Source organism: Buteo buteo, chromosome 11, assembly GCF_964188355.1.
Source record: "Buteo buteo chromosome 11, bButBut1.hap1.1, whole genome shotgun sequence".
Taxonomy (NCBI): Eukaryota; Metazoa; Chordata; class Aves; order Accipitriformes; family Accipitridae; genus Buteo; species Buteo buteo.
The window spans coordinates 37,336,707-37,464,596 of record NC_134181.1 but is presented as its reverse complement, the minus strand read 5'-3'; the positions used below and the strand labels follow the sequence as shown (position 1 = coordinate 37,464,596).

At 45.0% G+C, this 127,890-nt stretch overlaps 4 protein-coding genes across 8 annotated transcripts; 3 read left to right on the top strand and 1 right to left on the bottom strand.

Annotated features, from left to right (window-relative positions):
• Positions 1-8,815: 8,815 nt before the first annotated feature.
• Positions 8,816-12,680, bottom strand: CLDN5 (claudin 5). Its single transcript, XM_075041571.1, has one exon. The coding sequence runs from the start codon at positions 12,585-12,587 to the stop codon at positions 11,937-11,939; it is 651 nt and encodes a 216-aa protein (XP_074897672.1). The 5' UTR covers positions 12,588-12,680; the 3' UTR covers positions 8,816-11,936.
• Positions 12,681-22,547: 9,867 nt separating this feature from the next.
• Positions 22,548-63,100, top strand: LOC142037288 (septin-2). Of its 3 annotated transcripts, none has more exons than XM_075041566.1 (13): positions 22,548-22,617; positions 28,295-28,347; positions 29,466-29,565; positions 31,099-31,185; positions 31,824-31,947; positions 36,760-36,894; positions 37,368-37,485; positions 43,621-43,722; positions 44,555-44,700; positions 45,740-45,823; positions 46,817-46,874; positions 54,051-54,144; positions 62,306-63,100. In XM_075041566.1, the coding sequence occupies exons 2-12, from the start codon at positions 28,321-28,323 to the stop codon at positions 54,117-54,119; spliced, it is 1,050 nt and encodes a 349-aa protein (XP_074897667.1). In that variant the 5' UTR covers positions 22,548-22,617; positions 28,295-28,320; the 3' UTR covers positions 54,120-54,144; positions 62,306-63,100. The 3 variants fall into 3 exon arrangements, with proteins under 3 accessions (XP_074897667.1, XP_074897666.1, XP_074897665.1); XM_075041565.1 differs by lacking the exon at positions 22,548-22,617 and adding an exon at positions 22,630-22,729 and having other exon boundaries at positions 62,309-63,100; XM_075041564.1 differs by lacking the exon at positions 22,548-22,617 and adding an exon at positions 22,630-22,729.
• Positions 63,101-65,439: 2,339 nt separating this feature from the next.
• Positions 65,440-111,099, top strand: SEPTIN5 (septin 5). 2 transcript variants are annotated; one of them, XM_075041568.1, is made up of 11 exons: positions 65,440-66,115; positions 102,375-102,471; positions 102,999-103,085; positions 103,656-103,779; positions 103,952-104,086; positions 104,766-104,883; positions 105,208-105,309; positions 106,227-106,323; positions 107,691-107,826; positions 110,323-110,425; positions 110,764-111,099. In XM_075041568.1, exons 2-11 carry the CDS (start codon positions 102,462-102,464, stop codon positions 110,818-110,820), a joined length of 969 nt encoding a protein of 322 aa, XP_074897669.1. In that variant the 5' UTR covers positions 65,440-66,115; positions 102,375-102,461; the 3' UTR covers positions 110,821-111,099. The 2 variants fall into 2 exon arrangements, with proteins under 2 accessions (XP_074897669.1, XP_074897668.1); XM_075041567.1 differs by lacking the exon at positions 65,440-66,115 and adding an exon at positions 97,072-97,230.
• Positions 111,100-114,510: 3,411 nt separating this feature from the next.
• GP1BB (glycoprotein Ib platelet subunit beta) lies at positions 114,511-118,618 on the top strand. Of its 2 annotated transcripts, none has more exons than XM_075041569.1 (2): positions 114,511-116,208; positions 116,936-118,618. In XM_075041569.1, the coding sequence occupies exon 2, from the start codon at positions 117,106-117,108 to the stop codon at positions 117,718-117,720; it is 615 nt and encodes a 204-aa protein (XP_074897670.1). In that variant the 5' UTR covers positions 114,511-116,208; positions 116,936-117,105; the 3' UTR covers positions 117,721-118,618. The 2 variants fall into 2 exon arrangements, with proteins under 2 accessions (XP_074897670.1, XP_074897671.1); XM_075041570.1 differs by lacking the exon at positions 114,511-116,208 and adding an exon at positions 116,221-116,657.
• Positions 118,619-127,890: the final 9,272 nt, after the last annotated feature.

The following is a 127,890-nucleotide window of genomic DNA, read 5'->3' as shown; positions in this document are numbered from 1 at the left end:
ATACTTTAGGTGAGAACTGTGGTGTTTTACGGTGTGCAATTTGGTATGTGCCATACTCCACTGTCTCGAATAATTGCCTCCTAAACAGAACTGGAGGTTGTTTAGTGCATTTACACTGTCCATGTTTGACTGCCTCAATTAGATGTTCATTGCTTACTAGATTAAATCAATATCCAGGTTTAATTTTATCTATAATTGAGGATTCAGGTAACTACTTAATACTAGACCAGTTCAGCACAATACTGAGAGTGGTATCTTGCTTAGGAAGTTTAAGGCTTTAAAGGCTCTATCTGTCATTTCTAGCTTTACTTTCTCACTTGTCAAAATCTTCATGGCTGAAAAGATTTTCTACTTTTAAAAATACAATCCACTAGGTTCTTCTTTACTTAAACTTGTTGTCAGTAAAATTCATTACCCTTTAGGGTTAATGGCACTCTGCGAGTGTATGCTATTAGAACAGCACCATTTCTGGACTGTGTAAAAGTTACATTTTGAAAAATTAAGCACAATTATTTAAAGACCTATGCACACGTAAAGCGCTGGTGGAATTTCCCAGACACGTCTGTTCTAGGGAGGGAAATATTGTCCCCCTAAAACAGTCCAAGGAAGAGAAAAGTCAAACCATCCTGCAGTTTTCCTCTCTGCCTGCCTGTTTTCTCTCCTTGTGAGATTTTTCTACCTACGTGTTATCTCTAATGTTAAGCTAAACTGCCTCCCATTTTTCCTACTAGAGGTCTGGATCTATCTCCAGTGTTTAGGTTTCTTTATCCTGTTATTTGGCTGTAGTTTGTTCACACCCACAAAACCAGCATTTGCTTATGCATGGGTGTTGGTATATGGTTACCTGCTTTGCAAATCCAGTGTGTGCTGCTTCATGAACATGAAGAAGGGGAAGAGTATTGTTGTTTCAGCTGCTTCCGCTTGCAATGTAGCTGTGTAAGTAGATTAGCTGATATCAGTGTTAAGGACAGAGTAGTTAGAACAATAACTTAATGAACATATCCTTTATATGAGACTTTTTTCTCGCTAAAGCTGCGGAATTCTGACTCAGTCTTGCTGGCTCCTATTGTAGAATATCCCCTGAGCAAACTCTCTGAGCATAGCATGCTCTGCTGAAGACAAACTTTTTAACTGTTGCGTGCAAAACTGAGAAGGGAACCTGAAAAGGACTGAAAATGACAGGGTAAAGTACAAAAACAGAAAATAAAGAACTAACAGGAAAAGAGAGACTAGTAACAATAGAGGGTAGGCAGTAAATCCCGTGTGCCTTTCTAGCTCAGGAAGGTGTCTTGGAATCTGTATTTCAGGGCACCCACTGGGTGGTCACCAGAGCTCTTTTGAGTGTGTGAAATGAAATGGAAAACAATAGCTCAGCAGTGATTGCTTTTCTTCCTCTGATGAGGTGTTCCTTGAATTGCCAGCACGACTCCTGCTTGATTTAGCAGTGAATACAGCCAGGCATTTCCTGAAACGACAGCACTACATGGTGCTATTAGAAATGCTAAGTGAAAGGTTCTGCTGTGAATAACGAAGGAAAGGGAATAGGATATGGGAGTGTGTCCCACTAAACTGTCTCTGCAACAAAAGGGGGAATGAAATATAGCACAGCTGCGCAGGGGCCATCTACCCAGTCTGAAAATCCTCATCTCTTTGCACAAATGGGTGATAGGAGCCAACAAGATCTTTTTGGAAGAGATGTTTCTTTTTGGAATGGTTAGGAGCTGATGCCAGCATTGTTTGTCTTCATAACCTGTCTTTTTTTTTTTTTTTTTCCTCGTATTATCTAATGAACTCTCAACTCTATGCTTCTTCATGGAGACTTTTTGCCAGTGAACATAGATACTGTTTGTGTTCTTGGCCAATGTCCCATTTTGACTAGTCTCCATGTACGTATGTATCTGCTTACTCATCTGTTCCACTATCTCCAAAAAACCAATAAATGTTTCCTTTTTAGAAAAGGGTATCTTGTCTCAGCCTTTCAAAGATAGCAATACTATACATGGCTCCAAGAGTACTGCATTGACTTGGCAGAAACTACTTAAGAATCACTCCTCCTCCTCCTCCTCCTCCCTGATTAGAGCCCTTAGGAAAAAAATGTGATGACCCCTCATTTTTTTGTTATTCAGCACATTTTTGTGGTCTTTTATTTCATTAAACCTCAAACTGTTTTTATTTCTCCTTGCCTCACCTTCTCCCTTCAGCAGGGTGGATGTTAGAGTGCCTCTGATTCAAATGGACAGGGGGACCCAAAAGGAAATTACTGTGACAGGTCAATTAGTTATTACGTAAGCAGTATCAAGTCTCATCAGATGCAATCTATATTTAGTAACTTGTGCTAGTTTTTATCCAGTGTCCAATCACTCATATTAGTTCTATCCTTTTGTTTTTAGAACAAAAATCTTGTATATTGCTGAGATCAGTCTTAGAGCCTTCCAGCTGTCCAGGACACTCACCAGCTTAGATAAACAGGTGTTATGTATGCTATTTTCTAGTCTATTTGTTAAAAACTCACACCTTCTATTTTACATTCAACTTGGGGAATTCTAGCCTTTCTGAAACAGATTAATTTTAGTCCTACCTTTACATTTTAAGTTAATTGAGCTCTCTAGGTTTTCCTTCTGTCCTGGATGTGTTCATTTCAGTTTCCAGACTCTCATTTCTGTTAACCATTTGTTAGTGTACAATGTCTGTATTTTCACTGACACCTCAGGGGAAGGTTTCACTCAGTTTGGTGCCTATAGCAAGGTGGTATCTTACCCTACCTTTGCTCATTATAAAGCACTTTCATGATGTCTTTCCTTTTACTTTCTATTCATCAGAGTTAAGACCCTTCTGTTTGATTCAAACTCACTTGCAAGGTCAAATAGTGAAGTTTCACCGCAGTTTAAATGCCCCTGCGTCCTGCCTGCCCATGTTACTGTGTGGAGTAGTGAGATGGTGGCTAGACAAAGAAAACCATTGCTTATTTTTCTGCTGGGTTTGCTCTCATCTAGCTCAGTCTCCTTAACCAGTCCACTCCTCACACCATGTCTGCCAGTGCAAGGGAGGGGACTGAACCACATGGCTGATCCATGACTGATCTCTAAAATACCCCTTCCATTGGCTTTCATCCTTTTGTGTGCTTTGCTTGCTGTTACGTCTTTTCTGAGATGATTGTGCTTCAGTTCTGTCTGGAGCCTTCTCTGTAGCTTTCTTCATTGTTGTGCTCCTAGATTTTTTCAGGGTTGTTGAGGTCTCTGGTCTGCACGTGTGTCTGATATGCCCATCCCCATCCTTTCCTTATAGGAGGGATAAAATGCAGTATCATGTCAGGACAGGTGTAAGACATTTTGGTTCAGGAGAAGAATTGCAGTTTGCCTTTTTTCTTCATAATGCAAATTCCTGTGTAGCAATGGATGCTAAAACTAAAATTCTCAATTGCATATTGTGACATGGCTCAGAGTTCAGTAACTCTATTAAGGGGAAGAAACTTTGTCTTACAATTTACCGCCTCCTCCCACCCTGCCTTTGATGTGGACTTGTTTTCTACACACCAGCGGAGCTCAGTACTAGTATTGCAATCTCTCAAAGGGCCATTTCTGCAAGGCTTTGAATACATTTTGCAGACAGACAGCAAGCAAGTAAAATCTACAATCCTGCAAGAGAGGCAGGAGACAAAGGGATTGTTCTTCCTACCACTGATGATCAGCCTTTAGGATAGATGGCAGTAAATGCTTCAGAGCATGAAATGAGCCCACACAGCCATCCAGGTATGAAGTCAAGATTGCTTTACTGAACTGAAAGTGCAGGTTATAAAGAATGTAATCAGCTCTGGAGGAATCTGGGCAGGATGCCATGGATAATAGCTTTCCTTTTAGGAGGGACGCTATAATGATGATATGGATGTCTTGAATAGTTGTGGTCATTAATAACCCCAAGTAGACAAGAGGTCTCTTTTCCATATTGTCCAAACAAACAGCATTTTACCCCTACACTCTTAGGATGATATTGGCTTCTGGGAAAATCCAACATCTATTGTTGCAGGACAACTGTTTTAACAATGTCTTTGCTTAGTTTCTTGCTATACCACTCAATGGAACGAACTCTTTCTCTAAAATGGTGCTCAATCCACATTGTTACAGTAGATGAAGATTATATTTATGGGGAAACATTTCCATGTACCTGAAAAGGTACTCTTATTAATGTGTCTTATACCTTTTTGAACACTAGAAATTCCTCTTCCATGGCATAAGCTGTGGGAGTTGAGACTTTTCTAAAATTGGCAGGTAGTGGGGAACGTAGACATTCTCAACTGGGTAAGACAATACAATCAGGAGAAAATGAGAGAGTTGAAAAATAATTTGAGGCTCCAAGAACATAATGGAATTCAAAGTAGATGTTAAATTTTTAAAACTTCAGTCTTGCATATCAACATTTTAAAATGTCAACAGTACAACAAAAATAAAGTAGATGTAAACAGTGAAGTGTATTATGTTGCTTGGATCTTGGCAGTCACCTCCAATGAAATAATAGCAGGAAATTGTAGAGAAAAAAAATGGTGAAATCATTCTGCGGTCATTGGGTATTCATGTGAGTCTTCTGTGTTGAGATAACACTTGGGTTTATTTGTATTATAGAATGAAGGATTGCTGTTATAATTGGAAACTGTTAAAGGTTTTGTAGCTCAGACTAAAGGTCATCCAGGCTGCTATAGCAGATATCCTAATTGTAACAAAAGATATACAGTAAGGACAGAACATTATAACTGGAAGAGTAATCTAAAAATATACATAGTGCAAGAATTCTGCCGTGCTAGGCACTTGTTAGAGCTGATAAGAATTGTGACTGTTGTTTTTTTCCCCAATCCTTCAAATATGTGAAGCTATATTGAAACAGAATCGTGCCATTTTAAGATTTCACATTTGCTCTTGTCAATGAGTACCTATTTTTCTTTCCTGAGTGATCTCTTTTGTGCCTGAGCCTAAATTCTCTTAAGGTTTAACCTTCTGTGGAAGTGTTCTGGTTACAAATACCATTAATGCTAATGAGTTATGTATGAGTGCAACAGAGGGGAATTGATTCAGGTCACGATGTGTTTGAGAGTGGGAATAGAGCCCACAGGTACCCACATATAGTTAGACTAATTGACATAGTACCTGGTATGAGATCAAGATGAATGTCACTCAGACCTCTGTCAGCTCACCTGGTTGGTTGAAATTTTAGGAACATACGCAGCTGAAATTCAAAATGCATTTAACATTGCAAACTATTTTTGCTACCAGATTAAAAATGTTGTTGTAGGATCTGGTTTTGTCCATCTCCTAGCTTTTGGTGCATTTGTTTAAACCATTAAAATCTTCTCATTAAAAAAAAAAATCTACCACCAGCACAGCTGGTGCTATAAGGTGCTATGACCTAAAATTTGCATACATGTAACTTACCTCTTTGCAGGACTTAGCCAGCAATGAGTGATGCATAGTGATGTTACAACTGGAACAGAGTTCACAGCTTGCTCATTGGATCAGAGTCACTTTTGAGAGGGTTATCTGGTGTTTGCCTGTAAAAATCAGCTATTTTAAACATTTACTTTTGTTCTCCAGTGTAAATAAACATGAACTGGCTTCATCTCATCTGTTATGTTTATGTACACCAGAGCACCTCCCTGTGTCATGCAAACTCTCAGCCTGGCTGGTGCAGCCTGGAGGATCCATCAGATGGGAACCTCCCTGGACTTGGAGCTGAGGCATAGTAAGGAATGGAGCCACTGCTATTGCTGGACATAATAGCACTGAGGCACATCAGCCTGTCTAAACTAAGCATATTTTTTCCAAAAGAAATAGTAACTTGTGTGAACAACACCTCAGCTGGGCTTCAGAAATATCTTGTACCTGCTATGATTACTCTGCCGGCTGCTGCCAGAGCTTTAGTCAATGTGAATGGCTTTTGGCATTCAAGATGCTCTGAGGAGGATCAGAGTACAAGATGCAGCTTATTTTATTTTCTGCCTGGTCTTCTAGTTGGTCAAAGTCCTTTTGTACTGTTCTGTACTGGGTGTTGGAGGTCTTCTCTTAATTTACTCTCCTATATTAACATCATGAGATTGATGTTCCTTGTTGACAACTCTGCTGGTAATGGAGTGAGGTGTGTTTTTCTTCCTTTTGTAGATTGAAACCAAAACATCTAGATAGTAGTTTCAAGGCTCACTCTTCTTTTGCTTTAAGAATATCAGTGCTGTATGTACAGTTCCCCATGCTGTATGATCCCATTGCTCTCAAAACAAAAAGCTAAAGCCAGTAGTTCAGTAAATGCATCAGTTAATTATATTCAGGCTACTTAACATCTAAGTTCACTGATGTATTCATTTTCCTAGATAACTTTTAAAACAGACTCTCACTGATGAGTATTTTCACATTTTAAGTTGTAAAGTTTTTGCAATATGGTCCCCCATTATACTGAATTTATTTAAGTGGTACTGGTGAGAGTGACTATAGGGTCTATCCAGTTCAAGTGTCTGTGCAATACTGCATTTATTTTACAAACTTGTAAAGGACTATGTGAATATCCCTGTGTGTGCATGTATGAATAAGAGGCAGAGAGGATGTTTGTGACTGTGCATTGAAGTAATCAAGACCATAGCACGTACAATCAGTTGCGACCATTCTTTTGCAATTACTGTAGGATAGGCTTGGCACGCTCTCTGGGTTCTGAATATCTTGGGGTGATCAGCAGCCCAAACAGTAGGTGCCAGTTTCAGTGAGGCAGAGCTATATACCTCAGTGCAACATAAGGGTAGCCAGGGTGCAGCTGGAATCAAGCATGATGAGAAGATTGGCACGAGCCCTGGGCAGATGCCTTCGACATAACACATGTGCTTCCACATTAAGCCCTACTACTCACTACCTTTCCTTGCTAGATTTTGGGTTGAAGCTACATGGTGAGCTTTGGAAGGAGGGGGAAGCTCAGCGTTGTAAATAGAATCCCAAAATGCCACAGACAAAGGATACTGTTAAATTGATTCATGGCAGAATGTCTCAATCTGCGTTTAAGAAAAAGAAAAGGTGAAGCAAGGCTTGTGTATCCAAGCAACTGTAAAGCCTTCACGGTTGCTATGGGAGGTTTTATCAGTGACGCAGTGGTTGAAATTGTCCTTTGCTTATAACTGAAGGTTGTGGTAGGAAGAAGGGGTTTTCTAGTTCTTGCGGAGAATCAGCAAGGAACAGTCTGGAACAGATATATGCACACGCACAAAGGTCTGATCAAAATGAGAATGATAGAACTCAGTTACTTCCAAAATATAAATATGAGGCCCTGTTGAGGCTCTGCTTTTGGAATGATTTATCCTATCACAATCAGTCTACAGGTAAAACAAATGCAATATTGGACCTGATATGAGAATTTACCTGCTATCTCCCGATTAATCTAATACAGCAGAAATAATTTGCTGTGTCTTACCAAGTAGACTTACAAAAGCAAATCCTCAAACACGTGTACTTAATTGTTTTCTTATTCGGTATACAAAACAAAAAAATCATGCATTGTGGGTATCATCTGATGCTGAATACTGCATTAACATGTTGCTGAATATATGCATGAATATGGTACTTGTATGTGGCATATGGCTTCTGAGAGGCAGGATTCTCATTTAGCATTACAGATGTATATAGAGCAGTCTCAGTTTGAGGAAAGTAGGTTTAAGAGACTATTTACCTGCATTTGTGGTTTGAAAGATGGCCAAGGAAAAAGAGCAAATTCCCTGCATAATATTTGATCAGGGAATAGATTTATCAATAAAAAGCCGGAGTTATAGTGGTTTCTCACTCCAAGAGTAAAATGTTTCAGTATGTTCCAAAGAGCAGATGACCAACAAACATCATTGTACAGGAAAAGGAAATATTTCCTTAAACATCCTGCAGCAAACGTGACTGATTGAGCTTCCTTTTCCCTCTGCCTGGTGCATTTCCCTTCTTTGCACAGACAGGATTTAACCAGATTTGCAGGGTATGAACTGCAGGTTACTTTCAAATTCATAACTATGAAATGGTTCGTTTAGCAGGACAAAGGCCAAGCCGGCAAACACCCTTTTTCCAGCTCAGCATGTGCATAGCAATGGGAGGGTGGCAAGGAGCTTTTGTTAATCTCAACCGAGCTGGCAAGAATGCTGCAAAATGAAGTCTTTGAAGATGTTTTTTCTTCATTTTTAAAGCAACACTTTGTTAGAAAATCTTGAAAGTCTTAAAAAAAAAATAAATAAAAAAAAAAAATCTGCAAAATATTGAAAGACTTCCCTGGCAGTCATACAACTTAGGCAAATTTCCCCATTAGCAATTAGCCTCTATAGTTTCCTGTAACAGCCACTTTTTTCACAGGTTCTGTTCTGACACATCTGTGAAAATGTTTTTGCCCAGTTTGAACGCACTTTTTAAAAAAAAATAGGTGGCAGAAAGGATTAGGGTATCAGGTCAGATTGGGACTGATCCAAGGTGCAGCGGGGTTTTTTTTGCTTTTAGTTTAAATGTGTAGGAATTGAAAGCTTAAAAAGCTTTATGCTTAGAGCTGTTCCCAAAATAGTTGGGACTCACACTCCACTTCCTAGTGTGCTCACATCACAAGACCAACTGCCAGTACTTGCTCTTTTGTCTGAGGCTTCAGTGGAGAGCTGAGATGCTGACTGCTCTGCAAAGGAGCAGTCCTTCCTTCTTCCCCAGAGGTAACCCAGCTCTCCCTCCCCAAAGGTAGCCCAGGTAAAGGTTGCCCTTTGGGCACCAATGACACACCTTGTCTTCCTGAGCCCAAACAATCCCATGCCTTTCACAAAAAACAGTAACCCTGTTCAGGGATTGGTTTAGATGTTTTTATTTTTATGTGAAATCATAAATACAAAATAAAAATAGTAAACAAGTGCTATAGATTTCTTTTTTCATTGGGATGAGGTTCAGGCCTGATCCTGAGCAATTCCAAGTCTTAAAGTTCAGGACTAGGTCTTTGCTCTTGGAAAACAAAACATAGCAAAAACCAAGTAAGACTTTTACCCTGAAGCCAGTGACGTCAATAACAGCATTCTCTCGGGTTATTTTTTAAAGCACAGCAACAAGTAAGTATACCGAAGGATGAGATAAAATATAAAAATATTTTTAAAAATGGGCCCCACTTCCTGCTAGTATTGTTGGGCGCTGCCCCACTGACCTCAGCAAAACCTCGTTACATCAGCAGTGAGTTATCTTTTCAGTAGGATGATGCTGTGTTTACTAGTACATACACAGTTAGCACTGGCTTCTTCCAAGAGGTCTTGTTGTGTAATTGTTTCAGATTTTGGTTATAAGAGGATCCAGCCCTGCCATGACACAAAGCTACATATCAAGAAATTTGGCTTGTTAAAAAATTTCCCTTCTCAGATGTGCATTTCCCTCCCTTTCCCAAAGACACCAGTTTTGGTTTGATTTTAAATGCTAGTGATGCACTGCCCAGAAAGATTTCATCTTTTGGTCAGAGCCCAAATCCTGCAGCACTTCTGAAGGCTCTACAGTATAGATATACATGCAGGTATGTCTGTCAGTGGGCGTTGTTTTTTAGTTCTTGAATTTGAGACAAGAGAGAGTGAGGTCCAGGATTTGGGCTAATATTTGTTGACTTGTTTGCTAGACACAAGAGAGCTGAGTGAGGGTGTAGTGTGTCTATGGGCTGGGTGACAAACAGTTGGACATTATCATTTAAAATAAAGTAACCATGAAACAAATAAAGGCACCAAACCACATAACAAGCCAACTTTGGTAGGTTTCTTGCAAAATATATGCATTTAAATACATTTACAGTTTACAAGGTTACATTGTTTAAAAAAAAAGTTGCAATGATGAAATATGGAATATTTCATTCTTGTACCAAAACTACATATCACATCATAACAACAATATTATAGCTTTTATTTAAATGCAGACAGTATAAGAACTGCACCTCTTTATAGAACACCACTAGTTCTAGACATATTGCTCTGCTTTTGTATTCTCTGATGGGCTCAGACCCTGCAATTTATATGTTTCAAAATAAAAGCAGTTATCTTTAAAAGGGTGAATCGTGCTCAATATTCAACATCAAAATTTGCAGGGGCAAGGCTTTAGCCTCTTATTCAGGTCTGTGTACATATTGATACTACCGGGGTTTTAAGTTTGCTAAGCAAGGCAAGAACACAGTCGATGTAAATCTGTCACAAACCCACAGTTATGGTTAGTCCATAAGTCTCGGTGTTATCAGAAAGTTGTAAGAGTTAATGCTCAGGTTAGGTGTGCACTGTATTGCTACATGGTTGTGAGGCACCCACGAGGTTGTAGCGTTGTGCTTTGAGGAATATAAACAGCACATTTCCTTGCTAACTCTTGGCAGAAATCTTATGGCGATACAGATGCTGCCACGGTCTGTAGCAGAATTCTGTGTTGATTTAAAAGTACAAGCAATTCTCATGGAAAAGTATCGCACCACCCCTTAACCCCTCCTTTTAAAAAAAGTTTGTCTCTGCAGTGTAGAATGGAAAGGTGTATGCTAATATTCCAGGCTGTGGCAAAGTTTTTTAGCAGGTGTCAAGCTCAGAAAATGAGAGTTATGTTACCCAGAGCATCTTCCTTCCAGTCCGCACAGTGTTACCAGCGCAATACGGAGGAGCGGAGAGCTGTGAGAGCCATGACTTCAGATCTCCCGATTAGCCTGCATAAAGTCTCAGTCAAGATATTTGGTAAAACTCTTCTAGCACTTTCTTTGCCCAATTCGGTAAATGAAGGAAAGCACATGTTATAAAATTACGGTGAGGAGCCAACCCAGCGCACACAATTCAAAATTGGCAGCAAGCAGGGCTTGGCAAGAAGGCCATGAAAGCCATCTATACTGCCAACCATCAACATCTGAGGCAATTTTTATGTTTCCAGTCTCCTGTAGTGCAGATGAGAGGATGCAGAGGGATGCCCCGCTGGAGCCAGACATACAAAGATGGCAATCTCTGAATCTAGTCCTCTAGTAATTCTGGCAATGAGTTCATATTCAAGTAAAAACAGAATAGAAGCTGATGAAGGAGAAGGGATGAAGAACCTCAAGGGGCCACCTAGTGTAATTTGGTTTGTACTCCACTGAACGACTGCAACTACCTGAAATGCCTTTCAGGGGTCTCAGACACACAGACGAATGCACTTATCAAGACAATCAGATACCCTTCTCCAAACAGTTACTTGCCTGCGGGATTAAGGACCAAGGTTAGTATCATGCTTTAGACAGAATCCCTAGTTTAGTTGGCCGAATAGAAGAATAAAAAACCCCTATCCAGTGAAAGTCCCAGCGGGAACAGCCAGATGCACGTTCTCAGGAGAGAAAAGGAAGAAGGGAAGCTTCTCCTCGGCGACAGTGCACACCCGACGGCCCGGTCCCACCAGCCAGGCGGCGCCCCGAGAGGCACCAGCAGCAAGAGCGGGAGCGAAAGTACTCACAAGTCTCTCAGGGTAACACCGGGGAAGGGCCGGGAGCCGGGCGGGCAGGCGGCGGCGGCGGCGGAGCCCGGACGGGGCGTCCCGGCAGACGCCGCCGCCGCTCGCCCGGGCTCCTCGGTTCTCTACCCCCCGGCTGCGCCGGGCCGGGGAGACGCCGGTTCGGCTGCGCTGCGCGGCCGCAGAGGGTTTTGCTCGCCCCGGCACCGCGGGCGGTGAGTACCGGGTGTCCGGCGGCGCCGAGCGCGGCTCTGCCCGCAGCGGAGCGGCCAGACCCGCCGGTGGAGCCGGGCTGGCGGGCGGCGGGGCGCTGCCCTGCCTAGGGCTGCCGCTTTACGGGGGTCCCCGTTAAGAAGAGACTCTAGGCAGGGGAGCGCCGGAGCTCACCGCAGACGCTCCCGGCGCGGTGCCGAGTGACCGGCCGGCGGAGCGCGGCAGCGCCGGCTCGCAGCCGTCTGTCCGTGTCCCCGCAGGGCCGGGGGAGCTGGGCGGCCCCGCTCAGACGTAGTTCTTCTTGTCGTACTCGCCGTTGGAGGTGGGCCGCCGCGGCGCCGAGTACTTGACGGGGAAGGAGGTCTCGTCGCGCTGGGAGCAGGAGCAGCAGCAGATGAGGCAGCCCCCGAAGAGCAGCAGGGCCGTGGCCGCCCAGCCGATGTAGAGCGCGGCCCCCATCTCCCGCTTCTGGGACGGCGGCACGGTGGGGTCGTAGAAGTCGCTGATGACGATGTTGGCGAACCAGCAGAGCGGGACGAGGACCAGGACCCCGCAGAGGATGTAGATGGCCCCGCCGGCGATCACGATGCGGGACTTCATCTTGCCGGGCCGGATGCAGTTGGTGCACTGCGCGCCCACCACGGTCACCATCAGGGCCACCAGCCCCAGCAGCGCCACGATGACGGTGAGCGCCCGGCCCGCCTGCACCTCGGGCGGCAGCGCCAGGATGGAGTCGTACACCTTGCACTGCATCTGCCCCGTGCTCTGCACCACGCAGTTCATCCACAGCCCTTCCCAGATGGTCTGCGCCACCACGATGTTCACGTCGATGAAGGCCGACACCTGCCACATGGGCAGCCCGCAGGCCAGGATCACTCCCACCCAGCCCAGGATGCCCAGCCCCAGTCCCAAAATCTCCAGCGCCGCCGAAGTCATGCTGCCGCCGCTACCCCACCAAAGCCTCCGCAGAAAGAAAGGACGGCGCGCCGGCTCTGCACCGCTCGCCCCCGGGCAGCTGCCGATCCGGCTCTGAGCGCCGGCGGCCCCGGGCAGGGCTATATGAGGAGCCGCAGGGCGCCCTCCCACCGCCCTCCCTCCCTCCCTCCCTCCCGGCCCGGCCCGGCCCGGCCCTGCCCTGCCCTGCCCTTCCCCGCGGAGGGGGGGGCTCGCACGGCCAGCGGTGGGCGGGCGGCAGCAAGGGCCGGGGCTGCGCCCCGGAGGCGGGGGCGCGGAGCCCCCCCCCGCTGGTCGCGGCTACCGGGGGGCTCCCGCTGGAGCCGGGGAAACGTCGCTCTGCTCGCCCCGGCCCCCGGCCGCGGGAGGAGCCCGCAGGGACGCTGCCCGCTCCCAGTTAAGCGTGGGGCTGGAGGAACCTCGTCCCGGATTTCGGCCGCTCAGACTTCTTCCTCCTAGCGCCGTTATCTGTGTGTTTCCGACTTAACTGCTATCGTCCACAGCCAGACCTTCGGAGAGGTCCTGCCAATGCAGGCACCCGGCAGTATGGACGTGCTGATTATCAAGCCTAATTGATCATCTCCCAGAAGACTGAGCATACTGACTGACCTGTGTCTCTCTCTCTTGCACACTGTGACAGGCAAAAGTGTAAGCAAGCACCACCAAATGCCTCAGGAATCACCCTGAAAATGAAAGAGCTTTGAATACAGTATCTGCACATCATCTGTCAGTACCAGTAGCCAGATTCTTAATTCGGTCAAGGAAGAATACTCGCTCTTAGATTACACCAGGCATGTAACTCCATTCCTTTTGATACGGGAGCCAAGAGCAAGGCATACTATTTAAATATGTTGCCACAAAGATTTCAAACTTCTCGTTACTGTTTTAACTGCTCAAGTACATTTCAAATCTTTATGGTGTGTCCATGGGTTAAGTTCCTGTATCAAAAAGAGTGTATTTGCAAGAGGTTTCGTCATCAGGCCACGCAGACATTGTAATTACTACAGTCTCTTCATGGACCACTGGCGTTTTGGATTGTTCTTGCAAAGAAACCTTGGTTCAACCCTTGCAGGCCAACAGCAGCTTACAGCCCCCCCAGGCTAGCAGATGGCAGCGAGAGTTTGTGGTATGAAAGCTGCTGTTACAGCTGCAGTAGAAAGAGAACAGACCTCACTGCCTCAGCACTCACAAGGAGCTGTGGTCCAGTGGCTTTCAACTGGGTGTCCTGAGAAAGCCTTCTTTTGATTTAAACTGGGATTGTTTTGGTTTATCTTAAATAAGTTTAAATGTTTTAGACAAAATTGGAAGTTATGTTCACACTGACTTTTGAACTGGTTTGGCTAGATTTGGTTTCAGTTAGCCCAAAGTATCCTTCTAGTGTCAAGGAGATCAGAGTTTAAAATAACACATTTCCTGTCCCTATGTAAGCAGTTTTCTCTATTGTACTGTAATTTACAGCATGTATTACGGCATGCAGAGATTTGTGATGGAAATATTAAGACTGATAAGAATGCAGCATGAATGGAAAAGTCCATGTGTGAAGCAGAAGCAGCAGAAGAAATGATAAGCAAAGGTTAAAGGAATCACATGCATCAACAGCTGAGGAAATGACTGATGGGTTAACACTGAACAATGCCCTGCTTACATCCTGACGGTGGCACTGATGACTCTTCTGCAGAGGACCCAGCGCTGGTAACAGGAGGATGGCCTCAAGGTCGCAGTGCACTGGATGTGGCCTTTCACTTCTGTTTTTCCAACCAGAAGACAAACTATAGCCACAAGACACCCAAAAAAAGAAACAGAAGAACATCAGCAGCTTGTGAATCGTCATGGTGTGGACATGCTGACACATGACGACTGTAGCCTTCCATTGATTATCTCTGCCTGAGGAGCTGTAAACATTTCTAGCATGGAAAATGTCTTCCTAACAGAGGCTGCCTAGTAAATGGAGTTAAGAGGAGTTATCTCCTCTTCCAGCTGTATATGAAATACATACAGTTTACTTCAATTATTTAAAACTGTAAATTCCAGTGTGCAAGTCCAGAAGGAATGTGTGACTGGGGCTGTGCAGTCTGTCAAACTGAGGCTGCTTGCAATCACTCAGAAAAGTCCTTGGTGTCAGGGAGAGGAGAATGTGCAAAAGCACCAGCCACAGAGACAGAGATATCTCAGAGGTGAACAGGAAGAAACCCAGAACACAGGCTGAAACTGCCTAACATCTGTATTTATGATGATAATAATGATTATATAGAAAACAGCACAGAAGAACAATTAAAAAAGGGGGGAGAAATGCCAGTTATCTTAGCCCATAAGCACAGGAAAGCCCCACCCTTGCCACTTGCCCGGGAGCACGGAACTCTGAATTTCCTCCGATAAATGGCCTGTGTGTGCTCCTGTGCCGACTGGGAGGCACTCATGGGGCCTGTGCAGCTGCCTGTGTCTTTGGGCTGAGGAGGGAAACCCGCACATGGCTTGTTTTAGCTCTGCAGCCCTCATGCCACCTTCCCTTGCTACCTGTTACCGAGCAACTGATTCCTACAAATCACTTAATCCAAAGCAATTATTTCTCTGGGGAAATACATGCTTAATAATAACAGGGTGGATGAAACTTTCTGCTTAGAGGCATTTCCATTCCTGGTATTTCACCTTCGTCTGTTTGTTTCTTTTCTTTACCCCAGATACTAGCTTTTATCCTGGCTACTGGCAACAACCTCCATCTTTAGTTACTCTATTCCCTGATCCTGAAAGTGAGTCTGTTGCAGAAACTACCTTTAATGAGCCCATCGGTGCAAGATGCTCACTGGTCTGCTTACTCGACTTACTGGTAACTTGACTGATACAGCTTCTGGGGGGCCTGAGGACCCCATCAGCTTTAGTACATTGTGGCTTCTGATGGTGTTACTGTCACAACACCGGGAAGTAATTTAAACTCCCAGAAATGAAAAGGTTCTATTTTCTTAAAAGGAAACAAAAATCAGCATGATGTTTTACTTGGGATGTTAAGTAAAGAAATTGCTACTTACCAATTAAATACTTGCTGGTAAAGTCTGGATTCCTTTAAATTCAAAGGTGTGGTGTTCTTGCAGCAAAGTAACTCATTAGCAAATGACTGATAATGTCGTTACATCTATTACTGCTCCAGCTATGTATTTATTAAATTATTCTAGGGGGGATACATAGGGGGGCTTTGCAGCCTGTGAAAATGGGCGGAAGTGGTATTCAAGCTGAGAACAATTGCACAGAAGCCATACTATAGCGAGAGGGGCTTTGGGATTAGAGGTGATTGTGTTTTCACTCTTTTCCTGACATAATCAGGACAAATACCAGGCGCAGAGTTGCTGGGAGGGCTGCTAAGGGAGGTCCAGGCTCTTACCAGCATTGCTTGTTGTGGTGTATGAGCCCTGTACCATGGCACAGAAGAATTGCTGTGCCCAGCCCTCCGGTCTTGCTAGGGCTTTGCTCAGCCCTGAAGCATCCCACCAGCAATGTTTAGATAGATTTGCCTTTTGGGACCTGAAATGTAGTCTGCAGACCATGCTTGGTTTATAACTTGTGGAGTGTCCCTTACTTATGTGCTTCTGCTCCTTCTCATCCCTAAAATGTTAACCATCTGGAAGACAGAGAAGAAAATTACGTTTGGCATCAAGCTTATGCACAAACCTAGTATTGTTTGTGTGAATAAGACAGAGTACGAGTCAAAAGATGAATTAAAAGCCCAGTGATCTCAAGACAGCTCACCATAACTTTTGGATCAGACAGAAGCAAAGGTGAAGAATCAGGAATCCTATTAGAGACAGATTTTGTGCCATATTTTGTGTTCTAATTAGTGCTGAAATAAAGGCAAGGAGATTTCCAAATACAGAGGTGTTAGGCAGGGGCTGTTCTTTCTTTAGAAAGCTTGAGCTTTCTCAGTGAAAATTAATCCTTTCTGAATCATCCTTTAAAATACAACTGGTTTTCCCAAGAGAAGAGATTTAGTTGGAGCTTGAGTGCACATACCATCTTCCACAGTATGATAGGCCTCCATGAAGTTCCTGCATGTCAGCAGAGCCAACATGTCTTCAGATCAGTGTGACACATCAGAAGACTGGCACGTAGGAATGATTCCTTGTCAAATGAGCAGGTTATTACAAAATGAAAGTGCACAATTTCACCACAGGTTTTATCTCAAGATCATTTCTTTTGAAAACAAGCTGAAGTGCTTAACATGAAATTGTCACTTCCTCTCTTAGTTCATCTTTTGAAGAGAAGCAGTGAGTTAAAAGCCACACCAGAATTTTGCAAGAGGGACCAGTAATGCTCTATGACTGGTGCTAATGACGTAGGATCCAACACCCTTTTTAGTACAAGTGTTGCTGCTGCCCTTCAGGATTGAGAAATGGATGCCCACACTACTCTTCCCTCTCAGTGGTGATGCGACAAGACTCGTGTAAAAGAAAGGAAGTAAACAGATACACATAGTTGGAAAAACAGTGAAAAAGGTTACAAATCTGCTTCCAGCCTTCATATATTTTCTGCTATATATCCCTTTCCGAACAAAGTTGCATAGCCCTGTATCAGTCTTTGCACTTGACACACACAATCTGCCTAGGCTTTTTTTTGTGAACTGCCCACTGGCACTGCCAGGGAGCCAGGAGCAGGGAGTTCTGGCTGGGCTATACATGGTGGGAATACTGAGACAGTGTTACAAGTGCTTTCCTCACACAATGAAGAAATTAATTGTGCTAAACCATCATTAGAACTGAGTTCCTCCCTGCTTGAATTCCACTACACACAAATCTCTGGATCAGCATTTGAAACTTCCCCTTGGTTGGAATTGATCTTTGTGTCTCAATGTCTTACTAAAGCACCCCCCTGACAGGAACTTTTCCAGTCACCACTGTCAGGACCAGCTGGGCTGCACTGGTGAGCTGCTGTGCACCTAACTCTTCAGCACCTTGTTTTCTGAATTTGGCTTTCGAGTGGATACTGAGGTCTCACTGGACAGCCATAAATAACCCTGTGTTCATGGCATTTCAGGGCAGCAGCTATGGTGAACTGTGGCCCTTTCTCAAAGCTTAGAATGTCCCAGCTGTAGATGAGCATCTAAACAACCTGATCATCCCACTCGCCAAGAGATCACACTGAACATATGCTTAGGCTGTGTCACTTCAAATACTTCTCTTTAATGCTATGGGCAGCTCTTGAGTATGTATTGAAGTTTGGACAGGCAGGGGGGAAAAGCTATAGGAAATATACATTGTTTCATGCCTAAGGGTCCATTCTATGTCATGTTTCCTATCAGGAGAGCTGTAGTTTAATTTTGTCCTCTTTCAAAGTTAGCCTCCTTCCACAGATTGTGGTGTACCAGGATCCTGGTAGATCTCTTTCCCATGTAATTGTTGGGAAATCACATCAGATGTCATTTTCTAAAGAACAGCGTCAGCAAGGACAAATGCCATTGTTTTAAATATACCTCGCAGATGTTGAAAGTAATTAGTGAAGACATGACCATGAAGTTACTGAAAATTGTTCAGGGCTAGCAATAGGAAACATACTACATTTGTCTAGTTCCACAGAAAATTTACGTTCCTGAGAACATGTGAGAGGTTTGGGACACCCGATTATGAGAGTGATTAATGCTCAGCAGAGCTATTCCTATTCTTAACGAGATATATCTGAGAGAAGCCCCGTCTTTGGGGGAATAGTATGCATCTGTTTTGTCAATCCTGGTTCCCTTCGTAAAAGTGAAGTTGATTTCCTCCAGTAAGAGGAAAGGATGGCTTATTCCAGAGAAAATTTTGCTTTGTTGCCATAATTAGCATCTTGAAAAGGAGGACTTGTGTGTGCTTGTAAATGCAAAAGAAACACTTCTATTCCTCTGAGACTGCTATAATTCAAATATAATCTTCAGTTCCTGTAGTGCATCACAAAAAATGCCTTTTTTTTTTTTTTTCAGCAAGGGAAAATACTTATCTGTTGCAGATTTTCTTATCGATTACTAAATAGCTTGCAAGGTAGCTTGTGTCAATAAATCCTGGTGCATCCACAGATACTGGTTTCCTGTTTGTACACTACCAGAGCTCTGGCTCTGAGCTGCACACTTCAAAAAGGCTCAGCAGTGAGACCAGCTTTCAGTGGACCTGACATTTCTGATTCCCAATGCAGCATGTCTGCAAAAACACAGAAAATTTGAGATGTTAGAATGGTTCACCCCATTAGTGATTCCATAGATAAAGCACTACACAGAAGAGTATTTTGATCAAATCACCAGTTTACCAAATACGAACAAAGAATGGGAAATTTGCTCTTAAATTTCTGTCTATCACCACACCCAAATACTAAAATTAGCCCAGGGAATATCTAAATGACGGTATCCGACATTCACACTAGTTATGTTCAAAGTACTTTTTCTCTGGCAATCCTTTAGAAGACTATGTCACCCACAGTGTGTAGCTCATATATATTTATTTCTAAAAGGTTTGGTCCTGGAGCCATGTACTGTAAATTAGCACAGCATACACAAATATTCTGAATCAAACACAAATTTTATGGAAATGAAAAGGATTTATGCATACGCTTAAGAATAAGTTGTTTAATCAGGACTTGAGCAATTTTATCTCCAGGGAAGATTGGGAGATCTTCAAGATGCTCAGTGTCTTACAGTAGTGGGCCAGTATCTCCACGAATTGCTCTTACAGCACAGCCATTACATTCGGAATTTTAAAATTCCGAATATTTAGCTATGTGAGAAACAGACTTGATTGAAAGAAAATCAGATTAAAAGGGATCTCATAACTGAAAAGAGACAGTTTTATTTTGTCTAAGCAGCATATCTTTTTTTTTTTTATTTAATAGGAATAATGCCAAGGAACATGGGGTTGGTTTATGTATCAAAACTCAATTTAGTTTTCAGTTAAATGGTGATATTTATTTTATTATAATCAGTTATCATACCATTTTCTCTGTTAAGGAGCAGAACAAAAGATACATAATGCCTTTTGCTGAATGGATGAGGTATTTCTAACTTGCTAAGACGTGACTCCACACAAAGTTAAGATTTGAATTCAAGGAAGGACTCTAATTATACTTTTAATAATGTAAACGTAGAGTATCAGGAACTTTTGTAAAAGGCATTTGAGCTTCCAAGGGAAGAATAAAACAAAATTCTTTCAAAAATAATAATTATGGGAATGAGTGATTCACAGTCAGACTGCTGTTCACTGCATTAACATTTCTAGACTACTTAACCATTTAGGAGGAACAGTGTTCTTCAATACAATTTCTCCTGTTTGCACCTCTGCTAATACCAGTGTGAAAAACAACAAATATGCAGTACATCTTTTGTGGGCATGCATTCTCTGTAGGTTTCTGCAATGCAGCATTTCTCAGTTGCATGCACCAAATAGTTCCAGTTCTGCTGCTCAGTGATTCTGCGTACTGCGGTTTCATAACAAGTCTCATAACAGGTTTCAAAAGTAACAAAAGTACATTTTTACCAAGTGCGTAATGCACTGTAAAGCTCATTGTCACAGGATGCTCTTTAATGCCAAAAGTTGAGATGGGTTCAAAAACCAACAGGAAAAATTCATGGAAGAGAAAACTATCAAGATAAAACTTCTGGCTCAGGAAGCTGCTGAGCTCCAGATTGCCGGAAGCTGGGAGGATACACAGGCACGGTGCTACTTTTATCTTTTTCTAAGCATCTGCTACTGGGCACTGCAGAGGTAGGGCACTGGCTAGAATTGTCCTTTGCTCTTACCCGAAGTGCCCTTCCTTATATTACTTTCTGGCATAATGGGACTGCTTTGGGAGGATTGTGTCTTCCCTGAACGTTTTGTGTGACAGTTGGTCAGCCATGACTTGGGAAAATTATTGGTGTGTCTCAATAATGAGGCATTTGAAATTTCTGGAGAATGTTTCACCCACGGCACTAAAACCTGCCAAAGGAAAGGAGTGACAATCGTGGGAAAGCACTGACTTCCACTAGCCTCTGCATTGATGCCAGTCTGTAGTTTGGCATCGTCCATGCTAATGTCTTACAATTTCTTCAAGTGCTAAATAGTTATTTGTAATAGCAGTTTATGTGTGTAAAATATTGTGTGCATCACACTGTTCTAATTTAGTGAAAGAAAGAAAAACTGCCACTGTTGTTCCTTTGGTGATAGTACAAAACACCTATATGGATATCCATGGTATAATTTAAAATAAGACCTTAATTTCTAAAGAAGACTGAAATGCCACCTTTTAACTCCTCCAAAAAGGTGGTGTATAACAGTACTTTGTGTTATAACATTACACTTTGTCCTAGGAAACGGAACTTGGTTGTGCTTTCATTGGCTTTTATCTTGTTCTTACTCAGATCACATCAATGCTCAGTTGATAATACAAGCACAATGTGAATTAGCAAATAATGCCAGTCTGCCTTCAGCAGCATTTGTTTCACTTCCACATTTTCCTATTGTGAGCTGCAACCGTTTGCTTAATGGATGGAAATACAGACAAAACAGAAATGTGCTTCTTGGTATTCAAAATTGTAATTCAAAAGATTTGCTGCTGGGTCACACATACAAACTGCCCTCTGCAAAATGTTCAGATGGATTACTAGGAACTTTCCTGAACCTAATTCTTGCAGCTGGAAGGTTGGAAAAAGCCTTCCCTGAACTTCTGCTGATACTAGGTTTTAATCTTGTCAGTGTTGTATTGAGTGTTTGAGCTATGTAACACTGTTTCACCATGACAAAGTGGTCTGGTTCTGTGATCTGGCTGCAGGTATGAGTTACACTCTAGGTTTATGTCTGCTGGAGTCCCTGATACCTCAGAGAACTTGCTGACGAAAATCCCACTCCCCGCTTCAGTGATGAATCCTTCCAAGGCAGAAAGGCTCTCACTTAACCAGAGGGAATGTTGTCATGAAAAAGAAGATAGCAATAGTGTAGGTAAAACAAGTACATTGGGTTTTTTGCACTTTGGGAGGGAAATTTGCTTCATGTGTGGACAAGCAGCTGAAAACCAAACGGGCTTGTACTACATACTGCATCACACTCAAACAGCACAAAGTTTAAACTAGATTTCCTCCTGGCTATCACACCTACTGTACCAAAAGATTTTCCACTGTGAGGAGTATCACTAAAACCTGCTGCAGGTGGAGGCAATCTCAAAGGTCAATGGTACTTGGGTAGGAAATAGGAATCAAACAATTTGAGAAGGGGATATTTTAAGCAGAATGGGCTCTGACTGTGTTAATTCTTGAAGGTTAACTCGTGTGCGTAGCTCCAGATGGAGACTGTGTACAAGAAGGATGCCCAAGTGTACTGCTGGCAGGATGTGAAGTCGGAGTACAGATACAGACTTGTATCGTTTCAAAGTCCTTACCACTGTAGCACTGGCTACCATGTTGCGTGGTCGGGGTGCAGGGACCTCCGTGAGGGGTGGCTCTGTCAGACGAGCCCTTCTCCCACGTCTTCTGTTTTGGGAAGTCAGCAGGATCAGGAGATGCTCCGTATTTTGGAGCAGGGCCCTCAGGGCCAAAGCCGGCAGAGACCAGCTCCGGCTGCTGGCTGCAGAACCCCCGGGGACATCCGCAGGCCGCAGCAGGCTGGCATCGCTCCCCCCCCCCCCCCCGGGGGAACGAGGGGCCAGCCGGTGGGAAGCGTTTTAGGAAACGGCGGAGCGGCTGCTTGGGACCCGGCATCCCCGGGGAGGGGAGGCCGTTAGTAACCGGCGACGGGAAGGCCCGGGAGAAAAGCACCCGCCGCTGAGCCGCTCCCCCTCCCGACGGCCCAGGGCCGGACCCACGCCTGCCGTCACGGCTCCCACGCCGAGTCCCGCCATCCGCACCGGGACGGCGGCCCCTCCGGGGGTTGGGGGGAGGTCGCCATGGCGACGCCCCGCCCGCGCCACCTCCCTCCCCGCCGCCACTCAGGCAAGCGGGTGGGGCGGGGGAGACGCTCTATCCCTCCTCTCGCTCGTCCAAGAGCCGCGCCTCGTTGCTCTCCTGGGAAGCGGCCTAGACCATAGAGTCGTGCGGAAGGTAGGGAGGCGCTCGGCCGCGGTGGCGTGTGGGATGCGGGAGGGCTCCGCGGGGGGAGGTGGCGGATCGCGGCCTGGCAGCCGGGCACCGGCGGAAGCGGCCGCAGGCTCAGGTAAGCGCCGGGGGGGCCGGGCCGCGACCTCCGCCCGGCGCCTCCGCCCGGCCAGTGTCCGCGCCCCGCGGCCGGGCTCGGCCTGGCCCTGCCCGGCTTGGCCCTGCCGGGCCGTAGCTGCCAGCGGGGCAGCGGTACGGGCTCGGCCCCGTCCCGGTCCCGGCCCCGTCCCGGTCCCCGGAACTCGCCCGCGGCGGGGTGTGCTCCGTGCGTGGGCCCAGCGGCCTGGCTGCGGCCTCCCTCCGCTGCCCAGGGCGAGGTTTTTGAAGCTGAAGTATGAGGAGGGGAGAAGAGTATGGAGGCAGACCCCACGGCACCCCGCAGTCGGGTCGCGGGCCGTTCTACCCGCACGTTTATTTGCGTGTAACGCAAGGCACGCGTGACTTTTGAGATGTGGACAAAGCCTCCGTGCTGCTGGGGTCTGCCCGGCGTAATGTAGCCGGAGATGGGGGGCGCGGGTGGAAGAGGAAGTTCTGTCTCCATGGGGCATTCCTCAGATGTTTTTAAAATTGTAACACCAAGCCTGGCCAACTGCTGGGAACCAGGGGTGCTGCAGGAGAAACGCAGGGCCCACTGCTACACAGAACGACATATACCTGATTTGGCAACAGGCCGAGCAAGTGCTCTATTTTATTTTATTTTTTTTTAGGTCTTAAATTAGTGTTCACACGCAGGTTAGAGACTCTGTGGTGTCATGAGACTTAAGCCTGATTTGGAAGTGATTTAAAGTACTAGCTTATCACTGTTTGCTGTGCATTGCCAGTATGTACACAATTATAGTTAAGCTTTGTGGGTGTGAGGCAGAGCTGCCTATCTCCTGATGAGTTATCATGGCTAATATGTTTAGCTTTTTAATTAAAAAAAAAAGCCCCTGCTTTTCACGTTTACAGGTCTGTTTTACGGTATTTTTCTCTGACACAGTAACTCTAGGGAAATACTGTCAAAAGCTGCTTGCGTAGGAAACACATAATCACTAAAACTGATCATTAATGTGAATGGTATCATTGCCTCCTTTGTGCATTTATGTGACTGTAGTCATTGAAATAACAGTAAGAAAGGAAGTTGTTTAGAGTAATATGTTAACATTGAAATGGAACTTTAAATAAAATATTTAGGATTAGAGCTCTAGATTCATGTATTGTTTTTTCTAGACCTTTTCTTTTTAAGAACAGTTTTCATACATGGTTCTTTGCTCTTACTTGCTTAGTGCTTGCCTTTTTGTCCCTTTAGTCCCTTTGCTGTGCATATGTGTGCTGTTAAGTCACAGAAACATTACGAGTTTTCATGAACAGCAGTTCATTCCCAGTAATAATCTATATGGTGTGTCACTGGTTCAGATGCATTATCAAAATGAAGTCATGGCATACACTTAGCTTGATCTACCTGTAAGTGCCATAGCTGGGTTGTTGTATTTGCTGTTAAATTCTGTATTTGGTGGAAGTGATATAGTCATTTTCCTGAATAAGAGTAATGCAGAAATGTATTCAATTGTTAATGTGTAAAAGATGATTCCTTCAATTGGTAACATCTGTTTCTAATGAGGAAAATGGAATCATCTGGGATTGTTGATGTAGAGGGAGTGACACTTCTCCCTGGGACCCTCTGGGAGGGGGTTTCCAACTGGAGAGGTGAGGACGTGCTACGAACAAAGCATGACACAGAGAACAGGCTCTGCTGGACCAGCTGTTGTTTGACAGAATTGGGTGATTCATACAACTATGATAGTGTAAGCTTCCAAAAATAAAAGTTAACTGCTTTGTATTTGAATATGCCTATATCCAGTTTGGAATACAATGAGGAAATCTTTAATTTTCACATAACTTCCTTGTTTCTCTGTATGCAAGACACTTGGAGAAGTTACATTTTTTAAAAAAATTATGTGCCTCAGTACTTGTCTCTGACATTTCTTTGTAGGTTTTTGTAGCTCTTTTTGTGAGAAACCACAAATTTTACTGGTGTTTTACTGACATGTTCTTGCTGTTTCTCTGTCTGCTTTAAGTCTGAAAATGTGGCTTCAGAGTGCTAATGTTGTTGAGACCAGTTCCAGCACTTGGAAACCTACTTAAGTTTTTACTGCTTTCTGTGGTTCCTTATTAGGTTATTAAATACTTTTTTAAAAGTGTCAGAGTTATATAATCTCCAATGGAAAGAAAGAGACCTCATTTGATAAAGCAAGAGGGCTATTCTGCTTGTAGAGGTGGTTGTTAAGGTCACTTTAAAGCAATTATTTTAAAATGTTGTTTAATATCCTTATATGGAAACACTCCTTGTACGTTTTTCATAGCGTTTTCTTTGTGCTAGTTCCTATTAAGAAGCTCCCAGTCTGCCTGTTCCTAACAGTTTACTTCTTGCATCCTGACAGGAACAAAGGAAATGACCCATTTTCCTTCCCCTCTCTTTCTCTCTCACTGGAATACTGTTCTTACCAGAAGGCGGTAGGATGGCACGTTCCAGGCCTCTGTATTTGTAGTGGAGGCAACTGTAACTGAATTTAGTGGTAATCTGCTCCCTTTGATTGCTGGACAGCACATTGTTTAAGATAGGAATTTGTTGGGATCCAAAATGAAACTTTGTTACATTATCCACTGTTCAAAAACAGACTTGGACACCCCTATACTGTAGCATAGTGTCCCTTTTTTCTGCTAGACTTGCTAAATTGGGCCAACAATTGTTTACAAATAAAGTTTTGCTGCTTTTTGCAAGTTAATGCAATTGTATCCTGTCTATTCCTTTCTCTTTGAAATATTTTGCATGTGCTGCTTTGCTTATCTCATAATGATTCAGATAGTCCTTTGAAAATCTAAAGAAAACAGAACAGCTATGGCTTGCTCCGTTTTGCCATAGTTGTTATTTTTTTAAATTTTATTATGGAAAATTGATGAAAAATGAAACGCTACAATTTCCAGATGTGGGACTATGCAGAGTGTTGTCAGACACTGAACTTCACATTGGTTTAATGTTTGAATCAGTTGTATGCAGTCGGACATCAGGATTTCAGCAGCTCTTGATACATAGTGTAGTCTGGTCCATTGACAAGTGATAACTTGTCAGCAATATTGTAAGTGCTGCAGTTATTTGATGCTGTAAGAAGGTGTAACATACACTGTTTTGCTAATTCTAAGGTTTTGATTTGTAATGATATGGTAAAGCTTCAGGAAGACAGCTCATCGTCATTGGGGGAAAGTTGGTTGGTTGAATAATTTTCTCAGAAGCCTCATGAGGGCAGTATTATGAATTGCAAAATGTGTTGAGGCTGAATAACTGGGGCTTCATTTGAACCTCAGTGCCTTATTTAGGTGTTGTGGAACAGCAGGGGTTTTTTTGTTTGTTTGGGTTTTTTTTTTGTTCAGCGAACTTTTCGTTAGAATATTTCTATTCTAAGAAAATACAGTGGGGAATAACTAACTGGGTGCTTGTACACAGACATTTAAGCATGCGCTGCAGTCATGATGTGATCAGAGCAGCTGTCCTGCAGCTTTGGCTACAGCAGCTTTTTGGTCAGAGTAAGACACAAGGTGAATGTAGTTTGCCCGGTTGGAAACAGGCTTTGTCAATTATATTCATGGAATGATTTATTATAAATTTAGCTTTTTATGAGATGACAGACTAATTTTGAAGCCAGATGTGTCATAATCAGTTGACAACATTTTTGACTCTTCTGCTTTTTAATCAGTAGTTTGGGTAATGCTACAATGGATGTTACTATACTGTCAGTTTAAAGCAGAAGTAATTGGAGAATTTGCCATACATATTTAAATCTGAATTGTTCCCCCTTCTCACCTTAACTGCAGGCAGCTGCTCTGGGGGGCTTCTCATCTGGCATTACTGTGAGAAATGGGCCAGAAGGTCTATCTACATTAGCACTCAGTGACTATTTATGAACTTTTCTAAACTCTTGAATTATGTTACTGATTTTATAGACAAGGTGATGACAGAGGTTTCCAAATGTAGAAACAAGGTGTGGACAGAGCAATGATTTACATCTGTCAGTGAGGCTGTGGCTGTCTTTAAGGATCTGTAACACTGGTCGGCTGGAAGCTGGAATGAACCCTTGCATATTGGTCAAAGACAAATAAGTCCTGTTTTTTTCAAAACCATTCTTAAGGGATGTTTCCCAGGCTGTTTTAAGGAATACCCAATTAGAGGCTTTCAGAAGATGATTAGGATCAGGACCTCCCTATTTTCCAGGCAATGGCTGTATTAGGCTTTCATTAGCAAGCAAATGAACTGGGTATGGGGGAAAAGTAGTTGGAGGAGAAAAAAACCAAAACCTTTCCTTGCTCACAGGGTGGCTGGTGTCTGCACAGCTGCCAGGATTTGGAATGCCTGCTTCAGGGCAAATGAAATGCCATGTGAGCTGAAGACATGTTTTCTTTAAAACTCCAAGTTGCAATTATGCCAACTTCGACTTTTCCTTTAGTCCAAAGGTTCGTGTATTTTTGCTAGGATTTGACTGTCAAACTGCTGGTGTCAGAAACTGGACTGTATCCTGCTAGAACAACTCCTACTACCCAACAGGAAAGCATTTCTATCTGAACACACAGGTGCCTGCATAGGTCACTTCCCTGCTTTCCCAGGCCAAGAGCTGCGTTGTCAACAAACTAAGCTGTGAAGTGCTCCTGCCACTTCTGTGTTTCCTGGCAGCTCTGCGGCTGTTCTAAATAAAAGGGCCTCGCTGTTGCTGTGATATCTAATCTATAGCACAACTAACATCCTTGAGTAAAAAGATAAGGGCTTGCCAAAACCAGCTGTTCTTGGTGTCTGAAACTAAAGAACAAATCTTTTTGATAGGCCTTCAGATCAGGGTGAATTTTCATGTCCAGCGTGGGTTAGCCAAGTGCCAAGGTTCCGTGATGTTTGGTGTAGTGTTCACATTCAGCGATTGTGCTTTGAAGTGGCTGAAAATAATGTTATAACCTTTACCTGGAAATCCTATAGCTGTCCTGTTCTCAGGAGAATTTTTGTATGTGTTCATAATTGTCAAATATAATTTTTTTGGACAACAGTTAGATTACATTCACCTATTTGTAAACCATCTTTAAGAAACATCTAATTCATAAGTGGAAAGGGTAAAAATGGAAGGAAAAAGGACCTCCTTGTCTATTCTGTGTAGGGGATTTGGAACCAAGAATATGAATTTCAGGTTTTGTTAGCTAATTACAGAATCAGAGAACTTAAAAGAAAAATTACGTCAGGAGTACCATGCATACCTAGCATTAGCTTTCAGTTGATACTTTTCCTTCTTTAAAGACAGGATAGATGAAAGATGTTTAAAGATACTGAATTTCAGTATTTTGAGTTTTAAAGGAATCTTTCTGTTTTAAAACTTCTAAGTATTTAAATGAGGTATGCTGGTTTGATAATTCTGTGTAATTTCTTTCCTGTGAATAGCTTCACAGAAGCAGCCATTTTGATTGTGGCTTGTTTATTCTGGTAATCTTTGAGTATGTGACATTTCATTCTACTAGAATAAAATGTGATTATCATATGCAATTGACCAGTCTGAAATTAAAATGAATGTAATCTTCAAGTCAGCTAACATGCACTATGGATTTTGTTTTCCAGTGTCTGAAACTTGGAGTGACAAAAACATGTCTCAGTCGGGTGAAAAAGTAAAGGTAAAGAGATGGCTGCATAGCCAAAATTTTGTTTAGAACCTATTCGTCTTCTTAAAATACTTGTGGTTTTACTGAAGTGGTAAAATAGTGAATAAATGATACCTTATTGCTTCAGATGTGTTTTTTAAAAGGCACTGTTCAGTAGAAACAGAGCTTGCATGTGATTTTAGTAATAGGCTTTCGGATGTTTGCCAGCCGTTTGGTGTTTGCTTACACATTTAGAATGGTACCTTCACCTAAGGAAATTTCATTTGACAAACCTTAATTTCTAATGTTTTTGCCCATCTGGGTGAGTTTTAAAGGGATTGTTAGCAAATAACTAATTGCCTTTTAAGTGATTTCCCCTGTATCCCCCCCTGCCCCACTGGAAGTATGCTATTGTATAAAAACTGTTCTCATCACAAACTCATCTGTGCAGCAAACATTTGGTTCCAGCTAGCTCATAGGTCCCTAAATCAAGTGGCTGCAGCTCTTGTTTAGACTCCTATTAGGTTTTCAGTCAATTGGTAGCAGATGTTGAAGCAGACTGCCCTTTTTATAGCCCAAATCTCTTTGATAAGTTTGTCAGGCACATTTCTTTTTCCTGCTTTTGTGTTACAACTTAGGCATTGTGAAGACAGGTGAACAGTTTAACGAGTAGATGATAGATCTCTACGTGATTGTATCTTGGTAATCTCTGCATTACTATAGAATGTTCTTGTTTTTCTGCATGTGAGTGTATGCATTATTGATTTTTATAGAAGCAGATACCAAATTTGAACAGGTATTTTTGACCCCTAGCTTAAAATCTTAGGTATTTTTAGCTATGCTTACAGTTTAAGGTTAATAATAGTGTGTTCTTGCAAGCTTGCAAATTTTTTTTTTTTAATCCAAGAGGAGATTTTTGTTTATGTGTAGCTCAAGGTACTTAGCAGATTTCTATTGATATCAGACTGCTTGGTAAATGGACCTGTTTCAAGGTCTGCCTTGCTATAGCAGCAAAAAGTTGATTCATTCTCTATTTTTTCCATGTGCTTTATATACCTCTGCACTTTATTGTATAGAATCAACTGAACTCTGTTTCAACTTTTTAGAGGGAAGGGAATCTCATTTATACTCAACTTTTGTTTTCTTGTCAGTTTTCTGACTCGGCAGGCTATGTGGGATTTGCTAATCTGCCCAACCAGGTTCACAGGAAATCTGTGAAGAAGGGCTTTGAATTCACACTGATGGTGGTTGGTAAGTGACTTGTTTAAGTATTTTTGACTGTTAAACAACAACAACAAAAATTTCTTTCACATAGACATATATGTCTTCCTACTTAGCAATTGCCTGTTACACAGAAGAAAAAGTTTTGAACCTCTATACGCTCTCTAATTAAATATCTTACTATTTTGTCATGTTTGGTAGGAGGGAGTATTTGTAGTGATTAAAGATGATGATTTTGAGCCAACAGGACATTCTTGTATTCCTGACTCATTGTCAGATGGTAGGGATAGTTGCTTAATCTTTCTTTGACTCCCATTTCCACAACTGAAGGCATGAATGCACATGGTGAATATCTTGCTGTTGAAATGGTGATGCTATTCTTCTGTTTTCTGCTGTTCTATACTGACTCACTCTGGTATTATAACTAAACTTTTAATTTGCCTGTTCTGTGAATGAGCACCTGTAGGAGTTTTTGATGGGAAGGCCTTTAGGCACAAAGCTGTTGTAAGTGACATGTTGAATTACACTTGCATTGAATCGGTTTAATGTTATACAAGTGCAAGCCGAGTCCACAGTACTATCACCTTTTTGTAGTAGTTAACCTTGGAATTGCGTGTTATTGAAAAATGGAAATAAGAAGAGATGCATAACACTTCCTTCTTATTCTCTGTGCTCTGTAGTACCGTTTGGGATTATTTGGTGACAGAGCATTCAGCAATGTCTGTAAAATAAATAGGTAATTTGTGATAAGTGTAGAGTGTTTTATTTGATGTAGTTTGTGATGATAAATACAGATACCTTTACCATCTCTAAGACTGGGTTAGTAGCATCTAAAATAACATGGCCAGTTGTTCTAAATGCTGACTCCTTTGATTCGTTGGGTTAGGAAAAAAGTGACTTTTTGAAATTCAGATTTAGTAATTGCATTTATAGGTTTAACTTTATTATTTTGATGTAGGACAAAATTAATGTGATCTGAAGTTCTAGAACTATGCAACTTCTTAGGTGAATTTTGAATAATTTTCTCATGATTTTCTGTTTCATGTTTCATAGGACGTATGTATCGTAACTATAAGGGTGCAAAGCTCAACTGTTTGGGATTGCTTTATTCATTCTTCCTCCTAACAGTGTTCCATGTTCAATTTCTAGCTTAGGCAAACCTTAAAGCTGTCAGAAATTTTCAACAGGAGAGTTACAGCTCCTGATTTTGTAAGTTTAAATGGAAAAAAAAAAAAAAAGCAAGCTTTTATTTCCCTGAAGTAATCTAAGTATCTCTAGATCTATAGTCAGTGCTGTATGACCTTTCAGCTTTTATTTTGAAATCTGTTACAGTAAACTTAGCATTTTCATGTAACATTTATAAAAACACTGGAGGCTTGTTTTTCCTGTGTTTTTAAAGTGCTTAGGTGAACCTTTGATGTTTTTATCTCAAAAAGTAAGGTGTGATCCTGATGAACAAATTATTTTTCCTCCATAATGTGGGCTTGGGGAAAGAGGAGGTGTTTTAAAAAGCCTGGAGTAAAAGTTGTACATACTTAATAACCTGAATTATTTTGTTTGTAGGTGAGTCTGGCTTGGGAAAATCCACTTTAATTAACAGTCTGTTCCTGACTGATCTTTATCCAGAACGTTATATTCCTGGAGCTGCAGGTAAATGTGGTTTTGCAGTTCCTCCAGCACATACCCTATGAAATTTCATGTTCTTTCAGTTAACGTTGCTTCATTCTGATGATAACTTCACATGAGACCCTTTTTTCATGCTGTCTAGATGTATTTTAACCCTCCAAATTATATTTTTTGAGCTGTCATTTTCTCATTTATATTTCCTTTCAGAAACTCAGCTTTTGTTGTTTCTTCATCAATTGTTATATTAAAAAAACCAAACAAAACAACAACCCCCCCAAACCTTTTAGGTGTCAATACACCTAAATGTGGGTTTGCTCTAATCCCCATTTCCTCTTAAGTTTTTTTTGCCTGTCATGCCTTAAATAGTGGTTAGAGGTGTAAACACCTTTTGACAAAGAATCTAACATGCTTCTGAGTATTATCATTTTATTTTTGCATATTGTCATGAGTAAATCCCCCTTTAGTTCATTGTTTCTTGTTTATTTACAAAAATGTGGTGGTAAATTTTGACTAGCTAGCTTGGCTTTTTCTTTAAAATATTTTATGTCATGTAGGTTACAATATACTTCAGCTTGCATTTTCTCTTCTGTTGCTCTCCCCTGCAGGGGTTTCTGCAACAACTGATAGGCATAATAACAATCAAAATGTGTTTTTTATTTTAGAGAAAATAGAGAGAACTGTTCAAATCGAAGCTTCTACAGTAGAGATAGAGGAGCGAGGGGTGAAACTGCGTTTAACGGTAGTTGACACACCAGGATACGGAGATGCCATTAACAGCCAGGACTGGTACGTGTGTAGATACTGCTTTGCTTGATAGAGTTTGTATCTTGCGCAAACACTACTCTAGTGAGTCTGTCTCTCTGCACTTAAGTGATTCAGCTGATGATCTTTAGATAACTTTGTACTAAAAGGAAGCAACAGGTTTTTTTATTCTTAACATTAATTGAAGATTATCTTGAATTCATGGTAGAGGGTCTTTTCTGAGTCCTTGCAGTTGAACACAATTTTTAAGTACTTCAGCATTCTGGGTGCTCATCTTCATATCATCAGTGGCATGATCATTTAGTTTGTGTGAGTTTTCAAATCAAGTTTCTCTTATTTTTGTTGCCTAAAATACAGATCTCTAGTAAAACTGTATTACTTTGTACAACTTCCTGTTTCAATTTTCTAACCACCTTTTTATGTTTCCAAAAGGTTTGGCTAGTGTTCTCTAGGCTGTCTGTGATTCTCCTTCAAAATTAATGGCCTTTCCTCCAGTAAGGTTCTCTGTGACAACTGTAGTCAACTTTTTGTCTCCATAGCTGCTCTCATAGGGCAGAATTCTGGTGGAGGGAATTTTTTTGTTTGTCTTTTACTTTCTGTGTCTCTGCCCCATCCAGTTTCCGTATTTTAAGACTACTTTTCATTCCCTGTCCTTTATATGTACTACTAGCAATTTGGATATAACTGCATATTTTTTTTTATGATCAGTTACTACTTCACTCTCTCTGACCTAAATATCACTGATAATCTTTAATGGCTGAAACAATTGTCTGCAAATATACTGGACAACAAATGTAATTGCTTTAGCATAAAGATCATGAGAAAAGAAAATGGTAAAATAGCTATGAAGGAACTGGGGGGTTTGTAACAAAATTAGAATTAATAAGTTTGTTCATAAATGTAATTTCCAAATCATTGTCCTTGTGCACTTTAACTGTGGAAAACTGATCTTGTGATAACCTTTTTCAAATAAAGATAAGATATATTAATGTGCTTACTAGGATGCCTGAATTATTCCAGTGCAACTAGAAGCTAAACTTTGACTTTCGATTTGGTTGTCTTTTAAGAAGTGCTAATAATATTTATTTTGCTTAGCCATTGATTTTTATTGACACCTTTTTGTGGTGGTGGTAGCAGTCCTAAGGCAAACAAAGAGTCCCTGTGCAGAGAAAGGGAGCATAAAGCTAATACTGGTTGATTTGAGTTCTTCACTGTAAGTTGAAGATCAGGAAGGAGGCAAATAGCTGATAAAATAAATGTCTGTAATGCTAATAGAATGTTTTGTAATTTTTTCTTGACAGAATGCTGTGTTATCTGGCACATTCTGAAGAACATTCAGATGTGTTTTTTCTTTTCTTTCTATGGTGTACTGTAGAAACAGCAAAAGTAAAGGCAGTGAAGTTACATAATATACTAAATGAGAGTTTGAAAGTGAAGCTGTAGTGGGATTTTTATTTTCCTCCCACTTTTCTTACTTTATTAAGTTAAAAATAATTGAACTTTTGGAATAACACTAAGGCATCTTTCTGGACTGCAGCATGGTCTTGCTTATTTTGTTCACTGTTGACTAGAGCTTCCTTCCGCTGGAGCTAAGAGCTCTGCAGCCCATGTATTGTGTTACGTAGAGCTCTTCCTGTTGATTGTGTTCTAATGCCCTTTGTTTATTCTGTTAAGATGTTTCTTAGAGACCTACGTGTTCAGATTTTTCCCCTTTCTTTTCAGAGGCTTGCTAAATAGAGTCATTCCATGATGATTCAGACCAGTAGAACAATTTACTGGTTTATACTTCATTTGCTGTGACAAATATTAATCATCAAAATACAGTACGGGAACAAATAGTACTTACATACTACAAAATAAAAAAATGCAGTTAATTTTAATTGTCTGTCTCTAGTCTCATTTTCTTATGCCACATAAAAGACTTTGAGCCATGAGGAGTGTCATTTTGACAAAGTCTGTTAGCCTTTACAGGATGTCATAGGGACTTCGATGGATAGACTCTTTGTTTAAAACTGTAGTCAAGACTAACCCACTTCAAGTACCTTCCTTCCTTGCTAATTCAGAGGAAGCAGCAAGTTCGTGTTCTTGAATTTATGTTTGTGTTCAGGAGCATTTACTGCAATTATGGTTAACAAGTGGATGGTGCTGCTCTCGATCCAAGTTTTATAAAGTGCTTTTTTGGGGGAAAGCTGCAATTTGTGCAGACTAACTGTTTTCCAGAGTGATGAATTTTACTAAGGTTAGTTTTGAACAGAGGTAAATCGAACTGACACGATGTCTCTAGGAAGCAGCAATCACTGGTCCTGTTTCAAGTATCTTCATCCTGAGCAGGCTTCCTAATGGCTTTTGATGTCTGTCTTTGCGTTGACGAAGGGGCTTAATTTTAGAGTTTGACTTTCAAGGATGGGAGCTGAGGGTCAATTTTATGTATTTTCTATCACAGAAGAAGTGCTAGTAAGGATTATGTGTTGTCAGGAGTTTGGCCAGTGGGTCTCCCGGCTTGGAAGAATAACAATGTTGGACTGGTAAATGAGTTATTAGAGAATGTGTTGTACTAAATCTATAAAGTTGATTATTTTTTGTTTTCCAAATGCTGTTGTACTTAAAATGGCCTGTAAGAAGAGGTAGATGATAACTGCAGTTAACCATAGTGATAATTGTTTAGATTCTGTGTGAAGGTTTAGTGCTAGCTGGAGTTCTGTATTCTAGAATCAAACTACACCTAGGATTGCTCTTGGCATCAGCTTAGGCATGTGTTTGGAGAACAGCAAAATTCTTTGTGGTGGGAAGTTTGAAGCATAGAATGGCTCTTCTGTGCATAAGGACATTGGGATCATGAGAAAAGCTTGTCCTTAAAGTAACATCTTTCATCAGACAGAAGAGAAAGGATCTAAGGGGGGGGATGAAAAAAAAAATTGCTTCATGCACAGATTTGGGATCAAATCTGGCATCAAAAGGATGGTTGACAAAGAACAGTCTACAGATTAACTCGTTAGGTGTTGCTGATCATATACCTCATTTCATCTTGGTTGCAGTGTCACAGATCATTCTTTGGTAACTACTTTCTGGCTGCTGCTAACTTTCTTTTTTTTACTGGTTTATGTTAAGTTGTATTTTGTGGTTTCTGGCAGCTTGGTAATATCGTTCATTTTCCCCCAATGGGCTTAAAGGCAACCGTTGTGTTGTTTGCTGTTACAATACAGGATGTGCTATCTCCAACGTAATGATAGCACAGTGGTGTGAGCCAGGTGTTTCCCGGAAGTCAGGAGGTACAGGACACTAACGCCATATTTATAGGGAAAATTATAGCTATTAGAGCTAGAAAACTGCACGTAAACTAATTACATTGCCAGGGAAGTGTGTGATAGTTGTTTTCCCATTGTTTGTGCTTGGTTTCTGTCCTAATATTTGTAGGTCTTCAGTCTTGTTACCTTTCACCAGCTAAGAGGAGAGTATCTAAGATCAACAGGAACATAAACTATGTTGTCCTTTTTCAACATATTTAGGTATTAAGATGCTTAAGGTCCTTAAAGACTTGAGCAGCACTAAGGTCAAAACTGAATAAATTCCATGTTTTGCTGTGTTGTCTTCTGTAGTATGGCTTATAACGGTGCAAATCTTGCAAAGATATAGATGTGTGTGTATATATATTCTACTATGGATTTATTCCTCCTAGACTGAAAAGCTCACTCAACTTTGGAAAATCAAATTCCCTCCAGGATCTCTTCCATCATTCTGGTTACTTTCTTTCATGATCTTCATTACAGCCACGCAGCCCAGGGTTGAATTTCACTGCCTGTCACAGTATTTGCCATCAGTCTATGTGTTCGTTTTCCAGATGACTAATTCTTTTTTTATGTTCTTTTGTCTGTTTCCTCAAATTTCTCTAGTCAAGTTTGCACTTTCGCATCAACAGAAATTCTATTTTTCAAGTTAAGCTTTCTGTTCAGTTTTTCCCCAAGTAATTCAAGATATGTTCATGACACAGTCATCTGCCTAATCTTATCTTCATCAGTGTGTTCATTTCCCTTCCCCTGCAGTACTTAATATAGTGTCCTTTTACATTAATGTTGTTTGCAGGTGTCTACATGCTCTGGAATATCATAAAACAATCTTCTTAGTAACGCACTGTGTTTTCTCTAGTCACTGCTCTTTGTATCTGATTAATCTATGTGTATAAATTTTGTGTTCCTTCACTTCTTTGTAGTGCATATTTTAAATTGCCTTGAACTAAGTAGGAATTATGTTTCTTTGCCAACAGAAAAGGATTCTGTAATGTAACCAAAATAGCTTAAAAAATCATGATGCTATAGTGCATGACTTGCAAATGTATTTGTAGTTAATTCAAACAGACTAGACTACCAGAATTTTCATAGGTAGCTATAGAAACCTAGCTCTAGGGTCAGGGTTGTAAATCAAGAGGATATCCGGGATATGTCATTTGTCAGCTGGTTTAAAAACAAATCCTCACCCTTTACCCCCAGAAAAAAAGCAGAAAAATCCTCAATCTTCTGTTCCTGTCTGTGTTGTCTCAGCACTGAGTGCTTTTTTTTTTCTGAGCTTGCACTTGACCTTATTATCCAGTGGACAGAGTAACACTTGAAAGTAGCTCTAGGCATAAATAGATACTTGGTGGTTACTATGAAAATATCTTTTTGCATTATCAAAATACTTTTCCTCAGTAGTAGATACAGTGCTAGGAAGTTGAATTTTTGTAACAGAAACGTTCTTAGAAGTGTGATTCTCCTCCTGTTCTTATATTTTCATAATTCTTTTTTTTATTATTTTAAAGCCGATCTAAGATGCCTCTCTTTCTTCCCCCACCTCATACCACAGCTTCAAAACAATTATCCAGTACATTGACAACCAGTTTGAAAGATACCTTCATGATGAGAGCGGTCTAAACAGGCGCCACATTATAGACAACAGAGTCCATTGCTGTTTTTACTTCATCTCTCCCTTTGGGCATGGGTAAGAAAAAGCTCTTGAGCTCTTGTATTTTAGGGTGTTATATCTTGTTCATAAGTCTGTTCATTACTTGAACTGGAAACTTAACTTTAATGTTAACTGAGTTACTTCCCCCACTGTCAGTTAGCCAATGCAATTAAAATGGTCTTTGGGGATTAATGCTCTCCTCTGCTTTGTCCCCTTTTTGGCATTTAATATTGTTTTGAAGCAGTCGTTATTATGTTGTTTATCACCCAGAAACATAAGAGCTAATAATACCCAATTTATCTTATAGTGACAATTTTAATTACACTTCAACCTTTACACAGCCATGCTGATAAGCAAGTGCTCTGACTTAATTTATTCTGGAAACACTATTTATGTAGATACTTGAAATAAATAATTTTTAATACATTTGGTCTCTTAAAAAAATAAACAAACAAAAAACACACACACCCTTTTTTTTTTTTTCCCCATTTTTTTCTACTTGTTGGCAGGCTGAAACCATTAGATGTAGAATTCATGAAGGCTCTTCATGGAAAAGTCAACATTGTCCCTGTGATTGCCAAGGCTGACACACTGACGCTGAAGGAGAGAGAAAGGCTGAAGAGAAGAGTAGGTCTAACACTTGATCATGAGTTCAATGCAACCCATACAGTGTTAAAGCCAAATATAAAGTAAAATCAAACTGAAGAGGGCTGAATGATATTGGTCAAGGACCTAATCTTCAGGAAGTGTGAGGTGGGAAATCTTCACTGAAGTCTGATGTGCTTTACCAGTTACGCTTGCTAAGAATCTGGCCATTCTTGGTTCATCTATCTTAGCAAGCAGTGCACCCCAATAGAACACGTTTTGAGCAAAATGATTGTAATGAGGGCTCAAATCATCCTGAAATGCATGTAGTGTGTAGAAGTTTCAGACTAGCTCTCATTTAGTCCGGTGGACTGAATGCCCATTAGTGGTGGCAGTGCATTAGATATGGTCTGAGAGTGTATTTTTAGTTTGATCGAAAAGAAACTTGGTTTGCCTACTCTAACTGTGCTGCATGGTTTGTAGCAAAATGCTGTTAAGTTGGGGGTGATTGGAAACTTGCTTAATAAGTGCCCCCATGATACAAACTAAAACACTAATATAGAGGCAGGACAGTTAGGCTAATATATTAGCATGATGCTTTTTGTAGCTCTGTTGTTACAGAAACATGTATGTCATCTTGTATATGTCTTTTTCCTACTAGGTTATCTGTTCATGAGAACTGCCAGGACATAGTCAGCATTGCATTGGAAAAGGGCTTTCCAGACAGTGGTACTAAAGTAAATCTTTTTGCATTGGAAGGTTTACTTGCAGTCTCGAATTTTTTTTTTTTTGCCAAACCTTTCCAAGACAGGCCAGCCACTGCCAAATATGGCATAGTGAATTCTACAGGAATAAAGTACATATTTGTGGTTGTACAAGCCTTTCACCTTAAATTTAATTTCATTTAATATCATAGAATAATCTGGCCAATGAATGCAAATATTCAGTCTTTCCTGGTTTATTCTCTTGATTCAGAATGACTTCATGCACCTTCCTTGTTAAAGAAAGGAATAGGTAGGTTGTGAGATTATATTATGCGAGAGGTGGTTCAGTAAAATTTATTGAGATCAGAAGCTTTTTTTCAGGTTCTATTGACTCAAAACCAGTACATTCAGTTGTAAAGTCTAACAGATTTGAACTCTACAAAGCCTGTGAATTTTTACAAGTTTAATAACTTATGCCTTGAGGAGTATAGAGATAATTAGTACTTCTAAAATGCAGTCTATACTTTGCACCAAAGTATGCAAACTTTTTTCATGGTAAGATTATATCTTAATCTTTTATATCTTAATATCATTTTATACTAACACTTCTTGATTTTCATGGAGGGCATGACAGATTTTTTTGATTGTGATCCTCTGGCTTCCAGTAGTCCTTTAGCATGGCTATTGGATCTTTATTCCAATGGCTTTTCTGTGTGGGTATTTTTCTGTTTTCTTGAAGAGGAGGGAGTACAGCTTTATTTAACTGGGGAAATAGTATAGTTAAAATCATGCTTACAAAATAGTACATTAGCTGAACTCAACCTAAATTCAGAAGATTTGTTTGGGTTTTTTTTTGAGGTGGACCAGTGTCACAATTAAAGGTGTGACTGTGGTTTGTGTAGGCATGTAAGCAACTACAATTTGGCAAGGTAAGGTACTGCTGGTGTTGCTGTTTTGTTTGTATAAAGCTCAGTGATGTAAGAAAACTTGCCCAAGAAATGGAATAAATCCTCTGTATCTGAAGGAGTATAAAGTGAAGACAGTTGTGATTGTAGGAACCTTGTACACAATGTAGGCAAACGTTCACTGAAAGTGGGAGAGGTGTTTATACAAAAGTGACCAGCTTTGTGGTGAACTAGGTGAAAAAAGGAAGGTAAAAAAAAAAGTCATTCATATTCATTGAGTTAAAAAGGACCTCTAGATCTTGCTGGGAGAAATTCTGTCTTGGCTCTTGAGCTTTTATTTTGTTCCTCCACAAATGCTATGAGGAGATAACAGGTACTGTGGGCAAAGTGAAAGAACTCATAGGGAAAGAACAAAGCAGAGATGTGGCTGCTTATGCTGGTTTTATCACTTCTCTTTTTCTGTGTCTGTACTAATTGGGTGAAAGATTTTTATCTGATAATAATATTGTTTGTGGAACTGCTACTTTTTATAAAGAAACTGTATTTGATCTTTCAGCAGTGTCCTTCAGGCTCAGTTTTCATAGGTACTTATTTTTTAGTTCAGCATTTGATAGCAGAATGATGTTGAAAGATTTGAAGTAGGCATTTAAATGGAGCGTTAATTATTTGACAATATAATTCAGTGGGAATCTGAATGTTCTGCTTTGTCAGTTCAAAAACATAAAATAAACTGATATAAAATAGGTTCTAGCTACACTCATCTTTCACAAAAGCAGTTCTTAAGTGAAATGAAGAGGAATGTACTCTTACCAGATTTCAATATTTGCTGTAGTTGTTTTGGGACTCTTTCTTCTGTGCTGTTTTTATCTGCTGCTTGGTGGTGTCTCTTAGGGTCAAGTACGGTATAGTGCAAATGCTGTTTGACATTTGCTTCTGTGTATTGTTAAAACTGGATTTTAGGTGAAACATGACAGTAGCACAAGCAAACATGTTTCCCAGTGTGAATTTGGAATTGCTTGTTTTTCAGTACAATTCTGTAAGTGATATTAGATTGAGGGTTTATGATGCACAGTTATTGTGGAAGATGGAGATGAATCCCAGTTTACACATCCTGTGATAAACAGATTAATTTAAAGGCAAACTCTCTTCACCATATTCAGTGCCAATCCATGTCTAGTTCTTCCTAGTTTGAGCAAAGTTACTTTTAACTAACTAGTCTTTAAAACAGTCTTGACTTACATACATGGACACCACATTTATGCATTGGCTAAATATAACGAGATGAATGACACTTATGCCGTAGTCTCAGGGAGTGGTTAGGAAACAGGTAAACAAGTCTTCATTATTTTTGTACTGCTGGCAAAGGTCACTCTACAAACTGAGTTTATACTAAGTCAAATGTATAATGTGGTTCCAAAGCTTTGAAAGCCTAGCTACTGTATATTGTTCTAACTCAAAGCATCTTGGCTAACAGAATCTCTAATCAAGAATAGAAATCAAAATCCTGCTTTGCTGACGCAGCTTGAAGTCTTTTTCTTTTTTTCTTTTTTTTTTTAGATGTTTCTGCCATTTGGCCATCAATCTAAAGTAAAATGTTTTTGTTTTGCCGCTTTGGACTAAGCAGCAAGATCAGTTTGGGGTACTTGCAAAGGAAACCCAGCTTGGAGTAATTCCTGTTTGGTCTTTCTGGAATTCAAAGTTATTTTTTAAAACTCTTAAGTGGGAAGAAATGCAAGGCAGTTTCACAAGCTGTGCCATGCAAGGCTGCTAAGGAAACCTGCTCAAAAGAATGACTTCATGAGAGGGGAACTAATATTTTGACTTTTTTTTTATTTCCCATGGGAAGGCTAATCTTTAGGAACACAGAATCCTCTGAGGCCAATAAAATTCAGATTTGAAGAAGCAAAATGCTGTTTCATTGTTAGGACCATAAAATACAGTTTGTTTTTATTGCAATTCTTTTTCCTTTCAGGAAAGCACTAGGTTTAACAGCTGTAATATATTATTCTAGCACCCCTTGTTGTTGGCTTTCCCGTTATTGTTTCACTTGCATTTTATCTTTAAGATCTCAGCCAGGTTAAATGTGCTTTCTTGTTTTATGCAGCTACTTAAAGGCATTGCACTGCAGCACTGCCCCACCTATACCAGCTGTGCATCTTTTATTATCATTTGGTGACAATTTAGTTAACTTCCATTTTGCAAAACACTAACAACATGCATTGATTTAAATGTGATTGTGTGTATGCAACTGTTAATTGCTTATTGGCAACACTTATTCCCAAATTTCTTTTTTCTTTTAAAAGTATTGCTCTCTGTGTAGGTGGAGGCTCATAATATTTTATTCAGTGTGTGCATGTGTATGAGTGTGGGGGATGTTTATATACCTGGTAGGAAAACATTGTCATGGGAATAGCTGTGGTTCATACATGGTCATTCCTCTTCTACTTGTCGGAAGAATTGTTTTATTTTAAACAGCAGTTTAATAATAAAGCTGTGGTTGGACAAGTTTTATTTATACCGTAGCTATTGGTTGCCATCATGACAGAGGATCGAGGAACCCAACAATACTATGAGAAGGCTTATTAAGACCTCTCATCTATTTGAAGTCTGGTTGTAATTGTGTTATCAAGTTAATGTCCAGTTATATATGTAGTAATGACAGCACAGGTCCATACATAGGATTTTCTGAATGTTTTTATGATTACCTCAACATCCCCTCAGCCTTGATTTTGCCCAGACTTTGTCTACTGTAAGAGTTCATTACTGCAGTAATAATGCTGCTGCTTGGTTCAGATGCCAGTTGTGGGGTTACAGTTGTAATTCATTAGGGAATGCTAATCTAGGAAGTTTGCAGAGTTAACCTTTTTCTGCTGAGACATCTAAGATCCCTTTGAAGAGAGTTATTGTGGAATCTCAGCATTCTTCATGCTCTCCTCATACCACTGTACTTCAGTGAAAGAAAATAGTGCATTTGATGGGTTTTCTGACTTAAATATTTTTAATAGTATGGCAGTAGAAGAATTCTCTTCAGTTTTGAAGAAAGGATTGACTTGTACCACCTTTTGAAACTGCCAAAGGCCTGGAATTATGCTAGCTGCTTATCCCTGCAGTGGTTTCATGAGGAAAAGGATGTATACAGGAATACAGATAGTCTATTTTTTATGTTAATCTTGGACATTAGTGACAATAAAGAAAATTGTTTATGGATGGTTTTTTTCTTAGTGGATTTTGAATAACTTTCTCCAGTTTAAGTGGATAATAAGCTTTTGTCTTTCTGATTCAAGAGACAATAGGCACTGTCTTTTAAATTTTTGTACGCATCAAATACATGAAAATACACTTTGGCTGCATGGTTTTGATGCTGTAACTAATGAATCTCTTCTCCAAATTCATTGCTTTTACTTATTTTTTCATATTAACTTCACTTTAGTTTTGGCTGCGTCTGTATTATCCTCCATGTAAATCTTCTGTTGTTTTTTTTTTTAATGATTTACTTGATATGTTCCCTAAAAATGCATTTATCTTTTGTGCCTTTTTAAAAATCTTTAAGCCTGTGTTATTTGGCACTTTGGACACTGAGTCAGGTGTGTATTTGTTAGTCTTCAAAAAATGCTGTGCAAGAGTACATTGTATTACAAATATTTTATTAGTTATGCAGCTAACATTCATAGCAAATAGTGTTCTAATTCTGATGTTTATTCCCCAAGTACAGCTACAGATTGTTGTCTGAAGGCCTTAGTTGCATCTTGATATGCTTATTTTAAATCTCTATTTCTGTATCACTGCACAAAAATATGCTAGTTAAGGTCATATGCAAAGAAGCATACATTAGGAATGTCACAAAATGCATTTAGTCAGTGAGTCTGTTTCTCTTTGAGTGGACAGACAGGTGAGTTGCTGTTCATGTTTAGCCATTTCTGATTTTTCAGATTGTATCATAGATTACAAACATTTACCTTTAATTCAGAGGTAATCTCAGCAAATGTTTTGGCTTTTTAAAATGCCTGTTAGTGAGCTCTTCAAAAGAGAATCTCTGTAGTTAGCAAATCTCAGCGATGTTTTTAAGATACTTTTTTTGCAATAGTAAAATAAAATATTAAAAATCCAACCAGGTCTAGCATACGCTTTCTTTCTTCATTTTAAGGATCTGATTGATTTCCTACTTAGTATTCCTTTCTTATATCTCAAAACATGTAGGTTGCTTGCTGTGTGCTTGTATACCTTGTACTGTTCTTTCCAGGATATTTAGAGACTTGAGGTTCAAGTCTCTGTTGAATGAAGAACAAATGAAAAATGCTGGGTTTTTTTCTTCATAGGTAGAATGGAATTAATGCCATGTAAGATAGTCTTCTAGGACATAAACTAATTTGGTAGTACATAAACTCAAAGCATAAGTAATAGCAATTTCTGCTAATGATTTTTTTTCCAAGCGCTATTAAACTACTTAAAGCAGAAAAACGTTCTGAGTTTTCTAGATGTGACAGTGTAGTAATTCAATTGTATATATTTTCAACTTAATACCTCTTCAATGAAATAATTTATTATTCTTCCTTTTTTGTAAACTTAAGGTTCTGGATGAGATTTCTGAACATGGCATTAGGATTTATCAGCTCCCTGATGCAGATTCTGACGAAGATGAGGAGTTTAAAGAACAAACCAGAGTTTTAAAGGCAAGTTTCGCTCCTAATTTATTATTTTGCTGCAGTATTTCTTCAAGCCTACAGTATGTTTAAAGGTACTTTATTCCTTTATAAAGTGTTGAAAATTCAAGTTTTCTTTGGATGTTGACTCTGAATTATAATACTTTTTATTCCAGTCTCTGCTTCATCAGAATTCCAAATGTAGTGTCATGACTATCTTTTCTTTTCTCTTTTAAATGTAAGCAACTCTTCACCAAGAACTGTGATTTGCAGTCTGTTTTCTGACTCAGACCTTTTAACATGCAAGCAAAGAGAGAGAATGTGTGTGTGTTATGGTTACTGTACTAATTAACAACTTTCCTCTTGTTAGAGCAGATAATAAAGGTTTTACCAAAGTCATTTCCTCTTTGTGCTGTGTAACTTGCAAAGGTGCTTGAAGAACGTATCTGAAATTCTCTCAGTAGCTACTTTAATCTGTATCTAAAGTATGTTTCTGTTGGCTGTTCTCCATGCATGGTGTTATGTCAGATGACACATTATGCCCAAACTGTACTTAAACAACAGTCAAGTGTTCCTAAAGCAAAGTGTAATTTCCTTTTGTGCCTCTGTTAAGACAAACTGATCCTAACAGAACTACAGGTGTTGTTAATGAGAGGTTGCATTGCCTAGAATAGGATTTGTTGGTTTTCTGATGTGGAAGGATTTTAGCAGGGTGCATTTGTCAGCATTTCTTTTCCCTCTCTTCCGTCTGTTACTTAAAAGTCTTTGTGCTTTCTTTTAAAAAGAAAAAAAAAAAAGAAACAGAAAAAGTGTGACTAGTCCAAAATCAAAACAGTAACTTGTTTTGCTCTATCTCAACTAGGCTAGCATTCCCTTTGCTGTTATTGGATCCAATCAACTTATTGAGGTGAAAGGGAAAAAAATCAGAGGCCGTCTGTATCCCTGGGGAGTTGTTGAAGTTGAAAATCCAGAGCACAATGATTTCCTTAAACTGCGCACAATGCTGGTGTAAGTAATGGTAAAATTATCCCATCTCCTGTGGTGACATAACTGTTACAATGACTAGAGTTATAAGAACATGAGCTCCTTAATTCAAAACTAGCTCTGATGGCAGTGTAGAGTGACTATTTAGCCCCCCTGCAGCTTGTTTTGCTGCTGTAATCCTCTGATCTCTGACTTCAGAAAGTATTTTCTATATTTTACATTACCAGATATATGTGACAGTTTTTATGCCTTATGTGAACTGATTTGATAGCTTTACATGTAAATTGAAGTTTTGTTATAGTGCAGTGGGTGGGGCAGAGAGGCTTTTAAAATACTACTCAAAGTGATTGATTGAACTGTGAAGACAATTCTAAAGGCAAAGCTTAGTTTTCTTGGCAGTATAGGAAAACCTATGTTAAATATGATACCCCGCCCCTTATGATTTTGGCTGATACGGGTATTTTGCCTGTGTGGATGAAGTGGTTTTTTTAATGATGTCTCACTATTGTTGTAAATGGAATTCTGTTGTGCATTTCTGATTTCAGTCTCTACTGGGCAGGGATTGCCCTCTGCTGGTCATTGGTAGCAAGCATTTTTTTTCCTTTTTTTTTTTTTTTGACAATTGGAAATTGTTAAGCAACATCAGCTGTTATGTGAGCCAAGGAGCTCCACCTAATTCTCAGTTACAAACTATACTTAATAGCACTTAAGAGTCATAAAATGCTTTAGGAATTAAAATATCTTTCTGAATAACTGTCTTTGCAAGGTTCTTAATACTGCAAAGACTGGTATAAACAACCCCTATAAAGTAATTAGTGAACAAGAGGAGGACAGCATACTTTGGGTCTTTGAAGAATATTGGTGGGAGGGCACTTAAGTATGAATTAAAGACCAATAAAAATGAAAGCAGTGTTCTGGCTAGGTTTATGGCAAGCTTGGTCTGTAAGGATTATTTTTCCAGTAAATGCATCCATTGTATACAACAAAAATAAAAGATAAAAGAGTGTTTTTCTTCCCTTTGACAAGAAGGAGAAAGTGTTCAATAGCCCTTTACATGTTCTAGAACACACATGCAGGATCTGCAGGAGGTAACCCAAGATTTGCACTATGAGAACTTCCGTTCAGAGAGGCTAAAACGAACTGGCAAGTAAGTATGCGTGTGCCTTTGGGCTCTGCTCCTTGTGAGTCTCTCCTTCCACTGTGACGTTCGACTTGCTTGTCCTCTTAACTAATCCCACCTGTAACTAATTATTTCTCATGAGATTTCAATCTATGGAGTTACTGAAAATTGTATAAAATGCTCTTCTTGAAGAGGAGTAATATGTAGCAAAGTGCCATGCTTACAAACAGCTGTTCTTGGTTTTGTATCCATTCCCTTTTCTCTATGCTTTTAATGTGTATAAAGAAGTAGTGGGCTGCGAGCAAGATAGGTTTTTATTTAATGATGACTACTTGTTAAAAATAAACTCTAGTGGGCACATTTAAATAGGCCCCAGCTTATCTGATTGGGTAGGATGTTGCTTCTCCAGTTATTGCAGCACTGCGATGGTGGCTGTTCTCTTGCCCCTTCATATAGGGCTAGAGAGAAGTTTAGACCAAACAATCTTTTTTTGGTAATGTGTGTGGGTTTGGGGTTTTTTTTGGTTGGTTTTTTTTTTTCTTGGAAAGGCTTCTGTCCTTGGCAACTTAATGCAAAAAATCTGCATCTATCTGTGCTGTATCTTTTTTGATAGCAACTTATTCTTGTCCCCACTTTACTTGTTCTGTAAGTATTCAGCCAAGCATTTTGATCTTAAAGAAGAAAAAAAATAGCCTACACAGCTTTTTAATGGTTGATTTTTGTACCGTGTATAGATAGTGGAGGGGATCTATTGATTAGAATAAACGGTAAAAAAAATCCACATAGCAGCGAAGAAATCTAATTTTAAGAAATGGAGAGTGAATAACAGGAGTCTGTGAGGTAAGGATGGCATTTTACAAAAGGGAAGCATGGGTTTAAGAATGTCCTAATTTCCCCTGTGCGGAAGCATGTAGACTTTTTTTGTTGTTGTTATATTAGCTGAAATAGGAGCCTTGAATCTGTTCTTGGAGATTTTTACTTCTGTATCTTATACCATCAATGTGTTCTTTTGTTTAATAGGCCTGTTGAAGAAGAAGTGGTAGACAAGGATAGAATCCTCCAGCAGAAAGAGGCTGAGGTAAGAGGGAGATTCTAAAACTGTTGTTCTTTAATATAATACACTATGTTCCAATTTCAGTATTCTATGTCAACTACTGCCTACAGAGTGTAAGATTGGAGTAGTGAAAAATGACAGACCTAATCTGAACATACAAGATGGCCATACAAAGTGTTTTGTTTATAGTCACTTGTGTACTGTGGATGGTAGGTAGCATGTGGACTCCTGGTTGTAGGCAGGGTATTTATCACTTCCAGTTTGTATGCTAATTTTCTGTAAGGATAGGTGCTATTTTTTTATGTATTGAAATCAATTTATATTTGTCAGCTACATGTGCTGCTTTAAACTTAGTATGTTGGGGTAGACTGATAGTCTAATGTAATTTCAGATGTGCATGGCTTACTATGAGCATGTTACCAGTAAATTTCTTCTTATGCCTTGTGGCTATGGAGTAGAAAAAGGTTGTTGAGTGTTAAAAATCCCATGATATAATTAATGTGCATGTTTTTACATCTTAATCTTTGACTTGCAGCAAAATTCATAGCGTTTCTGTTGTACCAGTCAACTTATGGATTTGATGTTTTCAACCTCTGATTTCTTACTCTAGTTTCAAGTTATTACTAGGCCTTTCAACTTAACATTTTTATGCTAAAGTTCTAAAGATTCAGAGATTTTTAGCCTACTATTTAAATTCAGGTATTACACTGCCAATGCTTATGACTGCTTGCACTGTGAAAACTTAAGACTTGCTGCCAACTGAAAGATAGTGTTTTTTCTGTTTATCCTTCTTTTATCCAATTCAGCTTGGATACAAGTCCATAAATGGAGGAAGGTAGGATTTAAAAGATCAATACATACATGCAGTGATTTGGAGTAAGAAATAAAAAACCACAGTTCCGTGTGTTTCTGAGGTGAAAGATTGACTCCCATACGTGGAAATTTTTGGAATATAGTTACTTTGCTCTGTGCATTTCCTTTTTCCTTTATAGCATCCATATTTAAAAATAGCTAACCCTGGTTAGCTATTGGCTAACCCTGGCATATCGACATAAATAGCAAAAAATTTTCCTAAAAGGAAGCACAGAAACAGCTGATTATCACCATAACTAGTAGCTAATAATATGAGTTACTGGAGATTAAATGAGCTGCATCTTTATCACTGTGTAACTTCATTTCAGCAACATAAGTATGCTTGATGGCCATGCACTTAGAGTGGAACTTCTGCAAGTATTCTGCACCCAGATTAACTGCCTCCCTGATGTGTTTGCAAAACAACAGTAGACCATCGGCTGATAGCTAGGAATACTAGATGCTTTGAAAGTGTCAAGAGTATCATTTGGAAATGTTTTGTGTGTTTTCTTTTTTTTCTTAATGCTTCCAAGATTCATGCAGTAGACTTTGAGAACTTAGGTCATAACTGTTTCTCCTGTTATTTGAACTATATAAATTGTACATGCCTAGTAGTTAAATAGAAACTTGGGTATTCGTGTAGAACTATTTGTCTTAAGGCTTACATTTGAAAAAATTCTCCTATAACTGTTTCCCCTGGAAACTGTTGATACGGCAGGGAAGTTATTATATACTAGTCTCTTCTGACCACTCTTGTATGAATGTATTTATAGTATTTTTATATCTATATATGTATGTAATGTATTATATTTTGTATAATATGGCTAAAGGGATGAAGTCTTGAATTTCTTGGAGGACAGTCTCTGAAAGTTTCCTCTGGGAGTAATCATCTCTGAATAACTGCTGCTGAAGTTGCAGAGGATTAGGTTAGAACTTGAAAAAACAAATAAATTTTTAACTTCTGCGTTCTATTGTCCCAAAGAGATCAAGAGGCTTTGCTGAATCTTCTGTAGATAAGCTGGTATGAAATCCCTTCATCTCCATATCATCCCTAAGGTTCAGACTGGGAAAAGTCTGCGGAGGAAAGAGGCACAGAGGAAATGGGCTTGCATTCCATGGCCTTTGCAGAGAAAACAAATACCATTTCCCCTCCTGTTTTGCATTCCCATCAGTAATGGTGCTTGAAGTTCTATTTACAGTTTTGTGAGGTTTATATAACCTTGGAAGGAATGAATGCTTGGGCTAGCGCCAGGATCATCTTTATCAAGGCATCACTTTTACTAAATGATCTTTTATTATGTCAAAGGATGTGGTCCTCAGTTCAGCAATTTGGAATTGCTAATCTGTCATTTTGGATTTATTGCTCAGTCTGGTTGTGCTTTTTGCTCATTTGCAAGTGATGACCTGTTTTTCTGAGCTGGGAAGTGAAAATAAGAATAAAGACATCCATGTTCCTTACTGTAAATATGCTGCAGTTCACCTTATTTTGACGTTGTGGGCACAAACTTAAAAGTTTGTAGTGTTGTGCTGTAATCTTCCTACTCCAAAAATGTCTTGTAATAAAAACCTTTCGAAGTTTTGAGAGGCAATACTTCCAGAAAAATGTTAAGGCCGTGATTACATGAAATGGCAAGGAGCAAACTTCCTCTGATTTTTTTCCACTGAGCTACCCTGAGGCTTTGGGCAAATCCCTTTGCTCCACTGTCTTCAGTGGAGTTGGTCAGCAGCAGCCTGAATATAGTAGAATTAATTGCAACATTGAAATTGTTTTCTCTCTGTCCTTCAACTTTCTGAATGTGTTTAATCCTTTATCAGATGACATGAAGAACCCTGGTTTAGTGTGCGAGTCAGTGGGGGAACAGCCTGCAGTGGCGGGGCTGCCAGGCTGGGGTGTATCAGCAGCCCTGTGAGTAGGTGAGGATATGATGAACTCTTACGTGTGCGGGTAACAGCCTGGTATTGCAGGTATTTGTGTAAGTGTTTTCTTGAAAGATAAGGTGAAAACTTCTATGTGAAGAGACAGCATGGCTGCTGATGAAGGCCTGCAGCCCTAAGGGGAAATAAAAACAGCTCTAAGGTTTAATTTGTATTGTGGAATGTTATTGCCTAGTGCAGGGGGAAGGAGGCATGCTTTATGCAGAGTGCTTCAGCTTTCTGCTGTGAAGTGATGTAGTCTCAGTTCTGGGAGACCATCATGAGAAGAAAACTCTTAGTAAGCAATTAGCAATGGGAATCCCTTGGGAGCTGGAATGAAGAACAACTTTTTTTTTGTCCTTTTGAGTTGTTCTTTGAAGGAACAATGCTTGCTGCCCATGTAGTGCGATGGCTGTGGCCATAGTGACTTCTGCTATTTATAATGTCAGTGTGTCTTATGAAAGACATTTATCTAGTTGGTAGCCCCTTTTCCAATATAGTACCCTTGTCAGGAGTATTTTTCTTGTCTTAGTTTAACAAGATTAGTTGTTCTCTTTGGTATTGGGAGTATCTTTAACCAACAGCAACTGTCATGGAAATGTCCTGGTATACTAGAAAATCCACTGTCTACAGCTTTCTGTCTTGCCCTATTCTTGCATCCTCTTCCCTTAGGAACTTTCTTAGGTAGAGGCATGGGCAGAAATAATCATACTTGGTGTGGGGAGGGGAAGCAGGTTAGTGGGAAGTAGATATTGTTCGTTTTTTAACATTTATTTTCCTGTGATATCTGTAGGGTTGTCACTGAAAAGCCACTCACCTTGTTCAGACAGGAGTAGTACTTGTTGGTATTCTGGGCAAAACATACTATAGATGAAATCTTGTAGGTAAAGCAAAGCTGTGTATCTGTGGTTTCTGTTAATGGTGTGGAAGCCATTAGGAAGCTGTATGGTTCACTTTTAACTCTGTAACCTTAAGTCTCATTTTCAATGTTTGTTTCCTTTCTGTGTTGCTACAGTAGTTATGTGTAGTCACTACCCAGTAGTTACATGATAGTTTGAAGTAAATTTTAGTCCTGACATGGTAAGTAAACTAAGTTGAGTTTATACCAAGGTTAAGTTTACTCTTTTGATTTTTGTTATCTGGGAATTCACAGGAATTGTTTGTTTTAACAGATTTCCAAACACTGTTTCCTAGCTTCCTTTTCACCATGTGCATTGACCCTGTGCTATCATGTTGCAGCATCCTTTCTTTAGGGCATGAATGCAAGTTCCCTGCAGAATATGTTAATGCTGCTCTTACAAGTGAGAGGGTTTACTGCTGAGCAAGATCAAAGTCATGGTATGCCCTTGATGCTTGCAATCCCCAACAGCGAAGGGAACACAGATGTTGATATGACATCAGTTTCAGTCTTTTGTGTGGTCTTTTACAATCACCTTTATTAAGAGGAAAGACTGTTTATGTCTATCCAGTAGGTCTAATAAGGTGAAGACACACAAGTTGTTTTTAGCTTGTATTGTAATGTGTAGGAATGGTTCTTATGACCTGTCCTCTACTTGAAGAGTAATTGTGGAAGAGACTGACATGGTTACCACTTTGAGTACAATACAGCTTGATTCTTTTTTTGGTTTTAATTTTAATTTTACACTTGAGCTGACAGGATTCTTACTGCGCACATTACTTTCTCTTAGAGATATTTGTGTGAATTCTCCCCAAGTTCGCTTATTACATCTAACTTTAGCCCTGTAGTTATGCAGCCAGGTTTTAGTGTGTGGCATCTATCATTAGTCATAGTTTGTCTGCTAAGAATACTGTTACGAAACTGATAGTTGTGAGTTTGCTTAGAGCTCTTGAGAAGCCACAGTTTTACAGTAGAAAGCAATCACTCTGGATTGCTTGCATATCAAATGCTCAACAAAAACAACCAAAACAAAATGCTGATGCAGCTGAGGATGCAGTGAGAAAGATAGGTGTGCTTGAGTACCTGTTTATTTTTATTTTCTTTTTTATTCGCCAGCTTCCCTTATGAAAAGGAAACTTCAGTGATGACTTACCTACTAATGGCCGTAGGAGACAACAATGTGCCTAGTTTCTTTAGCAGGCTTTGTGCCTGAGTTTTTCTACTGAGTTATGCTAAAATAGCTTCAGAAACTTGCCATTATTTAGCTAATGGATGAGACTAACACTCCACCAGTAGATCTCAAAAACACCACATGAAAATAGAAAAGGAAAATCTTCTTACAATCTTAATGTTAGAGCAGAGTAGGTCTCCTAGTGCTTTTGTCCTACCTTACATTTGAGTCATATGCAGCATCTGATTTCTTTCATGGTGTGGGCACATTTTACCAGTTAAGGTTAAGAAAATGTGAGACTCGACATTGTATTTAAGTCTTAAAATGTGATGTTGGCTGTTAGCAGAATGCTGTGTTTGAGCAACCACCATAATACATGTGCAGCAGTATCTTCCCCTGTGATTACTGAATGGTTTCTATTTTGGGAATGTTTCATGGCTCAGCTTGGAGTGCTCTTGGGAAAGCTCAAGTAGGCGAGCTTCCAAAAACCTAGTTCTATTCTGATAGTAAATCGGCAGAGAGGCAGTTCAAAAGACCAGGTGTCTTACATTTTTACAAGTTGATCTTTGAAACTTTTCTCTTTTTCTTGGACCATGGAATCAATGCAACTCTCATTTCTGAGACTTTCTGCTTTTTTTTTCCTCCTTCATGCAGCATTATGCCATCTTTTTGATGAGAAGCTTTTGTTTTAAGTGTTTTGCAGAAAGATGTAGATGGCTATATAATAATGGCTGTATATAATACAGATGGCTATATATAATACAGACTTAGCTGTATCTCGCTCCATTCCTGTGTGAATCGCCTTTTGTCAGAGTGTATTTATGCTGCAGTCACAGGAACCTGAATTAGCCTTTACTGAACCCTGTGCCGCTGCAGCAAGAGGATAAGTATCAGTATGTAAGCCAGCTAGTTTTAGGCAAGCTCTGTTATCTCTGGCTATGCTGCAAGCTCTGCACTTCAGTTTCTTACGCTTTCCCGAATCAGTATCTGAGGCCAGGCAAGAAAAAGTGATATAGGCATCTGCAGTTAATTTTTCCCTGTTCTGTGATGCTTCTTTCAGCTTTAAAAAACAACAACAAACAAACAAAAAAACCAAAACAAACCCCAAGAAACTCCCCCCAAAACAAAAAAAAGCCCCCACAAATCCAGCTCAACACCACATAGATGTAGTCAAGCATTTATCACAGATTTTTTTGTATTGAATCTGCTGGAGTAACTGGTATCACAATAACTGATGTGGTTGACTGGATGAAAATACAGTATACTTGTTTAAACATAGCAGTGCTTTTTGAGTTGAAGACTTTCTTTCATACGTGCACACACCTCTGGAAAACAGATGAAAGCAGTTCTCTAACTACTTTTTTCCTAAAGGGGGAAAAAAGCTGGATATATTAAAAGCTACGCAATTATTCTTAGAATAATGAAAATTTGCTATAAAAACCTCACATTATTACATTATGACATGATCTCCAGTTTGAGACAGACTCATATTTTACACAATGTGTATGGAAATTGCAGCCTATTTCTTTTCCAGTTTGTAAGATAGGGCACTTGCAATTGTGTATGTGGAACTTCCCCACCTGCATTTGGAAGGAAATACTTAGTTATTTTTAAACCAAATTAGAGGTATTTGCATATACATTTTGAAAATCTGTATTGGTGTTTCTTATTCTTTCTTAGGAATGTTTATTTAAATTAATGGGGGGGAAGCATTATATATAACTAGCATTTTATGAGATGGAAATTAACTTAAGTGTCATAAGAAAATGCCTTTAAGAAAACAGTTATTTCCAGGAAAGGTCATTGTTTAGATGTAAAAATATTGGTGCTTAATATGTTTAGTCTGTGTTTCCAAATTTTGTAAACATCTTTCTGTTTTGCTTTTGAAGTAGTTTTTAAATTCTCTCTGCACCTTGGGCTGTTAACTCTGCAAATTTTTAGCAACAGTATCTGGCTAGCCACAAGATGACTATTAATACATGATTTTATGCTTTGAGCACTTGTATCAGAACAAAGCTGCTTCAGCTCACTCAAGCAGTGTACCTCTGTCCACACATAAAGGCCATGTTTTCTTTATTGTAGATTAAATTCACAGGTCTGCAAGCTTCAAAAGATTTGGATTTTATTGCTTAATTTTCACTATAAGTATTCTTACAATTTTTTTGTGAAAGTTAGATGTAATGCATTAAAGAATCTGTGATGGGAAAAACAAAGTATTCAATCATGTGAATTAATCTAACGTTTCCAGTTTATAAAGAGGCAAATTGGATCTGCGTTCTACCATGGAAGAAAAAGATTTCAAGTTTCCTGGATTTTGGATTCCTCATGAAATTGTTTTAAACATGTGGGTGTTTTTCTCTTACAGCTGCGCCGCATGCAGGAGATGATTGCACAGATGCAGGCCCAAATGAGGATGAAGCCTGGAGATGATTAAGATGCTTAACATCTGGATGTATCAGGTATGACTTTTCTTACTAGTTTACTCCTCTTATATAAGATTTTCACAATTATTATTGTCAATTTTGCACTTTGGACTTGCTTTTACAGTGCTTATAGAAAAAATTGAGTGATGTTCTGGGTAGACTAGAAATAAAGACCTATGCAGATGTTACCTTTCCAGCTGTTTTTAAGACCTGTAAATGCTTATCTTCAGTGCCTTATTTTTGGATCATGCAGCTTTGTTTCTGTTAGCAAAAGCTGCTCAGAAAATTAATTTGACTATACGTAAACAAAAGTTAGGGTGTTTTGGGGTATGTAGGCTGCTGAATTTATAGCAATTTTTTCAAAGAACCGAACAAAATTTTAGATGAACTGGTTACCTGTACTCAATACAGAACTCCCTTGATGCATATATGATATATTAGGTGGGATCTGAATGAGTGGAAAAAAAAAAATTATTGTAGCAAATATTCATGCTTTCTTCTGAATGCAGCTCTTCTGGCATAATTCTTCTTTTAAATGCAAGAATAAAAAATAGAAGGATATGAGGAGTCTTGTTGCTTAATACTTCAGTTTAATACTCTAGTTGTGATTGCTGGTCTTCTGGAATGTAAAGCTTGAATAAAATGGATTGTATTATCCCTTATGACCTTGTGGCAGCTGCCAACATTCCAAGCCTAAAATAAGGAGATTTTTTGTTGCCTTTATTTGAACCTTCAGTCTTCCTGTTTATATTAAAAAAAAAAAATAAAAAAAAAATCTCCTAAGGAATAAATTTATTCACTGGATTCCTATTTAAGCAGATGTTGATGATTTTACTGGTATGCGCACTGTGATCTTTGAGTGAAGTAGTTAAGGGGAAAAAAGTAGTTCAAACTCAGGTTTCCTACTGTCATAATTCCAAGTCTTGCAGATAGAGGAGTCTTCACATCATGTCTTCCAACTTCCATACTAAGATATATTTTCCCAGAGTTGGAAATCTAAACACTGAGGATAATTTTGTATCTGACCATGCAGTGTATGTGATAGCAGTGTCTGAGATAAAGCTCTTGCTTCCCCAGACAGTAGCTGGTAATTATGTAGCTTGTTAAATATTTTAGACTGAACTGAAGGTCCCAAGTTTTCACGGTGACTTTGTTATCATATGGCCAAACTCTGACCACTTGTGAAAATGGCTGTTTGATGCAGGAAACCTTATGTAGTCTAAATTATTATTATGTTTTTTGCAAAGGAGCTCAATTCTTTCTGCGACTTACAAATCACATTTAATCACATAGCATCCTTTAAACTGATAGTTGGTAAGAAAAGAACCCACCCTAAACCTAACAGGCTTGTCCATAGTTGTTGCTTGTAGAGCATAGGATGGCAAATGTTACAAATATATTCAGAGCTCTTTCTTCAGTTCCTAGATACTGGACTTGCTGTGAAATCAGTATCTGAGGGCTAATCGGATGCAGTATTCCCACTAATGGTTAGCCAGTAATGGAACCAGAATTCCCTGTGTTTCACAGCTTCTGGCAACACTGGATATGATATTTATAAAAACAAATTGGAGCAAGGTTTGTCCCAGGCTGAATTTGCAGCCATGGATACTTAAGTAAACAGAGTTCTGAGCATGCTCACGTGCATCCAAGTGAAATGTTATTTTGTAGATGCTTTACATTGCTAATTTGGAATGCATCTTGGACTACTAAATGTGTTAAGCAGGAGAGCTTTGCAGACTTAACTAAGCATCCACATGATGTTGTGATTTAGTTTGAACTAAATCTTAAAGTTAGTTGGTCTGAAATATTGAATGTGAACAAATTTGAGAAGGATTTGAATGAGATCGTCATATGTGGAGGTCCCGCTGTTTCTCTGGAATCTGCTAAACTATATTTCTGCAGCTGCTCTGGAAATCATGTCATTTGTCAGATTGCTTTCAGGAAAGAATTTTAAACTCCTTTTTTGTTACTCTTGAGATATTGATTGATAGGCTTTTACCATAATTTGTTGGCTAATATGCACAGTCAGAACTGCAATTGCAGTCCTGCTAAACCGGAGTGTTGCTGTGTGATCCTGTCAACATGTTGAGGTGAATCCTCACCTAGAACTTAGCCTTAGGGAAGTTTCTTTCATGCTTGCTAACTGATTTTGCAGTTTAGGAGGAACGATAATTTTAACCTGCATCATTCCCATCAGATTTATTTGCTGTATTTTACTGAACTCACTATTTCCAGAGATACCAGGAAACTTGTAATTAACACAGTAGTTAACAAAACCAAACTGTCAACAAATTTAAATATACTTGAGATCAATCTTCTTGTTCTATCACAGCTTATCTTGAACATCTCTCAGGTTCTAGTTTTACAAGAACTTTAAATTATCAGCTCTGCTGCTGAAAGCAGTCTCTTCTCCAATTGCTTTTTTGCACCCTTACTTATCCTTGTGCTGAGAAAAATATGTAACTTTATCTATAACTTATGTAAAAATTAATGTTTTCACTCTTTATTTTTGATAAATACATATTCATTAATTTTCTTCGAAAGTCCCTTAAAAATATTTTTCCCTTCATAAAGTACAAGTATAAAGATGTTTTCAGATATTTTGGAAAAGAGAAGTATGCTGTAAATACCTTCATAGATACGAGCTGGAGACTAAACAGTAGGATAATGAAATGTGGTAATATCCATATATGTGAAATACGCACTTCTGATTTCAGATGTATTTCGGGGTGGGGAGAAGATTGCTGAATGTTTTGGGGTTTTCTGGAAAGAGTCTGGCATTGTATAATGATTAAGAAGTGCTAAACTCAAATCCTTGCCAAAAAGACTTGACGAGTCTGTATTATCATAAAGTGCTACACAGATGGGATGACTGGAAGGTCTGGTTTCCTTGATCCCTTTTGAATAGGGGTATCTTTAAAAGTATTATGGAAAGAGCAAAGGGAGAATTTACTTCAAGCAGTTTCCTTTACTTTCAAGACTGGAGTAAGAGAGGCATAAAGGGAGTGACAAAGGCAAAGATTATATGCAGGGAATATGCTCAGAGTTTCCAAAGACGATGGACAGATTTCTTGCTGTGGAGAAGTAGAAGCCTGAAGGAGAATGAATAGCAGCGCTGGTGGAGACTGGATTAGAGGTAGGAAGGGAAGATGATTTTGGAAACAGTAGTGACCAGTGTGCCAACCGCAGTTTTTGACAAAAGCCTGCGAGTACAGACTTACTCTACAGGATGGTGCTGATAAGAGCTTTTTAGAGCATCCCTAACAAAGGCGTGTTGACCTACACTTTTGTCCATTTCCTCTAAACATTTCATAGCTTCTGTGTACAAATGGTGCATGTGGAGGTGTTTGTAGCAGGCAGTGAGGGCACTGCTAGACAGCAGAATACTCTTGGAATAAGCAGGAACAATTTTTTTACCCTAACTTTCGTTATACTAATCTTACAAGTCCATGTGAAGCATGGTAAAGACTTTCAAGACAAGCTTGATTTTTCAGATTTCTAAAATGCAAGACACTGCTGTGAAGTGTAGGAGCTTATTGCTTCTTATATTTGACAGTTCAAATGAAGGATTGGACAGGAAGGAGATGGCTGGGTGGAATAAGTTACTAAAAACTAAAACAGATTTAGTTTTATTTGGATATTCCAATACAAAATGCTTTTGAAATAAGCCTGCAGTAATTCCAACAGCATATTTACTAGTTTCTGAACTTGTCCATCTCAGATGAGCAATTATTATGAAAAGCTGGAATTATTTTTTCAAATGAAATGCCTGTTGATGGGTGTTTCTTCCCTTTTTCTTCTCTGTTTCTGAAAGTGTATCTCTTTGCAATCTGTTTTCCTCTTTTTATTCTTACAAATCTGGATTGTCTTGTCTTCTACTCAGCTTCAAGATCATACTGGGACAAACCAGTAACAGAAGCCAGGCTATGGAAAACAAATATAGCCAGCTGGAAATGTAGTTATGGTTAGGGAAATGTGTTCAGAAAAAAACCCAAGCATCTTGCACTTAAAATATCTGTAGGATGTTGAGAATTCTTCTAGTATAGCTCATGATTTCCACAAGTATTTTAAAACCTCCTGAGCTCACTAACACTGTTCTGATTCTTGATAAGAATAGTACTAAAGGCACCAAACAGCTATTTCTTTCTACCAATGAACTGACATAATTTAACAGAACAACACAAAGCATTGTCATAGCAACCAGCCTTCTAAAACGATGCTGCTGAATGCTGAATTGATCTGATGAGAAATGTCATTTGAGGAAGTAAAGATCATGTTGTAGTTTTTGGCAGCTGAAATTGAGAGCCTAGAGAATGTGAAGCTTGGGCAAATTTGTAGTATTTGGAACAACTGCCTGGCGCTGCTAGTGGATGTTTCTCTGGCTAGAAACTAGACTAGAAGAGCGCCATTGTTCTCCAACTCTTTTTCAGCTCTTCTAACCATGGACTTGTTCAGCAAACCCTGCCTTGATGGGCTAGCACAAGTTTTTGTTTCCCCTAGAAAGTAGACTTCTGATAGAAATTGTCATTTTTCCTCTGCTGCTGTACAACTAAAGTGCTGAACTTGTGTGGCTCCATAGGACCTTGCAGTTGACTTGTATAGAAAGACCTTAGCAGGGTCCTCAAGAGCTACCTTGTAGCTGGTCCCCACCTGCCCTTCTGTATAACGTGCAAAGAGCTAGGCAGACTTCAGGTCTGAGTCATGTTATGGCCTTAATCCTTGATGTATAGAACAATAAAGCTTTCATTTGAGTGTGTTCATCTAAAAATAATATCTTACATTTCCCTGTTAGTCCATACTGCTTTCAGTTGGTGAAACAGTCATGTTCTTGGATTGCAAGTAGAACATAATAAAAGACCATGTTGTACTTGGATACTGACCTTGGCTGTTCCACAGCATCTCTGTGGCCTTTGACGAAAAAAAAATTGTGCAACTCTTCCCAATAGGAAAAAGGTAGTACTTTGTTAAATTTGTAGTCTTCAAAGCATTGTACAGAAAAAAATATGTATCATTAATGTGATATGTAAGTCTGAAGTATTAGTCAGGTCTGTAAAACCTTCTGTACCTAAATATTGTCTGTCTTCTGGCTCTTAAAGAATCTGGCTTGGATTTCTCTCGGTCTGCATTTTCTATATGCAAAACTTCCAGGATTTTGTCAGGACCTATTTCTATAAGGAAAATTTTCCCCTAGAAATAGTGGTGTATCATTCTAACACTGTAGGATTCATGCATCTTGAAAAGCCCATTCCCATTAAGACCAATTTCCGTAACTGCTATGCTTATAGAAGAGAGGAGAGCAAAATGCCCCCCCCCCACACCTCCCCAAAACCAAAACACTCTTTACTTTGCAGACTTAAAAGCTTTTGAAGGAATGGTACAATGTTTGCAAAACTTAAAATGAAGAAAATTGAAACACCCAATAACAAGTTTTTCTGATACCTTCACCATAATTGCCCAAACTGTATCTCGATAAATTTTATCAATAAATGGATCAATGCAAATTGGTTCAATTTTTGTCAAGTGATCCCAGAGAATATAAAATAGAATATAAAATTCCTAATGGATCACTGCAGAAGTCCTGTTTTGTGGGGAAGTGTCAGGAGTGAGTGGAAATACATTTATTTGCTTTTCACTGATGTGTCGATGCCTTGGGAAAGATGGAGTCCACAGTGCAGTGGCTACAGTGGCATTCTCAATTCTTGTGAGTATGTGCAGTGGCACCTTCCATTCTGCCTCCGAGAGGCTTGATTACCAAGGAGTGTTACAACTGACATATTCCACTTCTTCCTCTGTCTCAGTGACAGCTGTTGGATGCATGGGATGCAGGGGGTGAGGGGAGGTGCTTGCTGCCAGAATTTCTTGGGCATTAGTGGGCCTGAGGAGTGGAGGACGTAGACCTACCAGCTCCGTGCCAAAGCCTGACGTGGTATCACAGGGGACCTGTAAATGCTTCAGGCCACCTGTTGCTAAATAAATGTTTTCAGAGGAACATCTCTTATAGTTCTGGAGCTTGGAGCCTGGTATGTGTATGTGACTCAGTGGATATTAACTGCGTTAGCATATTAAATTAACTGATAAACATTGGAAAGCAGTTCAAAGGCCAGTTTAACTTTGTATATACTTGGCTGATGACCTTTGCTATGAGGAAGTATAAGGTGTTGCTACAGAGTAGCAAAAGGAAAGGGAACAAACTTGAAGCAGCAAAGTCAACAGAGGATGACTGAAATATCAGAAGCCCAAATTTTAGGGGTGCGAGTGACTAAATGAGTCAAAACTAGCTAACAATGGGATATTGGTGTCATTCGATACTCCTTTTGGAAAGATACCATTTTTCAAAGTTCTTGCTAATGATTTTACACTCAAAGAGCTGTAGCTACAACATAAAATGGATGCTATTTGATGAAAAAGAATTTAGGTCCATGAGAAAATGTAACTGCTTATAAAGCAAATTTCTCTCACTGGCAATTCAGAAGCGTACACGGAGAGATGTCAAGTTGCCCTGCATTGTAGCGGTGTTCTTGAAGCAGCTGAGGGGGAGGCAAATCCATTCCTTCCCAAGGCATTCAAAACCTTTACAAATACAGGATTCTGAGCTGTTTGACCATGTGCGTCAGGTTGGAGGCATATGTAATGTTAGTTACGCTCCTTACTGAGAAAGTTTTGTTTTAATGGCATACTGGAGAAATGTATCGTCTTTCTTAAACGATGGTATGAATTCACATTGCAAATGGAGGCATTTATTAAAGCTCTGTATTGGTGAAAGGAATATGGGAGACTGTAAGGTTAGTCTAATAAAACTGGAGATCAAATTTGTAAAGAACAGTATCATAAAATATTGTCTCATAAGGAGATTAGGAAGAAGGAGCAGTGAAATGAATCCACACTGAAAATGCACAAACATACTTTGCCCAAGTATGTTCTATGAGCGTATAAAATGTGGATATCGTGTTGCTAATGCTGGTAACATCACTGCACAGCTGTGCTTATAACCTGAGCCTTCATGTTTATTGGAAATTCCAGTCTTTTTGTGAGTCTGAAGCGTCAGTTATGGTTTCCTCTTGAGGTATCTTCTGTAACAGATTAGAGTTAGGCAGGCAACGGCAGAAATTTAGTTCCTCTTTCATAGTCGGAGTAGCAGTGTAGCGCAACAGGGTAATTTTGAATTTTAATATTGGCTTTGGTTAGCAATGTATGGACTCTGGCTTTAAAGCCTTAATGCTGGCTTGCTTGTTCTGGTTGTTATGGGAATTGATGGCCTCCTTAAAATATTAAGTAATTGCGCATTGAACAGAATTCCCACTGTGAGAATGACAAAGAGCAGAGGACCCTGTTGTCAGCTTTCCTTGCTCCTGATCCTAGCTGGAGTCAGCAACTGTAGTCTAGATGAGTGTTGCACTGTACTTTACAAGTGAGTTGACACAACAATGTTTTGTAGGATATTTTTTTTTTTCCATCCAGATGAACGTTGAGATAAAGCTATTTTTTCCTGTTGGGTATGAGTATTTTTGGAACTGGAGAATTTGAGGTGTCTCCTGAGTTCCAAATCTGACACAGCTTCTTAAGCAGGGCCCAATTTTCAGGGAAAGCTGGAATTCTGCTTTCTTTGTAGCAGCCATTTCAATTGGCGAGTAGCTATAGAGACATCCAAAACTGGTAGTTGTTTTTGAAATTACAGACTGGTATCCCTTCTTTCAGCTGTATCAATACTGCTGTATGAATGCTTGGAAAAATCTATTTACTTTCCTGTTTTACCTAAGCAGTGTAATAAGTGTGCATGACATCAAACTTGCTGCTTACTTTTAGCACCATTTTAGATAAGTGGTTTTCCTTTTCCTCAGCAGAAGTAATGCTTCACATAACAGGTGGAGGTTGGTGTATTGTATGCGTTACTGTTGAGATGAGCTGTAACACAGTTCTTGTATTCTTGCAGATGGAGTAGTGTGTGGGTGCTTAAGAAAGTGTGTAACTAAAAATAAATTCTCATTTATGTGCTCTTATTAGACATTTGTGATAAATATTTGTGGCCAAACTGCATCTGACTCAGTTGATCTAGTCCTAATGCAGGTCCGTGTGATGCAGTATCTGAAATGCCCTGTATCTTCGATTACCCTGCTTTGGTCAGAGGGGCTCAGACTGCTCCAAACGCCCTGACAGTTTGTCCTTTCTAATGCTCTTTGTTTTCCACTTTTGTTCACAGCAGTATACAGTTCTCTAAGTGGATGGGTGCTCTGTTTTCTTTGACCGAATGGTAACATTCAAATGCAAAAGCTGGATGCTGCAGATCAAGACCTGCGTTAAAACAAAGTCTGAAGATCGTGTTGTGAAACGGCTTGTTTTATATATTCAATGTTAATCAAGTTATATTGTATCTTTTTTTATTATTTTGGTAACACTGTCTTCATACTTATAAATGTGGTTTTATTATCCTTCCTATACCTTTTTATACAAAAACTGATAGAGTACACTGCTTGGACTAGTAATTGTGATGGGTTTAAGGAGTTAATCGTGTATCTGCTAGGTTATTCTGAACAGTTTCGTGATTAATCCTGAAAGACTTTGTCGCCTGTTTACGGTAAATGTATGTGTGTTTGCACAGTATCATAGCTTTCACTTGCCATTTTAAGTCATTGTGTATCATATCAGTTTTTCATAACTCTCTCTGTGCTTTGGTTACTTTTGAAGCTTCATCTCTGGTGATTTATGTTTGTGTGATGTATGAGAAAAGGTACAAAACACTGATGACTCACCAGTGATGCAAAGAAGCTGACTTTTCTAAATCATTGTGCCTTAACATACCATAAACACTACACATGCCAACAACTTCTGTGGATGCCTCTGAAGATTTGTCTTCAGGTCTCAAGTATTGATTCCAAGAATTTCTGTCACAGGCATTTTTATCTGTCAGCTGAGCGATGGCATGTATGGAATTTTTTATATACCATAACACTAATTTTCATTGAAGTTTTGTAATAAATTGTATGAATGTGGAAAATGTTGAATTTTGGGGTGGTTTTTGTTGTTTTTTTGATTTTGGCTTTTTCAGGCTAATCTATGAAATATTGTAATGGCGTCATGCACAGTGCATATTCAAAGGAATCATGATGTTTACCCTGGGGAATGAAGGCGTTTTCTAGAATTTGTCTACAACTGCTTTGATTTCATTTCAAAACAACTTTAAAAATGTTTTAACGGGAAGTTAGGTAGCAAGACTTTGCATCCACTTTTTTTTTCCTCCGAAGTTCATTAGGCACCTACTGACATCTTTTAGGTTGGTAAATACCTTGGAAAATCTGATCGCACACCTTAGTTTATAAATTCATAAATGTTGCTGTTTCCTTTATGTCATTACTGAGTGTATAGCTCTCTTCTGCATGCTTTTTTAGTCTTGCATGTATTATATATATGCTTATGCATATATTATTTTGTAACTATGGGATTGAGACACTTTGTCTTCTGTACTACAGTGGGGTGTCTTTCATGTAATGATTAGCCCTAATTTTGCTGTCTAGCAATGAGTGTTTAGTCAGGATAGGTTTAACAAATGATTTGCATCACAGGGATGCATGTTTGGTTTGTGTTTGGAGTTGAACTGCATAAAATGGACATTACATTGTTATCTCAGTGGCTGCTATAATGAAGTTGAAAGAAGAAATGGAGTGACAGATTTGTGTTCATACAAAGTATCTTCAGGTTTTATGAAGATTTGAATTGTAAGCATGTCTGTCAAGAGGGCCAAGGCGAGAGACTTAATGGCCAACAAGTTCTCATTAATTGTGTGCCATTTTGTACAGCTTTCTTGTTGTTTTTTTTCCAGAATCTTGCATCATATTTTGCAACCTTCTTAAAATTATGTGCTGTCCATTTGTGCTTGTGAAAGTCAGGACAGCCGCGCCCCTCCTGAAAAACCAAGACTTTAGTTAGATTAGTTACATACTGGATTAGCTCTCTGAACAAAGGTAACATGAAAGGTTCATCTTTCAAGGCAAATTAGGACAATGGGGAAGTAGGCTTTCAGAAGCACCTAGTCTTTAATTTTATTAAAAACAGAGCTTTTTTTTTCTCCCCTCTTTTCAAAGCCAGGCACCTAAAGTTACTGTCACAATTCTTGTGTGGGAGCCTCAGTGAACGGATTTTTTACTAGCGGATATTGATTATTGATTGCTAGTGTCTGCCGTCTTTGGGCTTGTGAATTCCAGCTGGAGCATTTTGGCTCAAAACCTGAGATCTATTTTAATAATTGTCCAAGAAGGGCTTGCAGTACTGCTGATACCATACGTGAGTGCTTTTCCTTTCAATGTAGGCTTAATCTTTATGCCTTTTACCATTTCTTTGATGTTGTCTGATGTTAATCTTCAGTTACATTTGAGCTTGGTTTTGTTAAAATACTTCACAGCTTAACAAGGGAAGGTATAGTTTTTAAGCCAAGTCTTTGCTACTGTGAAGATCCCTGGATAGAAGACCCTGGCTAGAACCTAATTTCCGACCTTGCATTTCTACTCCCATCGGTGTCGGCAGTGTCAGGGCCATGGAAGACAAGTCCCTTTTCTCTGAATTCCACCCTGGCCTTCTCCATGCTGACATTTTCCAGCACTGTGACAAAGTGCCCACATGTAACTATTTTAATGACTGTTCAGCAGGATCAAGGAGCGGTTGATTGCCGTCCTTTCAGTCTTCATTAGATTTAAAACGCTGTGGCAGACTATAAAACAACTCGTGAAAGGCTGATTGGCTTGTTGGTGCCTTTAATTGTGGTGTAGAGTCTGTAATGGTCTGTGGCTCTCTAGCATTTAAAAGCAAGCAAATATGCTGAGAATTACCTGATTTTTATTTTTTTTCTGATGCTTTGAATCAATGGCTAAAAGTGAACTGGGCATGAGCTAATGGGGTTTTAAAATGTATGTGCCTAGGATTGCCAGTCTCTGGTCTTGGAAGTGTCTCCTTGTTTTGATATGAGGGACGTTTTGAATGAGAAGGTGGAAGAAATGGCAAGATAAGCACTGTGATAACTACAGTGGTTTGAGAAGTTAGTGTGACACTGTGGCATCCGTGTCAGTTTTGTTCCGAGGGAGGGGAGTATCCTTGTACTTGTGCAGCCATCACCGTGCCAAGCCTGTCCTGTCCTGTCCTGTATTCAGAAGAGTTTCAAGTCTGATTGTTTACCTGTCCTTGAAATGGGGAAGATGTGGTCCCTCCCTGCAGCTGTGGAAGTTGTGGAAAGGATCCGGGTGTCCTGAGGCTTCACATCCCACTCTTCTTGCTCCTTTACTGTTGAGTTGAGGTTCCTATGAGCTGTTCTTAAATCACGTGCTGCTGCTGCTTGTGGAGTGTTTAAAATTCATTTGAGTTCTCTCCTGCCTTTTCTGAAAAAGTTATACTGACAGTTTTTACCTGAAATGACTTTCCATATCGCCTCTTTCAAACGTTTTAATGGAAACAGCACGCATTCCTACTTTGCACGGTACGATTGCAGTATGATTCAGGCCTTCCCACTGTATTTTGAGACGCTAAATCTGGAACCACATTTCCTATTTATTCCATTTGTGTGTGTTGTGTGGTGGGGTTTTTTTTTGGTTTTGTGTTGGTTTGGTTTTGGTTTTTTTTTATATGACGTCTTCCTCCTCCTCCTCGAGAGTAAGGACCGCTTCCTACTCCAGCCTTCCACCCCTGAGCGAGGAAGCCGTGCTGGGGGCTTGCGGGGCCCTTGCGTGCTCCGGCCGGTGCGAGCGATGCGCTAACGCGGGGGTCGCCCACCCTCCCACCCCCGGGGCAGAGGAGGGCGGCGCGGGGCCGGCACCGGCACCGGGGCGGGCGCGGGGCGGGGCGGGCTCCCGGGATTGGCCGCCCCGGGCCGGCCCCGGCCCCGCGGTAGCGGTAGCGCTGGGGCGGCCGTCGCCGCGCACTCCGCGCTCGCCCGGGCACGGCGTTCTTGTCGGCTCCCGGCAAGGCAGGGCCGCCGGCGGCACCATGAGCACCGGCATGCGGTACAAGAGCAAGCTGGTCAACCCAGGTGAGGCGGCGGGGGGGACCCGCGGCCGCTCCTCCCCCGCGGCCCGCCGCATCCCTCACGCCTCACTCTTCTCTTCTTTTCTCTCCCCCGCTGCCGCCTCCCGCCGCGGGCGTCCCGCCCTCGTCCATCCGCCCTTGCAGAGGAGAAGCAGGTAGGTGGGCTCCCCCCGCCCCGCAGGGCTCGCTATGGCCGGCCGCGGCCCCGGCCCTGCCCGGTCGGAGCTTCTCCCCGCCGTGACGCGGCGGCGGTGGGGTGGTGTCCAGCTACCTGGGCTTTCAGCCTTGGGGCTTGGCACGCTGGCCCTTTTTTAGATGGCTTCATCCGAGAAATAGGCGGTTTGGCTCCCGCGGCTCCCTGGGTTTGGGGTTGGGTTTCTCTTTTTTTTTTTCGGTGCCTTTGGGTGTGTCGAGTAGGTTCGGATGGAGAAAGGCAGCGCAGGGGCTGGCGAAGGCATTTCAGTATTAGGAGCACGTCTCCCCGTCGCTGTCTCTTCCCCCCGCAGCACAGATGCGCAGGCAGGGACCCAGTCCTGCCGCTCGCCGCTCCTTGTCGGTGTAGCAGATCACCACCTCGCAGGCGGCCAGGATTTGGGCGTTAGGGAACATCTGTTTTGCTTTGCAAGGCAAATAGCTGTTTGGAGGCATGCCTTTGAGTCCTGGAGGGAGAGGGTGGTGATGCAATCAGATGACATCGACAGGTTTTTTTTGTTTTGTTTTGTTCACTGTTTGGTATTTGGAGGGATTTAGGGTGTTTGACAGGAAGAGGAATCCTCCTCTGCTGAGCTTGAATGTCTAGGTAAGGGTGGTATTGGCAGGCTCCCATGTGTTCCTTGGTACCCATCATCACGGTGTAGGCAGCATCTGCTGCATACGGAAGAGCTTTTCTGCCTCACAAAGGTGGGGATGGAGGTGATGGTTAACACAGCAGGGCAGTGCAATGGGTCCCTGCAGCGGGAAGAAGTCCACCCATCCCTAGCCTGGCTTGCGCTTGCCTTTCGGTCCAGCCTTTCTCTGAGGCTCTAATTCCATATGCAGCAAACACCTTACCTGCTGAGACAGTGCTACTGTACAGCCTTTGTGGACCACAGAAAAACAAACTAGTGTTGTAGCAGCTTGGGCATTCACCCAGCCACTGCAGAAGATGGTGTTTCCCTATATAACGCAGACTTGGGCACTGTGAAGAGACACCTGTGCATTTTTGTGAGCTGCTGATTGCAGTGATGAGAGGAACGAAGTAAATCCAGGGGTAATAGGATAATGGGGTCATCAGATAGATTTTTCCCAAGCTACTTAGAGTTTTGCTAGTATTTTGTAGTTATTTGTGAGTATTGCTGTTCATTTCTTGTTTTATTTCTAGAGGAAAACAATCCAGAACGTGTTCTGAGATTGTAGAAAATTCAGTGCAAGCTGTGAATTGGAGAGGAGCTTTGTGACACCCCCCCCCCCCCCCAAACCATGCTGTTCTTTAGTTCATTTGTTTTTAAATAAAAAGGGAAGCAGATTATGTATAAGGCTCCTTTCTACTCATTCCCCAGGGGAAGAAACGAGGTAGAGATCAGAGTAGTCTGTTGTAGATATTATCATAATTCCTGAAGGCCCTTGTCACACTGCATAGGCAAGAGTGGGCTGGAGCCTGTACCCCAAAGAGTTTCTGTCTGCAGGACAGTGTAGTGTTCTGCTGGGGCAAAGGAGGTCTTCCCTCAAACGTGGTGGGTGGTGTATCTGCCTATCTTATGCCAAGAGCATAGAGTGGGTCTTGCGTGACAGAGCGCAGTTCATTATAAGTTTGTGCCAGCCATGTTACTTGTGGACGGTGGAGGGAAACCAAGCTGTGAATACAAAGCAATCTGTTAAAATTAAAGTGAACATACAAAATCACAAATGATCTTTATTTAGCATCCTTTGACAGCGGGAATTTTCTTCCCATGCCGCCTTGTTCCAATCCACTTGCATCTGGCAGCAGGTAACAATTTAAAAGGTTTACTAAAGCTGTGATTCTTGCCTGAACCAATTTTTCAAAATTTATTATAAAAGTTATTTTTAATAAATAGTTGGGAAATGAAGTGGGCTTCTGAGAGAGCAGTACAATAGATTGCATGTAAGTAGGGTATCCTTCAGTAAAGTCTTAATAATACTGATGACTTACTGAGTCCAAAAAATGGAACAACGTAGTGCCAAAGAATGTGTCTTCATCTTCCCTCATAATGTAGTCAGGGGGGATGCATTGTCTGGGTCCAGGGGACTCAGATTTGCAGGTTGGACTCCTAATTGCTACCCTTTATGAAGAAAAAATAATGGTAAATTCTCCATCTCTCTGATTTCCAAGGAATGACCTCTTAATTGGTGTATTTAGCACCAAACTCCCGTGCCATTGAAGTCAGTGGAGGTTTGATCCTGGTTTCCATGTGCAGAGCATCCAGCTTTCTAAGGGGGAGGGTTGTGGTTTAAGACCCTGGACTGGGGGGAACCAGTTTCTGGTCTGAGGCTCCACAGCAGGTTGCCTGGTGAGACCAAGCTCCTCAGTCTCATTATACCTCGGTTCAGCACCTCTCAAAGAGGGATGGTTTCTCTCCTAGCAATTCATACACAGCTGGAGTGCTAAGAGGAATTCTCGTGGTGAAACTGGGTAGGCAAATGAAGCACTGAGTAATGTTCCATGTGCAGAAGAGTAGGCCCTCTGTAAGGGAAAACTAGCAATTTGTCAAAAAACTATTGACTTGAGAACCAAACAGGGCAAGTGCAGCAGATGGATGCTCTGCCAAAGCCCGAGGTGTTGCAGTGGGAGGAGTACAGGTGAAACTTCCCAAATACCTAGTTAAACTGGAGTCTCCTGGCACACTCCTGCAGAACATGCCTCTTAGCTCGTGGTGTTGGCGTGTGTTTGTTTGGGGTGGTACCTTGCCGTGTCTCTGAAGCTGGTTCCTGCTCATTCAGGCCCATGTCTCTTATGTTCTTTGAAGTCATTGTTTCTTTTTAAATCAGGAGGATGGGAACCTCTCCTTCCCAAGTTGATCTCTCCCCGCCCCACCAACTTGCAAAGTTGCTTGGGTGTGGGAGCAGAGACTATCTGGTGGATCCAGTTCTTTCAGTGGGTTTGAAATTAAAGGGCTGTGCCTTTTGCATTCAGCTTGGTCCTTTTTTCAACTTCAGTGTATTTTGAAGTGGCCTGCTTGTCAGTAAAAGTATGTATGGGGGGTACTGCGTATAGGGAAGACACTGTGCAAAAGGTAGTTTGACTGGAGGAATGGTTTCAATGCAAGTCATTGCAAGGCATCGAGAACTCTTGAATTCATTGCCTTTGTGTTTCAGTTTTTGAGAATCTGGGCTTGATATCTTAAAAATTTATATTCAAACTCCTTTGTTTTTTTCTTAGAAAAAAAAGAGAGAAGCAGAGATTTCCATCATTCTTGGAACAGTAGATATTACAACAGTAGAGATGTCTTCCATCTAAAATAGCAACTGTGCTAACGTAGAGCATCATTTTAAGGTCAACCTTCAGCCCCAGCCTTGCCTGCTAGAGGACGCTGGCTGATGGGAATCCCCCTGTTCCCTGTTAATGTGTACTGAACCACCTTCTCCTTTTCTCTGCTGTGCTTATGGAGAGATAAGCCCATATGGGCTTACAAGAAAGCGTATCCCCTGAAAAAGTTATGCGTAGTGCAGAGGTACCCAAGATACTTGTAGATACTGTCCTTGATGCACTGGGGACAACGCCGGTGCAGGCAGTTGCTGATGGCAAAGAGCAGATGAAGAGGAGGGAGGAGTGGTGATTCCTGTGTCTTGAGCTGGTTGAGGATGACCTTAATGTGACCCTCAATTTCTGTGTAGATACCTATGTGGTGAAAACTGATTAGCTGAATTTTGTGAAATACGTGATGAAAAGTATCATGTGAGTGGTAGGTTCCTTTGTACAGCAATTGTACAACAAAAAACCAGAAGCAGATCTTGGTCTTTACAGAATCCCCTCAAAGTCTGTACTGGAGCAGCTTGGAGGATTCGTACCTGCATTATATGTTTGTGGCATTGCTATCTTTCACCTAAGTGTTTTCCTTACAGTAACGGTTCTTGTAATCTCGTGACTAAAGGAAAGTTGTTCTTGCTTCTGCAGAAAAGCATGGAACCTGGAAGGCAAACAGAGTACCACTGACTTTTTAAAATTTTCTCAGAGTTAAACCAATTATTTTATAGTTCTGATTCTTTGAGTCATTGGGAGTGGCAATATGGATCTGTGTTCCTGCGCTGTCTGTCATGCTCTGTGTCAATTGAGACAGGGTGGTTGTGGTGAGGGTTTTTCTGCTCGGAGAAAGCAAGATTATGTTTGCAGCTGGCAAATGGGATATTTCACCACAGCTGGATAGTCTCTCACTGTGTCATAGATCGCCCTGGGTGAGGCTGTTTCTCTTTGACTCCCCATTTTAATGTCTCTTCCAACCTCTGTGTTTTCCAACCCTGGTCTTGCATCCTGGCTACCAAGATGTGCCTGCCAGAAAGGGAGTAGCAAATTAGTCACAGAATCTGGAGGTAAATACTGGAAACACTCTTAAAGCAGCACATCTCTGCTTGTTTTTCTGATGTCCCAGTGTATCTTGGCCAGACGTAGCATAGGAGTGGAAGCTTCTACTTCTCTGTAAAAAGCCTTGTGTGGTTCGTTAATTTTTTTTGGCCCATTTCAAAAGACAACGTTGGTCCCTTGCCCTCCAAACTGGGCAACGGCTCAGTGCTCAGAAGAGTGTGTGAGGAGCTGGGTGGGACTGCAGCAGGTCAAGAGGTTCAGCCCTGCCTGTCCTTCTGCTGTGCATCTGTCTAAACAGTCCTACTGGAGGAGGCCCCTGTGTCACACATGGGCTATTTTGGGCTGGGGAGGGAAGTCCATCCTGGGCACTTTGACTTTTTTTTTTTTTTTCCCTACTTTGTCTTCTTGCTTCTTGGAAAAGGGCTGTAAAAAGAGGTCAGCACATGGACTGCATGGTGAAACAGAACTGCTGGAGAGCTGGGCACAGAATCTGCCTCCTGCTGCTGCTGATGTCTCTCTTCAATTATTTATGCTCCAAATGGATAAAATGGTTGTTAGTACAGGGTAGGGGAGAGGTTCAGCCCTCTCAGTGCAAGTAGCAATCTGCAGTTTATGAAAAGGAGAAGTAAGTGTTTCCTGCACAGGGATTTTTGTCCCTTGAATTTCCACGAACTGCTCAGCTACTTGTTCGTGAGTCCAAAATTCTACTGCTGTTGTGTGAATTGTGTAGGGCTGTTTTGGGCATGTTAGCCAAATGTCTAAGTGTGACAGATGTTGTGGCCTGATATTTGCTGATGCTAATGAAGTAAGAGCAACCTTCATTTAACCCCAAGATATGCTTGTGAGGCTTGCTTAGCTGCTATGTTGCAGCCTGCTGGGGCATTACAAAAGGCAGCTCACAATTGCAGAGGTGAAAATGTTGCTACCATCTGAATGAAGGAGAAACCCAGTCCCTGGATGCTTTTAGTCTCCAAAGTCAAGGAGTCTTACAACCGCTTAACACTCTCAGAAATGATACTGGCTTCACACAGATGCCATTCTTCATTTGATTGTGCTAGCAATAAATGTATGGGGGCTGACAGTTCCCTGCAAAAGTTGAGGAAAGGTAAGTCTAGAAAGAGAAACACCTGGTGGAGTTCAATGTCTTGTAAAGCCCATATTACCCACCCTCAGTTTCAGTCTAAGTTGCTGTTCATTAAATACCAATAAAATGGACATCTGGGAAATCCAGGGGAGATTCCACCTACAGCCAGCTGGTTGCTTGCTGTGCCAGGCCAGATTGGGTCTCTGCTCTGTATCTTCAGAGCTTTGCCAAATTCATTTTAAATGTTCAGTCCAAGGGGTTTCCCTAGCAGTTTTGGGACACCACACTGCCCACAGCGGTGGCTCCTACAACCGTGCTGCAGCTACTGCTCGTATATGCTGAAACCAAGCCTGGAGAGCTCTGCTCCATCTTTAATACTTATATCTTGGCTAAGCCAGGAGGGTTCTTCTCCTGTTATTTCTCTTGCAGTTCAAGTGGCTTCTGTGTTACTTTTTTCCTGGATAGCAGAGCATGAACTGGAGGGCACCTTCTGTGCTTACCTGCAGACCAACACTTTCTTGCCTGACCAACACAAGACTTAGTCCCCTTCTTGCCCAAGGTGGAGATTTCCCTGAGACAGTGAAACCACACAGAATAATTCTCTAAAGCTCATGAAAGAAACATGTGTCATCTCTAATACATTGTGCGACTTCAGATTTTTGTGAAGAGTATGCAAGTTGTTTCATAGCATACTGGAATAATTCCCATATGGGCTGGAGTTTGTCTGTGTGTGTGTGTGCGCGTGTGTATGTCTACAGTGTGGTTAGCCTCAAAGCGCAAGAAAAAATGTCTGCTGTTACACATTCCTTTTCTCCCAGAGAATTGTCCCTGGAGCTGTGAAGAGGTTTGAAGTCATCTTGTTCCCACAAGTGTGTGCAGGAGCCGGATTTGTGTGTGGTGCATCAGAAAAGCTGGGATTAGATCCCAGGACACGTGCTCCTCATCAGTATGTGTTCATCCACCACTTGGTATTCCAGAAACACTGTTTAAAATGAATAGTGGAAGGTAGCACTCAGCGTGGGGAGAGGAAGGGTTTGCACATGCAATGCTACCTATAGGGGCTGGGCTGCAGAAAGTGAAAGATCTTCTGTTGCTCCAGACTCATGTAAGTGTCCTCTCTGTTTTGAGGGCTGAATGGGTTAATATTCTTAATTCCTTCTCTTTTGTGTGAGTGTATTTCCAGTGTATTAATTGAAATCTATTATGGCCTGCTAACATTCAGCTCTAGACTGCTGTGCCTTCCCTCGGTCTGTCACTCCTAGCCCCTTCCCGTGTGGCTGTTACCCCCAGCGGTGTCACAGCAGCCACATGCTGGAGGTGGCTGGGAGAAGAGCACACTGGAGGGCTGCAGGGACTAGCTTGCTGATGAGCAAAGCTTGGCTAAATGTTGGCCAAGAGCTGAAGAGGAAGTGAAACCAAGCACAAGCATCTGCAAGGCTGTAATGCCAAGAAGGGGAGGAGAATTGTTTAGTTTCTGGCTTTAGTACAACTGTCCACTCCTGAAGTCAAAAGAAAAAAAAAAAAAGGATAAGTTGAGGCTGAAGTTCAGCTCTAGAAGAGGGGTGTAGCTATGCTGTGCAGGGCAGCACAGTGCAGGGATGCTTGAGGCAACACAAACCTCTCTGGATGCAGCTGTGCAGCCTTCAGATTGCACCAGCCTGGTGCCGTGCCGTGGCAGCGAGGGCTACAGGAGGCTCAGGGCTGACACCCAGAAGTGCAGCGTGCTGGTGGAGGATCTCGGGCTGTGGTTCCTGCTAGCTCAGGACTCTGTGGGATGACCCCATGTAGTTAGTTGTCAGTCAGAGGCGGAAAGCCCTTAATAGAAGACCTCCAGTTTTTCACTCACCTCTTAAATTTGGGCTGGTTGCCTGCACAGTGGCACTAGCTGACAGCAGTAACGGCCAGTGCCAGGACTGAAGTGCTCACCCTGAAGTTAGCTGATGGGGAGAGAGGAGCAGCGCAGTGGCTGACCGGTCCCTGCGTGCCACCGCGGTGGCTGTACGGTGCGACTTCTCAGAGCCGAGGTCCTTCGCTTGCCAGCTTTGTTCAGCTCGGCTCTTTGCTCTTGCTGGGAACTTTGGGAGTGCCCTGTTTGTTTTGAAGCTCGTTATCAAGTGTGTCCAGGGTGTGTGTATGGAACTGGGATGGCCTGTCTCTGCCTGACCCCACCTCTGGGGCAGCTGGTGCCGTTCTCCCAGAATGACTCCTGGCAGGAGGAACCGGGAGCTGGGAGCGCAGGCTGAGCAAATAAACCGCAGGATCATGAGTGCTAGCTCCTGGAGACTGGCCATGGGGAGCGAGCCCGTCCCACTGACCTCTGGACATTCTCAGTGCAGAAGCAAGGGAGGGGAAAAGAGATCCACTCGGTTAGCTTGTGGGAAAAGAGGCTCCAAGGGCTTAACATCTTCCTTCTGCTTTCTGTGAGGCAAAGCCCATGGCGGTACAGATGCGGTCTGGGCTCCGGTGACTATGTTTCGTTTTTCCTTGCAGACCCCTGGCGCTTGGAGCTGTGTGAACACACATGAGAGTGCAGGCCAGGCCTTTTACTGCTTTAGTTTGTATTGCAATTATTTTTAAGATCACTTCCCAGGCAAGTCGCTTTGCTTTCAGCCTTTTGTAATGTCTCCTGGCTATTTCCTCAGTGTGGGAACTATCCTAATCCTGCCTGCCGCACTGAGCTCATTCTTGCTGTGATACGTACACACATGAAGTCTCTTTAGATCCTGCAGTCTTACGTCCACTTTTATTTTCAAGTAAATTACATACTACATTAATTATATATTCAGGTGAAATATGAGTCACAAAGACATCTGCTATCTGCCTGCCCTACATACGTGGTCCCCTTGGCTGTGCTTCTTTCTTTTTAGTTTAAAGCTCTCCTGAGTCTCTGCATGGGGTATTAAGTGATGTAAAGTCCTGGAAATGCCGATAAGCAGTATGGAAAGGCCCATCTGGACCAATAGTAATTTCCCTCTGCCCAAGGCCTGCCATAAAAAATGTCAGGGAGGTTTATGGCTTTTAGGATCCTATAGATTCTCAGAGGCTCCTGCTGCTCAGAGGAGCTGGTGCCAGCTGGATCAGACAGTAATGGAAGAAGCATCACAGCCTTCGGGAGCTGGTATTTGCCCTGTTTTGTAGGCAGTGGGCTGAATCAAGGCAGTGGGGGTTAAACTTCAAGTGATGCAGCTGGCCTGCAGCAAAGCCTTGCTGCTGTGATTGCACAGTGCCGAGATGAGCAAGAGTGTGTCATCAGGACAGCAAGAGAGATGCTGGCTGAGATGATCTCTCGTCTCCCGGCAGTTGCGCTTACAGTCTTGACTCTCTGTAGATGGTTTCTGTGACACAGCCAGAGCAGTGCTCGGGAGCCCTTAGCTGGAGCACGCAGAAGGGAAACTGCTCGTGTCTCGCTCCTGAGATTAGTACCTTTGCTGTTCATCTGCTTACTTTAAAGAGCTCTTCTCCCCTTGAAAGGAGCCCTTGGCAGAGCGTGTATTTATGAGGGAAGTGGATATCAGAGAGGACAGTTATTTAACAGGACTTGGTGCTTTTACCGGGCAATTAATCCAGGCATGTGCTTGGGAAGGAATCCAGGTCTACTGAGCAGCCGAACGCCCTGGTTCTGCTCTAGTCTGCCAGTAGCCCTTGGGCTGGCACTTCAGAAGCTCAGACCAGGCCCACAGAAGCGAACAAGTTAGCAGCATGTTTTCTGCTCCAGTACTGTCACATTGATCTCCTTAGGGATCCTCCTAACCGTCCCTGTGCAGCAGGAGTATGTCCTCTTGTCACTTGGATAAGCCTCATTGGCCCTGCCCCACCACACTCAGCTCACACCAGGTTCACGGCATTTGACTTAACAGCAATTTAAATAAACCAGAAGCGACTGGATGGAGCCCAGCGTTCCTCTTCCTCAGTGCCTGCTCTGTTCGGCTTGCCGGTCTTCAAACAGAAAGGCTGCATGCCATCTCATAGCTGTGTGATGGCATTATTTTCAGCAGCTCTCATTAATGTCAGTGAAAGCCTTTCTGTTTGAGGTGGTAGGGCTGGTCCTCAGCAGCTGCTCGGAGGTTCCAGCCAGTGCCAGGCGTTTTGCTGCCTAGTTTGAATAGCCAATGTAATCTGAACATCTCCCTGCTCCTCTCGTGGTCGCACTGTCATGGGCAGGTGTCAGTCAATAGCAGAATTGTTCTCTTGGTAAACAAGGGATGGTGTTATTGGAGCTGCCCTTCATGTAGCAGCAGCGCAGTGTGTGCATGGGGTTGCTAACGAAGGATATCGTGGGGCTTGTTAGTCTGAAAGCTTAATGAGCCATCTTATGTTTCTTTGCAAAGTGTGTGGATGCTTCTTCAAGTGTGCTGTTCCTGTGTTGCATCTTGCACTCGGGCATGTTTGGCACTGAAGTGTGCCCCTGTGAGGCAGAGCTCACAGCCCAGACGTGGGCTTTTATCATGGCATTAATCAACAGTGGATGTCCAGGAAACGTCTGGATGAGACCCCTCCTCTTGCTTCCTCAGACACCCTGTGTACGCCCAAGGGCTGAGCTAATTTGTGGCTCCAATGAATCCGTGTGTATTAGGCACCTAGAGCTTGTCCCTTAGCGTATGGCTTTTTCTTCATGACAAATAACTATTTTTCTTTCTTATTTAAAAAAAAAAAAAAAAAAAAAGAATTAGGGCATCCACCCACCTTTTGGCTGGCATCCTGCAGTAATAGGCCAGCATGTGTTTCCTCCAGCAGAGGAAAGCAGGTCTTGCTTGGTATTTGTAAGGCAATGGTTTATAAATGAGCCTGGAAAGAAAAACTGATTTCCCCACTTATGGCAAAATTACATCAGCAAAGATTCCCATAAAAATTTCTTAAAACTGGGCCATGAATTTGGCCTGATGCTGTTGATGTGATCACGTACAGTGGGAATAGTCTGTTCCAGAGGTGTGCAGGTGAGGAAGCATGTTCCCTCTGTGCACATAAAACCAGACCTCCTCCATCCTTGCCCTGTCCCTTGGCGCTGGAGGTTAGAAATCCTCCCATTACAGATTTTCCTTTCCCTTCTTATCCCATTGAGGCTGGAGATAAGAATGGAAAGAACTTGACTTTGTGTAGTCCGAGGGCATGCAAGGCTACTGCGAGCCGTGGGGACAGCCACGTTGGGCAGAACCATGTCTCTGGGTTAAGCTGGTTTTGTCTGGGCTGGGGACTCGGAGGAGGGCTGCCGAGTCTGGCCAGTATGGTGTGACATTTAGCGTGTCTGTGAGGAGATGATATGTTTCTGACAGGCCTGTGAGGGGCAGTGGGTGAGATCCCACAGCAAAACATGACTAGAGAATAACTCCCAGAAAATAAATCCCAAGAGATCGCTGTTTGTCCTGGCAAGTCAGAGCCCAGGCTGGGAGCCGAAGAAAATTCCTCCCTGTTCTGCATGTGACATTGGTTCTGGGATTTGCTTGAAGATGGTTAGCCTTGGATTCTTAAAAGATATAAAGGTTTGGCTTCATGCTGTGCTGCAGGTCCCAAGAGCTATTCGTGGGTGTCTAATCTGATTTTGTACCCTGTTCTCGTTAAAGGGCTGTGAGTGACAAGTTACTCCTGGTCTCCTGTGGCTGTCACTTGAGCTGACATTGCATGGGGGTGCTGGCTGTCCGTTAACCTACTGTCGGAGCTGAGCATTCCTCTTCTTGCCCCACTCTTCCTTCTTACCTGGCAAATGCAATTTTTCCACTCTGTTGCTTCCAAGTTCTTTCTAACATTTGGTATTGCTGCGCCTTGTGTGTCCAACCACCACAGCGTTTACAGTCAAATGACTTTGTCTTGTCTAATATCTTCTTTAGTCCAGTTTCATTGCTCTGACTTCCAGAAATTGGTTATAATCGTTACAAAAGTGACATCTTCATGAACTCTGCTTTTCCAGTGCCTGCTGTGTTACTGTCTCTCATCTTATATCTTGTGCACTTTACTATTCTTGTTATTTTCAGGTGGAGCCCAGAAAGAAATTTATGAAATCAGCAACACCACTAAAAAAATCCACAAGAGCGAGGAGTCTACAATTATCTGTTCCTTCAGATCAGGATTGTATTAATGAGTCTCAGTTAACAGTTTTGCTAGAGGGCAGGTAGAGATTGTATTGATGACTCTGCATAAACTTTAAAGTAGAAATTAAGACTGAAATAGCAGCAAGACTAGTGTCACAGCAATGTTATCTGCAAAGAACAGATGTTATCAAGAACCCAGTTTGCTCTGTGTGATTGGGCTGTGTCCCTGATGCAGTGACATTAGTTATTCAACTTGGGGCAGTAACCTTTTGTGATTGCTTTCTCACTCAATTTTTGAGGGGAGAGAAATTGTTACCTTAAGGTGGAAAGGATTTTAGGAGGAGTGGGACAATATGATTCAGAATGTGTGCCCTTTAATGACCCTCTACAAGATTTAGGGCTTTGTTCTCTTGTCTCCTGCAATCCAGTTGGATGCTAAGGTTTGTTCTTAAGGCTGTGATTTTTGACGAGGAGAGCAGAAAAACACCTTTCTCAAATTTGGTAGAAAATACCATCCCTGAGACTTTGTCAGGACAATACCAGTATTCCAGGTCTGTCCTGGTCAAACTGAGTTGCCTGGTCTGACTGCGTTATTTTACGTTGAATTATCGCTGGTGAAATTTGCCAAAATGGTGAGTTGGGTTATAAACCTGTGTACCTTCTTTGGAAGATCCTAACGGCAGCTCTGAAGTTCTTGTTCCTAGTGCTAAGCTCAATGGGGCCTCGTGGCGCGATGGCAGGGTTATTGGGTGTTTGCATGGTGATGGTACCTGTGAAGCCCTCTCCCGGGCCACAGCCCTGCAGTTTCACGTTGTGCCAGCCCAGAACTGCAGGCTGTCCCTGCCCAAAATTAAGCGATCCCACTTGCAGTGCCTCTGAGATTGTTGGCATATTCTGGATTAACCAAGGAGCTGACGCGTTCCTCTGGTCTGGGTTGGTGGTGTGGAGATCAAAGACGATAGGATGAAACATCAGCTCTTCCACAAAGGCCTTTGTACAATGTAGTTAATTTAAAGGCAAATTTTTTAGGCAGTTTGCGATAATAGGAACCAAGGGCCAGCTTTCTTTAAATACGGATTAAAGTGCCCAAGTCCTTTGAAACTGAGAGGAGCTAGGCACCTCCTATGTTTTTAATAAATTTGGCTCTAGTGAGTAGCCTTGCCACTGTTCTTCCCCCGTCGTCACTCTAACTGATTTCAGTTGCTGTGTAGCAAGAGCTCTCACCATCTCCCATGAGCAGGCTGCTGCAGAGGAATTTACGCACCTGGTGCCAAGCTTAGAGTTGCCTTTCATGTGCTGTGGTCCATGGATTAGGTCCAGGAAAGGGGTTGGTGAAGGAAAATAACTGGGAAAATACTGCAGGAGGTAGGTTCTGGGCTGCTCTGAATGGGCCTTTCATCTTTGTCTCAAAAAAATCAGTAAGAGCCATCGCTCTGTGAAAATGGCCTTGAAAGGATTATGGCTGTGCTTGTGAGTGACAGAGCCATCTAAGATTTTTGTTTCTTTATTGGAACTGAAACTTTTACAATGCTGCTTCTTTTTTAGGGACTTTGGCAGAGATGCTCTGTTGTGGATTAGTGTTCTTAACATCTTATCCTGCCTTGTTTCTTCTGAAAATTGTCCTCTTTATCCTCCTCCAAACTCTTCCTTAAACCCCCCTGTGCGTACTTGGCAGCAGCTAGCTAGTGGATAGTCACTGTTTATCACACTAGCTGTGCTGCTTTTTGACTGATCCGTGCGCCTGTTAGTTTTCTTGTATGCTTCTGATTGCAAGCCCTTTGGGGCTGGGATTGCCTTTGTGCTCCGGTTCAGCACCCTGCACATGGGGATGCACTTTTTGGGAGCACGTAGCTGATTGCAATCCCCTTTCTGGGTGACAAATCCGGGGCTGAAGAGCTGGGCAGTGCTTTGCCCTGAGGCTGGATGCTTCTGTATCCCATGTGCCTGTCTCTGCTTCACCTAGACTCTTCATAGCGTGAAAAACTCATGCAGGCTTTGCTATTGCAGATCTCTTCTTACCTTTTGCAGTGTTGATAATTGAGGCCATTCTTGCCTGGTTGAACTCTTCCCGTGCCCTGATCTTTCTGGATGTGCCAGTGACAGCAAGGGTGGCAGGGCAAAGAATTAGAGAGAAGTGCGACGGAGCAGCTGTTTGCTGTAGCAAGAACATCTGTATTGACTGGGCTCCCTGCAGTTTGGGAGTGGGTGCTTTCACCTTTAAAATCCAACTCTAAGGCTCTTGCGTAAACAGTGAAATAGGATCTGCTCCCAGAGGAACAGTTTATATAGTTAAATCTAAGTATTACTGGAAAAGGAAAATACAACCTTCGTCATCTCTAACTGTGCCAGGGCACTGATGTCCTTATGTCTGTGGAATTCCTTTGCATAGAGGAAGCCTGGTTTGCCTGGGAAGAGAGTTTTTTCTTGAATTAGGTTATTTTCTGTTGCTCTTAATTTACTAATGATTTCACAGCATCTCCTCCATATCCTCAGATCCTGCTGTCCAGAATATTCAACAGTCCCTCAGCGAATCTTTCCTGCCTATAGTTTTGGAAAATATAGGGTGTGGTTTTGTATGTTTACCTGTATCTTATCTGTGGGTTCCTCAAATACAGTACAGTCTGATTCTTACTAAGCTGCTCTGTGTGAAGCCTTTTCTTTCAGTCTGAATGGCTTTTACAGGCTTTTTTGCCTGTATGTTAAGCAATTTTAAAAAAAATAAAAAAAAAACCAGAACAACAACAACATACAGGAAGACTCTGTGGGAGCATTAGTGCGTGCCTGCTGTCACTTGCAGGAGTATTCATGTACAGTTGTTCGCAAACAAAATGGCTGTCCATTCCTGCACGCAAGGAGCAGTTGAGTACTGGAAAAGTGTGAAGCCTATAGCAAGCAGAAGTCTACAAACAGTGTTGGTGGGTTTTTTGGGGAGACAGCTCTCCAGGGTGTCTGGGTGCAGGGTGAGGAGCACAACCCTTCCTGAATGCCTTCCAGCCCAGGGTCCTGGAGGGCTCGGCAGGCATTGCTGGCCCAGCCAGGGCAGGTGTGGGTGGTCATAGTGAAGTTCTCCCCACTGCTGTTTTAGAGGTGGCAGAACTGAAGCCTGGGACATAACGCCTCTGTCTAGAGGCATTTCTGTCTGGAGGCTGTGATTTTTAGGGATATGCAGCAGCTACTTTGACGGTGTGGCTCCATTCCTCTGTGAGTCAGTCACACCACAACTGAAACTTCCCAGAGGCATTTGAGCCTCAGGAATCCCCTTAGCCCAAATGTTCAACTTCAGACCTGTTCCTTCCATGTAGTGGTTGCTGTTTCGCAGGGCAGTGGGGTGTGAAGCATGCCCTGCTTAGCTCACTGCTGTTGGAGCTCTCCTGTTGGGAGCTAGCAGGCGCTGCCCAGTAGGTCTGTGGCTCCTCATCTCCCTAACAAGGCAACCTGTCTGTTGGATATTTGTCTCCCCACTGGGTCCTCACTATGTTGCTGACTTCTGCTGGCATCTTACCAAGTTACAGGTGTGAAGCCAGAACTGGCAGAAAAAAGCTGGTGGGAATGCAGCCAGGTAGGAACAGCCCGCTGCTTCCTCTACTGAAATATGTCTGTCCCGCGGAGTATTTATTCCTAGTCCGTGCTGAAGAGGAACCACCTGCACAGCCCAGGTCTGTGCCTGGTGCCGGCATTTAAGAGAGGTTCCCTTCTCTGGTGCCCACTGCTTCTAGAAGGGCTGAAGCCCACAGAGAAGAAAGCTCTTGCTTTCATTGTGTTTTTGGCTGGTTGGTGTCCAGGGCTGGCCTCTGGAAAGAGGCTGGGGAGCAAAGTGCTCTCTGGGAGAAGCAGTCATGCTGTACTTTTCCCACTGTTCAGCCCCAGGGGTGTTGCGTGATCCAGAGAAACTAGCACAGGATTGGCAGTGCGCATGGTCATGAGCTCCAGTCTTCCATCTACTTGAAGTCCTAGAAATATGCAGCATGTGATCCATAGCTGCGCACTCAAGCATACCCTGCCCCTTGCTTCTCTATCCACTGCATTTGCAATAGCTCCCATTACCTCACAGTACTGAGACAGTTTCATGCCCAGCATTGCTTTGGCCAGTCACCGCTGTGACACGCGTGAGGCCAAGGCCATCTGCATGGGCTGCACTTGGAGTGGGTCCAAACAGCGTATGGGTCGCAGCAGCTGTATTTGCTGACAAAATGGCCCCATCCAATGGCTGCCGTTGCAATGAGACTGGGAATTCTGGAGGAGACCCGCAAAACCTCAGTGCCTTCCTGTGTAGAGCAAAATCTGGGGTGAGGGGAAAAAAACCACCACCGTGTAGGAGGGAACTGTGTGACAGTGATGTGTCTTGGCCGTTACTGCTTGAGGCACTGTTGGATACTGCGGTCAGTTTAGTGCTTCCAAGAATGAAGCACTGATTCATCTGTGGTCGGTGTCTTTTTCAAAGGATGCCACTAAACTGTCAGTCTGGTTTCTCCTGGCCAAGTGTGACCACTGCAAGGCTCTTTTCCTTAGGACTCCCCTGTGCTGGTGACCTGAATTTCCATCCTTCTTGCTCAGCCTGGTTCCTCAGGTGTTGGGTTAAGTACTGCCTGATCCAGGTGTGAGAATCCTGCTGCCACCTTGGCCAGTGTGGCCACCTGGACAGTGGAGAATGGGGCTGTGCTGCAGAGGCCACAGGGTTGTGGTGTTGGTGCTCAGTGCAGCGTGGATAGGATCAGTTGCCGGTACAAACCATTTCCAACGCTATGTGCGTGGGGAGAGAGTTCGGCTGTTGCAGTGCAGGCGTTTGGAGGCCAGCAGTTGGAGCTGGGCACAAGGTGGAGCGGTGTGGCTGAGCTAGTCTGGCTGCACCAACCTGCGATTTCTCCCCACTGCTCTGCTTGGCTTGGATTTGGGGAGTCAGGGGTCGAGCATAGTCCTATGCAGCTTATGCCATACCCTGCTATTAACCCAAAGCAGTTCCTGCCAGGTTTGTTCTTGCAGGGGAAGGAGGGAGGGTGGAGGTTTCGGATGGCAGTCAGCTGGGAGGCAGAGATTAATGAAGTGCTGAGCTCCTAATAGGGAACATGCTCCATTGATTTGGGTTTCCCTCCCCACCCATCCCGCTCTTTTTAATCTGTGGCACAGCCTTGAGAGCAGCTCGAGAACGGAAGTGATTTCAGACTGGAGGTGACCTCATCCATCTCCAGCTCTGAGGTGGAGCAGCATTTGGAGCCACGGCTTATGCTGCTCTTTGAACGATGCAGGCGAGGGGCTGAGGCTCCAGGGAGAGCCCTGTGCTTCCCACTCAGCAGAGTGCTCTTGGCATGTACGGGGTAGGATCTCGCCCGGAGGCCTCCCGCAGTCTACCAGCTCCCTGAGTGTGGCTGTTGGTAAGACGCAGCTCCAGCCCTGTAAGGTCCTGGCATCTCGCCCCAGTTACTAGGATTTAAGGCTGCTTGGTGATGTCTGAGCTGTTGTGCTGCTGTCTGCAAGGGTTGTGACTTCTGCAGGGAGGGGGCAGGGGGTGTGATGTGGCCCCTTTTGTGCTGGTGGAGGGAACAGCCCTGCGGAGGAGCAGCACCGGTATTGGGGATCAGACCCGTGCATCTGCTTGAGGAAAGGGGGTGTACCTGGGTGCTCCCCAGCCCCACGACGGAGGGGCAGTGCCCCGCTGCCAGGCGGTACGGTTGTGCAAGTGGGGTGGGAAGTGGGGGTGGCTGTGGGTTTTTTTATCTTTTTGTTCTCATCTTTCGACATGCTAGAGTTGGGGGGAAGTAGGAAGGAGAAGACGACAGAGCGGAGTCCAAAAACCACAGATGGACAAGAGGCCTTTCTGGAAATTGCACATATCAGAGCAGTTCCCTGATGAAAAGTGCAGGCTTGTCCTGCAGGGTGCTGAGCCATGCCCAGCTGGAAGACATGCTCAGTGCAATAGTGTGTTGGTGCAGGAAGGTGCTGAAGGTATGTGCATGGATGGAAGAGTCCCTGCTGGGATCTTTGTATCTGAGGGCCCTGTGGATCAGTGGGAAAGGGGATCAGAGCCCTCCCGGAGGCTTTGCTTTCTAGGAGCAGAGATGTCAGTGGGTGCACTGAGGATCTGGAGTGTGGGGTGGGAGCCAGCTGGGGTGTCAGCTCCAGGTCCCAGGCAGCAGCAGGGAGCTCAGGAGACCACAGGCAGATGCTGCTTGCAGGAACTACCAGAGAATTCTCCTTCCTGACATGGCAAAGGGCCCTTCTTCCTCCTGTCTTGATGTCTGCTACTCTGAGACGGCCAAGATTTTCTCTTGCACAGTTGGAGCCTGGAGTCCTTGGACTCTGCTGGCGTCCAGCAAGCCCAGCTCTAGCCTGGCTGCTGGAGCTGGTCTGCCAGGCGCAGCTCTGGACTTCAGTAAATGACCGCATGCTCCAGTAAGGACAGCTTCCAAGCGCTGTCTCGCAAGCTGTGGGGGGGAGTCCAGCCACTTGCCCTTAAGCCTGGTTGTCTTCTGGCTCAAGCTCAAGCTGGAGAGATGCTAGGCTGTGGCAGGCTATGGGTGGGAAAATAAAAGCAATCTTTTCTCATGTCCCTGTGGCTGTGTGGCTGCGGAGGAAACTCCCTGTAGCTGGGTAGGCAGTATGGGAGGAGGATAAGTTCACTGGAGGAATTTGCTTTTCTCTTGGCCTCATCCCAGGTGGTATCAAGACTTGCTTGCAGATAAATCCCCTCCCACCACTGCTAAATAGGGAGAGTTTAACCGTTCATGGGATCTAGCAAGAGACTTCTCCCAGCCCTCCTACCCCTCTTCCCTGTTGCACTGGGAGCAGGGACTGGAAACAGATCCCATCATGACTGAGGACAAGAGTTTAAAGTCCAGTTTTCCTTCTTCCTGCCTCAGAGTTGTCTCCATGCCTGTACAGGATGGAACAATCTGAAAGTGCATGGACAAGCAGGGATTTTTGCACAAAAACGTCCCTTTTGTCCCCTCTGCTCAGCATCCCGCAGCTGTGCCAGCGACACTGGAGTGCAGTGGCAGGTGACTGTGGCCAGCTGGGTGACAGAGGAGCTCTGCCGTGTCTGTGAGAAGCGCTTTGGGACAGCAGAGGCCCAAAGAAGGCTCGTGCTGCTGTCAGTAGTGAAGGACACACGGTACCAGTGCTCGCTGCTTGGCAGGGCTCAGGACCTCGGCAGTTCCCTGCCATCTGCAGCCTCGTGTGTAAGCCCCAGCAGCATCCCAGAAAGGGGCCATTGAGCCCCGAGCCCTGCCTGTTGCCGGAGTCAGGAGGACACAATAAAGAAGATGTGTCCGGGCGGCAGCCTGGAATGGGCTCGTGTGTTGGGAACAAATGAGTCTTTGTACCAGGCGCTGCCTTCAGCGGGAGGTTTGTCAGCTTTGGAGCTGGGACGCTAATGCGGGGCTCCGTGCCCAGCCCCGCTGTGCTGCTCGGGGCCTCCCCCTGATTCAGGGCTAACGGGCAGCCTGGTGGCAGGGTTGCTGGTTCTTCCTTCGCCGTGGGAGGTCTTTGCAGCAGGTCCTGCTTGCCCGAGCACAGCTTTGCTCGGTGGGCTGAGTAGCTGCAGGAGGCAGGAGTCTTCTGGCTTCTCAAGTCGCAGCGTTGAGCAGCCTGGCTGCTCTGTGCCGTGTGTGTGGCCTGAAGCTGTGCGTGTACAGGCTGTGTGTGTTCCCTCCAATGCCTAAAGTCCCCAGGAGCGGTCTCAGGGTGACTGGGACAGGGCTGTAATGGACCAGGATGGCAATGTCACTGTATCTGGGGCTTTGAGGAGAACTATCTCTTGGGAGGAGTTCAGCAGAGCGGGGCTGAGTGGGACTGCTTGACAATATGTGACAGCAAAGCAGCCAGATTGGAGTAGTGGTAAGGGAAGCTCCTATGCTTGGGCTGTTAGACTAGACACACTCATTACAGGAGGATATGCTTTAGAGAAAGCTGTCTTTTCCAGCTATTGAGAATGGACTTGAGGTCTGGCCACTCTCCCGTCTCTGGTTGCAGCATCGGTGCCGCACTGGTGCGGAGCTGAGCGTGGCTGTGCCTGCCGGGTGATTCAGAGCTGCCCTCTCCAGAGCGGTGTGGTTGGTGGTAGGGTGTGCAAAACCACAGATGGGCTGAGAAGCTGGTGATGGGATTGGGGTAGTAGGACAGGACCATGTTGGGAAGGATCCCCTCCGTGAAGCTGTGTAGGATGCTCCAGGCTTTTGATTTTGTGGAATTTTTGTCCAGCTGATTGCTGCTGCTGCAGTATCACAGCGTGCTACTGGCTGCTGCATTTTGTTCATGGTATGTCCTGATATTTCATCCTGTCTCTCCTAAGAGCACTGTTCTCCAGAAAAAGTCGGTTCAGCTCTCTCCAAGCAAGACTAGAAAGATTTTTTGGGGAAGGAAAACTTAGTGCGTGTTCTGCCACGGTTGTGAACCACTGTCACCAGCTCTTCCAAAGGGAGGAATCGCTGAGGGGAATTGCAGGGCCTGGGGGGCAGGCTGAGAGGAGCATAATGTCTCTTCTGGTTCTGAAAAACACTGTGTGTGCTCAGAGAGGAAGCAGCAACCACAGAAAAAGCGTAGTTGCTGAACTCAAATTGCCAAGAATTAAGCAATCTGTTTCAAAGCATGAAAACTCCTGTTGAGCAAGAGGACTATTTATTTTCCCTCCTGAGGCAGGTGTGACTGGTAAAACAAGGTGGCAGAGTCCTCCTGCAGTTCAGCTGCCAGACAGGGCCAGTACTTTTTTAGCCTTCCCCACGCAGGGTGTCCCCCATTTTTATCCCTTTCCTCCTTGTGCTACTGCTTTTGGAAGCAGCCTAGACACTCCCATGCTACATGCTGCTGTTTTTATCTCCACTCTCTGCTCTGTGCTTTTGTGCTGGCTGGGGCTGCATGGGCACCTCTGGCATGTCTTGCCCCTTTTTGGGGCAGGTGGGTGTCTGGTTGCCACAAGCAGCCCATACGTAAAAATGAATAGATGAAAAAAGTGTCTAGGTAAAGATTTCTCTGCACAGCGTGATCTCTGCAGGACCCTGATATACAAAGAAAGAAGGCCTGGTAGCTGTTGATTTGGGGATCCTGGCTTATCAGTGGGAGATTCCTTTTGGCTTTGTAGAGGGCGTACCAAGAGATGAGGGAACACCTTAGTCAACCCCTTCTCTGCTGCGGTGCCATGCAGAGCAGTAAGTCAGTGCAGCTGTGCTGTCTGCTGGGAGCAAGTTCTCTGTGCCTGCAGGGAAGCGGCCTGTGGGTAGGTGTATGACTGAGCTTGATAGCAAAACCAAAGTGGGAAGGCTGCCGTACCTCCCAGGTGTGTGGTTTGCACAGAAGGGAGGTGCTAGGTTGCTCTGAGGAGAGCCAATTCAGACTGTCTGTCCCAACCAGCTAGCTGTTCAGTCCCTGTGTGCATAGGAGAGGAAAGTCTCTCTGCAGTCCTTTACTCTGTAGCTGCTCCTGCGAGCCAGGACGTAAGTGGAAACAGATGGCACCATCTCAGTGGTTAGTAGGAATCTCTCACTGCTGCAAAACTGCTAATGATGTTTGGGGCTGGACTGAAGCACACCGAGGCTGCTGTGCTGACGGGGCATGCTGTGCTGGGGTGCCTGTTACCGCCTTTCTGTTGCAAGAGCACTGTGATTGCTCAGCTGACCTTGTAGCCTGGCAAGTTGCAGTGTTCCCTGTAGCAGCCTCAGACAGGGTGTTCATCTGGGTACCACAGAGCCATCAGGACCTGTCAGTGTCCTTCAGTCTTGGTAAATGATCCGTATGGTCATTCTCACTGTGACTTCCAGACCTTGCATATCACACCTGCGTTATGGAAGGGCATGGGTAGCTCTCTGTTATCCAGCCCAATCTCTGCTAGGGCTCTGAGCCAGATACTTCTCCATCCAGAAAGGTCTTTTGCTCTGTTTCACTTCAAATTCAGACTAACTATTCTCATTTTTTCCCCTACTGGTCAGCATCTCTGATAAGGAAAAGCAACATTCAGCAGTTACTGACTATTACTCTTAAGCTTGGAAGAAACTTTGTTAAATTAGCTTTGACAGCACAATTTGATTTAGATATTCAGTGACTTGAAATTTTCTCCCATCATCACAGCATTTAACAGAATGTGAATCTCCAGTCACACTGCAGGGCACAGAGAAGTGGTGAGTTGTGCAGCAGAGCTGTAACCAGGCTTGCTGTTCGCTGGAGCAAGTAGATGGGGGAGAAGGGGAGAGAAAGGTGTTGGAGAGCATCTCTGATTCCCATTTTGATTATTCTGACGGCATCCTCCCCAGCCACGGCCTCGGTGTCTGCTCTGGCAGGGTGCAAGGAGCCGGTGTGAACTCTGGATGGCTGCACAGCCACAGGGAACTGGGGCACAATCCTGGTCCCCAGCCTCTCTCCAGTGGCCTGAGCTCCACAAGCTGTGGGCTGTAAAAAAATTTGACAGTCTTTGAAGTCTGGGAGGAGCACAGCCATTTGCTGCCTTGCAGCCCTTACCTTTTCTTCTTCTTTCATGCAGCAAACTGCCAGACTTCGTGTCTGCCGGTCCGGTCCCACAGCTGTGTCGGTGGCCCACAACACAGCTGTGCTGGGGACCTCTTCGGGTCAGCTGGGACTGTGATGCCCTTCGGGAACACCACGCCACGCTGCCGCCGTGCAGCAGCAGCGCTGATCCGGTGCGGTCGCTGGTGTGCGAGGTGTGCCAGGCCCTGGGAAGCCCGGCCAGGCCACAAATGGTGGAAGAGGCACCGACTGCTCAATGGCTGCAGCGTGGCAAGCCTTGTGGTCTGCGAGCTGGCCAGTGGCACAGCTGGGTGAGACTCCATCCAGCGCTTGGTGGGCAGCCAGTAACAGGCTGGCATGGATCTGGGGGAGGGAGTCAGCAGCAAGCTCCTGAAATCTTCTGAAAGTCTTTTCAAAGCCCTCACCATGGGGCAGGCGGCAGTTTGGGTTTTGCAGCCAGGTGGAGAGTAGGAACTACACAGCCCAGGCAGCGATGCGGAGCTGCTGGAAGTCTCAATGGTTTGCATCGGAGGGCTGTGAGACTGGCAGTGCTCTGCATGGGCTCAGGACATTGCCTGTGGAGATCACAGTATGCTACAGGGTACAAGAGGTCAGAATTGACAGATCAACTCTGAAAACCTCAGTTTGTACATTTCCTGGGAGGGGGGGGGGGGTCTGTGGAGGAGCCATAAATCCCAGCAGGATAACTCCTCTGCTGTCCTCTGTCAGGTGGAGGTGATGTGTCTGTGTGTCTCTGCAGGTCCTAGGGATGCTTTTGCAATCATCAGGGCTTCAGGTAGCGGTACTGCTTCCTAGAAAGCCACTGCTTAGTGGCAGGGGAGGACAGACATCTTGTATGTTCAGTGAGGAGCTCTGTGGATACTTCATCTGGGCACACACTGCTTCCCTTCTCTGGGAGCTCTGAGAGACAGCTCTGTGTTGAATTATCCCAATTTCATTGTTCCTCCATCTCTTTGCTCAGGTTTCCTGCAGGAGAGTGTTATGATCTTTTTCTGAGAACATCTCACACCACTGCTGATAATCAGGTGTGCTTTTTTAGGCCCTACCTGAAAGGAGTGTTTTGCACCACTGCTCCTAAATTGAGGTCTGCTGCAACCCCAGTGCAGCTGATTGCTTATTGCTGCTAATTAGCTAATTGCTTCCAATTGCCAACAACATCACACTCATTTTAACCAGGCGGGGAGAAGGGGCAGGGTGCAGGTGTGGGAGGGAAAGCCGTGTTTGCCAGACTGAAAAGGACAAATGCTTCTGCAACGAAGTACTCAAATGATTGCGCGGTTCACTCTGCTGTTTATATTGAACCAAGAGAAGCATCCAGGAGAGGAAGGGAACAGAATTTCCCTCTGACTAATGCTGCTGGATTGTGCAGGGCTGCGGGGTAACTGCCAGCCAGAGAAACCATCAGGAGGAAAAAGGAAATGGAAAGGGAATCTAATTACCCATCTGCAAAGACAGATACTAGTCCTGATGCAGGGCTTAACCCTGGGGAGACTGATGTGGGCAGCGAGGTTTGCGCAGACTGGTCATATGGTGGGGCTGGGAAACGGGCTCCCGGGGGTCCCCTCTGGGATGGCAGATGGTTGAGCGCGTATCACGGGGAGCTGTGTAAGACTAGAAGCCACATAGCTGCGTTCGCTGGGGACGCTGCCTCATGCTGGGCTCCGAGGGGAAGCACTTTGCAGCTGGGTACAGCTGTGTCGTGTCTCGGTGGAGGAGGACTGTGGGCAGAGTTGTGCAGGTGCAAAGGGAGGAGGGCAAATGCCTGGCACCCTCTCAGCAGGCTCGTCTCAGTGAAGTGGGCTGGTGGTGCAAGCCCAGGGATGAGGGAAGGAACGTGGAGGTCCCTGTGGGCCTCTGCCATCTTAAGGAGCGTGCACAAGGACCGTGCTTTGTGTTACTGCAGCGTGACTGCGCGGGGGCAGCCAACAGCGGGGAGAGAGGGTGGGAGACTGGAGCCTGGGGGTCTGAGTGCTGGATGGAGACCTGCAGGAGACCCCCGAGGAAGGAGGAGGTGCCTCTACCTCCTGGTCATGGAAAGCAGCAGTCTGTCTGGCCTTGAAGGGTGCAGTCTGCAGAGTTTTGGGGGGTTATTCCTCATGCAGGCTGAGGCTGGCTTTTCTCTGCTTGGGTACCTCCCAGGACTGAAGGTTGCTTTAGAGATCTGCCTTTTTCCCCTTAACTAATGGAATTAAAAATAACCTGGTGAGCTAAGAGTGGGTTTATTCTCCTCTCCTGTGGGCATCAGCTACTCCTAAAGTTATGTTAATTGTAGCTGGGAGACCCAGACAGAGATTGGGAGCTGTCCCAAGACAGTTGGCTTTCGTTCTCCCAATATTGTTTCCAGGAGCCTGCTGGGAGGACAGACCTCCTTCCAGAGTTGGGAGTATCTGTGAGACAGGCGTACTGGGGATGAACCAGGAGCATTCCTGCTTGGGTGGAGCATCTCTTTTCCAACCTTATTTGTCCACTGCCTTGCTCTCCATGGTCCGTGCTCGGTGTGCTGTTTGCAGGTGTGGTGCCCCAGCCTGGACTGTCTTCCCTGGCGATACCCTTGGACTAGGCCCTGCTGGACTAGGTGTGAGTATCTCACAATGCTCAGAGGCCATGATGCCCCCTCCGGTTCAGGATTCAGCCTCTTTGGTAGACAGGCCTGATCCTGCATCCCTTACTCACGTGAGCAGTCGTCTCTATTTCAAAGGGACTACTCGGTGAGTAAGGATCGCAGGATTGGGACCACTACCTATAACTTTAAAGTTGGACCTTCTGTAAGATCCTGTCCCCAACCTTTTTCTGTTCACGTATGTTAATGTGCATCAAGAGCTTCCAAAACGGCTGATGTTTTTGTCATTTGGATGGAGAAGCTGAGAGCTGGAGCAGCAGTGCCCTTCCATTTCTGAGGATAAATCACCATTATTTTCCACCCTCTCCCACCAAACAGCTCCCAGCCCAGCCAGCTTCTGTGCCATGGAGCAATGTGTACCTGTTTGTCTGCGAAGCATTCCTGTTCCCAGCTTCTCGGGGCTGGCAAGGCTCTGCTCTGCCTCTCTCTGGTTTCCCTAGCTGTAGCTTTGAGATGACAGGCAGGGAATCTATTTAAGCCTGATTTGTGCTGCAGAGCTGGAGGATGAAGCAGAGGGAAAGATGAGCAGCGGCAGTGCTGAGAGACTGCTGCAGCCCCTCCTGTGCCACCTGGTTTCTCCTCCTGTCTGAACAGCCTAAATTTGGAAACTTCTGTCCTTCGCTAAGGTTTTGAACGCGTTCGCAATTGGAGCCACCGGAGCCTGCGACCTTGGGCGAGGTGGAAGCAACGAGGGTTGCAGGTTTGATCTGCAAATTGATTTCTGTCTGGCCCTGGTCAGGGGAAGCCGCCGTGGGAGCTCCCTCTTCCCCGTGGGAGCCGCTCTGCTGCGGGCCGGCTTCTCCCTCGCGTGGAACATGTCGGTACGGCAGCGGGGAAGGTCTGGCTGGCAGGGGCTCCTCCAGAGAGGAGAGCAACCCAGCGTTTTGTGGAAGAGTTCCAGCCAGCTCCGCATCTGCCCGGTTTGTTACATTTTGCAGATTATCCCTAAAGGATGAGCAGAGGAGCTGGGTGTGACAAGAGCTGTGAATTTGCTCCAGAGGGAGTCACGAGTTTAAACGAGCGGGAGGCAGTTTGTGGTCGTCGGTCCTTCGGCTGAGCTGGAAGTGGAGGCATCGCGTGAGTCACACGGTGCCTCTTGGGAAGCGTGAGGTGCTTCAAGTGGAAGCAGAGAGCACAAATACCTTTAAAATGGAATTTGATAAATTTCTGCAGGGATTATGTGACAAAGCAGCAGTGATCCTTGAGCGGAAATTAAAGCTTGACCTGCGGGGTAGGTAAAAGAAAAGACAGGCGATCTTGTTGCTGTGTTGATTGTGCTTGTGGCACTGGATGTACAGGAGGTTAATCCTGTGCTTTGGGATTTCTGCAGTTCTGGTCTGGTATCTTGCTTTTCCCTGAGCATCAAAGGATGAAGCCTGGCTAAAGTGTAAGGGCTCTGATGCTCCCAGTAACCATTTACATAGCGCCTTGCTTGCAAGTTCAAGGTTAAATTAATTACCAGAGTTTAGATCAGCAAGGCATTTTCTCTTGGGTCAGGTCAGCAGGAACCTCGGGGTGAGCGTGCAGCTCTGCAGGTGATGGAGCAGCAGAGTCCAAACCTTGTGATACCCATGAGATTCATCTGTCTGAAGTCAGCACTGACTTTCCACATAGTGGGGGAGGAGGCAGCAGGAGGAGAAGGTGGAAATTGAGCCGTGGAAGTTCCCAACTGTGCACCGCAGGGAAGACACCTGCAGCTCCTCAGCCTCCATTGCCCTGGTCCAAGCTGGGAATGGGTTTACTGCCTGCTGCTGCTCCCATTCAACTTGAGCAAATGGCTCCTGTGGAACTGCTCTTCCCATCCTGGTAGAAAAAAACCAGGAACCAAATTTCCCTTCTGTGGGGAATTCTGAAAATAGCTTTGTCTGCTTCAGAGGAAAAAACATAAATGCTGTTATGATGTGACTGTGCTGACCCTGCAGAGCCATGGATATGCAGAGCTTCACCGGTCCTTTGCAGAGGCCAGGCTGGCTGGGTGCATCCCTGATGGGACCCTATTGCCTGGCTCTGTGCTGCTCAAGAGTGTCTGTCTGGACCAGGCTGAAGATTTTCCTTCCATGACACGGTCCTGGTTGTTCACCAAGGATGGAGCCTGAGCCCTGCAGTCCTTAGCAGCTCCCCTGCAGGTGGGGGACCTCTCCTGCGAGCTGGCTGGGGCCCTGTCTTCCTCCACTGTGCTGCTGTCCCTCAGTCTCCTTCCCCTGGGTGCTCCGGTTGATGTGGGGGAGAGCTCTTCACACCTGGACCTCTGGATCTAGCTCCCGTTCATGTTATCTTCGCTGCTCATAGCTGAGCCTCTTGGCTAAGCCCATGCAAAAGGCTGAGCATGGAGGCTGCCAAGGAGAAAGCCCCTCTTTGGTGGGTGCTGGGGGCTGCTGGGAGGAAGGTGTGTGGGGCTCTGGTTGTTGTGGCTGGAGCCTGGCCAGGACGGTGTACATTTTGCCGAGGACAGAATTTCCTCTCCTTGCCCCCATCCCCATCTCTGATCTGTGCTGGTCTCTTCTCGCTCATCCTTGCGCCATTTCAGCTCCTTGCTTGTTGCGTTTGCGGCCACCTTTACCAACCGCACTGAGCTCCTTGTGGCAGATCTCTGTCCATCGCCGCTGCCAAGTCCCGCGCGCTGAGTGTTTTTCTTAAATGGGTTTATCGCTTCCAGCTCCGGTGACTGTGCAATGGCACAGCACTGTGTCTATGTTTAATTAGCGCTGTTGGTGAAGTGTGGCTCTTTGTTCCCTGGGTCAGCGGTGTGGAGTGCAGCATGGGCATTCGCTGATGTGCTGCTCTCGGAGAACATTTCTATGTGCTGGCCAGCTGCCCGGTGGTGAATTTTGCCTTAGTTTACATCTAAAAACATTAAATAATGCGTTTTCTCTCCTCTTCTCAGAGCCTATCTTCAGCACCACAGGCTAGAAATCCCCTCTAACAAAGGGAAAAGTAGGACATTGCTCTATCACTGCAGCTCTACCCACGTGTACTGCGTCCCCTGCCCAGAGCAGCTCTTGAGGCTGCGCTCGCCCTGAGCTGGCTTCAACAAGCCAAGGGAGGGGGATGTGGCAGAAGCTTAGGTGAGTGGTTTGGCTCTGTCCTGGCCCTGTTGTCAGCGAGCAAGTGCTCAACATGGCAGCAACGTAGAGGGGCTGGGCTGTGCCAGATGGCGCTCATTGATTATTTCTTGTCTTTCTCTTTTGCTGTCATACTTTGACAAAGAAGGGCTGGTCCGTGAGGTGGGATGGGCTTGGTGCACCCCAAGCCTGCATTTCCCTTGCTGAGTGCTCGGCAGGTTTGGGCCAGGCAGAGCACTGGTCTGGCAGTCAGAAACCTGGGTTCAGCTGCCAGCTTCGTCCCTGAGCTGCTGCTGCTAGCATCTGGCCGGAGAGGAGGTTAGAGGTGGCCCGCAAGCCAGTGGAAGAAAACACTTTGGTTTTGCTCTAGATCTTGAAAGGGCAAAGATGTGCATTTCCCTGCTGAGCTCTGCTGCACACCACATGTGAGATGTCCTGTGTGCTATTTTTCATGTTGTACATCAGATTTCTTGTTGGAGGAGCAGGCCAGGGTTTACACTGGGCATTTCCAGGGGCTGCATGGAAAGGGAGAGGGGCAATCAGAAAGGACAGGGGCAAAATAAGGTTTAGCTTGGCTGTCTTTGGGAAGTTTTCACATGGACCAACCTGAGCCAACGGCTCTGGGTGTGTCATGTGGCACATCTGAGGGACACAAACATGTCTTCTCCTTGGCCCGTCATTTCTGGTTTGGTGACTCTTGGTAGGAGAGGAGCCAAGATGAGTGTCTCTAGGAGAGGCAGAGGAGGCAGAGTCTGGGACCAATTGACTCTCCTTCAGCATTTTGAAAGCCATAGCATTGGCCATGCGGTCTTAAGATGCTCTCCATAGCCAAGACCTACCCTTCTGGGTTTCTTTTCCTAATGTGCTCTCTGCGTTCCCAGGCTTGGCCTCCTGGCTGGAGTTCCTCCCTGGCTGCCAGTCCTGAGATTGAGTGTGATGTGTGAGAGCTCAAGGTGCTCAGGAGACAGTAGCTCCTTGTTCTTCTCTGCACTGTCAGCATGGCTCCTGGGGCCATGAACAACACTGTGGTTTCGTTGCAACCAAATAATTGTTGACTTCATCTGTGATCCCAGCTCAGAAGAATGCTCTGATTTGGTGCAGTGGGCTTGTGGGGACACAACATGTCTCCATGTGCCCTTGGAAGATGCTTGTGGTTGGTGGCCATGTGGCCTGTGTCCTCAGACAAGGGTTTACCAAGCCATGAGAATTCATGGGGGTTGGAGAGGGTTTGCTTGCAGCTACTGTGGTTTATGGTATGGAAGGACTGGTGAAACCTCTGTGTTATCTCAAGTAAGTTTGAATGCATTTTTGGTGTGCCACAAGCCATTGCTCTTGCTGCCCCGTGCAGACAGCATGGTACCTTCGTTGCTCCTTAGTCGTGCACAAGCTGCAGACCCCAGTGGTGGAGTCCTCTAGTCAGGAAAGCAAGGATTAGGTATTGTGAATGTAGGAGGAAAAAAACCAGCGTCATGAATGTGGCCTGACCTACCACTGGGCTGGGAAGCTGTTGTAGGGTTACTGGCTCCCTGAGGAATGGAGAAAAGCTGCAAAGCAGGGGCAGAGCCACTGAATAGGGACGTGTTCTGAGAGGTGGCAATTCTTGCCACACCTAGATCTCAGTCCAGGCCTTCTGTTACGTGCAGAAACACTTGGGAACAAAACCCCGTGGGCGTAATTTAAAGGTGCTGCTGGCAGAGCAGGGTGGCTTGGAAAAGGGCTTCCTGCATGTGATATGACAGCTGCTGTATGGCGGGAGTCTTCCTGCTCTGGGAGTGTTTCCTGGTTCTCCATTTATTTTTCTTAGCCTTTAGGACCTCGTGCCTGCAACTTCTGGGGTTGCTTGCAGGATGGCAGCTTGCAGGATGGCAGCATAGGTAAACCACTGTTCTTCTTTTTCTTTCTTCTTTCCTTTTTTTCCCAGCATGTGCTGTGTTTCTAAGACCTTTCCACTGCCCCCAAACTTCTGGCCACTGGAGACCTTGCGGTAACTTAGTACCTTATGGCAGAACCTGGTGTCAGCCACGCTTGGGGTGCTCGGTGGAGGCCCTGGGTTGTGGCCCAAGGGTGGCCAGCACAGACCCTGCTGGTCAGGTGCTCTGTGGAGCCGCTGATGGAAACCCGCAGTTCCCAGAGAAGCAGCAGGAGCTCTGGCTGGGAGCAAGGCAGGAGTGTGGCGGCAGCCTGCGTCCCTCCTCGTTTGCAAGCAGAAAGCTGCTCAGGAACCCGTGTGGCAAGTGACAGGTTCCTCCAGCACCACCAGTGTTGCCATCTCATGTGACTTTATTATATGTGCTGTGATATTAATCCCCCAGTTTCTGGAGTCATGTAGTTGTATAAAATCATCAGCTTTTGTCTGTTTCAGATAAATTCCTGTTCAGTTTCTATGGTTGCATAGAAAAGCTGGAAAGCAGGTCTTATGCATATGTTCAGAACCCAAATTTGAGGTTTGAATGACTTTTCTGTGCATGCTGGGCTGTTGCTGGGCTGGGTTCTTACGCTTAACAAATACACGTACTTCTTTATTTTGAAAAGCCTTCAAAGCTTAAATGGTTGCTATAAGGTCCAGGATACGTCAGCTGCTATTCCAATTGAATTCAGAGATGAGGCTGCAATAGAGCCTGGACTAGACAACAGATGGACCTGCACCATGTGGAGGCAGATCCACATCAACCAGGACTAGGATCTGGGGGCTAGATTTGGACTCTGCTTTTTGGGAGCTTTCTGGACCCTTTAGACCTTCGCATGCACAGCCAGAAGCAGCACATTTGTGCCGAGAGCAGGTTTCCTTGCAGCAAACCTTTGTCTCGGCTGCGTCAGTCAGGATATCTAAGAAATCCTCCAGCTGAGTAAGCCCATCTGACAAAAGGAGTCAGACTCACGGCTGGGACGGCATCCGGTACGTGCACAACCTCTCCGCGGGACGCTGGCAGAGCGAGAGACATCGCCTCTGGCCTGTGGCCATGGTGGCTTTTGTCCTGTCCTTGCTGGCAGGCTCCTCCTGCAGCACAGGCGGAGGCAGGAAATCCCGGGCAGCTGCCGTGGGAGCCCGCTCGCCTCTCCCGGCTTCTCCTCGCCTCTCCTCCTCGCCTCGCCTCGCCGGGCCGCAGCGCCGAGGCGAGCTGAGCCAGCCCTGCGTGTGTGTGCATGCGTAGGCGGGGGGGCTGCCGCATGGATTTAGCGAAGGCTGGGAGGGAACACATGGGTTGGGTTTTTTTTTTCTTGGCCCGCGGTGGCTGTCCATCCTGCCGGCCGCGGTTATGGATTCGATCATTATTCAGGAGCGGTTAGTGGAGCGGCTGCTTTCTCCCCGGACGCAGGCACAGCGAAGCCACCCAGCCAAGCTGAAGGTACGGGGATGTATTTATAGCACTGTGCGAACCAGGGAGCAGCAGGGACAGGAGGGGGGGAGGAGGATGGTGCCCGAGAAGACGTGTGCAGCAGGAGACGAGACCTCTGAGGAGCAGAGGAGCGGAAAGACGCTGGTAAGGGAGAGATGGCGGGGACAGAAAGGAGGGGAGCAGCCCCCGTGGGAGCAGGTCCGAGAGGCGCGTTGGACAGCTGGGAGATGTGCGACATATTTTTGTGCGGTTATTTGATGCAGTGATTCCCTGCCTGAATGGTGTGTGTATGCTGGGGGGGGGCTCAGGGCAGGAGTTAGTACTGCGTGTGTGCCCAAACGCAGTCTGGTTTGCGTTATCGCGTTAATGCTGTGCTTTGCTAGCCGGTTTTCCTTCTGCTGCAGCAAATGCTGGCGGGCGAGTAGTTTTGCTGATACTCCTGTGCTCAGCCCCGGGCCCGAGGCAGCAGATGTACGCGGGAGATGCCCAGGGGATTGTTTGCGTGATGAATTTATGCAGCTTTCTGGCAATGAAAGGAAGCGAAGGGTCTGCCTCTCCTCTGGGGCTGGGCTGTGCTGGTTCGTGCAGATGTAGATGTGGCAGCCGTGCCTGGCCAGAGGGGAACGGCTGGAGGAAGGGCTCCCCGGGAGGGAGCTGGACGGTTTGTACTGGAGGCTGCAACACTGAGAGGGTGTCCCTCCCAAAGAAGTGGAGGCAGGGGCACCAGGATCCCAGCACAAGCTCCATCGTTTCTGGTGTTTGCTCCGGACCTGGGGTAGGGGCTATTCTTCAAATGTTCTGTGGTCCCGTGGTGTTTAATTTTTAGCCCTTTTGAATATACCCAGCAAGACCCCATTTATCCCCAGGCTGAACGGTGCAGTCACACGAGATCAGGATTGGTTTAAACAGCACATCCACCAGAGAGGTGAGGAGGGAATTGGGAAGGACAAGGAGTGATGGAGGCCGTGCTGTGCACCCTGCCTTGGAGGTACAGACAGCCCTGCGGACACCTTGGTAGTGGGGATGGCTTCTCCTCTGTGCAACAGATCCCAAATTTTTCTACTACTGGTGGGAACTGAACCCACCAATGCTTTGTTCCATGGCTTGAACTCCTAGGGAGGGCACTGCCTGCCAGGGAGCCTTGGCTACCTCAGCTGGGAAGTGGAGGATGTGAGGACGCAGCGTGTTGCTGTGATGTCCAGTGAAACAGCGAGTGTGTGCTGAGGAGATACAGACATGTTTTGCTTGGCCTCGGGTGCTTTGGTTTGTAACAGGGCCCCAAAGGTCGGCCACATCTCTTGGTGGCCTCCACTGTGGTGCATGGGGCACGTTCCCAGGCACGTGGGAGTGGGTCATCAGCGGGAACAAAGGCAGCATGTGGAGGAGGTGGTGGGGAGAGGGGCTCTTCGTGCCGGAGTGCCTCTGGCTCGGCCTGCCAGGGCCCTTTCCCGACAGCTGGGGCTGGTGAGGGAAGCACGGTGCAGCAACTGGCTGTCCTGGCTTGTGTCAGCTTGATGGGAGCTGGCTCGCGAGGGTCAGGAGCGTGCGGAGGGGGCTGTGATATCTCCAGGAGCTCCGTCAGTCCAAGTCTCTCATCTAATTAATGGATTTTAGCTTTTCACAACCCTAAAAGCCACCTGCCTCCTTCAGTAGCCCTCCCAGCCCTCTACATCCCCTTCAGCGCTCGCCATCCTGTTCATAGTTGCTCTGCAGATAGCGTCCCTGTTGGGTCCTAATGAAGATGGTCAGTGATATAGAGCTTTGAGCAAGGCAGACACCAGGCTCAGGAGGCTACTTGGGCTCCTTAAATGTGATGTTGATGTTGGCACGCTAGCAGAGATGGTGGCACGTGCCTGTTGCAGTCACTGGGATGGGAGCACACGTTGGGTGTCACAAAGCCAAGATGAGGAACCGTGTGTCTAGGCTGGCCATGGTGCAGGGACCACACTGTTGTTCCTGAGAGAAAGCTGTTAGAAGAAGGGGATCCCCCCCCTCTGCAATTTCCCCTGCATCTCTTACCTTCACCCTTGACAGATACACTGGCTACCGGCTCCCAGCAGGGCTCTGCAGTGCATCCATGGCTGGTCAGAGGAAGGCATGGCTGGGGACAGGGCTTTTCCCCTTGCGACTCTGGCTGCCTCCCACTGCGAGGGAAGTTCTTTTGGTATTGCGCTCAGCACCGACCTTCCTTGCTGCGAGGGAAGTGACTGCATGAGTCATGGGCAAAGGGCAGTGACCTGCGCCAGCCAGGATTTGCTCATTTCAAATGTCGTGATTCCACCGAGCTATGCGGAGGTAACCAGAGGTACAGTAAATCCAGGCTTTCTTGGTTGGGCTGAACAGAAACGAGAGATCAGGTTCAGCCAGTTACATTTGGCTGAAGTAAGAGGAGTTGCACCAGAGCTCAGCTCCCCAGTGTCTCTGTTGTCAGCCCTTAGTAATCTATGTTAAAAACAAAGAAAATAAGAGAAACACACCCCAAGCCTCAGCTATGGTTTTATTAGCATGTCACTAGTACCATTTCACATGTCAAGTCACTGGAGAGAGCAGGTGATTGTTGTCGTTGTCCTTCCAAAGTCTGGTAAAGATTGGGGCAGGTCTCTTCCTGCTCCGACCCAAAGGTTGGCTGTATAAGAAGCACAAGGAGAAGGATGTTGTATATTTGTGCAGCTCGCTGAGCAACACTCGTCCTCGCACTGTGAGCCACAGGCTGTTGTGTGCGCACTTTGGTTGTGTTCATGGATGTTTTTCACCAGGAAGCAAAGCAGCTGGGAGGCAGCCCTGGCACCAAGGGACACGGGCTGGAAGCAGCCTTTTTCTTCTTGTTTTCTTGATCTTGCCATTATCCCATTTCTTACCCTGCTTTGCACACCTTGTGTTTACCCTTTACTGAGCCTTTTGGGTGGCAGTTTGCAGTGTGCCCCACGCAGGCATTGCTTTGCAGTCTACAGCTCGTGAAAGCTGCCATCACTTTTCAGCCTGGGGTCTCGCCGCTGCTCGGTGCACTGCTGCTTTGGGATGCCACTGCCTTTTAGCTCAGCTATTAGAGCTGCCAGTGGAGCGCTTTAGGCACTCTCTGATTTGCCTTACTTCTCCGATTTCATTTGCTCTGCCCCTTCCTGCCATTCTGGACTGTGGGGTGGTAAAACAGCATTGCTTCAGCTGTGTTAGCAAGGGGGTGAATTGAGGGACACTAGAGCCCACGGTCACTCTGTCTGTTAGGGCTAAAGTGACCAAGTCTGAGACCCAATCCAAACCTGAATTTCTAGACGGCATTGACCATGCTAAAGACCAGAGTCCTTGGGCCACAATGACCATCAGCCATGTCTCTCCTGCTTGAGTAGGCAGCTCCAGAGCAGGCATAAATTGGGAGGAGGAGACTCTGTGTCCTCCCTGCTGTGTGTCCCCACCAGGACTTTGTAGTCTGCCTGGCTGAGGATGTCTGAGGATGCTCACACATGTGGGACTTGCAGTCAGAGGCTGTAGAGGTCTGCTTGGGAGCTGTATTGCCCACTTGCAGTATGGAAATAGGTGTGAGTCAGCATTGCCGTAAGCTCCACACACTGGATTGTAATTTCTGTTTCTTTGAGTGTGTGCCCCAGGAATGGGGATAGTTAAACTTAGGAACAGAGTTCTTCCCTGCTGTGCCTGGAGAACCAGTGCCAGAGAGCTGTGGGGTGAGGACAGCCGTATGCTTGATGGCATCCGTGGCCCGGTGGGAGCTGGGACTGGTTTTGAGGAACTCCTGGCTCCATGGATTTGCCTGTGGTGTGAATTGCAGGGGTGCGTTTATTTTAAGTGATGTTGAAAAGCAGAGTCTATTGATGCCTGTAGCGCAGGCATTTGTGAATGGCTACTTCCCCTTGTGCCTAGCTTGGAAAGTATGTGAGAAGGGAGGTGTTTGCCAGGGTCCATGCCCACCCTCCCTCTGTGATGGGGCCTGGGGAGGGGAATGCACTGCCGTGGGGGTGCGGGCTGTGAAAGACCAGGGGTGCTCAGGTGGAGGCTGGCTGGATGGAGCAGCCAGGCTGCGTGGCCCACAGTTACCTGCAACCGTGCGAGCTGTGAGCACTGGACCTTGTGGTGACCCCAGTCTGAGGGCAGTACCTGGAGCAGGGCTGTGAAGCCCATAGATGAGCTGTGTTCGCCTTTCGGGACGTACCCTGCACAAGCAGGGTGTGTGCCCCTGGGATGCAGCGCAGGCTGCGTGTTTGCTGCTGGCTGCAGGATGCATGCTGTGTGCTTGAGAAAAACACCATTGGTCATGGCGCTCCTTGCGTGCAGTATGAGCAATGCTTGTGGGATGGCTGCAGCTTTTATGCTGTAAGAGAGCACTCAGTGACAGGGGCTGCGTCTGGGGGGTGGTTAGGCAGTAGGTAACACTCCAGTAATTCTGTATGTAATACCCTCACCAAAAGAATCTCACCTATGTTATCAATACTTCCACATCTTCCCACTTCTCATGCTCCTTGAACTTCTGTCTCTTCAGAAATAACACTAGAGATTATTCAGGATTTCCTCTTACTCAGCCAGGAGTGGCTGTGACACAGCAAGAAATAATCCTGTCTCAGGTCAAACAGAAGCCAAGCCACTGCGCCTTCCTCTAGACACAGCTCAGGACACCACAAGCCCTGGGGTTCTAATTACAGAGAGCTCTCCATCATGTACCACACGCACCTCTGGAGGGAGAGATGTAGAAATGACTCCAAAAGACCTGGGGAGAGGTGACATTTGGTGACCCTGCTATGAAGGGAGCCTGCAACTGTGCAGGAGAAGCAAAGAGTTGGGAAGGTTGTGTGTCAGTAGCAGCCCCAGACGTGCTCTCTGGTGGGAATGGCGGGACGTGCCTTTTCCCTTGTGCCTTCCGTGCTGGGAGGCTGCTGTGAACTGCTGTGTTGGCTGGTAAGAGCAGCCGAGCAGGGCTGCGGCTGGAAGGAGGCGGCCTCCGTGCCCACCTGCGGGAAGGGCAGAAGTCCCTGAGCCTGGAGGAGGAGCGTGCCCTGCCCTGCACCACTGCCAGGGCAGGGACCGACCTCTCCTCCAACCCTTGGCTCTGCCTCGGGCTTTTTGAGTCCAACTCCCTGTCGCTGTGTGAGGCTTGAGCAGGAGGGGTGGCACACCCTGACCTGCTCCCATCCACCTCTGCCCTGCAGGACCATGAGAAGCAGTACGTGGGCTTTGCCACTCTACCGAACCAGGTCCACCGGAAATCCGTGAAGAAGGGTTTTGACTTCACCCTGATGGTTGCAGGTGAGACTGCCCGTAATGGAGCTGACGGGGCCACATGGTGGGTGCGTGGAGGGGACCAGCTCTCCTCGCTTCCCTTAGGTACTCCCTTAGCACCTGGATCCTCCCCTCGCTCTGTTCTGGTCCTTGTCTCAGACCTTGCTTTGCTCTCCAGCCTCTGTTGCAGTCAGACAGTTCCCCCAGCAGGAACGGGCCCCTCCTTGACCACTCATAAACCACTCGAGCAAGCTTCTTCTCCAACAGAGTGGCTGGTCTGGATGGTGAAGGCAGGGCTAGCCAGGGACTGAGGGAAAGGAAGGAGGAGGATGGAGGCGCTGGGAGATCACATTTGTACAAGGATTGAGACATCTTGCAGCAAAAGTCCTCCCACTGCTGGAAAAATGTAATGCCAATAAACAGTTTCTGACAGCTCATTTCTCTCACTTCCTCTGGCTCAGGATTCAAAGCCTTGTTCAGAGTTTCATTTGTAAGTCAATTAGTGGGTCATGTTGCTTGCTTTTCCCTCCTCCCCTTTGCGCTCTGTCAATTAGGAGAGTCGGGTCTGGGCAAATCCACGCTGGTGAATAGCCTGTTCCTGACAGACCTCTACAAAGACAGAAAGCTCCTCAACGCAGAGGGTAAGTTGGGGACAAAGCGGGGTGAACGGTTCTTGTGCCCGCAGATCTAGACTGTCCTAAGGACTAGTACTTTGGTTCCTTATTTCAGTAGCAGCTACAGGCTTGGCTGGATCCAAGCCCTGTTGTTTGTTGCTCTGCCCTCCTTTGCTGGCTGCAGAGGCACTAGCATTCAAGCAAAAAGGGTTTGGCTGTAGGGCTCTTCTGTCCTATGAAGGGAAGACGAGGCTGCAGAGCAGCACTAGCCCTTTGGGTTGAGATGTTGAGATTTGTCTTTTGTTCTTGGGTGCTGGAAAGTGGTAGGGATTCCCCTTCCCAAGTGACTGGACAAAATGTTCAGAACAGCTGGGCTACAAGCACTTCAGAGGTTTGTGTATCTTCTCAGAGTCTATCTGCCTGCTGCTGGCCTCCCACAGTACCACTCCCTTGAGGCTCCTTAGCGTTGGATCAGGGTTTTTTGAAACCCATGTTACTCCCTGTGCTCAGTGATAAGGAGGGAGCCGGCTTGTCACGGGTGTGAGTGGGCATCCCAGCGTTACTGCCTGGCTTTAACTCACGTATTCCTGTTCAAAGAGAGAATCAACCAGACAGTGGAGATTGTCAAGCACACGGTGGACATTGAGGAGAAGGGTGTCAAGCTGAAGCTAACCATAGTGGACACACCAGGCTTTGGAGATGCTGTTAACAACACTGAGTGGTGAGCAGGACACCGCTGCCTTCCTCCTAGTCCTTGGCCTTTTCTGTTTTCTGTGGGTGCTTCACAGGAAGGGGGTCTGGAATTGGGAAGGGGATGATGCTGCCTCATAGTCCTTAGGAGACACTGTCCTGTTAAACACATGATTTTGTTTTGATTGAATTTACCTTCCCAGCTGGAAGCCCATCACTGACTACATCGACCAGCAGTTTGAACAGTATTTCCGTGATGAGAGTGGCCTGAACCGGAAAAACATCCAGGACAACCGAGTGCATTGCTGCCTCTACTTCATCTCGCCCTTCGGGCACGGGTGAGAGCCCCTACTCCAGGGCTGGGGTGTGACTCAGTCCAGAGGGAAGACCCTTGTCCCCCAGGATTGCCCTGTAGCGGCTTGTACCTTGGCAGGGCTGTTGGCACAGGAGAAGAGCCGTCCAGATGCTCTCCCTCAGCTGAGCATCACACCATCTCCCTCCCCCTCGCTGGCATGACAGACTGCCTGTGATCAGGCAGAGTGGATCTCCCTCAGGCCTTACAGCCTGTTTTGGAAATCAGAAGAAATAATGCCACACAGACTTGTATCTTCCCATCTAGCTAAGCCTGACCGATGGGTAGGAAAGGGAGTTTTTAGCTGCCTTCAGTCCCTGCTCCTTGCTGGCTTGTGTGCCAGCCTAGACTGGAGCAGCTGGAGAGGCTGTGTTGGCTGCCTGTGGTGGAGGGCAGCTGGAGTGGGGCCCTGGGCTATGGCTTGAGCTGTATTTGGCCTGCAAGAGAGCAAATACCCAGCCTGTGTCTGTGTGAGACCTTCAACAGCTAAAATCTGAGACAGCTTTCCCTAAGATACAGCCTCAGCTGAGGGCTGTCCCAGTGCTGCCGCAGGCTTTTGTGACAGTGCTGTTCCTTTCCCTTTGTGCTGGGTGGGTGGGAGAGGCTGGAGGGGGAGCTGCCCAGTGTGTCCTTGCTAACAGTGTCCCTCCTTGTCCCTGCTGCAGGCTGAGGCCTGTGGATGTTGAGTTCATGAAGGCTCTGCATGAGAAGGTCAACATTGTGCCCCTGATTGCCAAAGCCGACTGCCTGATCCCCTCCGAGATCCGGAAGCTAAAAGAGAGGGTTAGATGCTCTGTCTCTACAGGGGTATACTTGGTGTGGTAGCAGCAATGGGCTGAGGAGGGAGGGGATATATATGTATGTATATAGCATATGTGTATGTATATTTATATATACACACACAGTACCCGCAAATCTAATTGCAGCAGTGCTCTGCTGTGAGAAGGGAAGTGGTGTCTGCAGAGAGGCCAGCTCTAGAAGAAACATCAAATCCTTTTGCCATCTGTAGGCTACAGTAAACCCATGGTAGCGCAAACAGGGAATATACCCAGCATTTCTGTATTGTTCAGTGTTGTGTCCTTTTGTTTTTGTCTTGTGTGGACACAGATCCGGGAAGAGATTGATAAATTTGGCATTAAAGTGTACCAGTTTCCTGAGTGTGACTCTGATGAAGATGAGGAGTTCAAGCAGCAAGACAGAGAGCTGAAGGTAAGGAATCAGCTCAGCAGGGGACTGGGAAGTCAGGCTCATGGGTATGTCGGTTGCTCCAGAAGGAGCCAGAGCTGCCCTGTGTGTGCCAAGGGCCTGTGCTACTGATACCCAGGGGACAGCCTATACATCACATGGTAGATGGCCTGGAGAAGGTGCTGAAGTCCTTGCTGGTGCCATGAATTCAAGTGTGGCACGAAGACATGGCACTTCTGCTCTCCCACCAGGCAGTGTCAGTCTTTCCTCAGTCTACCCCAGCCTGTATGTTTAAGATGAAGGCTGGGTTGTAAAGCATTTGTAAGCACCAATTTCTGAGTGATGCCATCAGCAAGGAGGAGTGATTTGTGAGTGATGAGGCACCACTGTGACACATTAGTTGCATGGGGGGAGACAATATGATCATACAGGCCTGTCTGGAAGCCCCAGCAGCCCAGGCCTGACTCTCTCCCAAGCTGAGCCAGTCCTGTGTGTGCATGCAGTATGGCCTTGTTTCTCCTGTCAGAAAGGTGGAACGGGCTTTGACTCCCTTCTGAGCAGAGGAGCACAGCCTGTACATCCCTGCTTGGACAAGCTCTTGGCCTACATTGTCCCACTTGCTTGGTGTCCCAGCCTTTCTGCTCTGGCTTCCTTGTAGAGCTTCCCCTCAAAGAAGGGATGCAGGCACCTGCAGAGACACAGCTTCCCTCAGGACAGCTGAGAAGGTCAGGCTGGGAATTAGGCTGCCTGCAGATCCCAGTGCCTTAAGCTTTTCTCTGCAACTGGGTTGTGGTGTCCTGTGCTGTGGCACGTGTGGATGTCCCTGTGCCTTTCCTACCAGCACCTTCCCCCTGTACCGCTCCGCCTGAGCTTGGTCCTTGTGGGAGGGATCCGTGGGCAGCCCTGGGCTGAGCTGGGCTCAGCGACGCCTCTCATTCCAGGAGAGCGCTCCTTTTGCTGTCATCGGCAGTAACACTGTGGTGGAGGCGAAAGGCCAGCGAGTCCGTGGACGGCTCTACCCCTGGGGCATTGTGGAAGGTAAGCATGGTGCCTGGGAGCCAGCACTGTGAGCGAGGGGCAGGCAGGGACAGGGGAAGGACAGGCAGGCACTTGCAACAGGGGCGGCAGGGGAGAGCTCACCTCTGCACAGCCGTGACTGTCTGTGCCACCTTTGGCACGTGGCAGGGAACAAGGTAGGGTAGAGAGAGAGGTACTGGGACTGGATCAGGAGGTCTGTAACTGGGGGTGTAGCAATGACTCTGCCTCTGAAGCCATGACAGACTGAAGAAGAGAGGCTCCAGCGTGAATGGAAGAATGCCTGGGCTTTAATGCACTAGGATATGGCTTCTTATTAAGGGGGGAGGCTGGGCATTGCCAGTTTAGTTTCTCGGGAGAAGCCGTTGCCCTCAGCCAAACTGAATTATAAACCCTTCTGCACTCCCTCCTCTGCTGCTGCTTCTGTATGTGCTGGAGTTGCTGGGCTGGAGGGTGTGCTGATGCACAATGTGTTTGTCTCTAACTTTCTTCATTTCTAAAGGGAGAAATTTCATAAAGCCTGTAGGCAGAATAACCCTGGAATGGCTTTTGCTGCTGTTGCTGACTCCCCCATGCTGGCGCATTGCTTTAAGGTCTTGCAGCTTTAGCTCCCAAAAGCTTTTGTGTGCACTCGTGGGCTGGTGCCGGCTGCTTGGGCTGCCCAGCTGCTGGCTCTGCTCTCTTGCTGGCTCCAGAGGGGGCTGTGCCTGTCAGGGTGCTGGCATTTGGCAGCGGGATCAACTTTGTGAAACCCTGGGCCTGACACAGCCGGCTTCCCTCAGCCTTGCAGAGAGCTAAATGGAGATCACCACGGCAGGCACCCAGCTACCCAGCACAACGCTTCCCTGCAGAGTCCCACAGCACTGCCTGGAGCCTGGCTCCCTGTGGTAACAGCAGCCCTTTCAGCTCTCCAGACCATTGCCTGCTCATGGCTTTGCCTCTCGGGGGCTGATTTTGCCTACAGAGGCCTTTCGATCAGTCCTAAGTTCTGAGATGAGCGGTTTGCCTCCAGCACTGGCTGTGCTCACTGTGGTTATAACAATGACATCCCATGTACCTGGGAGCAGCATCCTCTTTCAGGGCTCTGCTGTACATGCTTAATTAACCCTCTTACCCAGAAAAAGTCCTGGGAACACAGTGACTTTAGCAGCCTGGCCTCAGCATCAAGAAGCGCAGAGCATCATCAAGGCCTGGGCCAGGGCCAGGGGGAGAGCCCCAGGCAGTAGCAGGGGAGAGCTGGGGAGAAGATGAGGAAGGAGTCCTAGGGGGCAGTTTTAGCCCAGCCTTGGTGCTGGAAGGTGAGAAGGAGCTCCCTGGAGAGGGCTGGTGAGGTGTGAGATCCAAGCTCTCTCCTGTTGTTGCTTCTGCAGTGGAAAACCAGGCACACTGCGACTTTGTGAAGCTGCGGAACATGCTGATCCGGACGCACATGCATGACCTGAAGGATGTCACTTGCGATGTCCACTATGAGAACTACCGAGCTCAGTGCATCCAGCAAATGACCAGGTGGGTCCCCACCGCTTCAACTGGAGCTGGCAGGGGTGTCTCACTCTCTGCGGAGAGAACAGCTCTCAGAACAGCTTGTTGGTCAGGAGACTGTGAGTCTGCTGGGGACATGCTGGGCTGCAGCTTGGGGTATGGCACTGGGAGGTAAAATAGCAAATCCAAGCATGTCTCCCACAGTCTGAACACATGGTGGGGATGCTTTTGAGAATCCATGTTCCTGTCTGAGGATTCCCCATGCAGATCTTGGAAAACAGGCCTGGAGATTGTTTTGAAGATCTGTTCCTAGCACTGGGTGAAATACATCCAGCCTAATGAAACAGAGGATAAAACCGTCTCTCTCGTGGGTGATAGCTGTGTGCATTGCCAGAAAGGAAGGCATTCTGCAGTCTGCAGTTCTGTCCAAATGACAGCATGACCCTTGGGATGTTTCTCAGACAACAGAGCCCAGGCAATTAGTAAGACTCTTAACAGGTCTCCAAAGATTTCTCTGCATTGTCTTCCCATTGCATTTGATTCTCTGTGGTTTTAGTCACAATGATCAGAAAATAGAAGAGAGAACGCTTGCGGGCTTCTCATTTGAAACGTCTTCTTTTCCTTCTCCCTTCTGTGACTGAAATACTGGTGACAAGTTCTAGATGTAAGTAGGTCTCGGCTCATCTGTTGTAAACTGTCCCCTTTGCTTCCTGTCTGAACTGGCTGGGTAGCTCTGTGCTGCCACGTTGCAGAGCAGAAATGGCTGCACTTCACTGAGGAACAGTCCTGCATGTGTGCAAACGTGCAGGTTGGCACATTCTGTTCACACACAGTGTATCTCAGTACTTTTGCATAGCAGACGAGCCTGTCTTTTTCAACAGTGAGAATACGGAGTCCCAAAATAACTATGTTAAATGCTAGAGATCTGTGAGAAGTGTCACAGCTGCTTTTTAGGTAGGCTATGTATCTATTAAAAGAAGAGCAGGATGAAAAAGCAGTTGCTCAGCTTAAGAAAAGCTTAAGTTCGGTACTGTTTCTCACGCCTTGGCTAGTTCCTTGCCAGTGAACAAGTCTTGTAAAACCAGAGCATGGCCATTTCTAGCAGTGGGATAAAGGGTCCTTCTCTAGAGAGACGTCTTGAGAGGAGATCCCAAGCTCCAGGGCTGGAATTGACTCAATAATGAGCCAACGGTGACTCCAAGTGGTGAACGCCTGCAAGTGGCATCTTGAATTCCCAGTTTCAGCCCAGGAGTCTTTGGCCACTACCACCCCCTCCTCACCTACTGAATGCTCCTCTGACTTTTGGAGGAAAATCACCTCCTTTCTCTGTCCCCCGCCTGCACTCCTGTGCACCCCCAGCCCTCATAGCAATGCTGCTGTGCCGTGCCTGTTGTGTCTCATGTCTCCCACCCGAATGTGAGGGCAGGCTTTTTTATCAGACTTGCAGTGATAGAACTGCTCCCCTGTTTTTATCTTCCTGGGAAAAAAAGGACCGTGGTAAGCATGTGGTGCCTTAGGGATGCTGATAGTTTGTGTTGATGCTGTATATATGTGTAGGCACATGCGCAGAAGAGCCAAAGCAGACCAGGTAAATTGTCTGTAAATGTCTCTGCTAAGCTTGCCAATGCAGTTACAAAAGGTGGTCAGAAACATCAGCCCTTTCTGTGTTTGCTCTCAGTGTAAGCCTGGTTTGGATTTTCTCTGTTAGCTACCCACAAGCTCCTATTTTGAAAACTTTTATTGCCTTTGGTCTCATTCTGCATCTGAGTGCATCCCACACCTCTGGGCTAGATTGCCGCACAGCCCCTTGTGTGGTTTAACCCCAGCTGGCAACTAAGTACTGCAGAGCCACTCGCTCACTCCCCCCCCAGTGAGATGGTGGAGACAATCAGAAGAGTAAAAGAGAGAAAACTCAAGGGTTGAGATAAAGACAGTTTAATAAGTGAAATAAAGCTGTGCATGCAAGCAAAACAAAAAAAGGATTTCGTTCACCACTTCCCATGGGCAGGCAGGTGTTCAGCCATCTCCAGGAAAGCAGGGCTCCATCACGCGTAACGGTTACTTGGGAAGACAAGTACCATAACTCCAAACGTCCCCCCTTCTTCTTCCCCCAGCTTTATATGCTGAGCATGATGTCTTATGGTCTGGAATATCCCTTGGGTCAGTTGGGGTCAGCTGTCCTGGCTGTGTCCCCTCTCAACTTCTTGTGCCCCCCCACCTACTTGCTGGTGGGGTGGGGTGAGAAGCAGAAGAGGCCTTGACTCTGTGTAAGCACTGCTCAGCAATAATGAAAACATCCCTGTATTATCAACACTTTTCAGCACAAATCCAAAACATAGTCCCATACTAGCTACTATGAAGAAAATTAACTCTATCCCAGCACATCCTCTACCTGGCTGGGTGCATGCTGCTGCATTGCTGGCAGGTCTGCCATCATGAGTGACAGCCATCACATGGTGACACCAAAGCTAGCAAGCCTGAACCACAACTGACTGCATTTTACCCCTTTCTCCATCTCTCTAGCAAGCTGACTCAGGACAACAGGATAGAAAGCCCGATTCCTATCCTGCCTCTCCCAACACCGGACACTGAGACAGAGAAGCTGATCAAAATGAAGGATGAGGAGGTGAGACCCATTTCTGCCTGGATGTCCTTGGTGTTGGAGCTGGAATCTGAGAAGTTTCTCCAGGATTGCCCCATAGAGGCTGTCCTGGGGCTTCCCACTCCTGCCTCCAACCATCACGAGCTCCTGGTGTGGAGGACGGGGTGTGAAAGCTGTGGCTTCCTCTGTCAGGGAAATGTGGCTCCATTCCACCACAGATACAGAAGCTTCTGTGCTCAGGCAGGAGTTAATACTCTCTGAGGGATCCCTTTGTCAGCTCCAAGGGACTGCCCCCAGTGCAGATCACCAGCTCCCGGCCACAACAGATCCTTTTTTGACTCTCTCTTCTCTGTCTCATGCAGTTACGGCGGATGCAAGAGATGCTGCAGAAGATGCAGCAGCAGATGCAGGATCAGTGAGAGGCAGGTACTCGGAGGGCAGAGGGAATCCCCCAGTGACCATCTGAGGCCTGGCAAGAGCTGTGGACGTTTAGAAAAGGTTTCCTGTTGTATAGAGACTTGTGGGCAAGAGCTGCACCCGCACCCTCTAATTTATTAGCAGCAATGCTGGCTTTGCGGTCAGCTGGATTGTGGAGGAGGCTGTTCACTTAACAGTTTACTGATGTGTATTTCTTTTTTAATAATTATTCTTTCTTTTCTTTTTTCTTTTTTCTTTTTTCTTTTTTCTTTTTTTTTTTTTTTTTAAAGAAAATAACCTGGAAAGTCTCTAAGACATCCTAAAAAAGAAAAAAAAGAAAAGAAAAAGATTTCCCTTTCCCATGTACTAATTTCTTGTTTGGGAATGCTCTGGTATTTAAAGTCCTGGTTTCTCTGGTGTACGAACTTGAAGACTATCTGTGTCAATGCACGTAAATGTTTACTCCCAACTGAGGTGCTGTGCCTCCCTCCCCATTCCCCTTGTCTGGGGCCAGCACAAGCGTTGTAAAGGCAGCCGTACCCTCCCGTGAGTTTGACCTGTGCTGCTCGGGCTCCTCAGCCTGGGGCCAGCTCTGGCCCAAAGAGCTGGAGCTGGGGGTTTCTCTGTGCACTGACCTGTTCAGGGGTCCTGATGGTTGCCTGGTTTCCTGCCTGGGTTTTTCTGGTTTTTTTGTTTAGTTGGTTGGTTTTGGTTTTCCTACCAAGAAACTCCAGGATCTTTGCACTGAGCAGCAAGGGACTGAGCTTCTCGAGGTTGGTTAGAAGAAAACGTCTTCTACTGGTCTCATTTATGTCTTTCTGGCAGAGAGGATGAGTTGTTGACTATTGCCTGCAAGGAGGTGATGATGGGAGCAAGCACCTTCCCAGCCATGGTTTTGTCCCACAGCAGGCTGGAGGTGTTGGTAGAGGAACCCCAGGGCCCTGCAGTAGCTGGGTTGAGGGTATCTCATAGTTTAGCTCTGGTCACCCAGCTGCAGTGTGTCTCCAGTGTCTGCTCTGAAAAGCACTGTGGCAGCCAGAGTGCTTGGCCGGGACTGCTTTGGAGGGGGTAGAAACCCTAGGGCTGAAATCCAACCCCACATGAAGAGCTGTGCCCTACCCCCAGGCTTTGCAGTCCCACAAGTGCATTGCTGGCTCTGAGCTTCTCTTGGGGAAAGGGGCAGTTTTTGTAGGCTTGTACCAGAGATCTGCAAGCTGCCTGTCCAGGCAGGTGTTGGGTCAGCATGGCAGGTGCAGGAGCGTCACTGCATGGGGCTGAGCGCAGCCCAGCAGACTTGGCACTTGCTTCCCTGCCCTTCCCCTGGGACTCAGCACTTCTCCCCCTCCCCAGACCAAGGCTCTTCCTGCCTCAGTGCTGGGAAGGCTGGTGGATCTGCTGGGCAGAGATAAGAGCACTCTTTGGGCAGCAGCTTCTGTCCTGTTCTTGCTTCCTGCAGTATTTTTAACTTCAGTCCAGCCAGAGCAGAGCCTTGGAGTGTGATGTGCCTGACAGGGCAGGCCTCACCAGCGACACTGCCACGCTCGCAGGGAATCATGGCTGTTGGAGGGAGAGACACTTGGCTCTTCCCTCCGACTCCAGGGAGTGCTGCCATGGGCTGGGCCCTTCGGCTCCTCTGGCTCCCGACCCAATTTCTCTGTTCCCTTTCCGCTTTTGTATCTGCTCCTTCATCTCCGGCTCTCCCCAGAAGATCTCCCTGGATAGGAAGCACAGTGTTGGCCAGGAATAGTCAGGCCCTAAGTTCTGTTATTATGTGCTGCATTTGTCTGATTCACCCATGGGGCTTTAGAGTCCTGATCAGGGCTTGTCCACGTGGTGAGTAGGTTGGCTGGTTCCAGTTACTCACTGTACAGAGCCTCTGCTTAGCCAGAACATGGGCTGTAGGGGCAGGGGAGAGACTCTGGCACAGTGTGGAAGGACAAAGCGAGGGTGGAAGCCCCTTGGCAGAAATGTGCCAGCCGGGCAGGAGCAGTGTCCAACAATGTTGGGGTTTTTTTCTTTCATTCTCCTCTATATTGGGCTCATGAGTGACAGTGGCAGTGCCAGCCTAGGAGAGGGGAACAGTTCAGCTTGTCTTCAGTAACATGCAGGACCGAGGTGCTTAAGGAGGAAATAGAACCTTTCTTTGTGCGGTGTGCTTACTTGAGCAGTGGAGTAGTCTGAAACAGGAGCTTCCTCCAGGTTTTCTGGAGCTGGTTTGCCGCTGTCCAAACAGAAGGACTGCTGAGTTCTCAGTTTTATCCATACTAGCATAACGGGAAGCACCTTGCAGTACCTGTCCCCTCTTTTCTTACACTAGTCTTGTCTGTGAGGAGGATGTTCTGTTGCAAATGAGCCCTGTCCAGCTGGAGATGTTCCTCTTTCAAACAGATTAATTCCTGGAAGATAAAGGAGACCTTTACTCTTTAGCGTGGACATAGAGGAGCTGACAGCTTTTATCCTGGGCTGTGTGTGGACATGCTGTGTGCTGGTGGGAGCACAGGGTACACTGGGCACAGGCAGGCACGATTGCTGAGGGTGAATCTACCCCTGTCCCTCTGGGTGAGGAAGTCTCCATCAGCTCCGTGCACATGGCTCCTCCGTCAAGTCGATAGTCACAAGTCTGTCCTCTACAGAGAGCTGAAGCCTTCGGCTACCAGCTGGCAAAGATTGTTCAAGTTGCACTTAGAAAAAAAATGCACAGGAGTGAGGCACCAGAAATGTCTTCTACAGAGGGGCAGTGGTGCCACTGAAATCACATCTCCATGTAGGAGGTTCCCTGCCCAGAGCACCAGAGTTTGGGGGCTGCCTGGAAAGGGATTAGAGACTGACTGTGGGGGGCACCAGGGATTCTGACTCTGGCCTGGAAGTTGGCATCTGTTTATTAAAGGAGGAATGTTTTGTACTGTTGCACTGAGCTACGCAGTAAGCGGAGAAGAGACTCCTGAACAAATGTAGCTTGGCCATTTGGCTCTGGTAGTGAGAAGTGTGAATAGGAAAGTAATGTAACACCTCCCCTCACGCAACCCTCCACAGCCTTATATGCAACCCCAGCACCCCCAGGCACATTCCCATGCCTCTGCCAAGATTTGCCCTGCTGAGTGAATCGCTGCAGGGGTGGTGTCCCACTCTGCAGAGCTGTCCCAGGCTGCAGCTGGGGCTGTCGGTACAAAGTCTTGGACCTTGTGCTTGACTGGGGAGGGAGCCATGGCTTGAACTCCTTATGTGCTGCTGCTGTGCTGGTCCTGCCTGTGCAGTCCTTGCTGCCTCCCTGCATGCCTCCCCCCCAGAGAAGGAGGGGTCCCACACTTCATGCTCTACGATGGCATTCCCTGCTCTTCCTCACAAACCCCGCTGTGCTTTAACGCTGGCTTGCTCCTGCCACGCGACTTCTTCACCCCCTGCTCCATTCCTAGGCTCTTTGTTTCCTGTCCATCTGTTGGGTTATTATAATATATATAATTTTTTTTGTAAATTTCTGTTTGAACATTTTGTCATTGTGAACAAAGAAAAATGAAACCTTTTAAAACATACCCATTTTATTAAATGATTATTGTTATTATTATTAATAATGTTTACTACCTGAATTGATCAGTGAAATAAATACATTCAAAAAACCAACCTCTTTCTGTTCAATTTTCAGTCCCCTTGAGCAGCATTGGTGATATATTGTGGGCAGGAGAGAGCAAAACTGTCACTGTTTCTCCTTTTATCTAATTCTTTCAGAGCAGTCTCCAGGCAGGGCTTCCTGCATGGGATTTCTGGCCTGTTTATGTCAGAAGCTAGACAAGATGATCTTCAAGTTCTATCTTTAAACTTCCCCTAGGAGCTGTGTCTAAATCAGCAATGGGCAGCTGGGCAGGATGCAGTCCCGGGAAACCCATTTTGTAAGTAGCCAATGGAGCATTGCTGAGTCCATGCTGCATGCAGAGCCAGAATGGGTCTGGCTGTAGATCAGTTCCATGCCACACCTGGCCTGAACCACCTGCCTGTGAATAAATGTAGCACCAAATGAGACAAAGTAAGTTTGCTGAGCAAACTTACCCTGCGGTAGTCAAGCTGCTCCCAAGTGGAAAGCAGGCCCTGCAGGAAAAACTGGGATCATTTGTTAGCCTAAGATCTCTTTCCCACTCTGCCTGCCTGCCACAGTGAAACAACTGGAATGATCTGCTCCAACTTACTAGAAATTTAAAGCTTAATTGTTTTGTTTAGAGCATCAGAGATTTTCCCTTGGTTAGGGCCAAATTCTGCTGTTACACCCTAAATTCTCTTAACATCAGCACATTCAGGACGTTCATAATTTCTTCTCTGTATGATGTGCACAGTACAAGGTAACGGAGAGTTGGGCCCAATGGGGCAACGGTTTCGCAATGTAATTCTGGTGGCCTTATCCTAAGGAGCATAGTCAATGCCTAGAGTCAAGCTGATAGCAGAAAAATGTCTGTGAAGGTGTGATGGCCTGGAGAAGGCAAGATTCTATCTAAATGTAGTTTTGACCCTTGGACTTATCTGTTCAAGTATTTGTGTAATGCAACTTCTGAATAAAGGATGTGGTCAATCTTTCTCACTAACTGCAAGCTGCGCTTGTCGAGACCTCCAACTCACTTGGCTATCAAAAGAGCAGTCCCTCAGAGCACTGTCTTTCCTGGTCTGTCATCTTCCCCGTGAATCTCAACTAGTTTATTTTGATGTAGACAGTCTAATGCCAAGAGTTATATTTTACCCCTATAACAATCATGAGAGGATGCAAGTACCTGAAGGATCTTTCTCCTTGGCTCAACGGTTGATACCAGTGTGGTCATTGGAAGTCCATTTCTTTCAGCAGATCTTCCACTGCTAATTAGGAGTACATTTGTGTCACTGCTTCAAGGGAAACTTCAGGGTCAGCACTCTGCAAATTGCTAGGTCTCACCACTCTGCCAAATACAGTCTTCCTGATGAGATGGGAAACCAAAGGCCATAGTGCTCAGGGAGTGTGGTACAAACCAGTAACGTCACCTTCCAGATCGAAAGGCATTTTGAGTTAATACTTTGCAACTGAGACTTTGTAATGTTTCTGTTGGACTGAACATGTGGGCCCAGAATCACAGTTATCAGAACTGCCAGCATCGCTCCCAGCAAACATGTTCTTGCGAGCAGTGTCAGCTCCCATTTCTTGGAAGACTTACTCAATGAAGCCTCAGCTTCTGGTGACATGCAGCAAACTTGCAGGAAGGCCTTGTGTGGGAGGTGTCCCTAGGATGAGCCTGACCCTTATCTTGCCAGCCAGCTGCAAGGGCATTATCCGGGAGCTCAGCTATGCAGCTGCAAACACTCTTGCACTGGCTGGACTGCCTTAAGACCTTCCTCTTGTGTTGTAAAGCCAGCAAGGAAGCAAGGATTGAACTACTCTGGTAAGTCAACAAAACTACCTTGTGTTCTTTTTTTTTTTTCCTTTTCATTTGGTTGACAGATTGCACAGAAAAGCACTGCCTTGTTGCAGGTATGTGTAGTTGTTCTCCTAAAGAAGTTATAGCAGCTCATGTGTTCAGCAGTGGCATGAGACTGCAATACAAAGACAGCTCATTGACCCATGTGTCCCAGCATGGTCACAGCTCCAGAAGGAGATTATTCACCTGCTGATTATTCACCTGCTGGAGCAATGTCTGGTGTGGAAAACTCCACTGACCACCGCCCTCGGTGGTCAGCACCCACCCTCTCTGCTGGCCAAGGACTGTTTATCACTTCTTTTCAAAACTGGAAAGGCTATTTTTTACTTGTGGTAACAGTAAATTTATTTCTGAATCTTGTCTTGCAGTTTGCATGAACAAAGCTTTGCTTACAGATGTAATTCAGAGCTATGGTAAGGCATGAGCAGTTTTGTATTCTAATTTTTGATTCCTTGACAAAAATTTTCTTGGCTACCCTAGTAATGCACCTCCAGTAATGCTGAAAATATAAGCAGCTCTTTTACACTTCTAAGGACTAGTGAAAATGAATTTGATGGCTGCATCTAAGCCTCCCAGTAGCCATCTGTTCATATCCCACCTCAAATCCAGGGTTGGAAGACCAGGAACCTTCCCTCTCCTGTAGTGAGAGGCCAAGAATTTGCACAACACCTCTTTTAACTGTTTTTTTCAGAGCTCTCACATCTCCTGTGAAGGACACCAAATTCACCCAACTTTAGAAACTCATCCTCAGAACAAACCAACGAAAGACCTGGGCTGTGGTGCCAGTCCTAGAGTGTGTGGTGTCTACTTGCCTGGTCTGTACCTCATCCAGTCTCACCAGGGGAGTGTTTGCAGGTGAAGATGAACAGTGGAATTCTCTTCTTGTCCCTTCTTGGCTTCCTTCCACTTGTGATACCCACATGCCCTGTGCCATGCAAGTGTGCCACCAGCATTATCGACTGCACGTCAAAAGACCTAACTGTAGCAAAACTACCAGTTGCTTTCCGCCCTTCGGCTGAAATTATCCACCTTGGTTACAACAAGCTCACCTCTATTCCCAATGGGCTCTTTGACAACCTGAAGAGCCTCCAGGTAGTCTACCTGCAGGGCAACCCTTGGGAATGCAACTGTGACATCCTCTACTTGCGCTCCTGGCTCCAGTGGCAGCAAAACCGGACCTTATACAGGGATGTGAAATGTACCTCCCCAGCTCACCTGCAGGACCGAATCATTGCCTATCTGACAGAAGACGAGATCATCTCCACATGCCAGTACTGGTACTGCAGCCTGGCTCTCCTCTCTCAGCTCTGTCTCTTCATCCTCCTTTTCCTCCAGGGTATCTTGGTTATCTTCATCATTGTCTACTTGCAGAAATTTCGGAGAATGACCGCCGAAGCCCAAAGCACCACCCAAGACCTATACCAGCATGTAGACACCTGGGCATCTTCTTCAAGAAGCCCTTACAATAGTGATTAACATCACAAGACTGAAGACCCTGGTCCACCTTGGGTGATGCTGTGCCAAGGTGATGTGTTTTGTGATATCCAGAGGGGACAATTCAGTGCAGTATCCGATCCTGACTGCAGTCCAAAGTGGGGCTTGAAATGATCAGACACTTGCTGTATTTCCTAAGACCTGATCTTGTGTTTTTTAATGCTTTAAACTCTTTAGCATGATCTTGATTGCTTTGCTGAGATGGGAGTGGCTCTGGTTTGGTAGACCAAGGAAATCATAAACTACAGCAATCAGAACTGACTCAAAGTGCTCATAAGCTCATAGGGGCTATGGTGCTTGATCCCTCCTATGCTAGAGAATTTCAGCCATACTTTCAATGATGCTTCTGGCTGTGTTGGGTCAGGTGAGGACAGAGGTGGACAGTGAACAGTTAAGGTACTGGATGGACTAGGACAATGGAGAAATACAGCTTCCTTGGTGCTACCACTGATTGCCTTAGTAACTTTGAAAAAGTGACTTAGTCTTCTGCCTCAATTTCCCATGAGTAAAAGGCAAAGGTTGTTTCTTCTTGCCTGATGTGTCTTTTCTAATGTTATGCTGGGGGAAGGAGGGGGAATGTTTAGAAGCCTACCTATTTTACTTGTCTTCATTCCTTTTAATCTGCTTGTAGTTCTAATACTGACTTCAACATGTACTGAGTCAGACTGGGGCCCTGAATGTTTATGAGAAATTCACCCTGAAGCCAAGAGTTGTTGAGACCAGAGGCTCTTTCTGACTGTGCTTGTATGGCACCTGGCACAAGAGATCTGGTTGTCTTTGGAGCCTCAAACTGCAAAACCCACTAACCTGCCTACTGCTGATTATGATGTCCCTTAATTATTTTTGGAACGAAGCAAAACTGAAATAAAATAACGATGCATGATGATGTAAATGGCTTATTTTTCCATTCTACACTGGGTATCTTGTGTTCTCTCACGCTCCCTGGCAGTTTCTCACACTCCCTTACACTCAAAAGTTTGTGCCAAACCAAACAAATACCAAAGGCAGGTGGTGTTGTTACCAGAAGCTCTCCATAGGGTTAAACTCCGACAGCTACTGGCTTCCAGAATGGGCCAGTCTAAATGTGGAGTTTCTTCTTAGTTCCACTAAGTTGCTGCTTATTTTGTTGTGATGAGGGCTGGCCAGGGCGGGGTGTTTCTTGGTGCAAGCGCACCTGCAGGGCGGTCGCCCTGCCCCCTCAGTCCCCAACCCCAGTCCAAGGGGGTTCCCGTTCTCCTCCGAGGCCCTCAGATCACCTAAAAAACGGAGCTCAACCCCGAGGGGAGCCCCTCGCCTGCTGACAGCCGGCGGTGGCGAGTGGCAGAGGGCAGCCGGGAGGCGGCGGTGCCTCGCGCCGGCTCCAACGGTCGCTAACGGCCGCCAACGGTCCTGATCGGCCCCGACCGCACCTTCAGGCACGAGGCTGCTGAGGGAAACCTGTGAGGAGGGGGAAGAAGGAGCCGATCTGGGCGCTCAGGGGGGGTTGCCTGAGGAGAAAAGGAGGGTCCTGGGGCTTCTCTGCCTCAGGTTGCTTCACCTCAGCTCAGCTTGTCTCAGGGGTCCGTGCTAGCCCCAAAAATATGAAGTATTGCGTTGGAATAAGCCTCTGGTGCTTGGGCGGTGGCTGAGGCGGGAAGATGGGGTCCTGCGTGCAATGTGAGTCCTCCTCGCCGTGCTGACGGAGGGCTGGAGTGCAGTGGGGTGGATGGTGTCAACAGCTGAGAAGGACGTTCGTCATGCTGTGTGCGCCTGGGCCAGCCTGACATGAGGTAAGTGATACACGGCTCTGCCTCAGGGGGCCTCTTTCCTCCTCTTCCTCTCTTTCCATGTCCCTTCAACACTAACCCCCTGTGGCATTAGCCTGACTGGATGTTGCAGTGTAGCACCCAAGGAAATGGAGTTCCAGCTCGGATTTGTTTTTTCTTCTGGGGATTGGACCTTGCTGGACTTTGTAGCCAATGCACCTCTTGCTAGGGGATGCAATATCCCCTGCAATATCACCAGTGACTGTGGCCTCCAAGGGGGGACACAGCTCCACTGAGGAGCCTACTCTGTGGAGGTGCCCAAATTGATGCTCCGTGAGGCCCCCTGACACTCATATCTCTGACTTTTAAGCACTGTTGTATTACTATTCCCCCCCACCCCACCCCCACCCCCTGGCTCCAAGGAACAAACTTTCCATAGGAATAGAAAGCCTGTTTTCTGGCTTGTTCTTCCCCAGTGTCCTTTTCCTGGAATCATGATGCAGATGTGTAAAAAAGTAGCACAACCCACTGTCTTCCCTTCACTCCTTCCTTCTTGTTTCTTTAGGTCATTTATACTGTTATTTTAGCTGTTTCATGCCTGTTCTTGAAGTCCCTTTCCTTTACTGATACATGCAAGGGATGTAAAAGGCCCTTTGCTTTCCCAATACTATTGCAAAGTGTGCTAGTGTGGCAGAACGAATCCCTGGTTTTGCCTACAGATTTTTAGCTGAATTTACCTGGGTTAGAGGATGTTGCTAGTGCATGTGGGCAGGTACTGACAGTGCTACAGGCACAGGCTCGGTTGCTGGGAGAGGCTGGACTGGGAGCAGGCATGGTCCCAGCCCTGTGACTGCTCAGCTGCCTGCCTGTCAGCACTGCCGTGAGGTGCTGGAAAACCTTCAGGAGCTGGTGTGCCCACAAAGACGGAACAACTGCTGACTTTGGTTTCACGTCCCTGGGGAGGCAGGAGGGGTCCTGACTCTGCATCATTAAGTCTTGGCACATGAAAGGTAAAAGTCTTTTTGGCATCATTTGCACCTGTGAAGAATGTGACCAGCCATAGCAATGTGATAATGAATTGCACTGAGCGCAGAGTGATTTGTGTGCTATGGCAGCATGTCTAATCCATAAATCTAGAGCCTGGCTCAGAAAGCTGCACGTCACAGATGCTTTCTTACTCTGCTGGCCTGTGGAGGATCTGCTGTGCTGCTGCTGCTGAAGGGAGAACGGGCTTTTTTTCTGAACGGAGGGCCTGTCCAAGGCTGCACAGTGGCTTCAAAGGGGAAGCAATGGTGAAATATGGCAAAGATAAATGCAAGTTATTAAGCTGCTTTGTAAATCACTTCCTAGTATCAAGGCCGACCCAATACCTGGGCATGCAGCATTGGGCTACCAGGCCTGCTGCACAGGCAACTACATTGCCAAAGGTTCAGGGTGCTTCCAAACAGCTCCTTTCTCTGAAAGATACCAGGTTAAAAAACACTGGGAAACCAAACCAAAGTGCGTTTACATCCTCTGTAATGCAGAGCTCCAAACCTGTTTTTCATGTATGTGCATGGTGACTCTTGCATGTTTTGCAGAGTAAAAAAGTCTTGAAAGCAAAGCAAGCTGATATTGGAGCCTAGAGAATTTTAGCCAAAAATCCCGCAAAGAACCATTTTTTTCAGTCCCTGTACCTTATGGTGATAGTGGTTATGTTTTGCTCCAAGATCACTGCAGTTGCTTGATAACAGATTGTCTGGGTTTGTGTGACACCTGGGAACCTACCCCAGTTGTTTTAAATACACTTTTGTAGTTTCTTCATCCTTGTATGTGGGATGAAAATATCACATTTGTACACATAAAGAACAACTTGTTATCATCCACTGCAGGGCTTGATTACTAAGACAGGCCAATTCTATGCAACAGATTAAGCAGTGTTTGGAGGTCATATGGAGGAAAGTCCTGAAGAAGCATGGCATATCCCAGTCTCATGTAGTCACAGCTGTATGCTGTGCATCTGCCCAAGTGAGAACATTCAATAGATGCCTCGGTGGCAGCATGATCTGGGATTTGTTGCATTGCTTACAAATTGAAAAAGACATTTTTCGTGGTTGTTAATATGAGGCTACCTGGTCTTCTTCAAATCCCTCATTTCCCTTCAGGATTGAAGTATGCAGGACATCCCAGAGAGAGTGCCAAGAAAAGCAGTGTTGATTTCACATCGTGGTACATCTTGTCTGTCCTAGGGTACATGGAAGAAGAACTATTTTAGAAATGGCTTTTACTTTTTTTGTATATTTGCCTATGAAAACTGAGGCTCCCTCAGGCTCATAAGCCTGATTTTAGAGGGCTTTAATGAGAGCACATGGTCTAATTTAACAGGTTTCCACAAATGACTGGATAAATGCCTTGAAAGCAGCAGGTTGCAGTGTTAAGGTTTGTTCTGAAGATAGTATGTGCATACATACTGTATGCCTTGATAAAGGTATATGTTCCCTGGAAGGACAGGATAGAGCACTGCTGGAGGACATAAAAGATTTAAGTGGTTTTAGTCCACCCCACCCCCCATCACCCTCTTCAATCTACAAGTGCTTTTTTTACTATTTCTTTACATGTCTTGTGGTCTGCTTCTGCTCTGAAATGTTTGTGACTATTGAGAACAGAATGTGCTGAGAGGTATTTCTTTATATTTCTACACAGGAGGATTAACGGGAGAGTTATGAAACCAAAATGCCAAGAATGCCCTCTATGGATACCTAATGGTCTAGGCTGCATAGCACTGATCTACCGTCCTCGTCTGTAATAGCTGATGATCACTTCTAACCTACCCTGTCACAGCTGTTTGATGCCACATCGATGTCATTCATTTTGCATGGAAACAGAGCTCTACTTATTGAATGACAGTCTCCAGGCCCGTTTCCCATATTGACGTGTAATTCGGGTTTGCTCGGAAGAGGGCAGCAAATAGCTTTTAATCTCTTGTTTGCTTTTACTAGTAAAACTGACGTGAGATATGGGCCTGGGAGAGGATGAAGGGAAGCGTGATGTGTGTCTCCCCAAAAAGACTGACAATGATGCTCCAAACTTAGTTGCCCAAGCAGCAGACATTGCTTTTTGAACGTGTAACTACTAGTTTAAACAGTCCTTTTGTTGGTGTTCCAAAACATCGAACTGAAACCAAGAGGAGGGGAAGGTGGGCATCCTGTTGCGATGGCCATGGTGGAAATAGTGTTGGTTCTCTGTGGGGTGTTTAGTCTGATGAGCTTCGGAGGGCTGAAATCCACCACTTGGAAGATGGCAGGGGGGGAAACTTGCCCATCATCACTGAGTGGTGAGAGCAGTAGGTTTCTGCTGGTGTGCCTGTTAGAGATGGGAAGGTGTCTGGAAGATGGGTGGGAGGTAGGTGCTCTGAGAATACCCCAGGGATGGGTAGGATGGAGGTGCAGAACAGCTCAAAGTTATTGGGTTGGTTCTGTGCATCTGTGGGACAGAAAATGCAAAGGCTGAACAGGCAAACTTGTAAGCACCCAGGGAACATAAGTGTCCCTGCACTGGGCAGGAGCTGTGGGGAGCTGAAGTCTGGATTGAAGTATTGTGAAACACTGACATCACCTGTTACGAATCATAGTCCTTAGCTTGGTTGTCTCTCATGGAATATGATAAGGGCTGTGCCTGTGTTTGGGGAGCTTTTTCTACCAGGTGCTTTTACCTCTGGTATTCTCAAGCTCACCAAGAGATGGTGTGGGTGCACACACTTGCTCTGCATCTCCATTACCTGATCTTTCAACACAGTGTTAGCAAGCTAATTTTTTTCCCAGGATGAGACTTTAATTCCCTCCCATTGATCATGGCCAAAGAAGAGAGCTCAAATGGAGATTTTATTCCAGAAACAATGGCCCCCTTATGTGCTGTGTCGTGCTCTCTGTGAATGAACATGCTAGTGAAATGAAGTCTTTTCCCCAGGCTGTTTTGTACCTTTCTCAGGTGAATCTTCATATTAGATCAGCTGCTTGGATTCCTGCAGGGACAGAGAAGGGAGGGAAAGCATGAAATCTTTGTTCCATGGGGACATGAGACAAAGTGACAATCAGTCGGACTTGGTCTTCGTATATAGTTTCCATAAATCCTCATGTGCTGCAGTGAAATTGTCCATGTTAAAACTTACGAAGCAGAGGGCAGTTTCCCTGTGCAGCTGTACGTGTTTTTCTGCCTTGTAATGCTTCTCTCCAGGTCCAGTCCAAAGCCTCCGCCCTGGGCTGGCTGTTCACTTCAAACCAAAGCTGGCGTCATCCTTCTTGCCACATTCTCAGCTCTGCTGTGAGCTGCTGCCTATTCTGTTGGTACCTGCTCTTCCCCACCCTTCCCCGTGCTGTCAGCATTTCTCAAGTTGTACATAAAATATAGGTTGCTACTTTCCCATGTTTGGTCCTGAGCTGCACCAAAACCATCAAACTGATTAATTTGATGATCCAATGCAGAAGGCTTTGAGAGCAAGGCATTGGTGTTCTTGATCACTTCCTCTCCTCTCGTCCCCTCTGTCACTATCCGTCAAGAATGGCATTTTAATGATCCTTTTACTGCTTTTCCTCTTTGCCTGAGACTTGCAGAAGTGCAAGAAGCAATGTTGTAATTTCTGTGCTGCCTACCCCTAAATGAAGGGAAACTCCCTCCAAGTGCTGTGCCTGAATTTCAGTGTGCAAACTTCCCTACAGTTTCCTACAGTGCTTCAGGTGGAGTGGTTTATAACTGTCTATTGCTGGTTCTTGGTCTGAGCAAAAAAAGGACTGTAATGTTTCTATTTCTGTGTTGGGTGAGTGAGGCACATGGAGAGGAGGAAAAGAGATATGCTGACATAAGTTAAGGGTGGAGAGAGAAGGAATTGCATTGTCTGTAATTTGAAAATATATCATGAGAGATATTTTCATGTGTGGATCTGAGACAAGGCTCCACATTAAGTGTAGTGTGGTTTGATCTATGCAGCGGTGTTCACACTTTGGGAGAAGTCATGCTTTGGGTAAGTCACTGTGTGTTGCAATAAACCAGTGCCCTAGTTTCTGTTCTAGACGTGCAGGGGAAAAGAATGATGTGGAGCTGCAATTGCTGAAAAAGTGTGTAACTTGAAGGCAGTGGAAACAGGGAGTGAAATCCTAGCCCTGCTCTGTTCTGCCATTGACTTCAGTAAAGCCAGGGTTCACTGAAGGAACCTTTGGAGTGTGTGCTAGGCCATGCACACAAACTGCCAAGATGAATCTCTTATTTAATGAGATCCAATGGAGGAAGGCAGGGCTGTGGAGCAAGGGCACTTGATTATGCGTGTCTTGGTAGTGTAATGTTAGTTATGTACGGTAAGGCGAGTATTTTTAAAACCACCGAAAGCATCTGAGTCCTGTCAAAACGAGAGGAAATTGGGATGAAAATTGGGCACTGTATCCCCTAAACTTGTTCCAGTAGTTAATTAGTTGTGAGAAAATTAGCATATAATTTCAATCTCCATTTGTCTGTGAGTTTCCAGCATTCCTACCTTGCATGCCTTTATCTGTAGATGTCTGCGGGGCCCCATGTGCTAGGCACTCTATGTTGCCAGGGATGGGAAATTGTGAAATCCATGTGGGATGGGAAATTATCTTACATGTTTCCCATCCTAGATAGGGGAAAAAGAGTCTATCTTGGAAACGATTCAGCTGAAACCCAGGGCATACAACTGGTGCATTGATCTCCATGCTCACCCTCCTGTGTACAAGCAACCCACTTGAATTTCTAAATGAAAAATTACTCTAATGCAAAAATTGAAGCTTCAATATTTGTGAACTGGAAAACAGACATCTAAACAAGTCCACTGATTTATATATATTTTTTTTAAATCCATGTTTTAAAAATAGATGGTTATACCAACTGTTCTTGGTCTTGACAAGTTGGGGGTTTCATATTAAAATAATTCACTGAATGGTTTCCACCAGCTTTCTATCTTGCACAGTGAAGAAGGTCTCTCTGCTCAAGTGTCTTTCATTGCATGTGGTGAGACAGCAGAGGAACAGAAAGAGGAGGAGGAGGTAAATGATCTCTTTTACTAGGACTACCAGTGACCTCAGGGCCTAGTGGGCTGCTGCTGTTGAGGAGAGGTGGTTTATGGTTCCACCTGGAGCCAAGACTCTGTGGCATAAATCTTCCTGCAAGAGACTGGATCCTGCCTAAGTTATAGCTTTATTTTTGCTTTGCTGTGCAAGTGGATCCACCTGATGGAAGCAGTGCAGGACTGACATTTGAGCGTTCTCCCCTGGAAAGCAGAAGACTTTTGTTGCTCAGAGGCTGAGAGTTTACTAACCACAGTGATCCAGCAGGTCTTGGAAGGACTCCCAGGACTCCTGGAGGTGCTGAGCTGCATGCGTTGACACACTGGGAGTCAAGCGCCTGCTGTGTTTCTCTTATTTCAAAGGAAATGTCAGTCAGAGAGGGTACATCTCCTCTGTTGGGAAGCAGCTGGAGTGCATATCAAACAGGAGCTTTTGCTGAGGTAGGAGGGCAGGGCAGGAGGCAGCCTCTTGCATGGAAAGGAAGGGAGCAGAGCAGGCAGGGATCCCGATGGCTGATCCAGCACAGGGATGGACTGGCATTAGTGCAGTCAAGGGCCTTAGGCTCCCTGCCCACTGTGATAAGGCTGCAGCCCCAGAGATGCTGGGGTGACATCTCCTTGGGCTGTGCTGTGGCGGCTGGTGGGGGAAGCAGGTGGGACGCGATGCCGAGCTTGGGTGCTGGACAGTTAACAGCTGTGCCCTGTCAGGTCCCTGCATCCCTCTGCATTGGCATCGGCAGGGTGTAAAGTAACTCAATGCTGAAGTAGGCTGGTATGGAGATGGACATCTGTGCCCAGGACAAGAAGCATGTAAAGCTGAGAGGTTGTATAGAACTGCTCTCTTTCCTGCTGTTAGAGCCAGCAGGACCCTTGTATAAACTGTGCTGTGGTTTTAATCACTACCCGTTAGAAGAGATAACTTAGTACAGTATGGGGCACTATCTTGTACCCTTCTCTGGAGCACTTCTAAATCCTTGAGCCATGAGTGGATTCACCAGTGTTCCCCGTATTGATTGAGATGGGCTAGTCTCCACCCGGCAGTTGCAGGATTGGACTGATGCCACAGGGAGTTCACCAGGGTTGCTGGAGGGCATTGTGGCTGGGGCATCCTCACTAGCTGCCCATGGTGGCTAACACTAACCCATCCTCAGAGGTCTTTCCCCTTGGCTTCCCTGAGCAAGGAAGGTCTGAACTGAGCTCTGCAAAAACAAAGAGAGCCCTGGCAGGCACGTGGGAGCATTCACTGCTGGCAGTTTGTTTGCTGTTGTGAGCTGCCTGGAAAAGGTTTCCTGGCTCAGCTAGATAGGAAGAACTTCACTGCAGAGTTTGGCATCAGTGCTACTGATGCTCAAAGCAAGCTGACAGCAAACAGCCCTCAGGATGACGTCTGTGCACACGACCAGGAAAACAACCAGGAGCAAGCAGAAAAAAGGGCTAGAACTGATGGGCAGTTTCCTGGCAACAAGGAGTTTGATCTGGGCCGATTACTGAGTATTGACAAATGCTGAAGCAGTTGTTGCCTACTGAGCTGGCCTAGTTGTATCCTCAGCTATTCCTACAGATGGAGAATGAGTGGCAAGAATAACAGAGGAGGGGAGGATCTGGTTACAGGCTCAGAGAGGAATGCCAGGATTTCCTTGCCTGTCTTGGCGCTGGCATTCTGTTCCTCCCGCCCTCCTACCTTTCTGGCTAATCCAACCCTAGTTCAGAGTCCAGCACGGCAGGAAAGGGAGGCTCTTCTGCTCGAGTTCCTGCACCCAAGTCAGTGTACGCCAAGCTGTACATAAAATATAAAATATATTGGAACTGCTGGACTTAAGCTTGCAATGGAGAGAAAAACAGTAGAACTTGCAGGCTGCCATAAGGCACCCTGTAGCTTCATAGCAAAGCAGCTTTTGCAGCGACTTTGTGAGCAGAAGGAAAAAGCTGAAGTCTTTTATCAAGTAGAGTTATCAAGAAACCTAATCTAGAAAGTTAATCTTGGAAGTATGCTAAGTTTGAACATCTGTAAGTGCTTTGAGATTTGTGAGTGAAAAATGCTGGGCAGAAGGAGAGGATGTATCTGTGGTTCAAAGCAGGGGCAAGGATATACCTCCTGCCTACAGCTTGGCTATGCAATAACTTCTGAAAAACTATTTCTTTGCTTTTGAAATACATTTGACTGCACTAAGTGGCATGGTGTTCTCAAAATGTTTTCCTTGGCTTGTCCAGTGCCTCCTGGCCTCTATTCCTTCTCTTTTCCTTCCCTATTCTTTGCAAACAATTCAGTTTGAACCTTACTTTACTTTGTTTAGGTTTAGTATTTCCCTCAAATATTTAAGGCTATGATACTTACGTTGAGTAGCAAGCCAAGGA

Bases quoted from the DNA above. Each gene is read 5' to 3' on its own strand.
- CLDN5 (XM_075041571.1), bottom strand. From the start codon at position 12,587: ATGACTTCGGCGGCGCTGGAGATTTTGGGACTGGGGCTGGGCATCCTG.
- GP1BB (XM_075041569.1), top strand. From the start codon at position 117,106: ATGAACAGTGGAATTCTCTTCTTGTCCCTTCTTGGCTTCCTTCCACTT.
- SEPTIN5 (XM_075041567.1), top strand. From the start codon at position 97,141: ATGGATTCGATCATTATTCAGGAGCGGTTAGTGGAGCGGCTGCTTTCT. The intron at 102,472-102,998 runs GTGAGACTGCCC...TCTGTCAATTAG, and splicing joins CTTCACCCTGATGGTTGCAG to GAGAGTCGGGTCTGGGCAAA. The intron at 107,827-110,322 runs GTGGGTCCCCAC...CCATCTCTCTAG, and splicing joins TGCATCCAGCAAATGACCAG to CAAGCTGACTCAGGACAACA.
- LOC142037288 (XM_075041565.1), top strand. From the start codon at position 22,651: ATGCGGGAGGGCTCCGCGGGGGGAGGTGGCGGATCGCGGCCTGGCAGC. The intron at 29,566-31,098 runs GTAAGTGACTTG...TTTTGTTTGTAG, and splicing joins ATTCACACTGATGGTGGTTG to GTGAGTCTGGCTTGGGAAAA. The intron at 36,895-37,367 runs GTAAGAAAAAGC...ACTTGTTGGCAG, and splicing joins ATCTCTCCCTTTGGGCATGG to GCTGAAACCATTAGATGTAG.